Source organism: Podarcis bocagei (genome assembly GCF_964188305.1).
Source record: "Podarcis bocagei genome assembly, chromosome: 9".
Classification (NCBI taxonomy): Eukaryota; Metazoa; Chordata; class Lepidosauria; order Squamata; family Lacertidae; genus Podarcis; species Podarcis bocagei.
Window position 1 is genome coordinate 56,663,415 of NC_138134.1, and position 144,179 is coordinate 56,807,593.

Below are 144,179 nucleotides of genomic sequence, written 5' to 3' on the forward strand. Positions count from 1 at the left end.
AACTATTCCGTGATATGTTGGGGAAAACCTGGATGTATGGCAGCCCTAGTGTCTGGAAGTTATATCTTTGTCTGAGTGGATATATGTGCACATGTAGATAAACTGATAGGCATGAATAGTCAGCCTGCCATTTCACACTGTGGTTGCTGAGGCCCTTTACAAACAGTGGGTTTTAAGGACAATTACTTTTTACTCATATATACCTAACCAGAAGAACTATCATCGTCTTGGCTTCTAAAGAAGTAGATAAGACGGTATTGCGGAAGACTGAATCAATACAACTGGGGACTTCCGGGTTGGCGCCATCGCCGAATGGCGGACTCCCTCCGAGCTCCGGAGGGAGTCTGCTCGGCAGGGGCTGGGTCCTACCGCGCCGGCGACGCGGGGACCCTCAAAAACCACGGGCACGGAGCCCGTGGACATGGTGACTCGGCTGGCACTGATAGCGCCCTCCTGACTCGTGAAGGAGCCTTTTTAAAGGCTTCCGATCGGGTGCCGGGGAGTGGCGTGGTGCTGTGAGTCCTTCGCTTCCCCTGCCGAGCGCAGCCGCATGCCATTCCACGGAGAGCGCTGGCTTCTTCCATTGGAAATTCGGACTTTTAACAACAACCCGTGAGTAATTGGGAAACCGGGTACAAAAGGAGAAAAAAAGGAATTTTTTTTCGGATTCGGCACGAGCGGGGGGGATCTAAAAAGGAAGTCAGTCCCCTCCTGATTGTAAACATGCTAAAACAAGGACTGGGTAACCAAGATCGATCCAGAAGTTTATTGCTGATAAAAATTATAAATTCCACGATGGGAAATTACAAGAATTGTGCTGGAGGAGAAGAGTGGAGAGCGAGAGGGAAAAGGCAACCCCCCCTGGGAACCGGGGCGATTCGTAGAACCTGGCGAAGAGAGACGGAGAATTTGACAGCTGTCAAAGTAGCTGTCAAATCTTGAGAATATAAAGAGGACTTTGTTACAAGTATTTTGCTGGTTAATTCTGTTACAATTTGATATAATATGGATATAAACTGTCGGGAAAAGAAAAGAAACAACTATTTGACTTTTGGATTAGAGGATACAAAGTTACTGCAATCCCCCTAGAGGGGTTTCGGGACATTACAAGTGGTCGTATGTGGAAAATTACTCTGGGATGTGTACAGGTCTTATTCTCTGGGAAAGCTGCAAAACTGAAACAGTATTTTGTCTACAGAGGTGTTTACATTAAAAGGAGACAATAGAATTTTCTATTGAAGAAAGGAAGGGACTGGACGCAAGTTTTTGTTCCTGAATAACAAACCTCTGTAGAGATACCAGATCTCGGAATAAGAACGTTTTAGCAGCTGAACAAGACAAGAAACCTGAGAAAGTAAGGAATAAAAAGAACAAAGGACCAACTACGACACTGAAAGAACAATGGGAGGAGCAACAAAGACCAAGGAAACTAAAGGCCTCTATTAGACTGGATTTTTGAAGTTAAACATCATTGAAACAAACAAATTAAAAGAAAACCGGCAAGGTAGAAGGGGAAAAATTTGGCTATGGACTTGAGACCTCCAGGCTAACAACAAACAGACTGATGGACATGGGGAATTCAAACCGGGGAAGGGGGGGGGAATCTTGGAATCCAAAGGCTATGTAACCAACTTTTTGAATCTTCTTATATCTTTTGTCTTCTATTTCTTTATATAACTTTGGTATTTTGATTTAACATGTTTTAAAAAAAGGGGGGAACTCGTGGAAGGAAATTGGGGCAGATCTTGGGGGAAAATCTTTTTACTTTTTCTGTTAAAGACGAGGAGTGATGGTAAGATTGTATAAATTTTGGCTAATGGGTTAAACATATTGGTTTTAAATTGGGAATGAGAGCTTGTGGAACCAACTTAAGGAAAGGGGAATACAGTAGGGAGGGGAAGGAGGGAGTCCTAGAAAGAAGGTTATGAAAGTAAGGATTTAAGCTTCTCTTTTTTTTTCTTTCTTTCTCTATCTTTTCTATTTTTCTTATTCTGTTATTATTGGAAAATTTAATAAATATGATTATAAAAAAAAATGAATCAATACAACTGTCAGCGAAGAGCACAGACAGCTGACATTTCATTGGTCCATTGAAATAAGCATTGTCTACACTGATTGGTTCCAGTCCTATCTGGAGATCCTGGGGATTGAACCTGGAATCTTTTGAATGCAAAGCATGTGCTCTATCACTTAGTTATGCCCCTTCTCCATAACTATGTGCAATTGTGAAGGGGATGGGGCATACTAAGTCATCTGCAATATGAGAATAGGACTGTAACAAACATCAAGCACGTCTCTATTTTCAACTATGAAATGTTGGCAGGTATGCTAGTGCTTAAGCTAAGAAGGTGTGGCTGAAACATATTGAATGAATTGGACCCAAGATGCCTTCAGAAAGAATGGGAATGGCCATAGGCCCTGATATCAGCTAATTTGGGGATGCAATGCTAGACAAGCTTACCTGGAAGTCAAGCCTCTTGAATTCAATGGGGCTTTATGCTAAGGAGACATGCATAGGGTTGTTCTGTCAAGCAGGCATTGCTAATGGTTAACTTAAAATTGTCATAATTAAGTCCAAATGCCTGAGGACATTTTCCTATGCAAAGCTAAATGTAGAATGACTTGAAATGCAAATTCAAGCAATTTGAATTCCATAGTTCTTGTGGAACATGAAAGAGCTCCAGGAATTACAATAATTAGATTACCAGCAAAAAATCAGAAAATGTGATACATGTAAGAAAGTGAATTCATTGTATTTTTTTTAAGCCAGAGCAATTTAGTTATATGCTGGATAGCTAATTTCTTGTCTTTTTCCATATCAACTGCCATCTCATCCCACCATTCCAATGCTAGTCAAATCTGTTCAGAGATAATATTATGAGTGCAAATGTTGGTTTCACTTTTAAAAAACACACACAAAAACTGTCTGATTCTCAATATAGAAAATAAATATGCTGTGTGATGTGTCTTCTGTGGTTTTGGAAAATACTGGTTCTCTAGATGTGGTGATATACAGAAAGCTGTTTGTTGGTTCCCAGTTTTGTACAGTCATAAACTTGCTTCTTACTATTTGTGTGGTAGTAGGACATGGAATATTGTATAGTTTATGCTGACAGGTTATCGCCTAGGTGGGTCTCTGGTCATTTTATGGTTTGTGGAGAGGACCCTGATTATTCTATTGTTGGAAGACACTCATGGTAGCTTACATGCCTTGAATTCAGAAGGTCCCAGAAAGAGAAGCTGCTTGCATCAAAACATTATGGTAGAACTTCTTCCAAATCCATTTCTTGACTATAATGATACTTTTATTATATTATTTAGGATAACATGGTACTTCCTATTGATTCAGACTACATTCCTGTTCATACTCATCTAGCTGTATGAGTAAATATACAGAGAGCTATGTTGTTAGGAACTCAAATACAGTGGAACCTCTACTTACAACCATAATCCGTTCCGGAGATCCGGTCATAACTAGAAACGTACATAAGTAGAGGCATCACTTTTCCATAGGAAGTAATGGAGAAATGAATTGATCCCTTCTAGACGATGAAAAACACCCCCTAAAACAGCAATTTAACATGGATTTTACTGTCTAAGAAGACCATAGATCCATAAAATGAAGGCAATAATCAATGTACTGTAAAGGTACCCCTGCCCGTACGGGCCAGTCGTGTCTGACTCTAGGGTTGTGCACCCATCTCACTTAAGAGGCCGGGGGCCAGCGCTGTCCGGAGACACTTCCGGGTCACGTGGCCAGCGTGACGAAGCTGCTCTGGCGAGCCAGCACCAGCGCAGCACACGGAAACGCTGTTTACCTTCCCGCTAGAAAGCGGTACCTATTTATCTCCTTCACTTAAGGGTGCTTTCAAACTGCTAGGTGGGCAGGAGCTGGGACCGAAAGACGGGAGCTCACCCCGCCGCGGGGATTCGAACCGCCGACCATACGATCGGCAAGTCCTAGGCACTGAGGTTTTACCCACAGCGCCACCCGCGTCCCGCTAATCAATGTACTGTACTATAAAATAAATAAGACAGTATTGTAGATGAAAAAAAAATTAACATTTTTTCCCTTACGTGCACTGAGGATGGGTGGGCTTACTTGGCTACAAGCTGGGGGTGGGGCAAGGGTCAGTAAAGAGCTGATTCACTTCGGCCAGGGTCACTTTTTTCTTGCCAGGCCAGGTTCTTCTCTGGACTTCTTCAGCTTAGTTCCTCGGCTGGGTTTGGGGCTGCAGTGCGCCCTGCTGTGCCTCTTGCAGGCAGCACCTCTTCCACAGCTTCGGGAGTCGGATGGGGACCCTCTCCCCAGCAGCAGGGGCCTCAGTGCTGCTCCACAGCCAGCCGGCCGAGCTCTGGGATGCTGGCAAGGCCTCTGTTCGTATCTGGAGGAAAGTTCATAAGTTGAAGCATCTACTGAAGGTCGTAACTGGAATTGTACGTAAGTAGAGCCGTACGTAAGTCGAGGTTCCACTGTAGATAAATTGGGGTTAATATCTAGGATTAATTTGGTTTTAACAGAGGTGGCACTATTTAGATGTGAAGAGGTAAATATATGCAAAAACTAGACCATTCTATATATTTAGACAACAGCGAGTCCACGTCTGTCATCCCAAAACTTTGAGGAAGCTGAACTGAATCAGCTTTCTAAGCAGGGATACATAAATATATAATCATAAGCATCTTTAAGCCAATGGACATAAATAAAAAACAGCTCATGTGGGCAGATGACAATGAGTTTGAATTTTAGCTGCCATCTTTAAATAGGCAAAGACTTTGGGATACATTCACGTGTTCACTTACCGGCCAAAGTCCTCAGTTTATTCTAACCATGTTAAATCTTGTCGCTTATACGTGGAAAGGGATCATTTTCAAGAGTAATACCTAAAGATATCAGGTTTCCAGACACAATCCATATCCCCATCCCTTTGTGTGAGGCACCAGAAATAGCATTCTCCCTTAACCACCTGCACACATAATGGAGAATAACATTCCTTGGGAAATGTAAGTGAAGACAAGGGACTAGTCCTGGCATTCAGTCTGGCAGCAAAATCTTTCATATAGTGAAAAGTGGAATTGAACTTAGGCGTTGAAATGGCAAATACAGTGGTACCGCAGGTTACATATGCTTCAGGTTACATACGCTTCAGGTTACAGACTCCGCTAACCCAGAAATAGTGCTTCAGGTTAAGAACTTTGCTTCAGGATGAGAACAGAAATCTTGCTCCGGCAGTGCGGCAGCAGCGGGAGGCCCCATTAGCTAAAGTGGTGCTTCAGGTAAAGAACAGTTTCAGGTTAAGAACGGACCTCCGGAACGAATTAAGTTCTTAACCCGAGGTGCCACTGTACAGTGTACAATTCTACATCTGAAAAGGGTATTGTAGAGCTGGAAAGGTTCAGAAAAGGGCAACCAAAATGATTATGGGACTGGAGCAACTCACCTATGAGGAAAAGTACAACCTTTGGGGCTTTTTAGTTCAGAAAAAGGCGAGCGAGAGACAACATACTAAAGATGTATAAAATTATACAGGATGTGGCGAAAGCGAATAGAGATATGTTTTTCTCCCTCTCTCATTATGCTGGAACCCAGGATTGTCCAATGAAATGGAATGCTTCAAAACTCAAGAAATATAAAGTAAGCACTTCATTGTTAAGTTGCAGAACTTGCTACCATAAGGTGTAACAATGGCCACCAACTTGGATGGCTTTAAAAAGGGGGTTGGACAAATCTAGAGTGATGTGGCTGTCATAACCATTTGCTGCCTCCTGTATCAGAGGTGGTATACCTGTGAAGGCCAGTGGTTGGGGAGTGCAAGTGGGAGTGAGAGTGCTTTTGGGTTTAATTCCTGCTTCTGGACTTTCCATGGGGAATGAGTTGGTCACTGTGATGACAGGGTGCTGGAATAAATGGGTCTTTTGGTGTGATCCAGCAGGACTCTTACGTGATGGATGCATGTACCCATGGCTGTGCATATGCCATTGTATATTAGCTCAGAGTTGGCATACATAGTCACATGTCGACTGATATGGTTGGTGGAAATCAGGTGAATGTTGCACAAATCCCTAACCCTTACACAGGGTCATTCACATCACTCGAGGTGCGTTCTTTCTGAAGCAGGTGCCTGCTCCTTTCTATGGGTTTGCCAGGTCAGATGGCTGAACCAGTCCTTTGATATATTGCAAGCACCTGCGTATCCACCCTTAGTCTATTCCCTGAAGCAGAAACTTGATAAAAATAGACAGTAGTCATTTAGCTAACATCCCACTGGGTGTCAGTGTTTACTGCATACAAATGAAAGTGAATTAAATTCTATAGTCTTTCAGGGGGGGAAAGCGAGACTCTCATATCAAGAGGTAGGGATTCGAAAGAAAGTGTTGTATTAATTTTTTTGGCCATCGCAATTTTAACGATTTTGCAATAAGATCAAAGTTCACATGATTTTGTAACAGAGTGCCCCAAAGACAAGTCCTAAAGACCACCTTCTTCCCAAACAAGATGATGGTTGCAATTTTGATGGAGTTCCTAGCTTGGCAAGCCAAGCCAAGCCAAGTCAATTCCACACAATTTTGAACTGAGCATAGTGACTTCCAATGTGATGTCTTTACGATGCTGATTGCCTTATTCATCTGAACAACACAGAGAATGTTAGCGGATGGTTTCTGGGTGTTTGATAAGAGGTGATCCTGATGCAAGCTGGGCTGTGAATTTACAAGTATCCTCTCTCAAGTGGTTGTGTGGATCAGTCTTTTGATATAGTGCAGAAAGTGTTCTGAATGTTTCATTCAAAGGCTTATTTGCACAAGGTTGTGTGTTCCACTAACACTTGAATCTGCTTCAGACGGTACAGCTGCTTTGGATCTCAACTCTGAAGCCACAATCAACACTGGTAGTTCAAAAGTTAGCACAACTCTGCAGCCTTTTGTTATGTGTCTTTGAAACTGAGCTGACGCCTCCCAGTTTGAAAGGCTGTGTTGAGTTAACCCAGTAAACACTACAATGTCCTTTGATAGCTCTTTTAGTGTTTGTGTGTGTGCTAAAAATGAAGAAGTTCTTGGAGCACTGCATTTCATAATAGAGCAGCCATGTGTCCTTCTTTAGAGAATGGTCCTCTGTTTGCAGTGCTGTCTAGCTCATGTATGGTTTAAAGAAATATCAGAAGGGAAAACAGAGGCCTTAAGCTGCTCATCAAAAATCTGCACCCGAACAGGTCACCTAGTTGCAGACTTTCCCTCTACAGTGAAATCTACATTCTTTGTAATTTTGCATTCACACAAATAAATTAGCACATGTTAATTTTATGCAAATCTGTGGCCTTGTTTTTGATACATGAGAAATTTCCTCTTTTTCCGCAACGCTTAAGTGGCCACCTCACTCTATAATGAACCGAAGGGCAAAAATTTGTTTTCACACAGCTTTCCTTTGGAGTTAATGATAGAATTGGTGTGCATTACTGGGTGCTGAATATAATCCAGTGTGTCATTCAAAATAGATTTAGAAATGGTCGAAGAAAAGTGTGCACAGATCTTCTCACTTCATTGAAATGAATGTAGAAGCCAATATTGCTGGTGGAACTCTGGGCAAGCATCAGAATTATCCTGTTGATTATGGATTGGGGTGATGATATAGCAATGTGTGTACCAAAAATGGATGACCATCTCTGCAAAACCAAATTTCGGGGGGGGGGGGACCACTGTGTGAAATGAATATCCAGCTCTAAGTTGATTATACCTCTTCCTAGACTTTAATTCTAGGCATTTTTGCTGAAAAGTAAATCCCATTGTTTTCAATGGTTCTTACTTCCAAGTAGGTTTGTTTCAGATTGCAATGTAAAGTTACAAAGCAACTTCTATTTGCATAGACAGGTGGAGTCCCCCCAACCACAGGTGACCCCCGAGTGGAATAATGACTCAAGACAATGTGCTATGGGATTAAAATTGGCCACAACTTTATTAAGTTTCAGATGTAGGGAGACCTTGGCTCAAGCATTGGGCATTTAGCCTTCCCAGTCCCCAACTGGGGATCTGGGAGACATCAGGGTTATCCAGAATGTGTGGGGATTGGGCTGGCTCTGGAGAACATATGTTCAAGCAGAGAGCCTGCCCCCTGTTTCGCTGCTGTCACAGGGGAGAGCAATGACAACCTCTCGCTGTATGGCCAATGCCTCCCCTCAAGACCCCTTTAACAGGGAACCCTGGGATCACTGCTGCAAGGGGGACATGGGTCACTGCTTCAGCCCCCCCCCCCCATTTAGGAAGATAAAGGATACCTTCCAAGGCCTGAAACTGCCAAAGTTGTGATGTTTTGCTACGGGGAAGGCAAAACCTGCCAATGCAGGAAAATTCCTTTCCGGCCCTTCAACAGCAACCATGATGTAGCAGCACCCGCGGACCTGTGGAGAAGAGGTTAACCTGCAAAAGAAGGCTTAACTGAGGGAGGGCAGGGTGGGAGAAGCTCTGGAGCCAACTGACACTTTGCAGGTAAGATTCACCTTCTGTTGTGTGGGCAGGGAGGTCCCTCCCCCTGCCTGGCCAATCCCTGGCAACGCCTCCCCAGGCAGGATTGGGCGATTGGCTGAGGTAGGCGGAGACCTCCAGCTATCCAGCCTGGGGAGGGCGAAGCCAACCCATACTACCGGGAGCTACACTGGGATCCGGGAGCCTGTGCATGACCACGCAAAAGGCGCCCCCCATTTGATGTGGGGAGCAGTCATTTCCCCCATTTCCAACAACACTCAAATCTCAAACTCTTCAAATCAAAGCTGATTTCTTTTTCTTTGCTTTTCCCCTTTCCTTTTCCCCTTTACAAAAAGCCTGCCAGGAGTTCTGCAAACTTCATGTTTGTGTTGCATTGCTATAGATTCCTGCAGAATCAACAGTCAGCTGAAAGTGGTTTGTAGGAGGCGATGTCGCAGCTGCAGCCCTGCTAAAGAAGGACGCCAAGTGAGGTGTGAAGTTGCACAAACATTTGTGTCTAGGATCTAGGGGCCTCTCTTTCTGCATACGTACCCATCTGAGTTCTGCATTTAACTGACAAATTTTGTTTTTACAGCAAAAGGCAGAATAGACTCCAGCTGACGCCCTCCCAGCTGTACTCACTTTGCTGCTCTAAGAGTAGCAGAATCACAGCACTCCTATACGTGCTGTGTGTTCCTTCACCAACTTATGCTCCTTGGTAACATAAATAGCCAAGACTAGGAAAACAACAACACGGCCATCAAAGCAGATGTCCTGGGCATGAAAGCCTATAGTCTGAGTCAAGCAGTCTGTAAGTGAAATTGAATTTTTTAAGTGCTTTGAGACAAACCTGAGAAGAAGAAAAAAGCTCATACCTTTGAAAGGCTGTCAGATGCAACTGGAAATATCTGGGTCACCCCATTTTTTACATTCTTGTTTTCAGTCATTGCCCACCCACCCCCTGAATTCTATGCCATCCATTATGGTTTTGTTTTCCATTTTAAATCATCCCAACGATAATTTAATTAGATAGATGATTGATAGATAGATGATAGATAGATAGACAGATAGATAGATAGATAGATAGATAGATAGATAGATAGATGCATTTTGGAAATGACAAAGCACATTGATCGTATTGATTTTCTGCCAAGGAAATTATAGATTTGATTCCAGGGCTACCAGAAGGAGAACTTTATGAAGCATGACAATTCTTCGATATTTAAAGATTTTAGTTCGTATAGTTCTCAAAGGTTCAGACAGGGTATGCTCCAATCCTGACCTGGAGATGTGGGGAGTTAAATCTGAGCCTTTGTGCATGCAAAGTAGATGCTGTATCGCTGAACTATGGCCCTTCCCTTTTCATTTTGTATTAATATATTAATAGTAATTACAAACCACCCTATGGGCAGTTTCCTTGCTATATTATTTTTTTCATGCATGACATGTAAGTATATGTATGTATACATGCGTAGCACATTTCACCCATGTAATTCCTACATATAATTATTCTTGCTGTTAAGAAATATGATGAGAGCCCTCTATATGTGAATATTTTCCCCACCCCTACTAAGTGTGCATCCTATAAATTCAGCAATCATTGCTCTGAGATAGGTTTCTATAGTCAATTCATGATGCCTACCTGAAAATTCTAGGTCAACATTCATTTTAAAATTAAAGGTTTCAGTTATCCAATAATACCCTCATTTCCTTTCATCCTGCACACAAGAAACAAATGCCGGGGGGCGGGGGGAGCAACTGTTTATCTGATGAACATAAAAATACAATTCAATGCAAAGCTGTGCTACAAGTCACAAGATGTTCCAATAAATTAAAAGAATGATAAATTTAGCTTTGGAGACCAAGCTCCAAAATTGTACGAATTGATCTTGTTTGCTTTGGAACTTTCCTGTGTTATAATAGAGTCATGATTACAACTCCAGCTATCTGCCTTACTGCGAAAGTCTAAGACAATCCCAGATACGTTTTATAAAGATTAACAATCCAGCGAATGCCAACAGTTAAATAAATGTGGTCTGGGATTTACTGGTGGATATGTTGGGAAAGCATACAGGAAGCTGCCTATACTAAGTGGTCTATCTAGCTCCGGAACCTACACTGATTGACAATGGCTTTCAATGGTTTCAGACATCTATCTTTCCCAGTCCTACCAGGAGATGCAGAGGATTGAAATCTTTTGCATACAAAGCATCTGTTCTACTGCTGAACAACAGTATGTGTGCATGCACAAATGCTCCTATTTAGAAATTCATCACACACACACACACACACACACACACACACACACACACATCGTTTCTACAAATTTCTGGGCACTCCCTACTAGTTAACCATATTTGGCATATTCGGTGCAACATTATATATTACCTTAGATAGATGGATAACTATCTAATCCATATAAAAGCTAATTCTTCAGTTTGTGTGGTTCTTTGTCATGCTTCAAGTACAGTGGTACCTGGGGTTACCGACACTTCAGGTTACAGACTCCGCTAACCCAGAAATATTACCTCAGGTTAAGAACTTTGCTTCAGGATGAGACAAGAAATCGTGTGGCAGTGGCGCAGTGGCAGCAGGAGGCCCCTTTAGCTCAAGTGATACCTCAGGTTAAGAACAGTTTCAGATTAAGAACGGACCTCCAGAATGAATTAAGTTGTTAACCTGAGGTACCACTATATGATGAAAATGATGAACTAGAGACAGTAGACTGGCTTTGTGCACCTTCCCCTTTACAATGTTCTTCCTTGGTGTCAGCACTGAAGAAAGAGAAAGGCGAGAAGAGGGGAAGGAGTGAGCAGTGAGCTCTTGTTTCACCAACCTAGGAGAAGACCTTCTATCCACAGCAACAGAACCACAAGGGAATGTCAAGTTCAAAAGTTATAGGGGTGGTATATGAAGAGGTATGGGGTGGAATGGGTAACCTCCTTCCCCAAATAGCCCCTGTCCATCAAATTGACCAATCATCATCCTGTCTGTATGTCTGCCTCCTGCCTCCACTACACACACACACACACACACACACACACACACACACACACACACTTTCCACTCTTAAATGCCATATTGTATGTATTTTAATTAACTAAAAAAGAACCTTATGAGAAGGAGGTCTTTGAAAAGCCCTTGAATTACTTACCCTATGAATCAAGCCAACATTTGGTTTGAGTTGTTTGAAGTCACTTGATGAAAATTAACGAATAAAGGAAGAACTTTAAAACATATGACACATTTCTCATCACTTTATTGTGAGTTAACTGTGGGGCTCTTCAAGCATTACTCTAGCCTCATGGGAGCTGCTGTTCATGAGTGACTCCCATACAGCTGGGATAATGTTTAAATAGCCAAACCACATGGGTGGGGGAGCGATGGTTTGGGTTTATCCCCGTTGACTCCACACCCAAGGTGCCAATTTTGTGGTTGGGACCCATATGGCCTACCTCGCCATGTGGTCGTGTTATTTGAATTTTATGTGCTCGTGTCACTTAAATGTGCCAGCTCCGGAGATATTACTCAAGAGAAACTGGCTCTATGTAGCTAGGGTAATGTTTTCAATTTATTATTGTATTTTAACATAGAGAAGATAGAATAACACAAAACTGATGCTAAGCCAAGTAAAAGAAAAACGGTCTCCACCTAGTTACAGCTTAAAACTAGGTGAATACTTTTTGCCCAACATTTTACTCTGGCTTATTGCTATTCCAGAAAAACATTGTTTATTGTGCCTGCTTGATTACAAATGTCATTTCAGAAGTGCTTGAAAAAAGGCAGTTGCTTCATCGGAATAGCATGTCATAGGTAACTCATTTCTACTCTTGAGAAACATTCCAACATATGTATATCTATATATCTATATCTATATGTATTAGTAGAATCATGAAGAAACCTTCAACCTCACCAAACATCTACGATCCACTCTTAAGAATTATTTAGGGAACCTGATAATATAGCTTTCAATCACAATGGAATATCATATGTACTCATAGCCTTTTACAACATTGTTCCAATAACCCTGGACATATGTACAGTCCCACCATATATGTAAGAAAGTGCCAACTACTTGATTCCATCACAAAAACTGGTATTAATTCAATAGAGTTTTTAGATTTTTTATTTGTGTAGATGTATGTATATTTTTTTTTACCTTCTATTGAATAAACAAGAGAGTCCCTGCAAATGTAACTTCATTTTATTATCTGGCATTTTACTTTGGAAATGTTATTTCATGCATTTGAAAATTCATGAGAATTATGTAAACTTTAGAAAGCAGCTTATTCAGATTAATTTTTTTAAAAAACCCCAGTTTAATTAACTTTTAAATTTGATTAATCTTCTGAATATGTTGTCATTTCTTCATATGACTTATATGGAATTTCTAATTCACAAGTACTCAAAGACTGCAGGAATCAAATGAAACATTTCCCGCCTTTTATTACTGAATTTAAGGAAACATACCCTGTAATCCTCAACTGAATCAGTGTACCTCAATACCCATTGCTTTTTTTAACTCCAAAATAATTTTGTCTTATGACAAGGGGCCCCCTGCCTTTATTTCACACTTTAAATACTGCATTCTGGATGTAACTTCTTTCTAGTTTTATGTAATCATAGAACTATAGAATTGTGGAGTTGGAAGATACCTCCAAATATTATCTTATTCAACCCCCTGCAATGCAGGAATCTCAACCAAAGCATCCATGACTGATGGCCATCCAACCTCTGCTTAGAAACCTCCAAGGAAGGAAAGTCCACCACCTTCTGAGATAGTCATTGTTTTTAACCACAACAAAGCTGTCTGTCTTTTCTGTTTTCAGTTTTATAATGGTTAAATGTTGTATGCATAGGCTGGGGCTCATCTGTCACTGAAATAGCTCCTTACATTTTTCCTGGTGTACTAGTGACATCACTATAGCACACTATTTGCTTTTGCATTTGTTAATATTCCCTGCTCATAAAAATACCATGCTGATTGTTTTCTATAGCAGAAAATAAAGCAGTTGTTATAAACTTTTTGGGTTTTTTGTTAAAATTTTATTCATTTTCAATACCAAGCTTCCAATTAATGACAAATTAAATAAAATCAGTCCAAATTACAATAAAAACAATACCACCAATTATATATTCCACACACACGCACACACACACGCGCGCGCGCGCACACACACACACACACGCACATATATATATATATATATACATATATATACACACACACATACATATATAGGGGACTTCCCATGTTCCAGATGTCTAGAGATAATCATCCTCATTCATGTCTCTGCATTTTCGGCTATTTTTCAAATTCAAAACTAATATTATCCATCCTTATTCTCAGTCTGATCAGTAATTGTTTCTGTGGCTCACATCTTCTGTAGCAAAGTTTTTATACAGTGGTGCCCCGCAAGACGAATGCCTCGCAAGATGGAAAACCTGCTAGACGAAAGGGTTTTCCGTTTTTGAGCTGCTTTGCAAGACGATTTTCCCTATGGGCTTGCTTTGCAAGACGAAAACGTCTTGAGAGTGTTCCGATTTTTCCCCGCTTTCCCCCCCTTTTTCAAAGCCGCTAAGCCGCTAATAGCCTTTTAGCCGCTAATCCGCTAATCCTTTAATAGCCGCTAAGTCTTTAATAGCCGCTAAACCTTTAATAGAGCTAATCCGCTAAGCCGCTAATAGGGTTGCTTCGCAAGACGAAAAAACCACTAGACGAAGAGACTCACGGAACGGATTAATTTCGTCTTGCGAGGCACCACTGTATTGTTAACACACAGGAGGCGTCCCCCCCCCCATCTTATTCTCTGTCCAGTTATATTGTTATAAACATTTTGTATCACTGAAGGTTGTTTATGTTTCTCAGTAATTTAGATAGCCTGGCCTAAGCCAAATAAAAAGGGAAGTAGTATCCAGATTCTTAAATATGCAAATACAGTTCGGGATTTTTTTTCCTGAGTCAACATGTTGTTTAAATAAAAATAATATGAATTAGAGAGTGGGTTACAGTTCTGCCAGAGAAGAATAATTAGATTAAACGGCTACACATATTTTAATAGATTTTTTTTTTGCCTGACTGACATGTATTTGAATCAAATTTCAGGGCCGTTGTTTCATAAAATGAAGAAATCCAGAACAACTACAATGCCCAGAACAAGGGAAAATGTAATTTACATTTCATAGAAGTTTTTTTCATTTTCATTTTTCATTTAATTGTTTGCTTACATGGGAAAATGATTCTATGATTGATTGAGTTCCTTTTTAACGGAAGACACATTTCATGGGTAATGGACTACAGTGGTACCTCGGGTTAAGAACTTAATTCGTTCCGGAGGTCCGTTCTTAACCTGAAACTGTTCTTAACCTGAGGTACCACTTTAGCTAATGGGGCCTCCTGTCGCTGCTGCGCCTCCGCTGTGCAATTTCTGTTCTCATCCTGAAGCAAAGTTCTTAACCCGAGGTACTATTTCTGGGTTAGCAGTGTCTATAATCTGAAGTGTCTGTAACCTGAAGCATCTGTAACCTGAGGTATTACTGTAATGGGTGATGTTCAGAAGGCAGAAGCAAAATATACTTCTCTGAATCTAGACCAGAGTTTCCCAAACTTGGATCTCTAGCTGTTTTTGGACTACTATTCCTGACCACTGGTCCTGCTAGCTAGGGATGATGGGAGTTGTAGTCCAACAACAGCTGGAGGACCAAGTTTGGGAAACCCTGCTCTAGACACAGAATAGTGAACCTATGGCTCTCCAAATGTAGCTGGACTCCCATCATCTTGACCATCATCTTGAGCCAGTGTGGTGTAGTGGTTTGGAGCGGTGGACTCGTAATCTGGTGAACCGGGTTCGTGTCCCCGCTCCTCCACATGCAGCTGCTGGGTGACCTTGGGCTAGTCACACTCCTCTGAAGTCTCTCAGCCCCACTCAGAGTGTTTGTTGTGGGGGAGGAAGGGAAAGGAGATTGTGAGCCACTTTGAGACTCCTTAGGGTAGTGATAAAGCGGGATATCAAATCCAAACTCTTCTTCTTCTTCGTCTTCTTGGCCATGCTGTCTGGAGCTGAGGGCATTGTAGTTCAGCAACATTTGGAGGGCCAAGGATTCCCTACCCCCTGCTCTAGTTTTTCCAGTTAGCTACAGTCACTAATTCTTTTTTCAGTTTTCCATTTTGGCTCCAGGATAAAAGTGTTCTCCCACACCTGCATCAGATTGCCCAAAGACACTTCCAAAAATCATTTGGGGCTGCAGTGTTCTAACAGCTATTACTGAAGTTTTCTAGCAGATGTCAATGGTATGATTCCAGACCAAATATTGACCATCTCAGCCTCACCCCTGCCTCTTTGCCCAGAGTCTAATGTAAAGAACATGTTGCCTTGAATTTGCCTGCTTTTGGGAGGTCACCAAATGGCAAGACTTTGGAAGCTGTCCTTTCAAATAGCCAGAAGAACTTTGCTTTCTCTTTTTGGCCATCTTTTCTCTTTTGCAGTCATATGCATACTGCCTACTCTGAAGTAAGTGCTATTGACTTCAGTAGGACTTACTCTCTCCCAAGTTAGTGTGTATAGGTTCGCAGATCAAAAAGCAGGCGAGAAAAAAGACTGCATGGCTTTCTATTTCTCTTGTCTGTTTTGCAGACTTAGGTTAACAATTGCCTGTGGCTTGTTTCACACAACATGATAAGCCCAACTATGGCTTACCAGGACTGTGTGAATGTTCTGGTTCTTGGAAAGGAGCTTCACTCCTATCCAGTTCCACTTGGAGATGCTGGGTTTGTAGTTGGGACCTTTTACATGCTAAGCACCCATTCTTCCATTGACCTTCCCATAAACATCCACCAGCTGTGTCCCCTGTGTGACTTGATGTTAGTTGGCTAAAGATGCAAATGAAATCTAGCATGCCAGAGGCACAAGATGTCCTGGTGTGGCTCCATATTTTCAGATAACGTTTTATCTGGTGTCTCATTTTCGAAAGGCAATAAATATGACTGTTCCTCTCTAGACTCCCCTCCCCACTTCCCACCAGTCATGTGAAGAATGTATTAATATCACTTTGATATATTTGTGGAATGTGGATTCTAATGGGGGTTTTTTCTGAACTTGGTGGGGGGAGCATAAATGGGAGCAGGCTCCAGGAGGATGGAATCTCTACTCCCTCCAGGAGGCAGGGATGGAATTTCATTTGTACCACACTTTCATTCTGCAATGCCTACCACTTCTGCCAGAGTATCGTAGCCCAATATTAAATCATTTGTTCCTAACTGCGGGTCAATGTGAACGTCTTCTGAATGACCTTGAGACAATGAGGCGGTGGGGGGGGGGGATAAAATCAGCCATACAGCTTTATTTTCTTCCTGGGAACTGGAACAGTGGAGGTTCAAAAGAATTGCTTGAAAGCAGGTTCAAAAGAATTGCTTGAAATTGTCCACTGTTTAAATATTTGCTATTATATTCAGGTTGATTGCAGATGAAATGCAATAAGAGAGACATGTGTTTTCTTAATGTGTATTGAGAGTTGCATCCAATAATCCTTTACAAAGAGCAGACTCATTGGAATTAATGGCGCTGTTAGTAATGTTAGCGACTGGCTAACATATAAGGATTTAGTAGAGGAAACAAGTAGTGATCCGAAAATAAAGGACCTAAGCAAATTGAAACAGAAGGGTATAACCTGGCTGGAGTATTATCAATTAAAAACCGCCCTTGAAAAGGATAAAAGAACCAAAGGATTTGACAAAAAAAGTCCTATCTGAAGAAGGATATTTTATATAATAATCAAAAGACACTTTCTATAATGTACAAACTACTTTTGAATTGGCAAAGAAAGGAGGAAGATATCAAAGAAATTACAGTAAAATGGGAGGGGGACCTGGGACATACGATCAAACTCAATATTTGGAACGAATTATGGACTAAAAATATAAAATTCACGGCTTGTTTCCTTATAAGGGAAAATCTTATGAAAATGTACTATAGGTGGTACCTGACCCCTGTAAAACTTGCAAAAATAAATAAATCAAACAATAACAAGTGCTGGCGATGTAAGGAACAGATAGGAACATGTGGTGGTCCTGTCTAGAGATACAAAAATTTTGGAACATGATTTATGAAGAGATAAAGAGATTGATAAAAACTACATTTAGCAAGAAACCGGAAGAATTTTTACTAGGAATGGTTTCAGATAATATTCCCCAAAACAAAACTAGGCTATTTATGTATGCAACGTCAGCAGCAAGGGTTATAGTGGCAAAACACTGGAAAGATAAAAATATACCCACTAAAGAGGAATGGGTAGTCAAATTGTGCGAGTACTTGGAGCTCACAAAGCTGACAGATGCAATAAGAGATAAACCTAAAAAATTGGTGAAAGAAGAATGGGAATGTTTAAATAATTATTTAGGGGACAAGGGCTCAGCAAGAAAGATCTGGCTATGTTTAGAATGATACCGCATAGACAGGGACGCGGACTTAGAAAAAATATTGGGGGGGCCCGGGAAAGCTCATGAATAATAAATAAGCTCATGAATATGCAAATAAAGTGGCTCCGGCCCTAAATAGGGCAAGCCACGCCCCCCAGCCAGCCAATTGGCTGGCTGGGAGGTGTGGCCAGTCGGGATTCCCCTGTTCTCGCGGGATTTCCGGCCGGGGCTCTCCGATTAGGGCGCGCGGCTGGCTGGCTGGCGAAGGAGCAGGTGGGGAGGAGGCGGGGGACGGCGGCGGCGCTCTGCTGGAAGGGCGCCCGCCCGAGATTATTGGGGGGGCTGAGCCCCCCAAAAAATTTTTTTGAGGGGGCTCGAGCCCCCTCAAGCCCCATGGAGTCGGCGCCTATGCGCATAGAGAAATGTTCCCTGTTACCAAGATGAGGGATTCCTTTGGAATGCAGATAGAGATAATTGATAAGAATAATGATCTGTTGTGAGCTTGACAGAAGTGTACAATAGATGAGCTTTCCTGCTTTGGCTCATCTTCCCTTTTCTTTTCCTTTTTCCTTTTTCCTTTTTCCCTTTTCCTTTTTTCTTTTCTTTTATCTTTCCCATAGTTGCTTATGTTCTGTGTCATGTACTTCGATATTTTTTGTAGTTTTTTTTAGTCCCCCCCCCATTACTATTAAGGAATTTTCCTTTGTAATTTTGGTAGTCTATATTTATATGTACCGTACCTGTTTATATGTACCTGTTTAAAGCAAAATAAAAATTATTTAAAAAACAACAACAACAAAATGAAAAACAAACAAACTAGGCTAAAATGGTAACTTGTACCTTAATTTTCAATCATAAACTGGAAGTTGTTAATGCTTTCCTGCTCAGTAGCCAACAAGAACACTTGCAAACACAAGGCAACTGCTATTTCTATAGGAGTTCAAAGAAAGCATTTGCATGTGTGGGCAGCAAAGCAGAAAATAAATATTACTAACATGGAATTAATGGCGCTGTTAGTAATGTCTATTAATGTCAACAAGTCTACGTTGAGTAGGGTTGGGAGAGAAATTTGATTCAATTTACAGTTCAATATATATCTATCAAATTCACACTTTCTGGAGCACTTTGAGAACCAAAACACAGCCTTTTTTTTTTTTAATTCAGGTGATGCAGGTGTCTAACCAAACAATGTTTACAAAAGTATTAGGGGAAAGTGTGCATTAAAGTAAATAGATTAAAATAACATACAAAAATGCATCATGTTAAGATAACGTGTTTGCAAAAATGTGTGTATTAATCAAAACTGTTTACAAAAATGTGTTTATTAGGAGAAATTCGCACTTACAATGCTGAATAATATTCATAGGATATTTATTTTTTTAAAAAAAGATAGCTTTTGCCAATAGCTGCAGAAATGTGAAGAACTGCATTCCGGATTGGAAAAAAATGAGAAACTTAGAAAAACAAAGCTGACAGGTCTTTCCATCCTTGACTCAGAGTACCAGTAACATTGGATTTAAGCCTAAACATCTATAGCTAGTACATGCTACATAAGGTAAGTGCATGCAGTTTCATGAATGAATATTGTAGATTATTATTTACTAAGTCCTTATTAAAACTTTATTGTTAAAGTTTGCAGTGAACTGAAAAGACATGCAACATTTTGAAGTGGAGGCCACTCTGAAGGTGTCTCACTGCAGCCAAGTCATACATCTGCAATAGAATAGAAGCTGGCTGTGTGTGGTACCCATTGTCTAGCCTCTGTGGCATTCCCAAGGTACAATCCCCCACCCTAAGAGCAGCTTTGCACCTTAAAAAGAACCCTTTTATTTTTGTGATAGATGGACTGATAGGAAAGCTCCTGCAGTGTTCTTGAGCAGAAAGAAATGAAGACAGACAACATCTGAAGCATCAAGGAGCAAGACTGATAACTGAGAGCTGAAGAAGGCAGACGAGTCCACATGTATCGGCTTCTCCTCCTTTCCTGCTCTCTCATTGCTTCGCCCTTATCTAAGAGTCAGTATTATCTTCTCTGCAATACAGTGGTACCTCTGGTTATGAACTTAATTCATTCCGGAGGTCTGTTCTTAATATGAAACTGTTCTTAACCTGAGGTACCACTTTAGCTAATGGGGCCTCCTGCTGCTGCTGCGCCACTGCCGCGCGATTTCTGTTCTCATCCTGAGGTAAATTCTTAACCCGAGGTACTATTCCCGGGTTAGTAGAGTCTGTAACCCGAAGTGTTTGTAACCCGAGGTACCACTGTACAGTAGTTTCCTCTCCCATTGATCCAAACAACAAAAGCATAATCACATATTGAAGTGTGCAAAGGTTAGAAGGGACTGACGGAAGGCAATTTATGCCCAGGATGTATTGGGTATGGCAGGATTCCTGCCCTGGTGTCAGTCACAGTAGCACCGCAATATGTACATAAGCTCCTTGTTAATTCAAGGCAACACAGACCTGGGAATTCACTGTAGTGCATCTCTGTAGTAGGGGAAAAGAATAGTTTCAAAGCATGAATAAAACAAAACAGATTCAGAGCACCAGAGGCTGCGTTTTATTTTCTGGAGCATGTCCCCATTCCTTTGCGGATGTCAGTGGCACCTTTCCCAGTTATAACAAACCAGCTTTTAAACTTCTCTTCAGAGTTCTTCCTGGGGCAAACAGCCATTGACGTCAGTAAGATATTTTTTATTAGACAACAAAATGAACAGTGATCAGGGGTGGCTGTGTTGTTTTCTGTGTCAACCAGTAGCAAAGGTATCTCACTGAAAGTTGTGTGACATCTTGAAAAGAATTCAGCCATGGAAATTGAGGCATACTCATGAGATCCACTGCTGACATTTGTGCATAGTTGTGCATTTGAGGCACGGCAACCATGTGGTCTGTTAGCAGAGTCTAAACTCAAGGCATGAGAGACTTAAACCTTGTCCTCGATCAGTTCGAGTTGGGGATAAACATTGACATGTAGGGTGTGCTTGGGTAGATATAAATAAGCTATCATGAATTAGACTTAAGCATTTAATAACAGGATAAAGCTAGGTAGGAGAAGCTGAGCTCCTGGCTAATTGTAACCAATGAAGGTAGCTTCATGACGGCAAGGTGTCTGAGAGACTTAGATCTATGGTGGTCAGGCTCCTTCTTGAAAGCATTCCTAATGCTCCAATATTCTCTTTAGTTACGGATTGTGTGGTTGCCTCTCAGCAGTCATTGAACTGCAGTCGGATAACAGCATTGGCAAGCCATAGCCATACAGTTTGAGGGCCTAAAGGCACAAGGAGTTACTGCAGAACAGCCAAAAGATACATTACAGGTAGCCTAATAAATTTAAAGTTACTCAGATGTAACACTTTGTGGTGAGCAATTAGATGGGATATTACCCAAATACCTTTCCTAATATCACTACAAAGGAAGAGATGGACATCTAGAGAGGGCTGGTGCTTCATGGTATTCTTGAAGTGGGGGCATCTCCTCACCCCTGGTCCATGTGGCTATGACCCTGGGCTTTGATCAATTACCCTCTGCAATTGGCAGGCACAACCAGATTCTTCAGTGGCTTCTGAAAGCTATCTGCATGGTTGGAGAGGGGTACAAAAGAGCAGAATATACCTTGGAGCACTTTGCATAGTAACAAAAGACCACGAGGCACTTGTCATATAGAATGCAAAGGTAGAGACCGTGCTCGCTGCCTCTGATCAGGCCAGTGAGAACCAAGATGGCAGCGCTGACTCATGGCAAGTGAGCCCTGACAGGAGTGGGGATCAGTCAGAGAAGACGATACAGTGAAGGGCCCCTCAATTCATGATTTGGTCTCATGATGCTATTGGGGTGGTCGCACATGTTCTCACTTTCAGTATTGTTTGCTCCAGCAAAAGTTTTGAAGTGGCCACACTGCTTCATTTCCATTCAGTGTATACCAGCTCCACCTGGTACACAGACTGAGACCCTACCTGCCAGACTGTCTCGCCAGAGTGGTACATGCTCTAGTTATCTCTCGCTTGGACTACTGCAATGTGCTCGATGTGGGGCTACCTTTGAAGGTGATAAAGAAACTACAACTAATCCAGAATGCGGAAGCTAGACTAGTGACTGGGAGTGGCCACCGAGACCACATAACACTGGTCTTGAAAGACCTACATTGGCTCCTAGTACATTTCTGAGCACAATTCAAACTGTTGGTGCTGACCTTTAAAGCCCTAAATGGCCTCGGCTCAGTATACCTGAAGGAGCGTCTCCACCCCCTTCGTTCTGCCCGGACACTGAGGTCCAGTGCCGAGGGCCTTCTGGTGGTTCCCTCGCTACGAGAAGTTACAGGGAACCAGGCAGAGGGCCTTCTCTGTAGTGGCACCTGCCCTATGGAACACCCTCCCACCAGATGTCAAAGAGAAAAACAACTACCAGACTTTTAGAAGACATCTGAAGGCAGCCTTGTTTAGGGAAGTTTTTAATGTTTAACAGACTATTGTATTTTAATATTTTGTTGGAAGCTGCCCAGCTTCATTCTAAAACCCAACCAATGTTTATTTTTGTCCCATTTAAGTCACTCAATAGCCCCTCCAGATAGCAATAATGTGGCACCATTAAATCCACCACTCTTATTGTGTCAATAATATGTTGCAGAATACATCTGCCAAAAAACCCCTCAACACACAAATTTTGAGAGGCCCTTAGATGCACAAAACAATTTGCTCTACAGTGAGGTGTGCTCTTATGTTCCAGCCACTCAGACCTTTGTTATGTTTCTGTAGCTGGCTTCCTTGAAAACCAAGAGATTCGTAGGATGTTTAACATTCACAAGGATGTGCTGTCTTGTACAAAATTCCCTTAATCCTATGATCTAAGTATATTAGTGTTTGGTTTGGGAACAAGGTAAGATGATTTCTGTGGGATAGCAACCAGGTACTCACCGCTAGAAAATATTTTACCCCCTCTTTTCCTAAATTAAACAAAAGCCTGAGGCATTTTGTTGCACTGTGGTAGATTATGAACAGATTCAGAATTGTGACAGACCAGGAAATTTGAATGGAATAGATTGCAAAGTCAATGATTTATCTTCTTTGCGGTGTCCCACATTTAACAAAACTAAGATCTGAAATTGTCACTTTGAATTTGCTTTCAGTTCTTTCCAATTCTAAGACTGTTTTGACTCTAGCGCTTGGCTCTAGGATTTGGAGAGATTAAAGAATATTCTGTATGACAATTATAAAATATTTTCCCATATTTTATCAGTCAGTGGGCACATAACATGTAAAAAGCAACTGACCATCTGAAAGTCGTTTGGTTTTGAAGCTCTGGAAGCTGTTTGAAAGCTCTAGAAGCAGTGCTGTTTTCTGAAGTTTTATTTCAGTGTTTAGCTATCTGTCATCCAGAAGTGCAATGTTTACTTAAATGCTACAACTTCAGTGTTGCAAATTAACAGGCACTGTCGTAAATTAGAAGCGTTGGCTTTAAACAGTTGCGTTGAATGTTATAATTAAAAACAGCTCCACAAATGTTTTTCTCTTTGGGACCAAAATTGCAGAAATATCTATATTTAAAAAGTCCCAAAAAGAAACAGTCAATATGTACAATGCTAAATGTCCAAAAGGGTTATATTATTGGCCAGAGAAAAATGCCGAACAAAATTTAAAGTGCTGAAAAGTTTGAGGATTGTTACAACTGTTGTTCTGAGTTTCTCTTTGGATTGCAGAGATGATGATGATGATGATGATGATGAGAAAGATGCTGCTGCTGCTGCTGCTGCTGCTGCTGCTAATAATAATAATAATAATAATAATAATAATAATAATGGGATATCTTGGTAGAATTAGTTTTTAACTGATGTTTTAGTGTGTAATCAGATAACCATGCCAATTATTTCTCTTGAGTCCTGACCTAGGGATACTTGTATGCATTGGTTGAAGTATTAGAATACTCATTGTCATTGACACTGAAAAATGAATAGTAATGCACACCTTCATCGATACTGGCTGTCACACTGAATGGATGTTTGTTCATCCTTTCCTACTGGTCTGAATGCACACGCGTATATGTCCTATAGAAGATGTTCTCTGTGCAATGGCATTTGCACAGAGTGCTGCCTTAGGCATTCAGAAGGTGGACCTATAGGCCCAAATTTCCTCCTTGGTAGGGTGGGATCCTCTACTTACGTAAGTGGAAAATTTCTTCCATACATGCAATGTTCATTCCATGCAGCTAAGGCAATTCCTGGATAGGCTTTTGGATGATTGAACAGCCTTCTACGTGACGCTTAGGTTGCATACACACTAGGACATCTGTAGCAGAAAATTATATATAGTTTTTCTTCATTTTGGAATTGTTCATCCTTGCCCTCAACATGTTGGTTTCAGTCTAGATTGATTCTAGATCTAGATCCTGTTGGATGGAGGTTTTGGTTACTTGATGCATTTTTGAAAACTCTGCCCTTGATTATATTATTCTTTCTTTCTTTTTCTCCCTGTGCATGTCCCAAGTGGATGAAGAAGGAAGCAGAGACTGTGATCTTGCTCACCCACAACATCATTGAGAAACTGGGCCTGCCTCCATCTGTGTTAATCTGTTTTAAAATGGACACACTGTAGGGAAATGCAGAATCATTCTGCAATGAGATTTTGTTTTCACAATGTAACCAGCTTCTCAAGAAGCACTTAACCGGAACAAAAAAATCTAGATTATGCATGGACTGAATAGGGGGGGAAAGTACTCAGTCTCCATTGATTCTCTAATAAAATGTCATATGTATGCAGCTGATGGGTTTTGTTTCTACATAATGATTAAGATATCATATCTAACTAAATACAATAAAGCCATCAAGTGTGGCTTACTATGTGGCCACATGAAGTGATTTTAAATCAGCCTCCATGTGGTAAGCATCACATGTAAGCCAGCCCTACATCACCACAAGCTAACTTTAACATGTCAGTTTTAAACCATGGCACATATGTCATCCGAATGCACCTCCACAGGGTGATATACCTTATGTAGTAGGGCAGCTCAAAGCCATGTTTTCAGTGTTTCATCCTGGTGTGTTAAATGACAGATCTTATATTCAAATGAAGTATTTGTTTAGCATATGTGTTTCACATGATAAACTATCCTATAGTGACTACATTTAAAGGGTACATTTGATTGTAATCATCAGCAGGGAAGAAAATGAGGTTTAGCAGTGAGCGCAGAAGAAATATATTTGATTTAATTTCTATTGATTTGATTTCTGTACTGCGCAGCATTACAAATCCTTGAAACAGTTTACAACATTAAGAAAGACATGAAAATGCTATACAAAGAGCAAATACCATGTCAAAGAGCCAGTTGTACATGCCAACCATCTTCCAACTGTACTTCCTCTAACCATCTGGAAAGGACCCATTGGTGCTGCAATCAGTGAGCAGCTGTCCCGTGTGGTGAGGTGTCAGCTTCTCATTGAAGGACCATATGACTTTTGACTGGTTGGTCAACTGGATCCTCCTGGATAGAAAGTATTGTAGCTCTGTGAGGGGGGGCGAACTACCATTCCCAGGATTCTATGTGGAAGATGTGCTTTAAATGTGCATTGGATGTGCTTTAAATTAATGGTGTGGATCTATCCATTATGACTCTGAATACTGATTGCGGGCTATTGCCTTCATGTCCTGCTTTCCAAAGGTATGTGCTTGGCCACTTTGAAAGAAGGGATGCTAAGCTAGATAGCCATTTTTTGTTGAATCCTGTTGGGAAACCAACTCATCCACCCACTAGTTTTGACTTTTGTTCATGCCAGTGATTTGTTCAACCCCCTTTCTGGTTAAAGGTAAGCTGATTAGATGGGGCCTGGTGTTCTTGGATCCCTTCACCACAATAGGACAATTCAGACAAACCTCCTTGTGTGATCAAAGAACACAGGGGAGGCATTCTATCCTTGATGTACTACAGATGTGCAAGTTGAGTGTGCATTGGCTTGCTCTGCAGTGCAAAGTCTACACAATCAGGAATATTGCAGCAGGTGGAGTTACTGAATGTGTGTTCAGTACTAATATGCATATATAACTGAATGTGTTATAGGCTCTGCTCAGACATGAAGCATGGGACCAAGGGGCCAGGGGTTTGCCCTTGATCACCCTGCAGATTCCATAGTGTGTGTCAAGTACAGTGGTACCTCAGGTTAAGTACTTAATTCGTTCCGGAGGTCCGTTCTTAACCTGAAACTGTTCTTAACCTGAAGCACCGCTTTAGCTAATGGGGCCTCCCGCTGCTGCTGCGCCACTGGAGCACGAGTTCTGTTCTCATCCTGAAGCAAAGTTCTTAACCTGAGGTACTTTTTCTGGGTTAGCGGTAACCTGAAGTGTATGTAATCTGAAGCGTATGTAACCCAAGGTACCACTGTAATGTCTTTATCAATACAGACAGCCAAGCAAATTCATGGCGGAAAAGCTTATCACTTGATGAGTCATTTATTTGTTTGGGACTGATGTCAAAGAAGAATCTATGGTTTTGTCTTAGCATTTTACCCGCAGTTATCACCATGGTGTCTCAGGCGCTTCAAAGATATTGTGTAAAATACACAAAGACATACTTTTTCTTCTTCACTTGCAAATTATGTGTTAGAGGTTTGGGATTGTGGATATTTTTAACTTTTTATTTGGAGTAGTTAAATTTAATGGATGGTAAAATCCATGGTCATTCTCAGCTCCTGAAGAAATGAGTTCCATACTCAGTTTCTCCAATTACTGCACTTCAAGTTAGCTATAAATTCTTATGGTGAGATTCCTGTTTTTGGTGGAGGAAAGTTGCTTCAATTAAATGATCAAACTGAGCTGATGGGGTGAGTGCCTTACATTAAATGTGCAATCAGAGAAGTCACCTCCATGTGTTTGTTGTACTTTTTTGGAGGCGGGTAGGTCTTTTCTGTTTTACCGCCCACCTTGTCATTATGCAGAAGATTGGATCAAAGTCTGGAGGGTTTTGACAGGAGGCAGCTAAAGCTTTTGGAACTCTGAGAAACACAAGAGGCATGGAATGTGGAATGTACAGGCAGGTTAAATCTTTCCCATAAAATGATAATGATTAGCAGCAGGGGAGGTGGGGTCAATATCTGCATTCCTGCTATTGTTAAAATTGTCACCTTTAACAGTCAGATTACAGTTTGTCTTTCTGCAGGTTCAGGAAGGCATTGTTGCTTTGGCTATATCCTTTGTACAGGTAATACATGGGTTAAAAAAGAAACAAGTACATAGAGCACCTGCATTTTAAAATTTTGAAGTCACATCATAGTGCCATTATGGCCATAGGAATAAAATGGGAAATGTTTTTTACTTGAGAATATTGTCAATATTACAATATTACAGATATTAAGGTAAAGGTAAATGACCCCTGGATGGTTAAGTCCAATCAAAGGTGACTATGGGTGCGGCGCTCATCTTGCTTTCAGGCCAAGGAAGCCGGCATTTGTCCACAGACAGCTTGCCATCTCATGTGTGACTAAACAACTTTTGGCGCAACAGAACACTGTGACAGAAACCAGAGCACACAGAAACACCGTTTACCTTCCTGCTGCAGTGGTACCTATTTATCTACTTGCACTGGTATGCATTTGAACTGCTAGGTTGGCAGAAGCTGGGACAGAGCAATGGGAACTCACCCTGTCATGCAGATTCGAACTGCTGACCTTCTGATCAGCAAGGCTCAGTGGTTTAAACCACAGTGCCACCAGCATCCCCATCAACCTCAGTATTGTCTACACGGCCTGGCAATGGCTTTCTGGGCTTGAGACATGAGATGCTCCCAGATTTACCTGGAGATGACAGGAATTGAACCTGAAACCTTTCACATGCAAAACATGTTCTCTATCACTGAGCCATCTCCAAAAGGATGTTTGCGTGACCTGCTGGGCACTTTCATGCCTGTTTTTGACTGTATGATGTTGGTAGGCCTGTCTGCCACTGCCCTAGTTACCTGCTGCTCTCCAGGTGGCCATTGGGGGGGGATGTCCCATGCCCTGTGGGACCCTGGACTTCTCACCTGAGGTCCAACCCTAGTTGCACCATTCCTACCCTTCCTTGAGGTGCCAGACATTGAACCTGGTACCTTTTACATGCAAAGTGAATGCTCTACCATTGAGCTATGGTCCTGTTCCATGCATTAATCTGGAAGTATAAATTAGATTGGTTCACTTAAAAATGTGGACAGAACAAAATTACCCTGGTAACAGCTTTCAACTCTTTTAAAAGCTCTTGACTGTCTCCAGCTTGTCTAACTCTTTCCCAATCAAACTGAGGAAGGTTTGGTTCAGAAATTTCTGCTTCCTGTCTGAGGGGTGGGTGGGAAACCTACCACAAAATTTCTCACCTAATCATTTCATAATGACCCATCATGAAGTCTTCATCTTTTTCAGAGGGCGGAACTGACCTGAGGACCATTGTTTGAATAAAATCGACAGACTAAAACTACAACGCAGCTTCTTTTACAACTTGTCCCTTATGCTTCAGTTATCAATAGGAGCTGATTTAAGACAGCAGGCAAATGAGAAACATGCGTGCTACATTGTGGTGAGTGTGGTGCCAATTAAAATGCCATCCTTTGTGAGACTTCAAAGATAACAATCCGTTCCCAGCCCACAAAAGCATTATTAGAAAATAGAACTGAAGTCTCACTGAGGGGCTCATTGAGATGGAGGCTGGGACAGACAAAATGGCCGCTTCAGGACAGCGGCTTTCAATATCTTGGCTGATCCTTCTGCCACAATTTATGTTTGTTTGGTGTTGATGCTGTTGGTTTAGATTTTGTTATTTCTTTTTAAAAATGCTAAGATAAATTAATTTAAAAACAGTATATGATTTGCTGTGCCCAGGGCCATATTTTAGACCTCAAAACATGTAAATTTTGAGAGGTTGCATTCTAAAATAAACACAACACAAATTATGCACAAAGCTAATTGAATAATTAGCATTTTCAATTAGAAGTGCAAAGAGAAGGCACCTGTCAGATTTATCTAGGATGGAAATTGCATAATGAACTGTTTTAGTCCTGTTTGTCTTGTCCAGTGCAACTAGACACTCTGAAGTCTGAATCTTATTTACCACACATTTTTGAAGCGCTTTTTTGAGGTCTAGGACAGTCCAAAGAAGTAGACCGAATGTCTCCAGCTTCAGAGGGGCTACTTCACATCCCATATGTGGAAGAATGGAGAACAGTTTCACTACCAAACTCATGACAAACAAGTATTATGAATAGGAATTTTTTTTTTAAGAGAACATTACCCCAAAATCTAGTTGTCCATGGCCCACGCCTTGAGCTGAAATTATGTTTGACAAATGGGTAAGGAGAGACAAAGGACAAGTGCTTTTGAAAACAACTCCAGAAAATTTAGATGCATAGAGATCAAAGCCGAAGAAATATATCCATTGCCCAAGCATCGGGAGTTTGTGTTCTCTTTTCAGAACTTGAACATGTGTGGCAGAGTGTGGTTAAAGCTTTTAAGAAAAGCAGAGGACTCTTTCCAAACAGTCCTTTTATGGAGGAAGGCAGTCGCATGAAGCTCGCTCTGAAGAAACCCAGACGCTCCAGGGTCAAACCACATGGGATGCTCAGTTGCATGTAATCTCTCCTCAACCACCACCCTAATATTTTCTCTTTCTTGTTTTATCTCCTACAAAAACCCTTTTTGCAAAGGCCGCAATCTGCAGGGGAAGATTGGTGTGGGGCGTGAAGGGTTTCCTTTAACCCTTTCCCCTCAGCCCCATCTTTTGATGTGAATCGCTTCTCCCAAGCTGTTTTCCACGAAGCGACAAAAACACCAGGGGACCCATTATTTTACATGAAGGGAGGCAAGTAGCTTGTGTGGGACGGGCAGTGATTTTTAGCTGCTTTCCCATTGCAGGTCATAGTCTCAACATCTGTGTCTTGTGAAAAAGGAAAGAGCACATCAAAACAAAACCAAGTGACTCATTTAGCTAGATCATCAGTATTGCTACTTTGGTCCGGTACAAAAAGTACAGGGTCCAGAGGCTTTACCTTGTGTCCGCCCCCTGCCAATTTTTGCCAGTCATGCAGCTTTCTAAAAACAGGAGCTTATGAAGCAAGCCCCAAAGAAATGGGGATATCTCTCCCCACTCCCACCCCTATAATTCAAGTACTGTTCCAGTGCTTGGCAGTCTTTAAGTAACATGGATATTGTGCTTGGTAGCACATAGGAAGCTAACATATACTGAGTCTGTCCACTGGTCCATCTAGCTCAGAATTGGGTCCGCTCACTGGCAGCCAGATTTCAGTCAGGATCTCTCCCTGCCCTACTTGAAGATGCTGGGGATTGAACCTGGAACCTTCTGCATGCAAAGGCAGATGTTCTCTCACTGAGCTATGTCCCTTCCCACAAGTGGAAGGGGATGTTATGTCCCTCAGTCTTTGCCCATCTTCCATGCAGATACATTTTCAGGACTCGGCTTTACACTGAGGGTCAAGCTAGAAGTGAAGTTAGTTCATATGCATTTTGGTGATGTGAAAAAGCAGCGATGGGGCAGCCTGAGCAACCTCAATACAGCAAGGGTAGAGTGAGCAGGGCTGAAAACTTCCCATGAAATGGCTATAGCTATTTTAGAGATGAGACTTTTATGGGGGAGAGAAAGAAGAAGAGTTTGGATTTGATATCCCGCTTTATCACTACCCGAAGGAGTCTCAAAGCGGCTAACATTCTCCTTTCCCTTCCTCCCCCACAACAAACACTCTGTGAGGTGAGTGGGGCTGAGAGACTTCAGAGAAGTGTGACTGGCCCAAGGTCACCCAGCAGCTGCATGTGGAGGAGCGGAGACGCGAACCCGGTTCACCAGATTACGAGACTACCACTCTTAACCACTACAGCACCCTGGCTCTCTAGAATTAAACTTACTCACTCCACCATGGTATACTGGAGGAAGGCGAGAAGCATCAGGGAAAATGGGACAAAAACCTGAAGTCTTAATTCTCCTGGTGCTGTGAGTATCATTATCCCACTGCCTGTATGGAAGCTGAATGAGAGAAGCACTTTTCCCCTTTTGTGTCCACCCCAACTCAACCTACCACTATCAAGAGAATGAAGCCTGTGCAGAACCTCAGCCGGGACAGAGCCTGGCAGTCAGGTGGATGACTGAGTGGCTCCACCTTGAGACCAGGAAGCTTCCAGCCCTCCTGAAACTGCAGAACCACCTGGGAGGGGAGGGAGATCTTTCACTTTGTACGACCCTCATGGATTGGCTGAGACTTGCTTGTGAATGGAGGAGGCACAGTCCCCTAGGCACAACAGCATACACGGCAAGTGTCTCATTTTAAGTGGGACATCCCAGATCACATAAGCCTCTGTTTGGATCCCAGATTGTCCTGGTTTTTTGGTCCAGTGCTCTGGCTTGGGTCCTTCCAGTCCAGCACTCTGGTGATCATCAGCAGGGTTGCGCCTGAGCACTTTCTTTCCAGTGCTCTGGGATGACCCTGCAGACAATCACCAGAGCACCAGATCAGAAGGCATCTGCCCATTTTGGGGATGAAAATATAGGGGGGAAATATGCATCTGAGGGGCTTATTCTTGAGGAAACAGGTGAGGCAGTGCAGAATGTTGCTTCTTACTGCAAAACTTTTAGCCCTGGGTCCACTGAGCTGGATCAAGGAGCATCAACTCAGCAATGCTGCTATCAGCTGAATTGGATGCTAGTTTTTGGGTATGTTTTTAAAGTATTAGTTTCCTTATGCAAGGCAGGAGCTCTTTCACCCCATCCCATGCACGACTATTTCAGTGATCACAGGAGCAGACTGTCAGCCAGTTCTACTGTCAGCTGAATGAATAGCTGCTGCTTCTCTTTTGTGCGATTCGTGGGTCCAATTTCCAAGGAGTCGGTAGTAGGGCCAAAGGAGGAAGGTGGGAATTCTTAGAGTCTAAGACTAAGACCCTGCCAATGTCACTCAGTTTTCAGGCAACCGAAAGCACGGAAATTACAAAAAGATGTTCTTACAAGCATAAGGAGATAGTGCCAAAATTACACAGTCAGCATAGCAAATGACTGTAATGGATTTTGACACGAAGGCTACTCAATCACTGCTTCACCAATCAGGAAGGAAGAAGAATGGGAAACTTCTGCATGTTTCGGGAGATGTTCACTACGTTCTGTGAAAAAGAGGGGCTGGGAGCCCCACACCGCTGACATATTTATGGCTCTTTGTTTCACACATGTGTGGATATTGGCCCATAAAGCGAGGCTGTATGTGCATGTGTGCAATTTATCTGGCTTCTGGTAAACAAACAAATAGGAGATTCCTGTGGCTTTATCCCTTGGCTGTGATCCACAGAGGCAGTGGTCAATGGGGAGTGGGGACTTAATCTACGTAATGGATCATTGCCTCTCCCCCCACCGATAAATATCTCTCTGATTGCATTCACTATGGAGACAAGCAGGAGTTGGAGCAGAAATTAGTTATGCTGAAAACATGCGAGAAATGGAGAGCATCGAACCATTAAGGCAGCCCTTTCCATTTAAAATGGCCTGCTTAGGGCCCATGTATAAATGAATTATATGACTTAAGGGAGTTAGTACATTTAGATATCGGTTCCCATATACATATTGCAGAGAAGCAAAGAACTCTCTCTGTCTCTGTCTCTCTGATCTGGCCCTTGCAGAAGCCCTTTTTTTAGGGAAAACGGACACCAGCCTCATGGATATGCAGTGGGTAAGGAAGAACTGTCAAACCATTTTTAATTCTTAAAGGCTTCCCTTGAAAAAGTAGCCATTTGACCTCGACTGTAGCAGGAACATTCTGAAGTGTGAGGTAACGGAGTTACTGTCATTGAGACTGGAACTGTTTTAGCTGTTGTCGAACAGCAGATATCTGAAGCACCTTCATTTCCCAAAGAGAATAGCCCTGAGCAGATTGATAGGAGGACCTCCCATATGAAATGAATATGCAGAACTGCCATGTACTGACTCAGAATATTGATCCTCTGTGTCCAGAGTTGGGGAAGCTATGCCACTCCAGATATTGTTAAACTACAGCTCTCATCATCCCTGACCATTGGCCATGGGAGTTGGAGTGTCACATATCTGGAGGACCAAAGGCTTCCCAACCCTTGATCTAATCCAATACTGGCTAACCCAGTGTGCTCAGGGCTATTTTTCTAGGAAAAGAGGTGCCAGAGCACCTCCCTCATTCTCTTGGATTGGCAATGGCACACACCTGAGAGCCACAACTCAGTTCCAGCAAATTCTGGCTCCAAAAAAGCCCTGAGTGTGCTCCCACCACTGGTTTGGGAAGCATTATGACTTCAGAACTAAGTGTGTGGAATTCTTGTTTCAAATAAATTGCATTATCTGTTTAGGGAAGCTTTTAATGTTTGACAGACTATTGTATTTTAATTTTTTGTTGGAAGCTGCCCAGAGTGGCTGGGAAAACCCAGCCAGATGGGTGGGGTATAAATAAATTATTATTATTATTATTATTATTATTATTATTATTATTATTATTACTACTACTACTACTATTAGATCATAAGAAGAGCCTTCTGGTTCAAGCCAATGGCCCATCTAGTCCAGCATCGTGTTCTCACATGCTTTGTTTCTTTACACCTGAATTGACCACCCTGAACTTCTATTCAATGAAGCCGTCATCTGCACATGTGCAACAGCTGTCTGAAATGTATGCACCCCAGCTTAATCACAGCTTGCATTTTCAAACTGGATGGATGCTGCTTTGAAAGAAAACACATCAAACTTCAACATTTCTCAGAAAACTGCAAGGTAGATATGGACTGTGGCTAACAGCATGTGTACTTGGCCTCAGACACCAGCAGTGGGAATGCACTGGAGCTGGAGTAAACAGTAATGTGTACACAACCAAATGCCCAGTCCCAACACGTGACCCATCACTGAGCATTAAAAGCAACTTAGCTGCTTGCTGAACCAATACCTATTTGTGTCTTCCCGGATGAGGAATTAGGCAACAATACCATGGGAATCCCAAGGCTGGGAAATAGCATTCTTTTTTTTTTTTTTTTACAAGAAATGTGATATTTGACATTTAAAGGAAATGCACATGGAAAACAAATGCTCAAAGCCCAGACACACGCCATACTGATTATTATCATATTGGACTAGTCATCTACAGTTTGTTTATTTTAGGGGGAAGGTACAGAGATTCAGTCACATGTTATTGTCGCACATTGAAGCCAGAGCGGAATAAATTCAATGTGTCTAAAATTGAGTGAAAACCACACTGGCCAACAATAACAGCAGAAAAGAATTAGGACTGATCTGGGGCAGCAGAATGGTGGAACTGACTGCCTTGTGGAGGTGCCCTAGCGGTGATTTTGTACAGCTCTATAACTGCTGGGTGCTGAGGAGTACTGTGAATGGGCCTTTGCGAAACACAATGACCAGCTGGTCCATGGCACTTGCAGAGTGCTGTTCATGGGACTAGGCAAGATTTGATGATCGGCTGATGGCTGGAGTCTGCAAAGTCCCAGGCACAGCACTTATCTTCACGGGCTGTAGCTTCGCCTGCACAGTTCGATTGCAAACTGTGTGGACAAAAATGAGTCGCCTGACGTGACAATGATCTTTGGTGATTGACAGGTGGGTGACACTGCCCACCTGTCAAGCATGGCCTACAGTGGGTAGGGGATTTACAGGTAAGTAGCGTAGTGTTGGTCTGCCATAGTTGAAACAAAATAAAGAAAAATCCTTCCAGTAGCACCTTAGAGACCAACTAAGTTTGTTATTAGGGACGTGGGTGGCGCTGTGGGTTAAACCACAGAGCCTAGGACTTGACGATTGGAAGGTTGGCAGTTCGAATCCCCGCGACGGGGTGAGCTCACGTTGCTCGGTCCCTGCTCCTGCCAACCTAGCAGTTTGAAAGCACGTCAAAGTGCAAGTAGATAAATCGGTACCGCTGCGGCGGGAAGGTAAATGGCGTTTCCGTGCACTGCTCTGGTTCGCCAGAAGCGGCTTAGTCATGCTGGCCACATGACCCGGAAGCTGTATGCCGGCTTCCTTGGCCAATAAAGTGAGATGAGTGCCGCAACCCCAGAGTCGGTCACGACTGGACCAAATGGTCAGGGGTCCCTTTACCTTTACCTTTAAGTTTGTTATTGGTATGAACTTTCTGAAGAAGTGTGCATGCACACGGAAACTCATACCAATAACAAACTTTGTTGGTCTTTAAGGTGCTACTGGAAGGAACTTTTTTTAGTGGGTAGGGGAGACAAGGATTCAGTCTGCTGACCAGATTTGGTTCTCCACAATAGAGATTTTAGGCTAAGGGTTGTGAGACTCCTTCGGGTAGTGATAAAGCGGGATATCAAATCCAAACTCTTCTTGGAGAAGCCAATGTTTGTTCCCTCCCCCACCAACCTTTCAACCTGGAAAGGCTTGACTAGAGGAGGGCATATTGGTCACCACTGCCTAAAGGCACTCACCTCTCCAATGGGTAACAACACCCAAACATGTGTACTCCTCCTCCATGACTGAAATCCAAATAAAAGGCTGGGTGGGAGGATGGAAATGCCTTTGAAAATGTGGGTTGGTCCAATGTCAGCCAGCCCAGTTTGCTCGTTCAAATGCCTGGATTGCCCCGAGTCCTGCTTGAGGTGGGAAGGAGAGAGAGGGAACAAGGTGGATGGGATGATAGGGAGGGAGGGCGGTGAAAGCCCGAGGAGAGCTTTGAAGATGCAAAATGAACCAGCTGACCCTGTCAATGGTGTACATCAAAGCCAGCCAGGCCCTGACTGACTGTGTGGCCCCCAATTGATTTTAATGTGGCTTAATGGCCCTTGTTAGGAAAAAGAGCCCCTAAGCCTGCTTTAAATTACAATCCTGTAAAATGTCATTTCATTTCTTTCTTTCTTTAAAGCAACACAAGTCTTTAGTCTTCATGGCTGTAGAGCAAAGCTGAATCACATTATTTTGATGTGTTTTCAAAAGCTTTCTCATAATTCTCAGGCACTGTCTTATGATTTTCAACTTTAGAGTAGATCTACTTTCCTTGCAGCTGCACACCTCCTTATAAAAGGCACTTCTGTTGGTGTCACAAAGGGCCACAACCAATTCATCAGAAAATAAGTACTCTATATTAATGATACTGAAAGTCAAACGAGATATGACGGTGGCAGTTCCCTCTGTTTACATACAATGAGTAGCAGCAGAAAGGGCGATGGGTAAGAATCCTCCATACGTCCGTTGTTGCAGCTTATTTTGCTTCGTCTCTGCTAATGGAGCAATTAGGTAACTTTAGAAGCAATTCTAACTTCTAACTGGAAGAAGTGGAGTGGAGTGGCAGAACTACCACCACATTCGAAACTCTGTTGCTAGTGCAGACCATAATGTTTCCTCCCTCATTCTTTGCTGTGCCATCTCCAGGCTAGTGCAGCAGATGAACCTAGATCAGGCCCATTGCCGGTACCTGGACAGGCTTAGGAGCCAGCAGATCCTTGGCTGGACCAGGTCCGCCCCCTCTCCACTTCCTTGATTTTGGAGGTTTACACTGGTTACCTGATGGCAGCAATCCACCTTCACACCTCTTCTGCTGTGAAAATTGGACCCCAATTTCTTTTCTTGTCTATACAATCAGGGCAGTTGCACATTTAACTTTGAGGAATGACCGGGCAGTTGCTCTGCTCAGATGCCCAAGATCATTCCACAGTGCCTCCATATGATGAGATGCTTTGAAAATGGGAGATAATGGGCTTCGGATGGAAATGGATGGGTACTTCCAACCAGGTAGACTTCGACTCATTTGTCTGAAAGTCTGTGTTAATTATGCATGCATGGGATGTGTCTTCCTGGGCCGAGATGCATTTGTAAGGCAGCCAGCAGTGATGGATGAAATGCAAGAACAAGATCTAAACAGCCCCATTAGATTGCTTCTATCAGATCGTTTCTACTCAGGGGTGTTTGGAATGTGGGCTCTGGCTCAAAACTTCTGCTAGCAGTCCAAGCATATGCAGCTCATAGATAACTTTTAGGAAATATTGTTATATACCAACAGGTAATAAAGAAGGGAGAAAGGAACATCTTGAGTCAATCAGACATAGCTGCCCCCCCCCATATCCAACATGTGCCAGCATCTTCATGTGTGTGCAGTCTAAAAATATGCAACTGTATGTTCATAGTTTTTCCTCCCTGCTAGTGGGGAGAAAGCACTAATTGTTTACAGTCATAGGCTCATAGAATTGTAGAGTTGGAAGGGACTACAAGGGTCATCGAGTCCAACCCCCTGCAATGCAGGAATGTTTTTGCCCAATGTGGGGCTCAAACCCATCACCCTGAGATTAAGAGTCTCATGCTCTACCGACTGAGCTATATAGGCTCTATCTCAGGACAGGGAAACCTTTGGGCCTCCAAATGCTATTGGACTTCAGCTCCATTCATCCCTGACCATTGGCCATACTGGCTGGGGCTACTGCTGTGCTGAAATCTGTCCTACCATTTTCTCAAAAGGTTCCCTCTACTCCAGGAAAAAGGCTTCCATTATCCTGCCTCATTCTCAGGACAATTGAAGATTTCTTTAAATTTCCAATGGATTCAGGGTTTCACTTACTTTATCATGCACAAGGAAAAAGCTGGTGGAGTTCCCCCCCCCTTTCCAGCAAACATTTCCCCAGTCTCACTGAAGCCTTCCTGGCTGCCTGCACTTCCTGATCTGAAAAAGCCCCACAGGATTGTTGGAAGTGCCACAGCAGGGATCATTCAGTCTGCAACTTAAGGGTTATTTTTGTTAATGTTAAAAACTAGCCCATAGGGGCAGACGTGCTGCTAAGCAACCAAGCAGAGTGGAATGACTTTCACTGAGGCACCATATTATAAATACACAACCAACCAACCAATAAAATCATAAGCAAATTTGAAGAACCCTCTTACAGTATGTAGAGAGATTTGGTAATTTGTTTAATGACAGAATTTTAGATGATTTTAGTCACTTTCAAATAAGGACCCTGGGCTTTTTTTAAAAATGCTACATTGTACTGTTCTGTTGCTTCCTTGTAAAACAAAATGAATAAAGTTAAGAAATCTGATAAGTATAACCCAATCCAAATAAAGCATGGCTAGCTAGTGATTAGTGGGTCATATTAGTCCCACAAAATGATTTGTCCTGGTCCCTGGGAGGTGTTTCATAGCACCATTTTCATTCCATGATGATAAGCTGTTTCCTCCTCCAAGAACAAAGGTGGCCAATATGGTGCCCTTCGTTGTTGAACTCTTACTGCCATCAGCCCCAGCCAGCATGGCAAATGCTCAGGGATTATGGGAGTTGCAGCCCAACAACATATGGATGGTCACATGTTGGCAGCCATTGTTCTGCAGCAATAACCTCTTTCATGAGTTCTTAATGGAATGATTCCAACCCGCTAGGGTACCACTCCTGCCATCTCTTTCTGGGAGCATGAATGAAGAAGCCATAAGCAGCTGGATACTAAATTATGTTTTCTTCCAGGCTTGGGAAGTCAGCTCTCTCAGAGCCAAGCCATTCATAAGAACAGTCAACATCACTGGACCTGCCAGAAGATAGTTAAGAGGGGATGCTATGAAAAATGGTTGTTCAACTGGACAGGTCTGATAGACGATTAGGGCAAAAAAGACGAAATACATGATATAAAAGAGGGCAAAAATGGGCACAGTTTTGCATGCCATCTGCATGTGCTAATTTATATAGATGGGTGCTATTTCTGAAATAATTCCTGTAATTTAAATAGGAATAAAATGGCGTAGACTGGAAGACTGACCTGGTGATCAGAGTGCCTCCTCATTCTGCTGTTCACGGGCATCTTCTGGTCTCCCTTCACCTATATTTAAACTGAACCTGGGCTAGGAAGCCCTTTAAGCAGGACACTGTCCTCAAACAGTCCTCAAAATAGATGATGGCCTCTGTAAAGTAGAACACATGACGGCCCTCCTACTGCGAATGTCAGGGTACACCATGTCATTCAGATCATTCCTTTAGAAAAACCATTAGCCTCTGCTAAGCAAATCCCTTTTGAACCCCATTTTACTTTAAAGTTGCCAGTCTGATTAACCATGGTCTTTGACAGTTGCTTGGATGTTATACCTTGGAATCCGTTTCCCCCGCACTTGTCACAAACATTTCAGTTAACATTTCTCAAGGAGGCGGTCTGGATTTATCATAGTAGGCAGACATTCCTAATTTGTTTTTCGGTGGGATGTCGGCAGCTAATTCCTGTCTGATGTATTACCTAGCTATCTGAACAAGGAAAAGGAAATGGGTAAGATTTGCACATTTTCTGTTCCTCTTAATTGCACCGTGGAAGCAATCTATCCATATATATTTACCACCAATTATTCAAGAACATTAATGTGATTTACAGCCAACTAAAACACAAGTTTATTAAAATCAGTATGTTAAAAAACCCCTATAATAAATGCATATTAATAAAAACAACCATGACTCTTAGCATCCTGAAAAAACTACAGTTCCCAGGATTCTTTGGGAGAAGCCATGACCTTTTAAAGTGGTATGATGCTACTTTAAATGTATAGTGAAAATGGGTACTTATTATTTTATGCCAGAGGACCTTTGGCTCTCCAGATGAGAAGTATAATTCTCATCAGCCCTAGCAACCATAGCCAATGGCTGAGGCAAAATTGTAGTCTGATTTGCAGTCCAAGAGCACCTGGTGGGCCAAAGCTTCCACACTCTTGCTTTAACACAAAAGAGAAAGCAACATGTTATCAGACAGCAAAGCTTCTATTGGCAAGGAGTTCCACAGGGCAAAGCATGCCACACTGAAAGCTTGGCCCTAGTAAAGGCCAGCTGAACTACAGGGTCAAGTGCGACTACCAAAAGTGCCCCACCAGAAGACCTTAGCAATCAAGGCAGGACATAAGAAATCAAGCAGTCCTTAAGGAACCAAGTTGTTTTACACAAGAACGCGGGTGGCGCTATGGGTTAAACCACAGAGCCTAGGACTTGCTGATCAGAAGGTCGGCGGTTCGAACCCCCGCGACGGGGTGAGCTCCCGTTGCTCGGTCCCTGCCAACCTAGCAGTTCGAAAGCACATCAAAGTGCAAGTAGATAAAGAGGTACTGCTCTGGCGGGAAGGTAAACAGCATTTCTGTGCGCTGCTCTGGTTCGCCAGAAGCAGCTTAGTCATGCTGGCCACATGACCTGGAAGCTGTACACCGGCTCCCTCGGCCAATAAAATGAGATGAGCACCGCAACCCCAGAGTCGGCCACGACTGGACCTAATGGTCAGCGGTCCCTTTACCTTTACCTTTAAATTAGTAGCCAGTGCTAAGTGCTTCTAGATGCCACTTCTGCATGCCACCTTCAAACATTTCAGTATCAATGTGTGTGGTATTCAACTGTAGTCCTACTCGGAGGAGACTAAGTGAAGCTAATGCACATTACAGTCATACTTTGGGTTACAGACGCTTCAGGTTGTGTTTTTCGGGTTACGGACCTGCCGAAACCCGGAAGTACCGGAACGGGTTACTTCCAGGTTTCGGTAGTTGTGCATGTGCAGAAGTGCTAAATCACACTTTGTGCATGCGCAGAAGCACCGAATCGCAACCCGCGTGCAGACCTGCCGCTGTGGGTTGTGAACATGCATCCTGCATGGATGACGTTCGCAACCCGAGCGTCCACTGTATTAGATTAGGTTCACTAATTGCAGTCGGTCTCCTCTGAGTTGAACTTGAATAAAACCTACTTTGCTTATACTGGGGGGAAACCGTATGTGCTTCAATGAAGACAACAACCTTCTATGGCAGAGTGCTGCAGCAATGAGGGGCTTGTCCCCAGGCCTCGCATAATATCCTTTTGTGTTCTTTCCCAGAACAAATCTAACTACTTTTTGTGTTAAACTCAGTGCTTTTCTTCTAGGAAAAAAGGTGCTGGTATTGCATACCCTCAAGTACCCACAGGGGGAAAAAGCACTAGTTAAACTGTATGTTCTAAGTTTGTGTGTGTGTGTGTTTTATAAAAGAAAGAGAATTGTTTCCTTTAACAGCAACAGAAAGCCTCCTCTCCGTCTGATATTAACGTTTGATGGCGGCTTAAGATCACACAATAAAAGTCAGGGTGGGCTCCATCAGAAAAAGTTGCGTTTCACAGAACATTTGCTATTGATATGTTGGGAAAGTGGCAGACTTGGTGGGGTGGGGCGGGGGCTGCTGGGGAGAGCTTGCATGATCCATTAATAAGAAACAGTTTGGCACACTAGATTACTAAAGCATGGCTAATCTCTCAGCCAAAACCCACACATTCTTCATTTGTGTTTCCCAGCCTTTTTTGAGCGCGCGCGTGTGTGTGTGTATACACACACACACATACAATACAGAGGAACTGGCTAATTAAATCTTGGAAAGTAAATTCAGGTTTCTTTAGGCATTTCTGAAAGGGAATTAAAAACACAGTGGATTGGATTCATAGAGGATGTGCTTTCAAACAGCAGCGCAGAAAGAGGAAGACAATTGCTGTCTTTGTTACGAGAGTGCATGTTTGTAGAAAAGTGAGGAGGTGTTCTGAAATATGATGAATATATGGATATATACTCTGGAAACAATCGAGGACATTTTTGTGTTTCAACAAGCTTTTCCAGCTGGATGAAAAGGTCTCTGCCTTAGATGTTCATTTTGTATTGTTTTAAAACCTGTCTTCAGATATATATATATATATATATATATATATATAGAGAGAGAGAGAGAGAGAGAGAGAGAGAGAGAGAGAGAGAGAGAGGGAGAGTGGGAGAGAGAGAGAGAGTTATAGATGGGGGAACCTGCATAAATCCTAGAAATTAATACCGTAAATGGTAGGATTTTGATTATTTGTAGTATTGAAGGGAAGATTGGAGGCCAGTGGAAAAATACAAGCTGAGCTTCCTTCCAAGCAAGTGCCTCACCTGGGATAGAGGCAGTGCTATTTTTTATAGAAAAAGAGGTGCTGGAACTTACCACCATGAACACCTCCCTCATTCTCTTAGAATTGCAATAGCACCCACCTGAGAGGTGCCAGAACTGAGTTCTGGCAAGTTCTGGCTTTTTAAAAGTCCTGGATAGACACATTAACATGACAAAAGGTGTTGACACCCCATCTAAGAGGAATCTTGGGCCTCGGCAGACAGAAGTTGCCATGGTGATGGGGCGTGTGGGAAAAGAGAGTCTTTAGAGAAAGGTGTGTTGGGAAGGAAAGGGGGGGAACGAAAGGAAGGGATCCATCTTGGGCAGACCAGCTGAAGGCTGGCTGGGAGAGATGCCTTGCAATCCAGTGCAGAACTGCTGTGGAGAACAAGTCCCTCTCGAAATGACCGTGCTGTAAGATCTGGACTCCCTCCATGCAGACTGAAGGTACAAATATGTGAATAAATCCTATTTCTTAAAATTATGACAGCCTTCACACCACACCTTCAATTCTCCAAAGGTGTACAAACGCTAGGTATTCACCTGGAACCCCCTGGAACCTTGCTATCGCTTGGCAGAGAGTGGCGTGGCACCCAACTTCTTTATTTGTAAATCGTTTTGATGCACATATACAAGGTGATCCATAAATGTATAGTTATTGCTAATAATATTGATGATAGTAATATGCTGAGTTGCTGCTCACACTCCTTTCTTTGTTCACTGACCTCAGTTTCTTTCATATCAGAAGAGGTGTTTGTTGGCAGCTGGAACTGAAGCTATCAGAACCAACCATCATAATCAATCAGCAGTTTCCAGGGACGACAGGCAAAAACTGACCAAATCGCTGGGTTTGGGCTGGAGACCATTTTTTATGACAGTTCTCCTGCCTAGAATTTGTGTTTTCAACATACTGTGGTGTTGGGTGGAAACAGAGAGCTAATAAGCATTTGCTTTGCTTGGTTTAGGGGCAATTGCCATAGTGTAGAGAGAAATTGGTGGGTTGGCGGAGCAGAAAGCATATTTCCTCATTTGTATTTCATAATGTTGGCATATATCAAGGCATGATACCTTACTTACAGGCTTCCCTTTCCCAGGTCTTCCATTCAAATGAATTACTGGATGTCTTTGTTTGCCATAAGAAGTTAGACTTCCATGAAACAACTTTAACATGATTTACAGAAGCATAGCTATGTTAGTCTATTACAGCAAAAACAATAGAGTCCTTTGGCATCTTAAAGACTAACATATTCATTGAGGCATAAGAGCTTGTGGACTAAAGCCCACTTGGTCGAATCGGAGGCCATGGGACTCTTGGTTGTTGTTTTCTCTTTTAAAAGTTGACATTGAAAACTTGTCTTGTTCTTTTTGGGGCTTCTGGGTTTTAGAGATGTAAGTGTTCAACTTAAGCCTTTCATCTTGGGGCCTTGCAAAGGTTTTGGACTCCAGTTCCCATCACCACCAGCCATCACGGTCAATGGTGAAGGATCATGGGAGTTGTAGTTCAAAACATCTGGACAGTATCTACCAGGTTGGGGAACGTTGGTTTAACTGGTTGGGAAGCATTGTGAAAATCATATCAGATCTATATTGCAAGGGTATTGCTTGGCAGTTTCTTTGGTGTTAGCCTTTGCATTTCCCAAAATCCATAACGGTTTGTTTGGTGCCTGTAGCAGAAGTCAAGCTTACCAGTATGAAGTTGCAGAGCATCAAGTGAATGTTCTCTGCCAAGTGCAAGCTCAGTTATCCAAGGTGTTGTTGTTGTTGTTTAGTCGTTTAGTCATGTCCTACTCTTCGTGACCCCATGGACCAGAGCACGCTAGGCACTCCTGTCTTCCACTGCCTCCCGCAGTTTGATCAAACTCATGTTGGTAGCTTGGAGAACACTATCTAACCATCTTGTCCTCTGTCGTCCCCTTCTTGTGCCCTCCATCTTTCCCAACATCAGGGTCTTTTCCAGGGAGTCTTCTCTTCTCATGAGGTGGCCAAAGTATTGGAGCCTCAGCTTCACGATCTGTCCTTCCAGTGATCACTCAGGTAGCAGGGTTTTATTATTTATTTATCTATTGCATTCACATTCCCCACCCCACCCCACCCCCAAGTTGCTCAAGGTAGCATATGTAGTTGTCTCCCACCATTTTTATCCTCACAACAACCTACAGAGGGATCCTAAAGAAAGAACATGGAGGTGTGGGAGAAATAGTACCATGGGAGCAAAGAATTTGGGAAAATAAAGGGAAGGTAGTTTCTGCAAGCCTTGGATACCACTCATAATATTTAATATTTCATTTGGTGACAAGTTTAGTTAACTCCTCTTAAATTAGCATGGTGATTAGCACAGACATAGAAATGATCAGGCATAAGTTCTGTAAATATAACAGAAAAATAGGATATAAACATACTGGTATCCTATGCAGAAACAACTTGTTTTCCTTTTCTTCAGTGTTTGAGTGGTCTACTAGTCTCATTGACTCTCTGGCAAGTTTCCTGCATTCAGCTTTTTTTTATTTAAGGGGGAAAAATTGTATTGTTCATTTTTATGTCTTTTTTTAGCTGGTTACACCAAAAATTCCCTCTTGACCAGCTTTTTTATAGGTTTTCCCCCACCCCTTCATTTAACTTGCCAGAGTTTATGCTCCCTTCTGTTTTCTTCATTTGGACTTGACTTCCAGGATATATATATATATATATATTGCTCTAAAACTTCTAGTAACACTTCCATTTGCTCCTAAACCACATCTTTCTAGACTGATGTAAATTGGTCCCTTTCTCCCTGCTCATATGGGTCATTTCCCCAAACAGGCAATTCAGACAGCCTTCCCTGATGTCTCGTTCGTTTTATTCTTTCAGAAGACTGTGAAGAGCAATGAGCAAGAAAACATGGAAAGATGTACTAGAAGAAAGCATGCAGAAATGCGGAAAAGGCGAAGGAAGTGTAAAGGGAGAACACATGAGAGATATTGCAATAATATTGTCCTCTCAGGACCCAGATCACTGCTTGACTCTTTAGGCCTCATGCCTAGATCTTTAATGTTCATTACTCTCAGGCTGTTGGCTGAATGATGTTAGGAGACCTGACCCATCTTCTTGCTTGGCCGGGTTATGCCACGATACAGGTCTCATTCACACACAGCACCAACATGTTTCCTTTACATGTGGTGGGCACTGAAGAAAACCTTCAGATCATCTATATTTCTGCTGTCACCCTGCACCTTTAATATGAACTGGAGCCCATGCAATTGGAGTCCATATTTAATATGTGTGAAGGTTCTGCTAATGCAATCCACCTACTCTGTAGGTTGGGTGGTATCTGAAGAAGAGCTACTCTGGTAGACACTTTACTTGCACTTCAGCCTTCTAGTTGCATTGAAGGCAGAAGCGGCTAATGGCCTGATGCTATGCATGTTTATTAAGTCAAGTAAGTGTGCAGGAATTGAAATCCATAAGCAACTCAATTCAGAAAACTCCATGGTTCGGTTCGGTCATTCCCTTCAATACAATAAAGACTCAGGGTGGGCAACAGCACACCATGTGCCACATTCAGCCCTTGACTTACTCTGTGTGCCCCCAATGCTGCCCCCTCCAGCATCTTCCAAATCTCCCTTTGATCAAGTACCAGCTGACATGGCAACTGAGCTGCCTATGGAGAAACAGGTTGCCTTGTTCTTGCTCCAGCAGATCGCTTTTCTTCCCTGCTAAGCTCAGAGAAAGAGAAGCCTCTTTTTCTGCTGCTAGGATGCCAGTGGAGAAACAGATCATTCTGTTCTTGCCCTAGCACCTCACTTTATTTCCTTGCTAGGCTGGGGGGGAATGAAGCTTTGATTCCCTCACCCATCATGGAAGGAAAAGAGAATGGGAATTGTGTGATTATGTGAATGGGTGGGAAAGAAAGTGTGGGATGGAAATGGATGATGCTCAGTCAATAGAGCATGAGACTCTTAATCTCAGGGGTGTGGGTTCAAGCTCCAGATTCCTGCATTGCAGGGGATTGAGCTAGATAACCCCAATGGTCCCCTCTACAATTCTATGATTCTATGAATGTGTGTGTGAATTAGTATGAAAAAGAGAAATGGAGAGAGGAGTAGTGAAGAGAGAGACTGATGTGTGATGATGATGAACTGGGGAGTTTGTAATATATGACTCTGTATTTGTGTGAATGTAGCTGGATGGATGGATGGATGGATGGATGGATGGATGGATGGATGGATGAATGGATGGATGGACGGATGGATGGATGGATGGTAAAAATGTAAAGGACCCCTGGATGTTACATCCAGTCAAAGGCAACTATGGGGTGTGGCTCTCAACTCACTTTCAGGCCGAGGGAGCTGGCATTTGTCCACAGACAGCTTTCCGGGTCATGTTGCCAGCGTGACTAAACCGCTTCTGGCACAATGGAACACCATGACAGAAACCAGAGAGCATGGAAATGCCATTTACCTTCCAGCCACAGCGGTACCTATTTATTGACTTGCACTGGCATGCTTTCAAACTGCTAGGTTGGCAGGACCTGGGACAGAGCAACGGGAGCTCACCCCGTCGTGGGGATTTGAACCGCTGACTTTCTGACTGGCAAGCCCAATAGGCTCAGTGCCACCCCCATCACCCATGGATGGATGGATGGGAGTGAGAATGAGTGCATGTAATGACTGGATGAAGGAGAGATGGGGTGCTTGCCAACTTTTGACACACCTACCATTACTTTGTGTCCCCTGGCCACTTTCCCTTGAGGGTACACTACCCTAAAAGCAAAAAGAAGAAGAAGAAGAAGAAGAAGAAGAAGAAGAAGAAGAAGAAGAAGAAGAAGAAGAAGAAGAAAGATTACCCACTCTTGAAAACACTGTGATCCTAAATGAGTCCCAACAGCAACAACAACAAAGCTTCCATTTCCAAGTTAGCATTTAAAACTAATGTTTAGTGCACTCATGCTTAGCTGGCTTATAGAATGGACAAACTTCAGCATAAGTATGGCAGCCTAAATTGCTTATGGATTGCACTATGGTTATGATGCATAGTCAGTCAATGCATTACTCCTGTTAGTAGAATGACATCATGAAGCCTTGCCTTTAAATGTTTGAAGTAATGTTACTGTTTTGTTAGACACAACATCTTTGATTCTAATAATTGCTTTTGTGTGGGGGACAAGTGTCGTTGATTGTATTTGTCAGAAATTCCTGGTTTGTGAGCAGGAATGATGGCAAGAGAACAATGCTGCCTCAACTGTTCTAATCATCCCATTTTTGGTGGGAGTTGTGGAAGTTCCTAATGACAAATCAATATCCATGCCCATAACCGAGTGACACACATCAGGGAGAATCAGGATATTGACCATCTTTTTCATAGACTGCAGTGTGAGTAATGTGGCCTGATACAGAAGGCTGTTGATTAAGGAAGCCATTTCGTATGAGCCATAAATGGAAACGTATCTGACATGGGTGCAGTGGGAAAAATGGGGAGGCAAGCACAACAGATCCAAAAGTAGATGTTTCTTGGGCTGCTGTTAAATAACTCAGAATGCCAATAAAGAAGTGGGAGTCCTGATGGTAGTTTGGTCTGGCTCCAGAGGCAATGAGGCTCACCAAGGAGGCACAGGTGATGGAACTGGGCATCCCCCTTCCCCAAACTTCATTCCAGCTTTGCTAGTCACATAGAAATTTCCTTCCTCTTCCCTATAAGTAACCAGGACTTCATGCTCTCTTCACACACTTTGCTTGGTCCACTGTTATTATGGACAACTGGGGAATGTCTTTATGACCTACAATATATTTTTCAATTGGTAATTAAATAAAACTGCGAAGGGAGCACTTTGGGGAGAATACGTCAAGGGATGAGCTCTTACTATATATGGCTTATAAGAGTTGCTGAATGGGATGTCAGAAATTCATTGCAGCTGGAAAGGAAAATTGTAAAAAAAGACCTTCAGAATCACTGAACAATACACCTTTATTTTTTTATACAACGTCTTTCATTCAGTCATTGTCTCTGAAACTTCACAGAGAATGAAAAACAGATTTCATTTTTTAAGAGCAGGTAATGTTGTTTATTTAAAGGGGGAAATATGCAGGATCTGAAAAAAAAGAATGACCTCATGCTTGTGTAAGTCAGGTATGGTTGCATTTAAATGATTTGACTTACTAATGGTTAATGCAGCCTAAACCAGAGTGAATCTACAGAGTGATCACCAACATTAGTCATACTCTGAGTTGGCCTGCTTAAATGACTGGACTATTGATTTCAATGGTCTATTATGACTATGATGTTTGGATACACCCTCCCATGAAGATGAGTGAGATGCTGAAGTCCTATGGTGGTATGCTGGGCAGGAGCAGGGAACTTCAGACCTGGGGTAGGTGACTGTCCACTGTATCTGGCCCACAGAACTTTCCAGGACAACATCCTCTCTCTCCAAGGTCACACTCCTAACCAGTCCTGCTTTTCATCTTCCCCTAGTATTTGCCTGCCTGGAATTAGGGGAAGGATTTGATTCAGTTCACTGATCTAATTCACAATTTTTTTTGAAACCATCCATGAACCAAAACACAGCCATCCTTTGAGATTCACACTTCTCTAAATGTTGTAGTGCAGTTCTCAGGCCCGCTAACGTGAGCAAAAACACATATACATGAGTAACTTGTGCATAAGGTAAAGGTAAAGGGACCCCTGACCATTAGGTCCAGTCGTGGCCGACTCCGGGGTTGCGGTGCTCATCTCGCTTTATTGGCCGAGGGAGCCGGCGTACAGCTTCCGGGTCATGTGGCCAGCATGACTAAGCCGCTTCTGGCGAACCAGAGCAGCGCACGGAAATGCCGTTTACCTTCCCACCAGAGCAGTACCTATTTATCTACTTGCACTTTGACGTGCTTTCGAACTGCTAGGTTGGCAGGAGCTGGGACTGAGCAACAGGAGCTCACCCCGTTGCGGGGATTCGAACCGCCAACCTTCTGATCAGCAAGTCCTAGGCTCTGTGGTTTAACCCACAGTGCCACCCGCGTCCCTAACTTGTGCATATAAAGCATATATTAGTGAAAATAACATATAAAAACACACATTTTACGTTGGGGAGTGGAAAAATGAGACATTGAGATAAGTTGAAATTGGCAAATTTGCCCATCCCCATCTGAAATGTGTCCTTGAACTGAGATGTTGCATCTTACTTGCCTAGATAGAAGATAAAGAGATGGATGTTGTTGTACATGTACAGAAGCATCTGTGTTGCTAAAGCAAAGCCTATTATAATAAAAGACATGTCCCATCTGACCACAGACATGTGGCCCTTGCAAAGTTCCCTTGGGCTGAATAAGTTTTCTCACTCCACTTCAGGCTGCATAGGAGGCATTCAATTTTTGAATGTTCCCCCGAAAAGGAAAAACACCCCAATGCATCTCTTTATAAGTAAAAATCTAACATATCAAGGGGAAGACTATACTGAATTCTTCTCCCTGACATGCTCATTTCCTGCATGCAGGAAGTTGTTTAATGTAACAGTAATTCAGAAATGCTTTTTCACATCTGTACCCTGAAGTGCAGCCTATAGTTCAGAGACTATCTCTGTCTCACCTGAGTCTGGCCTGCACATGCAGGAGGAGAATGCAATGATTGCACAGGGATTAGAACCCAGATCCCGTCAGGCCTGAGTCCAACTCTTTCTACACTATATGTGTGCGTAAAGGTAAAGGTAAAGGTACCCCTGACCATTAGGTCCAGTCGCGGACGACTCTGGGGTTGCGGTGCTCATCTCACTCTGTAGGCTGAGGGAGCCGTTGTTTGTCCACAGACAGCTTCCGGGTCATGTGGCCAGCATGACTAAGCCACTTCTGGTGAACCAGAGCAGCTCAGAGAAACACTGTATACCTTCCTGCTGGAGTGGTACCTATTTATCTACTTGCACTTTGATGTGCTTTCAAACTGCAAGGTGGGCAGGAGCTGGGACTGAACAATGGGAGCTCACCCCATCATGGGGATTCAAACCAGCGACCTTCTGATCAGCAAGCCCTAGGCTCTGTGGTTTAGACCACAGCACCACCCACGTCCCTTATGTGGGTGACAAATGTCAATTTACCAGTACTCAGCTCGGAGGCCTTTTCTGATCCCATTCCACCTCCTTCTCAGCACAGCCTGCATCTGGCTAGGATTTGCTGCTAAAGTTTTCAACTGTTTCCCTGTAGCATCCAATAATGTCGGTCTTCCTTCTGATCCAATCCCTCACACTGTCTTAGAAATTTAGAATGCCACCCCACATTCAGAAATACTTAGAAAGCATTACTTTGTAAGATGTTTCTTACAGACGGTCAGATGCTATTCAGAGGAATTCACTCTCCAGAGCAGGGCAGGAAATCCTTTCTGGAGGAAAAGGAATTTTAAGGCTCAAGGACTCTTGGGAAGCTACTTAATCTGCTGCATCGTTTAGATCCGAGTGCAGAAGAACGTAGGTGCCTATGGAGGGCACTAGGGCAAGTGATTAAAATTCACTATTGGGGTTCCATTTCCACAGCTTCTCGGAGCTGAAGTCTTTGTCTGAAGAGAGTAGATAGAGTGAATGAGATCAAAGGAATTCACAGTCTTTAAGTCCAGAAACAGTGTAAATAAAATGGGGTAGCATGCTTTGGACACTGCTTTATGGACAACCTCTTCCGGCAGATATTTAATAGAATCACAGAATTCTAGAGTTGAAAGGGACCCCAAGAGGCATCTAGTCCAATCCCCTGCAATACAGAAGTCTCAGCTAAAGCATCCATGACATGTGGCCGTCCAACCTTTGCTTAAAAAACTCCAAGGAAGGAGAGTCCACAACTTCCCAAAGGAGACCATTCCACTGTCAATTAGCTCTTATTGTCAGAAAGTTATTCCTGATGTTTAGTTGGAATCTCCTTTCTTGTAGATTGAAGCCATTGGTTTGAGTTCTACCCACCAGAGCAGGAGAAAACAAACTTTTTCCCTCTTCCATTTGACAGCCGTTGACATATTTGAGGATGGCTCCGTCTTCTCTTTTCGAGGCTAAACATATCCAGATCCTTCAACCGTTCTTCATAAGGCTTGGTTTCTCAGACCCTTGATCATCTTGGTTGCCCTCCTCTGCACACGTTTCAGCTTGTCAATTGTGGTGCTCAGAATTGGACACAGTGTTCCAGGTGTGGTCTGACCAAAGCAGAATAGAGTGGTACTCTTACTTCCTAGTTGCAAGGCATCTTTTGAGTGGCTTTGCTCAGTTTTGATGAGAAGGCTCCTTTGGTGGTGGAAAGTGGGTCAGCCTTCCTTCCTTTCAGGAGCTCCACTCCAGTTCCATTCACTTCCACTCAACATATATGAGACACTAGGTGATATTATGGATAGCTATGGAGTGCTTGCCACTGCTGTGAGCCAGCTTTCATCTTTTCTTAACACCCAACCTACTACCCTCAGTTCTTAGACAGTGTCCATGGCCGTCACTATTTCTCCATGTCTGGGAACTTGCTGTATCCCAGAGGTCTGTGATCCTGTGGACTTCTTCCTGTGACCCTCTGAGGCCCTCCTCAAATCTGTCCATTAAAAAAGAAGTATTTAATTAAATTGAATTGCTGCTGTCATAGCAATAAGTTAAAACAATGATGCCCAAAGGGGTTTCTTCCCCAATTTTCCAATTTCTTTTCAAATTTTAAATATTTTATTGATCACTTCCATGTGCCCCCTGCTGTGATTCTGTGATGCCAAAAGGGTATTTGTGACCTGTCATAACCTCCCCATCTTGAAATTTAACATCTCCATGCAGAATATAAGAATGATGAGAACAGCAACCATGTAGAATATTGAAACCATCACTCACATTTTGGTGTGGTTTAGATTTCACAAAAGCCTAAAACTAGTGAATAGATTTACATATATCTAAGCCAAGTTGTTATGAAAATGTTTCTCGATCTTCCCAGGCCAAGTACACTGTTTACTACTAACTAAGCAAACTTTAGCTGATACTCCCTTTTCTGTAAATAAATACATCTGTCAAATATGAATCAAACACCCTTGTCCTTCACTATGAAGCCAAGGAACTTTGAATAATTAGAGGAAGTTGCCTTACGCCACTCAGTCTGCTACACTGATTGGCTGCAGCTCTGCAGGGCTTCAGAGGCCATTTTGGCTGTGTGTCCTGGAAGACCTGCTCCCTTGCGTTGCAGGACTTTCTGCAGCTGGTCTGGAAGGGCAGGGCCCTGACTCCAGCTGCAAAAGCTGAGGACTCTGAACAGACTGTTGGGCTGTAGTGTTGTTTAGTTTGCAGCTGTCATTGATACTACTATGCTGTTATTGATACCCATAGCATAGGGGTTTTTTTTTTTTTTTTAGCAATGGTATCAAATAACTTTTTTTTTTTGGGCGGTGTGTGTGTGTGGAGTGGGAGATGAAATATATGCAAAGGTGTTGGGAACATTTGATCTTCCAGATGTTGCTGGAATGATGAGTCCATCATTCCTGGCCATTACTCCGCTTTCTGGGGCAAGGAATTGGCTATCTTTTGCCTGGTAAAGAGGAGACTGAGAAGAGATCTGATAGCTTGGAGGGCTGTCTCATGGAGGATGGAGCAAACTTGGTTGCTCCTGCTCCAGAGGCTAGCATCCGAACCAATCAATTCAAGTTACAAAAAAGGAAAGTCAAGAGAAACATCAGGAATAACTTTCTGAAAGTAAGAGCTGTTTGACAGTGGCACGGACTTCCTCTGGATGTTGTGGATTCTCCTTTCTTGGAGGTTTTCAAGCAGAGGTTGGATTGCCATCTGTCATGTATGATCAAGTTGAGATTCCTGCATTCTTTTTTTCTTTCTTTGGCAATCACTGGTAGCCAAGTAAGATTGTCTTCCATAAACACGGTTTTAACAGTGAGTCCATAAGTGACTGTGGAGGCTAATTCTGGATCCACACATCCTTCCACAGTGGTTTCCAGTCAGGAGTTGATCCCTCAGGGTCCCTTCCTACTGGACAAATCTATTATTCTGCTCCTACACAGGGAGCAGAATAATAGCGGTATGGGGGCATCAGATTTCTTGGTTACAGGGAGAATGTATAAATTTGTACTACTTCAGACTGCCGGAGGGAGTGGGGACGCATGTTCTCAGTACTCCCCAGCTGTGTTAGCTGGGACTGATGAAAACTGTAGTGCCAAACATCTGGAGGGCACCAGGTTGGCAAAGGCTGCTGGAAAACCTCCCACCCCCGCCTTGAGGTAGATTACATTTTCCCAGGCCTTCCGTGTGAACTTTTTCTGCCAGTCGAAATCTTTTCCACTCGATCACAGCAGGAAGACTTGGAAGTAAATCCCAGTGACTTCAGCGGAATTTACTCCGAAACCCCATCAAAGAAAAACGTCGAGATGTCCCTTGTTTGTACATCGGCGCTCGAGTCTCTGCCTGGCTATCTTCCTTCCTGCCGGTCTCAGCTGGAAAGAGCCCGTCAAGTTATCAGTCCTCTTCTAGGCAGATGAAACATTTCCTTTTCGTCTTCACAAGGTGTTGGTTGTGTGAGAGGCGCCTACACACAGAGAAGCATAAACTCCCAGATAAGTAGAAATTTTTGATTGTGTTTCGGGGCAGGATCTCCGGAGCGCCACGTTCCGCATAAATCTTTGCAAAAGGATCGCGCCCCTCAGTCCTCTTTCCTGGGAGTAAAGACCATGACCACATAGGCACTTAAACCTAGTCTGTCTGACACGTGTAAACCATCAGTCCATGATGGGACTACCTCAAAGGGTGTCTAAATGCCCCCCCAAAGGGGATTGGCACCTGGGTCCTTTTCATAGAATCAAAGAATTAAAGAGTTTGAAGGTATCTCAGGGTTCCTCTAGTCCAACCCCCTGCGTATCTCCTGCGAAATTTAATAGAACTTTCTTCTCGCTGCTTTTATGCTGCAAACCAATACCCATTTTGGGGGGAGTAAGCCCCGTTGAACTCCGTGCACCATCTTTCTGAGTAGGTACGCTCTCATCCTTCTCTGGACAAGGGCTTGTAGCCCGATCCCATGCGTGTTTACTCAGAAGCAGATCCATCCCGGACAGATCCCATGGGGAGAAGAAATTTGATTCAGATTCGCTGCTTCTGGTTGATAACAAATTTCTTGCGCCCAGGAATGGGGGGAAAACCCGTTGAAAGCTAATGTTCAGGACCATGAAGCCACCTCAAAAGCACCGTCCTGCGAGGTGTTGTGTTGTGTGTGTGTGTGTGTGTGTGTGTGTGTGTCCTCATATCCTCCTTAGATCGAGATTTCCTGGATCAAGAGGATTCCTATGCTGCCACTTTCCTGAACCAGGCGAATCCGGAGGAGACCTCCAATGCCCGTGGTTTACAGCCCAGTCCTGGCTGTGCCTACTCAGAAGTAAGTCCTGTTGAAAATGAGGCTTACTCTCAGGTAAGTGGCGTTAGGAGGATACCCAATCACTTCTGAGCAAGACACCTATAAGGTTGCACCCTTGGTGACTCTTTAGACAGGTAGGAAAGAAATTGACCAGAAAATGCAGCCTCTCCGCTCCTTCTCTGGGTGATCTGAAGTAGACCAGGAAAGATTTATGAGCCTTGTTGTTTAACAAAGGGCCACGACAAAATCACACACACACACACACACACACACACACACACACACACACACACCGTTAAAAGAAAGGACTGAAATGAAGAAAGCTGGAGCGGATCTTTGCGTGGAAGGACTTGAACTCAGCTCAGTTCTGCAGCTCATATTCCTCGGATCAGAATACGTTGGTCCCAATGGATGTGTCTTGCACCTGGCTCCATTTGGGGGATCTAGTAAAAAAGAAAGCAGGTGGAGGCTGAAGTCTGCCCGCCCTCCTCCGGATCCCATCCCACTCCATATCGCAAGGACAGTAATCTCTTAGAACATATATTCTTATTGATTTATGGTTCTCCTCCTCCGCATTTTATCCCCACAACAACCCTTTGAGGTAGGTCGACCTGACAGGCAGTGACTAGCCCGAGGACACACAGGGAGCTCTATGGCCCAACGGGATTTGAACCCTCGTCTCGCAGATCCTCGTCCGACAGTCTTAACCACTCCACCATCGCTGCCTATAAATATATTTTGAGAGAGAGGAAAGAACTTACGGCAACAGCAAGCAGACAGGTCAGTTCAATGGTCCTTCTGACCTCAACCTCCTTGGACTGCGGAGTCTATTATATTTGTTGGGACTACTACTCTACAGCTGCTTACCGGATGGAAGAGGAGCGCAGCGTTATAGCTCTGGGCAAAGGTGTCCTTGACTTTCAGAGATCCAGTATCTTTTGCTGCCTTGGACCCAACCGTGGTACACGTGAAACAAGCGGAAACTCCAAAACCCGAAGTTCACCAGCCAAAGATGCCACAGAAAGCGAGACAAGAACTTATCAGACAAGAAGTTTCGCGAAGCAAGAGATGGAGGGGACCAGGGTTTATTTTTTATTTTTTAAGTACCAAAATTAGAAGGGTGCTGTAGCATGAGATCGTCCATGCTCTGCGAGAGAAGTGTGTTTCTCTGAGCACATGCAGAGAGCCCTCCCCGCCTGGACAGGAGAGCTCCCCTTGATTAAGAGCTCAAAGAATCATAGAATTGTAGCGGTGAAAGGGATCCGAGGGTAATCTAGTCCAACCCTCTGGAATGCAGGTCGGGGATATATTAAATAAATGCCCATGGGGGAGTGAGATAACTTTCTAACAAGGGCTCCTCAACCTGATCCATACAAGCCCGCCGAAGCAAAGAATGGAAGCGTTTTGAATTCAGCTCAGCCAAGAACAGGGGAAATATTTTGATGGATTCGAAATCATGGGTGGTGGGTTCTTTTTCAGGCAATGGGTGGGGGTGGGGAGAGAGGCTCAGCTTGGCTGCACCCAGCAATAAAAGCCAAGGGTCTCCTCTGGCGTCAGGGACAAGACCCAGTCCCGTCGGTTCTGTTGCAGCAGGAAAGAGCTACAAGGAGTTTGGTGGCCAGCAGATTTGAACGCAGCGAAAGCTTCACAGGGCCAGAGCGCACTTTGCCCGGCATGTATGACTGGCGAGCCTCGGTTGGTGGTTGATATCGAAATATGCCCTTTGCAATATCAGGTGGAATGCGAGCAATACTGCCAAGTCCTGCTGATGTGAACTGCCCCGTTGCTTAAACTTGGATACATTTTACAGGTTGCAAAATAATGGCATAGACTTATATCATTTGTATTTCATGGAGGTCTGGTCTGACTTAGAGCTCTCTCTCTCTCTCTCTCTCTCTCTCTCTCTCTCTCTCTCTCTCTCTCTCTCTCTCTCTCTCTCTCTCTCTCTCATCTTCCTCCATATCTATATATGGTGAGTGAGCGCCAAATAAGAAGATATATATACTATGAAACGCGCCAGGCAAACCTATGAGTTTCTCAGGTGCCTCCAGTCTCCAGACGCCTAAGAGTTTAAGCGCAACTAGAAAAATCCTCACCCCCCACCCCATCCGTTTCGGATTCCGGAGCAAACTGTGCAGTGTGTTCGCTGGCGAGAAAAGCCTATTGAACAAAACTATGTGTCTAAGGTTCGCAGGCTTCCGGTCTCGCACAGAGCTCTGAGCGCAAAGCGGAGAAGCGTTCTGTGCCTCCCGATGCCTGGCAATCCTGACCGGTCCACAACATTTCTTGGGGGGGGGGGTTCCATTTCCAAAAGAAAACGAGGGCTCTAACCTCCCTAAAAGCCCTCTTACTATGAAAAGAAAGGGTTTTTCTCCGGGGTAGGGCGAAGAAAGGTACTCTAGACCCGGACAGAGACAGGGCAGACCGTTTTATTTATTCCTTCTGTACTCCGAGGGCTCGAGAGGAGGAGGAGGAGCAGGAGGAAGGCGCCGGGTGGGACTTGGGAGGAGATGTGGGGAGTGGGAGAGAGGAGGGCGTATGAGTCAGCTTCCCTCCCTGTCAACTCGGCTCGGCTTTTGGGGGGCGGAGGGAAAACTGCGCTGGGGGAAGCTATAAAAGCGAAGGGGGTAGGAGGAGAGCTAGGCGAGTTGCCGGGGACCGGGCTGGAGCGCGGACCGACGGGACGGACGAGGCGCTTGAATCCACTTCTTCCCGGCTAGGCGGGCTGGGTCCTTCTCCCCCAGCCACCCACCCAGGACTTTCGCCTGGCCTCCCCTCGGGATGTCCGGGACCAGCTAACTACAAGCGCGAAGGAGGCGAGCGTGTGTCCCTTTTTCCCCGACGGAAGCGCGAGCGAGAGGGCGCTAAGCCCACCCGGCCAGCCATCCAGCCTTGCCTCGACCGGGAGCGGGTCGCCTTGGAGTTCGCCCCGCGGGCTGCTCCGGCAGCAGCTAGAGGCGGAGCAGGCGGGCGGCGAGCAGGGACTGTCTTCCTTTCGCTCCCTCCTTCTCCAGAAGCGCAGCCGCTGCCGCAAGGACCGAGCCGCCCGCCAGCCCGCCCCCTCCAGGGAGCGCTTCTCGCGCCAAGCTCCTCGGAGTCTTTTCCAAAATGCCATCTGGGGGGCTTTGATGTGCATCGCCTGCGCTTCCGTGAATGAGAAGAACATCGCAATGCAATAGAAGCAGAAGCAGAAGGTGCTTTGAAATATCTATATAAAACGCACCAGTCAAGCCAAGAACAAGACCCACACCCCAAACCCCGGAAAAGAAGCGTCAGCCTTCCTTTCTGGGGCGAGGGGAGATGATCATGCTGAGCTGGAATCAGTTCTCCACGTCGCGCCCTCTACTCTTCCTGGCCGCGCTCCTGGTGGTGGAGAGCTCCCAGCTAGACGGCACCAAGGTGAACTCTATCAAGTCCACCCTAATGGGTGAGACGCCGACGCAGGCGACCACCAACAGGTCGACCACCTTCCACCAAGGATTGGCTCTCGGGAGCAGCAAGAAGGGCAAAATCTTGGGCCAGGGGGGCAAGGGGCTGAAGCATTATCACCGGCAAGGCGAGGTAGGACGCCATCCCTACCTGCTCCTTCCTTCCTTCCTTCCTTCCTTCCTTCCTTCCTTCCTTCCTCCCTCCCTCCCTCCCTCCCTCCCTCCCTCCCTCCCTCTCTCTCTCTCTCTTTCTCGGTAGGATACCATCCCTGCCTTCCTCCTTTCCCATCCGGTTCGCGCAGCCCGCTCTTCTGCTTGCGACCAAATGCTCTGTATCAGCCCACATGATGCTTCAGGAACTTAGCTCTAACCCTCCTTTCTTAAAAACAAACAAACACCAGTTTCAGGTTTAGGGGGAGCTCCTTCCCCTCTCAGGTCCGTCCACAGCATTCAAAGATAGACTGCTCCTGAACATGGAGGGTCTCTTGTCTTGGGATCTCTAGCTAACAGTGGGTTGTAGCCAAATGTTGGTCTTACTCAGAGTAGACCCACTGAAATTAATGGACTTAAGGTACTTGGCTGATTTGAATGGGCCTACTCTGCGTAGGACTTACACTGCACGCAACCCAAATATAAAGAAATAAAAACACGGCAACCCAGTAATGATTGCCAAGCCCTATCACAGTGTTTTCTCTCTGTTGTGTGTGTGCACAAATAGTACACTTTGCAGGGGTGTTGTGACAATAAAATGGAGGAGAGTGGGACTCATGAAAGTTGCCTTATGCTCCATGGAGGAAATGTGAGATGTATTACATTTTACACAGTAGTAGAAACAGTGGGCGCTACTAGGAAGAATGATAATTTTTCATTGTTTTGCTATTTGTTGTGTGACATTAGTGCATCCAGTTGGCAGAGGTGCAAAATTGCAAAGTTGAGCATGAAATCAGAACAATGTAAGACAGTGATCCTAAGCCGGCTTGATTGAAATCAGTGGGACTGATTGCTAAGCGCTTAAGGATCAGGATATAAATGTGTCTCCAATTATAGGAGAATAGTTGTTGCTCTCCTAAGTGAGGATACGGGCATCAATGCTCACTCTCATAATAGAGGTCAATAGCTGGAGAGCCCAGGAAACAAATTCAGCTCCCTGACAGAACAACTCTCCACCACATACACTCACAGTAAGAAAGACATTAGTGGCTGTGGAAAGAAGACTTGCTTCTAGTTTATTTGGGGGGGGGGCGGGGTGATACAGGAGCTGCAACTCTAACCTCCATGCCACTACTGAAGTGTCCCCACACCACCAGATCAGTTGCTAGCCAGGGTTTTGGAGTCAAAATGAAGTAACTCTGGAGATCTGTGATCAGATCTACTGAAACTGCTCCCCTCCATAATAGCTGCTACTAGTTCCACCTCTCTAAGCTCTGGTGCAATTTGCACACACCCCAATAGCTGTTTTTAATTAATTTATTTTTAAGTGTGGAGATCTGATAATGGACCTCTTGCACCACGTCTGTTTTGGCCCTTAGATGTTCATAACGGAAGTTGGCATTGTTTTTGGTCATACCTGGTGTGGTAAGCACAGAGGAGGTGGTAACTGGGTGGCAACCCACCCAAGTTTGCCTGACAATAAGGTTTCTTTTCCTCCTGTCCCATCTCCCCAATACGAGATTATTAGGGACATTGTACTCTTATTGAGTCATGGGATTTCTCCCCTTGCTTCCTGACTTGAATAACTTTGGTGTTCTGCATTCCACAAAAAAGCAAAGGGCATAGAAATTTGTGTATTGTTGGTGATCTGCCCAGACAGTGTTTGGCTGCTAAGGTAAGGCTGTTTGATATGAGCCACAAGGAGACAGACAGTGCAGCAACTGGACCGCTAAGATTCAGTTAACAATGAAAGGGGCACTGGGTACAGTCCCTCTTTATCCTTAACAGGCTTTTAAAAAGAAAAGTTTGCTAAGTCACTTCATTTGCTGACCAAGTGACCGGCTCTCCTAACATTTTAACAGTACCTTCTGAATAATAGGATGTACGGTAACAGTTTATGATGGAATATGTGGTCACCAGGTAGGAAAATTTATAATATTTGGGGAGGGGGTGAGTCACAGATTCATTGTTTGAATTTTGACCCCTTTCCTCCATTCTGTTAACTGCAAACCCGTTGGTTAAAGATGTTAACAAAAGATGTTACAGCAGATTACATTTTAATGAGATGGTATGAAACATGTGCTGCCATTCACAACTGAGTGTAATTGACAAAGTGGCATCCTCAAGGAAGGAATTTTTCGCCAGCATTGGATTTAAGATGGATAGTAAGTGGAGACAGGCACTTCTGCCATGAGGGATTGTAATGCCAGCTAATGGGAGAATTAATGAGCATTCTGGCTTGTTTGTTTGTTTTTACCCATTGAGAATGTCGGAAAACAATGCTGGAATTTAGCCCAGACTATAGACAGTTACACTAGATCAGTGAATGAGGTTGTCACCATGTATTTGTGATCATTTGCTTTGCAAGGGTTCTGCTTCATTGGTGGATAAGGTAGCAAACACAGGTATTGCAAAAATAGTTTGATCTTGTACCACCCTAATAATATGCACTATATTGATAGGATTTTCTCCCAGTGGGGTTTCCAGTGAAGTGTGTTTTATAAAATAAAAACCCCAAATAAAATAAAGAGGGTCAAAGTCATTGAGCCATCCCCTCCCTTTTCTTCTTCCATTTCCAACTGCATGCCTTATACCATGCTGCCCCATGTGGTTGGATTGATCTCCTTTACATTCAGCAAATGACTTATGAATATTGTAAGCGACATTATACAGAGTCAGTCCATTGATCCAGCATGACTCAGTCTATCTGCCCAGAATCTTCAGGGCCAGACAAAATAAAATTTTAGCTTTGCTACCTGAAAATCCTGCCATTCGAAGTCTACCTAAAATATCGTTCATTCCCTTTAAGCTCTTCACTGATAATTAATGTTGAGCCAAGCCCTCTCCAAAGTTCCATCTTAGCCTTACCCTCACTTTAACCATGAGGGTCTTCTATTCTATTCTAATACCCTGCAATGAAGGAATTTTATGCACCCTGCACATTATTTACAGTGTGCATAATAACAAATAAATGAATACCCAGTACAGCACAGTAGTTGGGACAGAAGTAAGAGCTACGGCCAAGGTTGCTTTTCATTCTGTTTAGTCACTGTCTTTTCATTCTATGAAAGTCAGTGTCTGGGATGCCATTGAACACGATTTTAAAGGGTCAAATAAAAAGACCTAGAACGACATGACACACAGTTTGATGAAGTTCCACAATAATAGTGGAAAACTCATTTGCTACTAAAAATGAGGATGGCAAAAGCCTTGCCTTCAATGAACTCCTGTAAAGCCTTTTCCATTTGCTTTTGCCTGGAATTTTATTTTGAAATAGTTATAAATGCAGACAATGAAAAGGAAGAATGCATTTAACAATACAAAAGGTCCACTAAATTAAGTGAAATTGACTGATTGCACTCCTTAGTCCATCATGGGACGGTGAGAGTAAAACAGCCTGAGGAGAAGCTGATTAACTATCAAGAGAGTTTTCATGTGTAAGTTAAGTAGCTGAATCACGGAGTGGGGGGAACGTCCTTGATCTGCTTGATAGATCCTTGAAGGGCTTCCATTTAGATGATAAGTGAAAACCATAGTACTGTAGCATCTTTTCCTTTCAAGTTGAGATTCCTTGCTTGTTGCAGTTGCTGATATTTTTGTCATCTCACAACTTCACCGCTGTGTACAATTGCCTAAGAAGGTCTTTATGCAGCAACCAGGGTTGCTTGGTTTAAAAAGGTGATGCGAAAGTCGCCTTTAATGTACAGCATCCACAGCCGTTAGGTTTAAAATAATGCCATGCAAGAAAACTTTAGTACATAACGATTGCCAAACGTTATGATTTATATGATAATTTCAAAGGCGTTCTGCTCCTAAGGAAACACTGTTCAAGTCAGTGCTGTTTTGGAACTGGGGTTTCAGACAGTGAACAAAGATTCTAGCAAATGGTATTGGATCTCCCTATCATTGATGTAAACTGGGGTCAGTTCACCCAACAAAAGTAAGTGGCAAAGTCTGGACTCTTCCACGAAAGGCTTCAGGAGGGATATGATTCATTTCATTTATTTATTTATTTTAAAACTGTATTGCCTATTTCTCAAGGGAGACTCAGTGAGGTTAAAGGTAAAGGAACCCCTGACCATTAGGTCCAGTCAGGGATGACTCTGGGTTGCAGCACTCATCTCACTTTATTGGCCGAGGGAGCTGGCATACAGCTTCTGGGTCATGTGGCGAACCAGAGCAGCGCACGGAAACGCCGTTTACCTTCCCGCCGGAGCAGTACCTATTTATCTACTTGCACTCCGTGCTTTTGAACTGCTAGGTTGGCAGGAGCAGGGACCGAGTAACGGGAGCTCACCCCATCGCAGGGATTTGAACCGCCAACCTTCTGATCGGCAAGCCCTAGATATAATCACTAAAATGTATACATTCCATTTGTGTTTTTTTAAAAAAATGAATAGTATCCAATCCCAGCACAGCACAAATGCAACAGAACTGAGCCTGCACAATTAGGCAGTTATGCTGCCTGAAGCGGCAGGGTGATGGAGACTGATAAGCCTCATTTGGCAAGGCATTCCATAGATCAGTGGTTCTCAGAGGGTGTGGCAGATGCAGATTTGGGGAGCACGACTGGAACGCTTGCATTGGGCGCCGAGGCGAGAGGGTGCTACAGGAGGCACTGCAACAATGACTTAGAATGGAAGGCAAGAGGGCACCAAATTTTGACACCTCGCAGGGCGCTGCTGAAATTTGAAAGCCCAACATCTGCCGCTGGGTGTGGTGCATCACTCTGGTGTGGCAGGAGAGGATGGCAAGCATGGCGGGAAGATTCAAGGACAGTCAAACTCAATGAGTTCTTATATACTTATGGTACATATCTAAGTGGCTTGTTTATATTTTGGGAATGATTCATGTTCTTATATAGCTGCATTTTTTAATCCTTCCTGGATGTCCCATGATCTTATTATAAAGTGGTTGTGTTCTGTGTTGTAAATCAAGCATGGCTAGGAGCTGTTTCTTTTGGTTTTCCTGCGTATTTCTTATCAATGAAAAAGTTGGTGTGGCAAGAGCAAAATTTTATTCTCGGAAGGCACAATGGAAAAGCTTGAAAGCTTCTCCTCCAATGAAACCCCCCCCCCTCCCCGGTACCTACAAACCTAGCATGCCAGTAGAAAAGCTCATTCCACTTTCTCCTTGCTTTCCTGTCTTTCTATGTGCAGGGAATTTTCTCCTTGACATGCTGCTTTTCAGTGTGCAGAGAGAGCATTTAGACATTATCCTGAAGCCTGAAACCACACAGTCTGGAAAGAACATAACCATTTGTTTCTGCTAAACATGTAAGCTATCCCTTTATCTCCTCTATGAAGCAACTTATAGCAACAGAGCGGAAAGCAGTAGGGGCCTAGAATGATTATACAATGCATCAATTTTATTATGCCTTGTTAACATGACTTGCCTAATCACACAGACCACTTACTTGAAAGTAAGTTCTGCTGAAATCAGTTGGGTTTATTTCCTCGAAGTTGTAGTTCTGAAGCCTAGAAGGTTCAGAAAAAGGTGGACAAAACTGTCAATGGGATGTAGCAACTCTGTGAAGAAAGGTTGCGCCATTTGGGGTTTCTTTTAGTTAGGAGGTGACGTGATGGAAGTCTTTAAAATTCTGCACGGGATGAAGAAAGGGGATAGAGAAGAGTTTTTCTTCCTCTCTCGTAACACTAGAAATCGTGGGCTTCCAAAGAAGTTGAATGTTGGAAGATTCAGGGCCAGGCCCATGCAGAGTGTGTGCCAGGCGCAGCCAGGTACACTTGCCCCCAGGCCTTGGAGAGTTAAACTAGGGTGGGGGCTCCTGCCAGGAGCCCTTTGGACTTACACCACCATGCCAAGAGTTTATAACCTTATTCTAACAAGACTCCTGCCCCGGGCCTCAGGCAAACTCTGCTTGGGCTTGTTCAGGACAGTGAAAAGAAAATATGTCTTCACACAGTGCATAGTTAAACCTATGAACTTGCTCCCGCAGAGGGAGTGATGCACACAAACCTAGAGGGATTTAAATGAGGATTAGAGAAATTGGTGGAGAGGGCTATTGAAGGCTATTAGCCATGATGGTTATGCTCTGCTTCCACAGTTGGGGCAGCAATACCAGTTGCTGGAAAACCACGGGAGCATGAAGTTTTCTTGTACTGAAATCTTGCATGTGGGTTTCTCACAGCTACTGTGAGAACCGGATGCTGGACTAGGTGAGTCATCCAGCAGGCTCTTCTTACGCAAAGGACGTTTCCAGAGTTGCCCATGGCAAGAGGGAGAGCCTGTGATGAGGCACAGGAAATTCATTGTCACCTACAGAATTATGGGAAGTAAGTTTTATAGACAGACTAGAAAGACTAGTTTGGAGGAGCCAAGGAGTAGCGAAAGTGTTTATTATATGAGCAACTATTTAATCTATGCTATTAAGACCAGACCTTAATATACTGTGGCTAGGATCTGTGTTTTGGGGGTTCACCCTAAGGTATTCCTGGGTGCCATCCTTGTATAGCTTGACACTCCTTCAAATTGTGGCCAGTATGTTTAGCCCTGCAAGTATCTGCAGTCATTATCCTTTTATGAACTGATAATGATTTTCTTCTTCAGATGATCATCTGCTTTGATGGCATTAACGGTTTCAAAGCTAGAAGTCTTGCCTTTAAGAAGAGCGGTGTCATATATCCTAAATAATTAGCACATAACAGTCAAATATTTTTTGTTTTAAATGAACCTTTATTAGATTAGTACTTCTCCCTGACTTGTTTAGACTACAAAATATTGTTTGGAGGAACACAAAACTCTGTTTGTTAAAAGAACAAGGCTTCCTTTTTCCCCCCATTCTCTCTCTCTCTGCCCTCTTTCTTTTCCTTTTCCTTTATGACATTTTATTTCTTTGATATGATTAGTTTCTAAGATGGTTGCCTCCTTTCATAAAGAGAGAGAGAGAGACTTTGGAAAAAGAGGCAAAGGCACAAAACGAATGGGATAAAGTGGCTTTGTTTGCTACTTGTAGCTATTAGAAAGCTACCAAAAGCGATCCCATTGTAAATTAATGGAGTGCAGTTGGAATGATTCTGCCTTGCACATTAAAAATGATTCCAGGCTACACAAAAGAACAGTGTCCAATGTGTGTTGGGTTAAGCCGATTAACCAATTTGCCTTCAAAATACCTCATAAATAAATAAAGGCTTCAATCTTATGTGCACACTTCTTGGAAGTAAGCCCCATTGAACTCAATGGGGCTTTCTTCTGAGTAGACATGGAAAGGCCTGCACTGTTAGGGTGTGTCCAGAACAGCAGTTTTTCCATGTGATTTGCTACTGCTTATCCACATCAGAGCAGGCCAGTTTGTAGTGCATTCCGTTATAGTTTGCATTCCTGTTGCACACAAATGTGTGGGGGCCATTTCATGCCGTGTGCAATGAGACAAATGGGTTTCCCACCAAGTGTATACACAACCAGGAGCTGCACTCAATTGTGGCTTTCTAGAAGGTGTATCTGTGTCATGCAAGAGTTTTCAAACTCCTGCTTGTTATATCCATACGTTACATTTTTAGGTGTAAACTTTGCAATCCAGGCATACACCTTGAAAAATAACATGTGCTTTGGCCATGCCTATTTTTGAAAAGAAAAAGAAAAGGTCTGAGTTTTTGCACAGCTGGTCTAGAGACTGGACCTGTGGTTCTTCTTTTTCCTGGCAAGCAGTGTGCTCCATTACACAGCGCTTTGAATTTTTTGCCAGAATCTGGTTAAGGTTTTCAAGCGTACCCCTCCTGATTCTTGACAACAGAGAACCATCAGGTTGTCCTGAAGGAAGTGCCAGCCTGAGCACTGATTCCTTAGTCACAAAACCTAGAATCATAGAGTTGAAAGGGACTCCTAGGGTCGTCTATTCCAACCCCCTGCAATGCCTAAAACTTGTGTGTCAGCAGGATAGCATAATGTGCTCCAGTGTAACTCTGCCCCAGTCACTCTGGGGAATAGCCATTGCTCAGTGGTACGAGGTCCCAGGAGAAAGAATTCTTTCTGAAATCCCTCAAAGCCAAAGCTGGTTAGAGTAAGCTGGACTGATGTGGCTTACAGCAACTTCCTGTGCTCTACCACAAGCAGAGTGTGCAGGATATGGTTAATATGCCAAAAGGGTGCTTGGGTGGGGAGTGTTGCACTCCCTGGCTTGCTTCTGTTACCTCTGCCACCTGTCCTCAAAAGTCCCTTTTCATGCCGCCAAGTTTGATAGTGGACGCTACCCAAGCTGGGAGAAAAATGCTGGCACCACCATTGGGCAAATGAGGCATTTGCTTCAGGCCGTTGAGAGTGTGTGCGTGTCACCTTCACCCTCTAAGCTAGCCTGCTGACTTTGGATACAGTTGAGGACACTGTCTCATTGCAACCAAAGCAGAATTGAGCTTCCAGTCTGGTTAGCTTCTATAGGTGGATGGGTGAAGGCAGTCCTGGTGGGAAGGGACCAGAACTTCTGCTTGTGCATTCATTATGTGCATTAAATCACACCCCCATCTTCTGATATTATGGAGGACTGCATTTGAAGTTGGGTACCTGTTTTTCTTTACAGACAACAGTCTGATTTAGGCCCGGTTTAATAATACAGAACCAGAAGATGGGAGAGCAGCGGTCTTGAGATCAGCACCTGGACAGCAGACTGAACAGGCTCACAGATCACCTGATCACAGTATTCCTCACTAGAGTGATACACATCGTATTTCTATTTAAATTATAGCAATCAATTCTAAATTTGAGGTCTGGGCTGAATGCAGCTATTCCACTCTTCAATGGTGGGACATTTATTGAGACGCTCCACCCTGGGAGAATGATGGAATCCAACGGATTCCTGAATGCTCTGGAGGTATTTCCTCTGGAGGTATGACCTGCCTGGTGTTCCCGTTGAGCCTCTTCTCTCACTCTGGAAGGGTGAGATGGGAAGAGCCATTGACATAATTGGTCCTGAGTGCCCTTGTCATTGCTTTGGAGCATGTAAGTCACCTTGGTACTCTAGTGTCCTATGTGACAGTAGGATCAGCAGTTAGAGCACAGGTGGTGTAAATCTTGGTCCAAAAACTGACCAAACATGGATGAGATTGCACCAGTGTGCCTACCATGTGTTGGTGGCAGAGAAAGCTAACTTCTTCACAGCCATTATATCTGCAAGTAGTTGTCCAGAAGAGCATTTCTGAGTGGTGAATGGGCTTTTGTCACCTGGCGAAGAGAACATTGCTCTGACACCCTTGGAGGTCAGATTTGGAGAGATTTGGAGGCAGCCAGCAGAACCATCCATAGTATTGTCTGTTCCATCTGTACTGGATCACTTTCAATGACTGTGGCATGAGGAGGCAAACAAGCTCCTTGAAGAAATGAAACCATTCACCTGTCCCTTGCCCATCTTGGCTTCTTAGAGCTAGTTCTCTGTAGACATTGACAGTGTTAGGTAAAAACCAAGAAAATATGTGATGCAGTATTTTGACGGGGTATAATCTGAGATCCTCATTTACATTTATCAATCACTTGATTATTGTTGCAATTATTATTTATTCACTCGGATTTCTAAGGAAGCTCCGTGGGTGGAGAATTTAAATCCAAACCAGAACATTTCTGTTTGGGTCCTTTGTGTACAATTCCCCCCCTGGGCTGGAGCATACCATTAAAACTGAGCTTGTCACATCGCGAGAAGAATCCCTAGCTGAAGTTTCATACCAGTGGGCAAATAAAACTGTACAACACTGAATAATTGACCACAGTATCCTGAAGGCACAGCCATAATAGGCCCTCTTGAACACCAAACATGTAACCACAGTATCTTAAATAATTAGTAACCCAGAGAATTCCAAATCCTTAACCATGGGACCTCAGCAAAATTTCACTATGCAAACCAGAAGCAATTGCAGTTCTGGACGAGCAGTGAGAGCTGTTTGCCATTGTGCTTTGCTTTATAAAGTCTTAAGTGTTTATTATGATGAAGCTTCCTTGCTTACTGTTGGTGTTCCTATTCGCTTTTCCTTCCAGGGATTTCATCTTGTCATGTGGAGGCTCCTTTGATTTACTGCATTTTTAATATGGCAACTTGAAAGAGGGGAAAATACCATAATGTATTTTATTATCTCTACTATAATAAGCCCCAGCCTGTAGTCGAGATCAGAGTCCTACTTGGCTGAGCCATGTACAAAAACCCACCAGGATAAGAGCATCCTTGATTGGATGATCTTGTAATTCAAACCAGTAATACAGCGAAGCTAGGAAAGCATTGGTACGATAATGATTTCCCCAGTATAATGGCCCTCCATATTTAGAATGCAATTCCACAAGGGGATGGGCGGGCGGGTGATGGGATAGGCATAGACAACCACAGCCTTCAAGCTTTGATTGCATAGATTAGTTTTGCTATGATGTCAGATATGGATGCTGGTCTTGTTGGTAAGCATTGTTGCAGGACCTCCTATGGTGCACCTCTTGACTTGCACATGCAGATGCCTCCTAATGCTGGAGGTTGATGGGTCAACATGTATTTGGTTGGAGATTCCCCCCCCCCCGGGAGCTGAAAATGCTTTGGCCACACCATCATTATGGATTGTATAAACCAGGGATGGGGCATCTCAGGTCTGGGAGCCAAATGTGGCCCTCTAGGCCTCTCTATCTGACCTTTAGGATTCTCCTTAGCTCACAGCCTATCTTCAGCCATACCCCTGACCTGGCTTGCTTTGCATCCAGTGTTTGGCTAAAATGTGTTTTTGAACTCCGATAATGCCTCTTGCCTGAGAGGGAGAGAGATGTGCAAGCAAATAAACATTAGTTGCTCAACCAACTTTTGACCCACCACCAGCATATGGTCCCTGGAAGGTTACCCAGAAGGGAATATGGCCCTCAGCACAAACAACATTCCCCAGTTGTGATGTAAGCACTCATTTGCACTGTCCATAGTGTTCCAGAACTTGCAACATCTAGAACTTGCAACACTGAGTAGATGCATGGTGACCACAGTATAGACAGCCATGTTGTTGTTGTTGTTGTTTAGTCGTTCAGTCGTGTTCGACTCTTCGTGACCCCATGGACCAGAGCACGCCAGGCACTCCTGTCTTCCACTGCCTCCTGCAGTTTGGTCAAACTCATGCTGGTAGCTTCGATAACACTGTCCAACCATCTCCATCCTCTGTCATCCCCTTCTCCTTGTGCCCTCAATCTTTCACAACAATCTGTCGTCCTGTCTCTAGCTCTTTTGCAAACAGTTATCCATCCAGAAAATACTTTGCTCTTGCTAAAGTTTCTCCAGAAAATTATTATGACAGAACTGATTTGAGAATTCACACCTAAGAAGAAGACAATATGTTAAAGAAACTGCTCAGCTCCCGCTATTTCTTTTAGAGAATTAGTACCCAACTGAGGAAATGAAGGTTTATGGAGTACTGAATAAAGAGATCTTGGAAAAAGAGGGAAAATGTGGTGGTGGTGGAGGAGAAAGTGTATAAATGAGATGAGGGTTTTGTATGGGACATTAAGCAGGCATGGCAGGCAGATTACTCTCCAAGGAAACAGAGCAACTCTGCAAGCCCTGAGAAATCATTTCATAAATATATGCACTGTACCATTGTTGTAGGATAATATTATTAGTTATGTGTGAACATATGGAAGGAGGCCTTCAGGTGTACAGAAATCCCAGATGTCTTGCAAAAGAAGAAGAAGAAGAAGCTCTCTCCCACCACACACACACATTTTGGCACGAGTATTTATTTAGTGTGCTGGAAGTTCTTCAGCCAGTCTGGGAGCAGATGTTACACCACATGACTGCAGTAACCAATGGGAAGCCCCCAGATGCTGAGCCTCAAGTAGATGACATACAACAGTTTACTATTCACTCATGGGCTGAATGCTTTTTCATCCAAGGTTTTTGGGGGATGCGTGCCAATAACAAATGAAACAGTAGAGATCAGGATCTGGTCACGAAGGATCTGGGGACTCCATTTGTAACAAGCATTATTTACAAAGAAACAGTTCAATTAGCATAGCACTGTTCTGAGAGAGCTTGTGCTGGGCTATGTATAGGGTGTGCATTTGTAGGGAAAACATGGGTCCCCCCCCCACTGAAGTGGCTTCCAGACAGCTACAAAGCAAAACTGGCCACCAGCCTTCCTTTCTATGGTTCCCAGAGCAAATCCGAGTGATACATTTTACCTCATGTGCGTTTTGTTAAGGGTAATGTGTTCACTGAAGCAGAACAGCTGTCTGTCAAAAGCTAAGTTAAAAATTCACTCGATATTAAAAGTTTCATTGGAAGGGCTCCTTAACTCAGTAAAAATGTTTTTTGGGTGGGTGTGTTTTTTGTTTTGTTTTTTGCAATTGTTTGAATTAATATAATGCTTCCAAAATGCTTTTTAGGAGTGCTTGTAAAATTCTGGGCTTGTTTCCCCCCCCCACCTTTGCTATCTTCCAGAACTTCCCTTGTAAGGAAATGGCTTTTTAACCAGAAGAATCCTCTTGAAATTATAATATTTTTTCTTCCAAAGGGGTCCTCGCCACAGCAGCTGCAACAAATTGAAAGTGAACTTTACTCTCAATTGGTGTTTCAGATTTAAAAGTATGAGTGACCAAGTAATTATGATTATTATAACCTGAAAGACAACTTATTGGGAACTGGATCTTTTTAAAAAACGAAACAAAACAAAACAAAAACCCACCCCAGATTCTATTAAAATAAAGCAGGTAATACAAACAAAAAGCATCAAGCATACATAAAAAGCAGTGCAGGGGGTTTTGAGAATAGTTTATCAATAGAAAAGTATTGTACTTGAGTCTATCAAGTTAGCCAGATTTCACATTCTATCGCAGAGGGAGTCTTGTGTAGCTATGTTCGAAGTATGCAAGATAAAATCCCACCAAATAGCACGACATTTTTCAGGATTGTCTGAACTCTTAGGAATTGGATCTTTTGATACAGAATTTACCAGTGAAACAGAACAACAGGCATTATTCACAAAACTATCCCTGATATCTGATGTCTAGAAATATGAGGGAGATGCATCTCTCAGTAGAATTCAGGGTTATTTGCCCCTGTTTTGAACCTCATCTTCTGTGAGATGTTCATACATTTATATTTCCCAAAATCTATCTTTCTTTCTTTCTTTCTTTCTTTCTTTCTTTCTTTCTTTCTTTCTTTCTTTCTTTCTTTCTTTCTTCTTTCTTTCTTTCTTTCTTTCTTTCTTTCTTTCTTTCTTTCTTTCCCCACCCTTGCCTGCCTCATAATAAAGCTCAATGTGATTTAATACAAGGGAATGAAATCATAAATGTATTGTGATGCTTGTTTCATTCTGAGACACGACCTTGCCACCTGGGGCACTTTCACAAGCTCTTTTGACTCCATAAGGAACATAGAAAGCTGCTTTACATTCAGCTAGACCAGGCATGCCCAAAGTCCATTTTGGGGGCCTAATCCAGCCTGCCGGTAAAAAAACTCAACAACTTCAATCCTAAAAAAGGTTAACAACTTTAACTTTGGCTGCCCCTTTGGTCGGCCCTCACAGCCCTTCACTTCATCAAATCTGGCCCTCTTTGAAAAAAGTTTGGACACCACTGAGCTAGACCATTGATCCATCTAGCTCAGTATTGTCTACACCAGGGGTTGGCAACCTAAGGCCCATGGGCCACAAGTGGCCCACGGGGGTTGTTTAACTGCCCCTCGAGTCACCCCCGAACCAAACCACCAGCTTGGCGAGTCTCCACGCACTGCGCTAGACCGGCACAGTGTGGCGTGGGGACTCGCCAAAAATTGCATCTGCATAGACGCAGACACCGGAAATCGCGTCTGTACATGATCCGGCCCATGGAGGGATATCCACTGGAGTGAACCGGCCCAGGCGAGGTAAACCTTGCTGACCCCTGGTCTACACTGACTGTCAGAGGCTCTCTAGGGTTTCAGGTGAGGGCCATTCCTGGCCCTATCTGGAGATGCTGGGGCTTGAACCTGGAACCTTCTGCATAAAAGGTAGAGGTTTTACCACTGAGCTATGGCATTTCCCCCATTGCAATGTGCTGTTACTGTTGCAGTGCAGCACTATGAGAAGAGACTGCTACTTACAACCCCCCCCTCTCTCTCTCTCTCTCTCTCTGTAGTGCTTTCCTTAAGCTCTCCATTCTGTGTCACTTTATGCGGAGTCATTCATACATTCCCAGGAATTTTTATATAGATTACGGTGATGCTTTATATGTGTACTCCAGACGATTGCCAGTCTGAGGCCTGTAGCCATCATTCAGTAGCAATGAGATCAGCACTGCACTGACAATCTGAGAGACAACTGCTGGGCAGGATGCATTTCATCTGCATGAAACAACCCTTTCACCAGCAACCCATAATCCTTTATTCCTACACTGATCTAATGCTTTCTATATAAAACTGGACAGGGATGCAAGGATGTTACAAGCAGAATTGTGCCTTTTTCTTTCCTTTAATGAATCCCTTCCTGGCCTTGCCGACGTTTAGAAGACAAACTGGTGCCCCATGTGTTCTGCAGCTGGGAGAGCCGTGCCAATTCAGACCGGCAGCTCTGCATGTCTGTTTTGATTTTGCCCTTCCAGAAGCTCAGGCACCGCGTTGTTCCCCAGAAAAGCATCTAAGCGATTTCCCATTGACCAGGAATATGGTGCTAGTGGTAGAAGCAGTGTGTGAGGTGAGACTCCCTAAATTCAGAATGAGGAGAGCTCTCTCTCTCTCTCTCTCTCTCTCTCTCTCTCTCTCTCTCTCTGTGTGTGTGTGTGTGTGTGTGTGTGTGTTAGATGCAGACTTAACTATGGCCAAAATTCTGGTTTTGATTTTCCCTCTTTTGTTGCACGGCATTTCTGCCGCTCACCTTTCATCAATCAGCATTTTGGCTGCCTGATAGGAAGGGCAGAAGGTCAGCAGTAAAATACAGAGGGATCCTCTCTATAGAAAACAACGGCTGTCAGATGAACCTGGTATATCATGTATTATTAAGACATTTGAGCCTCACTCACTTACTGACCCAGAGGGTATCAGTAAATTGCTGGAGCATTTCCCCATCAGACAGAAAGCTGTAATTTGGCACACATGCACTCCGAAACACTGCTGCTTTGATGCAAAAGTCTAAAAATGGAACATTTTTACATCCTCTGTTGAATACCTGCAATGCGAGGCTTTCTCCATAATAACGGGCAGAATTCTAAGTGTATTCCCAATTCTCTCCTTCTTTCTTTACAGCCCTGGCTTTAGCTGGGGCAGCCGAGGAAGGTTTCTGGCAGCCATGGATTGAATTCAAGACGCAGATTCTTGCCCCAAATGGGGCTTGCAGTCTGCATTGAATTTAATGTGCAAATCTACTTTGGCAGACATCAACTCTACTCAGGGGTTCCATTCAGAAGTTCCAGAGTAGAACAAATCCAGTGGGGTTAGTATGAGGTGCCAGAGATGCTGGATCCACAATTGAGAGCACACTTGTTCCTGCCCTACATTTTTTTGGGGGTGGGGTGGGGTTGAAACCAAAATCTTGCTTTAGGCCACTGGGAGTCATTGATCTCAGTACATGCATTAATAATGTCATTCATTCATTCATTTTTTCATGTACGCCTGGCCTTTCTGCTGAATGGAACCCAGAAACAAAACAAATAGGATTAAAAAAAATTGAGATAAAAAGCAGAACTTAGCAATTCACCAAGCAGTGGACTGAATCTACAAGTCAAACTAAACATTGGAAAATAAAACGAAAAGCAAATAATAATAATAATAATTCTACATTGTAAAGTTTTTGTGTAAAACTTTGTCCCGAGGCTTGGTATTTGGCTGCACCTGCATAAGCTGCTACAATAGAATAAAGAATTTCATAGCCTGTATCTATCACTTTAGATGCATGGTAAGTTATTGGACTTGGCACACAGTGGGGTTAGAACTGATGGGGAACCATGGAAGAGAGAGAGGAAAAAATGAGAAGTGGTTGTAAAAGTTTTTTACCATCTTGTGAAAGGTTTCTGAAACTAAATAAAAGCCGTTGGTGTATGATGAATAAATAAATTAATAATAATAATGATAATAATAATAATACTAATACTAATAATAATAATAATAATAATAATAATAATAATAATAATAATAATAATTTATTTCTACCCGGCCCATCTGGCTGGGTTTCCCCAAACAATACAATACATCAGGGGTTTCCAACCTTCCTGTGCCCCTAAGCACATCTGGAATACCCAGTAACTGTCATGGGCATCACAACGTGGGCAACACTTGATGCAGGACACCCATGTTATCCAGATCAACTCTGGTAGAGAGAGAACCAGTTCACTCAACATCTACATGGATATGAATGAAAGGAATCTCTAGCCCCAACCTTCACAGGTAGATTGGAAGCTCTGAACAGAGCCTATATGTATACAAGTTGTAGAAGCATTTTACATGGACCTCGGTTGGGCAAATATTTTGTGCAAAATCTACAGCATGTGTGCATCAGGCTAGGGGTGTGGAACCATTTCTCTCTCAAGGGCTGCATTCCTCAGCCCGGGGATAAATTCTGAGGGCCAGTAGTTGGTAGGGCCGAAGCCAGTGCCATTCTCTTTTCATAGAATCATAGAATCATAGAGTTGGAAGAGACCACAAGGGCCATCGAGTCCAACCCCCTGCCAAGCAGGAAACACCATCAGAGCACTCCTGACATATGGTTGTCAAGCCTCTGCTTAAAGACCTCCAAAGTAGGAGACTCCACCACACTCCTTGGCAGCAAATTCCACTGTCGAACAGCTCTTACTGTCAGGAAGTTCTTCCTAATGTTTAGGTGGAATCTTCTTTCTTGTAGTTTGGATCCATTGCTCCGTGTCCGCTTCTCTGGAGCAGCAGAAAACAACCTTTCTCCCTCCTCTATGTGACATCCTTTTATATATTTGAACATGGCTATCATATCACCCCTTAACCTCCTCTTCTCCAGGCTAAACATGCCCAGCTCCCTTAGCCGTTCCTCATAAGGCATCGTTTCCAGGCCTTTGACCATTTTGGTTGCCCTCCTCTGGACACGTTCCAGTTTGTCAGTGTCCTTCTTGAATTGTGGTGCCCAGAACTGGACACAGTGCTCCAGGTGTGGTCTGACCAGAGCAGAATACAGTGGCACTATTACTTCCCTTGATCTAGATGCTATACTCCTATTCTCTCTCTCTCTATTCTCTCTCTCTCCTCTTCTCCAACCAAGTAGGCTTGTTGGGAAGGAACAGGTCACTTTTATTATAGACCTGGACTGCCCACTAACAGAGAACTTTCCCCCTTCCATCACCTCATCCACATGGGCTTCCCCCTATTTCCCTTCTGGTCCTTCTCTCTTTGTGGTCTCCCCCATCCATGTGAAGTTGTAGGTTGCCCTTGGCTAATCTAGGCTCTGTTCAGAACTCTGGATGAAGATATGAAGGTGGGTGGGTGCAAGTACAATCCTGCTCCTGCCAATCTATGCTTCCATATACAAAAGGAGTGGCTCATCTGGTGGGATTGAGCCACAGCCAGAGCTCCTGGCAGCAGTGTCACAGTCACTTCCCAAGACAGGTGGGGAGGCAAAGTGAGGGCTCGCACCAGTGGAACCAATCTGGCACTCCAACAACATTTCTGCACAGTTATAAATGCACCACCAGGCCGCAACTTGTCCTCCTGGTAAGCTGCAGTCATGTTACTATCATGAAAGGCTGTTGCTGCAGCTCTGACCCACTGGAACCTTGTAGGGTGGGAGTGGCAGCAAGGCAAATGGCTGACAAGGGCATTGGCCGGTGAGACAAGTGAGTTGGGGTGTGTAGGGTGCTAACTGGCTGCCTTCTGTCTCCACTGTTTGAGGAAATTGCCTCAGTTTGCCTCACAGTAGCACTGGCCTTGCGTATGAATGGGACTATTGAGGTTTCAGAGCATGAGGACAGCTCTCACATTATTGAGGGATTTGGGAATTATCTTCCATGCATGGGGAATGATATGTGGGAGGAATGGGGTGTGAAGGAAGCATGCCTCAGTATTGTTCCCAATCTCAACTCATGTGGAAGTATGTCTGCTTCATGGGGAATGTTGCCCAAACTGATCCCCAGAGCCAGAAAGTTAGGTGGGGAGGGCCTCTCCTCTGTTTTTAATACATTCTTAGGGAGCCTTGAAGAGATTAGAACCTGAGTAATATGTTTATTTTGTGCTGGGTAGTCTCTTAACAACACATCTGTGAGGACAGAGTTCTTTGTTTAAAGAGACTCTTGACGGGGATACAGCAATTTCAACCACACCAATGAAACACGCTCCAAATCAGAAAGGCATAGTTTACCTCATCACGACTGCCTTGGGAGCAGACTTGGGATTCAGCTTCATTGAATGACCCTGCATATTCTCCCTCTCTCATATAATACTCCAGTATTATATAACCCAGGGTTATCCAGCAATTCAGAGCAGACGGGAAGAAGTATTTTTTCAGACAGTTAAACTATGGGATCCGCTGCCACGAGATGTGGTGGTGCCCACCATCTTGATTGGCTTAGAGGAATCAGACAAATTCATAGAGGACCAATGGCTAATTTATTTATTTGTAGTAATATTTATATATCAATTCATAAAACAATATCAAAGTGGTGCATAAAACCATACAGTAGAAACCATACATATATATGAAAATGAGAAATCAGATAACTCTACAGCTCTGTGATTCTATGATTGTGAAGGTTTTCAGCAAATGTTGAAAATGTGACAATGGGCTTGCTTCAGTAGTAAGGGAATTCCAGAGAACTGGTGGCACAGCAATAAAAGCATGAGCTTGAGTCACCACATGCTTTACCACACAGGCATGTGGCATTGCCAACAGATCTATAGCCACATATCTGAAGAACCAAGATGGGATGGAGGGAGAGAGGCCACTTCTCAGATACCTTGCAAGCTGTAGCTCAGTGGGGAAGCCACATGCATTGCATGATGAAGGTCCCATGTTCCATTCCCTACATCTCCAGATCAGACTGGGAATGTGCTCTGTCCAAAACCCTGGAGAGCCTCTCCCAGTCAGCATAGACAGTGGTAGGCTGGGGCGACTAATGGTCTTACTTTGATAAGGACTTCCTGTATTTTCCATAAGACGCACCAGACCATAAGACGCACCTAGTTTTTGTAAAAAAAATTCCTTCCTGTAGCACCTTAAAGACCAACTAAGTTAGTTCTTGGTATAAGCTTTTGTGTGCATGCACACTTCTTCAGATAAGTGTGCATGCACACGAAAGCTTATACCAAGAACTAACTTAGTTGGTCTTTAAGGTGCTACAGGAAGGAATTTTTTTATTTTGACTATGGCAGACCAACACGGCTACCTATCTGTACCTAGTTTTTGGAGGAGGAAAACAAGAAAAAAAATATTCTGAATCCCAGAAGCCAGAACAGCAAGAGGGATCGCTGCTTTCACTGCGCAGCGATCCCTCTTGTTTTTCTGGCTTCTGGGATAGCTGCGCAGCCTGCATTCACTCCATAAGACGCATACACATTTCCCCTTACTTTTTAGGAGGGAAAAAATGCATCTTATAGAGCAAAAAAATACGGTACTTTGCAAGTCCTAAGTTCTTATTCAAGTCCTGCTTGCAAGCTTCGCATAGGCATCTGTGGGAAGAAGGATGTTGGGGTCACCAGACCTTTGGTCCAGTTCAACAGGGATCCTCTATGTTGTGTGCACCAAATTTATCCCTGTTCTCTGCTTAAGGTTCATTATGGCCCTAGATTACATGGGTTCCTCATGGGATACAAGGGGATTCTGGGGGAGGAGGCGTTGCTGTCTTGAGCCAGGACTAAATGGTCCGAGTTCCCTTTCAGGCCTATTATTCCATGTTTTTTTACTTAAAGCTGCTAGAGCAAGCATGCAGGAAGTTTAAGAATGCTAATAAAAGGTTACTATAGATTTGAAGTAGACCTTTTGTCCACTTTGATGTTGAATCAGAAAGGTCTGGCTTCCTATGCCGGGTGAAAGCAAATGCTTGCATATGGTCTAAAGAAGGAGAAAAAAAACCCATTCTTTTCATTCCCTCCCACAGCTGCAGTTTCCTGTTACAAGTTGTGATTTAATAAATATATTTAATAATGATTTTTCTTTTTAAAAAATCATTTTCTACAATGCCCTTCCCTTCCAGCTGGAGTCACGATAAATACATATGTTAATTTCTTCTTCTCCCCCTCCCCAAAGAAACTAATAATCACCATTCCACCCTAGAATCCCTCTCCCCCTCCCCCCGCCAACATCCCAGCTGCAGATTTCCAGCCCCATGGCATTTTTCCTTCCAGCTTTTATTTACAGAAATACTTCATTGAAAAAAAGGAAAAACCCAAACTCTCCAAGCATCTCTCCCAAGGCTTCCTCTGTTGCTTTCTTACACTGCTTCTAACTGCTTCCAAAACAGGGCAGAACAGTTGGGGGAGTCAAAAAAATCCCCTAAGGGGACCTTCTTGGATGGTAGAAACAGTCCCCTGGTGAGATAGACAATAATAGTGTTGCAAATTGTAACAAATGTGGCAAGACCCACAGCCTTCGACTGCGTTTGATGATCGTAACTCATGGTTTCTATCACACACATACAATACACCATGCCTCCTACGTTGCTTTGAAGGTTCCTGCTGGGCTTTGGGTTCCTCTGTCCCAGAGTACAAAAAGAACTTCTCGTCTTAGGGCATCGGCTGACCTCTCTGTGTGTCTGTACAAGCAGGGAGTTCTGCAACGCTGCCTGGGGTATAGCCAAGGATTTGATCACTAGCCTCCTTCTGCCTGTTAAAATGTGTTCAATGGCTGATCTCTGAGGGTTGCTTCGTTTTCCAAGCCAGAAATAAATATTCATGTGGAAGTATGGGAAATACATTTGAATTCATAACCCAAGAGCCTTATGGTAACAACGGATTAAGGAACAAACAGAAAATACCCATTAAAATGCAGTTATTATTCAATTAAATGCTTTAAACCATAACAAATGTTCTGCTGGCTTAAGACCAGCATCCCAAAGACAGGCACCATTCAGTGGGAACACCTTCAATAGTTATTTAAATTATTGTTTTGTTTTTACTCACCTGGTTGGGCACCATTGGGATTGCTAGTTTTATTAATGACCTGTGCTGGTTTTGCTCATAGATACCCAAAGGAAAATGTGTTGCAGAAGTTCTTACACACAATAGGCTTTTCCCACAGAGCTGCAGTTCCATTAGGGTGGCAACGAATACATCATCTGGGTGGACAATACTGGGTGCAATGCAGTATAAGTCAGAACTATAGTCAGGCTAGATAACTGCTTATCACATTTCTTAGGGGCTCATCTGTTGGGGGGGTGTGATTTCAACAATGGGAGGGGCCAGACAGATCCACCTTTTTTGCTTCCTCTCTGCCACCCCCTCTCCTCTCTGACCAGCAAGCTGCTGTGAGTGGGTCAGGGAATTCATGCCATAGGTCTGAATTAATCATTTGCAGTGGGCTTTTGAAATGAGGTCTAGGGCTGCATGAAGTTAAGCCAATAGTTGCCAGCAATCCTAGGGCCACAGCTTGTCCACTCCTGATGTAGATCATAGTGGCGTGTTGCTGGCCTGCTTCTGGCTGCGGAGATAGAAAAAATATTAGCAGAGAACTGGGAAGAAGGTAAGATCATCTCAGGGTTGAGGAAGAGGAATGTACTGGCGTCACTTGGTCTGTTTAAAAATCAAGGGAAACTAATCACGATGAATTGCTCCATCAATGAAAATGTTAGCAATGCTCTTTGTGGATTTTAATAGTGTCCTATAAAAATGAGCAGGCAGTCATATCTTTCTAAATTTCAATCATGTCCACTAACAAATCACTGCATGGAAGAGGCATGTTTTCTAATATCCCCTTGACTGAATGTACAGAAGAAGCTAGTCTTGTTTTTGTTTTAATGACAGTGACCAGCGTGGTTCAAATCCTTGTGGGATTTAAAATTCTTGTCTAGTACTTGCACATTTTCACTATGTCAGCTAGGGGGTGCACATGCTGAAAATAACAGGGAAACAAACACCAGCTAGAACACACACAGTAAGCAAAATGCTGCTCATTTTTCTAAAGAGAATAAGGCTTCTGTCCCTACCTTCTATAGAAAGGAAGCATTCAGCCAACACAGGTTTTTTCCTCATTTTATTATTATGGAAACCTGTATCAGGAAACTCCTGATACATGGACTTTTATCTGAGACCCGCACAAATTGTCTATTGGAATTGGGGGGCGGGTAGAACTTGCCTGGAACATCTGAATTGATGTGTTTTCCTTAAAATGTTATCCATCTGCTTGGGTCAGAACAAGGAACTGGCATTCCAGACAGTATCTCTGTGAACAGAAGATTAGTTTTTCCTTAATTAATTGCTTTCTTTGTCTTAGAAATAAGACAGCTTATAAATCAGAACTGTCCCCAAACATTTTCCATCACCAGCTTAGAACTAAAACCAACATCAAAATAAATAATAATGGCCGAAGCTGAAAAAGGCTTCTACCTCGATGTCAGCAAAGGCATTCTAAAGTTGCTTGTTTGCTTGTTTGTTGTTGTTTTGTTGTCTGAAGTGCCTAATTAAGTGGTCTTGCATTTGAAAATTGAATCCAGATTTTTGTCTGCCAAGTGGACTAAAAGTTCCATGTCAGATTCAGGGACAGCCTTTGCAAAAAGCAATAACCTCAAGGTAGTACTACTTACTAACTGTGTTTTAAATTTTAGATCTTATTCGTCTTGTATTTGAATAGTGTTATTTTTGCCTTGAGATCCAAAAGTCAGATAAAGTCATTACTAAGTCTAATAAATGAATAGTAATTGGTGCAATGCATTTGAACCCAAAAATAGCAGTAAAACTATCTGTGTATGTCTATTGGAACCTCAACAAAATTGTGGATTGGGAAAGACTAATTTCTTCTACCTAGTTTATCTATTTATCAGTTAAATTTGTATCCTGCCTTTCTGCCAAATAGTGCTGCTGAGGACACTTAACAGTAATAATAACATTGTTGTTGGCGTTAATCTGTCAAGAGGCAATGGATGAAGTCAAAATGCTGTGTTAGCAGCAATAAAGTGACCTCCTTGGGGTGCAAGCCTGGGCAAAGTGTATTGAGGTCCTGGGCTGCCTAGACAACAAGACCCCACTCTTGGCTTCACTGATGTGGTCCAAAGGAAAGCAGAGCAATATGTTTGGCACCAGCTTGGCTGCATGAGTTGCTGGAAGGAGGCGTACAAGGCACATCCAACTGTCTTAGGGACTCTAGCTTTGTGAAGGGTTTACACCTTAGCCTTTTCTTCTCCCGAAGATATCCCACCAGGCAGGTGAGGTTTAGGATCAGAGTTTTCCTTTTCATAGATGGACTACCTTCCCAGCTTGACGACCCCCCATATGCCTCTCATATTCTTCTACAACACATGCAGAAACCACCATTGACCATGTTGAAATGTTTGGTAGTCCAGGTAGTAACTTATCTCAAAGGTTGGTAAATAACTCATACAGAATGCATGTCACTCTGAGTAGTATCATTGTGGTCAGCCTTATAAGATGGTGCAAGCAGGCCCAGATGATGGACTTGGGTTTTCAGGTAATGCTTTTGCATTTAGTGATTGCCTCCTCTTGCAATAAGACAGTATCAACAGTTTCTGTTAAGTATTCCATGTTCAGTCTCAACAGAATATGATCTGGGTTTTCCATATCTTTTTGTCTATGTCCTTTGCTATAAACTCTCTGCTGGCTCTAACCATGGTAGCTCTCACACTGAATGGCACCAGTCATAGAAAGGTTAATCACCTCTCTTAACTCGGTAAGCTGACAGCTTCTAGACCAGGTCACTTTGGAATCAAATTCTTTTCTAGGATTGTTCTGATTTGACTTCCTGTTCTCATTTCTGCTGGGATACATCCTGTTGTTATCAGTAGTGTTGGCCCGTAGCTTAGAAGACCAATATGTAGCTCATTCTGCCTCGGGATTTTCTTTGCAGTCTGTACTGCCTTCTCTGCCACAGCAGTAATATGGCAAAAGTGGTAAAATGGTTGCAGTTACTGGAATTCTGTTAGTCATGAATTCATCTAGATGGCCAAAGAGAAGAAAGGTTGTGCTGCAGCAGGTAATGTCAGAGAAGGTTAATGCCAACATCTTAATATAGGCCCAACTCCATGGAGTTGTCTTGCACATATTGACATGGACCACATTCCCTTCTGGGCCTCTTTCTAGGGAATGCATGCCAGTGGTGGGCAGCGATAGAGGCAAAAGTGGCAGATCAATGGATTGAAATTTTACTTTTATACTGAAGGCTAGTCGTCCCGTCCCCCCCTTGACCTGCCATTTAGATAAGCTAGAGCCACTACCAGGATTCCAGGGCAAATACCAGCCACACAATGCCACCCAAGGAGGGTGTGAAGCAAGGCCCGTGAGATGTGCAGTCTAGGGGAGGGAGAGTGGTTGGGGAAGGGGTATGGCAGGGGAAGACTTTGGTCCTTCAAATTTCAGGCACACCCTGTCCAAGGACAGAATTTGGCACTCTGCCCCCCCCGCCTCTCACCTGTTCTGCTCAGATCTCTATGTCCATTGGTGTAGGAAGTAGGGTGTAGTGGGTGTGGGCCACCCCGGGTGTCATCAATGAGGGGGGTGACAAAATGGCAAAAATATGTGTTTTTAAAATAAGAAATTCCCATCACAAAATGTTAAGTAAATAAACCAGAAAACAATACTTGCAACTGTAAGTATCTTATTTTCCTTCTTTTAATACAGTGGTACCTCGGGTTACAAACACCTCAGGTTACAAAAATTTCGGGTTATGGACTCCACTAACCCGGAAGTAGTACCTCGGGTTAAGAACTTTACCTCAGGATGAGAACAGAAATTGTGCACCAGTGGCAGCAGAAGACCCCATTATCTAAAGTGGTACCTCAGGTTAAGAACTGTTTCAGGTTAAGAACGGACCTCTGGAACGAATTAAGTTCATAACCAGAGGTACTACTGTAATTTCAATGTGTGTGTGTGTGTGTTGGGGGGTAGCAAGACATTTTCTGCACTGGGTACCACCTGACCTTGCTACGCCACTGTTAACGTCATATTTGTGATGCCTCGCGGCACCCCCTAGGCTTGGCACTCAATGTGATAGAACTGGTTGCACTGCCCTAAATCCAGCTCCGGATATGGCTTGGGGAAAGTACCAAGGGCCAGACAGAGAACTATGTTTTCCTCCTGGGCCTGATGCTCATCATCCCTTACCTGGATAGTTCACCTTGTCCAGAAAGCGTTTTAGTTCTATTGTGTTAAGTGGTGCTATCAGCTTTGTTATGGCATCGACCTTCTTTGTCCCATGTTGTGCAATTAACTATCACAAGAATTCTCCTTTGCCTTGGCAAAGTTGACCTTTTTTTCTGTGATGCAGTATTGTTCACATGGGGCATTCTGTTCCAGGAATGCTGTGGGATTGCTGGAGGCGGCTGCGTTGCTGCTGCCAGCTAAAATAAAATACAATATAATAAAATGGGAGAGTAAAGCTCATGTATGCCATTGAAAGTGACTGGGCTTACAACCAAAGAATTGTTGGAGTCGTAGGGAGCTTTGAAGACTATCTAGGATGCTCTCTGCATGAAACCCAGGGCTAGAGCCTCCCTCAAAATATTGATGGTGCCCAGCCTCTCACAGTTTTCAAGCAGTGGCGGAAAATGCTACCCAGGTATAAAAATAATTAGAATTGTAATTATTTATATCCCACCCTTTTCCCTGTCAGGGTCTCCATGCAGCTTATAACTAAAATAGAAACAGGTAAAGGTAATGAATGGCACAATCCTATGCCCAATTACTTGAGAGTAAGTCCCATTGAACACAGTAGGACTTATCTACTCATAGAACTGCCATGTAAAAGGTTAACATTGGCTGGACTGTGGTCTTAGCGTTTAATATTGGCATTCCTGCCATTAGTAATTCTGCTTGATTAAAAGGAAATGCGGTGAGACCAGCATTGTTCTAAGGCTGCCTTTGTGAAAGCACTCATGAGAAGTTGTGGAATAATAATCAGTGCACCGGTGGAAGCAATTGCTAAAGTTGGTCTCCCTGAGTAAGTGAAGCAAGCTTTTGCATGCAACTTCCATGCTGGGTTGGTAACTGATCACACAGAACAGTGCTGTGCATATGTTTCAGATGATTCAGTTGCTTGCACCCAACATCTGGATATTGTTCATGCAGTCCCTCGATCATCAGGGCTAGCCTGAGACTTTTTACTCCCTGAGGCAAAGGATAAGATGGTGTTCCCTTCCCAGTCCACATACAGAAGCTGACCAGATGGGGAGTCTAATCATTTGACACTGGCAGCATCCTTCACAACACCTGGGGCAGCAGGCTAGCTTTTGGAGGGCAGAGGGACAGGACACTTCTGTCCTCCAACAGAGAGGATTTGGGAGAACAGCTTGGTTGCGGCTTCCACTGCCCTTGAAATCTGTCTCCCGAAGTCGTCACCTCACCTTGCTTAATGGCAGGCCAGTGCCTCATAAATGGATACACAAACCTGGTGGTCAGTGCTGTCAGCTTCTGTAACATCAATACCATGTTTAGAGGGCGGAAAGACTGAATTCAGCCCTCTTTCTTCTCACTCCTCTTTTAAGAGGTGATGGGCTCCAACCCATCTGGTAGCATCAACCATTTCTAAGGTTCTCACATGCACTAATGCACACAGCAGGCTTGTTTGTGTAGGGATCTTTGAATTACAGCCTGCAAGTGTTGAGGATGGGGTGATATAAGCTAACAAGATGTCTCTGGGAAGCAAAGGGCAAAACATCTCTCCTGAACTTGTTCTCCACAATTGGTATTCAGAGACATGCTATTTCCAATCCTTGAGGTAGTATATAGCCTCATGCCTTTCCTCAAACATGCCTCATTCTCTTCAAATGCAACTAATTTGGTGGCTATCACCACATGTCATGGTAGCCAACTCCACAGGTTCACTATACATTATATGAAAAACTGTACTTCCCATTCATTGTCTTGAATCTCCCACCATTCAGTCTTTCTTGGATGGCCTGAGGTTCTAGTATTGGGAGGGAGGGAACTAAATGTCTCCTAGTCTAATTCCGCACTACCATACATACTTTTATATACCTCTATTACGTCTGCCCCTCCACTTAACCTTTTTTTCTGAACTGAAAAACCCTAAGCATTCTAAACCTTTTTGTAAAGGTAAAAGACCCCTGGAAAGTTAAGTCCAATCAAAGGTGACTATGGGGTTGCGGCGCTCATCTCACTTTCAGGCTGAGGGAGCTGGCATTCGTCCACAGGCAGGTCATGTTTCCAGGTCATGTGGCTAGCATGACTAAACTGCTTCTGGTGCAATGGGACACCTTGATGGAAGCCAGGGCGCACAGAAATGCCATTTACCTTTCCGCTGCAGCGGTACCTATTTATCTACTTGCACTGGCATGCTGGGCCTTTGGTGCAACCCCTTGATCATTTTGGTTGACCTTTTCTGAAGCTTTTCAGCAACCAGAACTTGACTGTTATAGTATCAGGGCACCAGGGCTGCATCACCAGTTCCTCCTTGGAATTTCCCGTCTTGGCCATGAGAAAGGGCATGCAGGACATCAGTTGTGCAGGAGATCTCCCTACTCCAAGGAGCAGAAAGTGGTGGGCATATTTAACATGGTGATTAAAAGTACCTAAAGCACATTTCAGTCCTTCTTATTGCTAGAGTGCACCAGCACACAAGGAATCACTGGTTTACAGATTTCACAATATGTTTTGCCTAATATTTAACTCCTACCTACATTTTCATGTTGAGTTTTCATCAAGTAATGGTAGCAACCAAGAATTTTAATCCCCCCCCCCTTTACCTCTGTGTAGGACCCTCACATGCTAGGCTGCTGGCAACATGGAGGAAAGGAAGTTGCATGTGCATGTTTTGCTTTTTTATGATTAATCATATGTCAAAATATGTCATATGATGAACAAAACCAGCTGAACTAAATCTTTATACAGTATTTTTTTTAAAAAACACACCTAAATCTTTATAAATATTGAGGCTAAAGAGCTATAATCATGCCTATGTGTTGTATATATTGATGGCCCACTTTTCATGATGGATGCTCTGTAGATTAAACATCAGGGTTGTAATTTTCCATGCCTCGTGTTCTACCAACGCTCAAAATATTTGTCGCAACTGCGGCTTTGCAGTTTACAACACTGACACAGAAAAATTTCCTTTTAAAAAGACATCGTGCTATAGCTTGAGAAGTAATGGTCCTAAAGTTGTTGCTTTTCAGAAACAATTCCCAGAAACACCAGGAAAGTCAGAGGGACTTTCAAGTTTTTCTGGAGATCAGTCATAAAAAACATGTTTTGTATGGAGAAAACCCTAGATTCAACCCCTGGCATCTCCAGTGAAGAGGATCAAGTAGCAGCTGATGAGAAAGGTTTCAGCCCAAGTCTCTGCAGATCCACCTTCAGCCAGGGTGGCAACACTGGGCTCCATTAAGAAATGGGATGCTCTGGAATAAGGCAGTTTCCAATCTTCTTAGCACAATGCATTTTTAGGCAAGCAGGTTAAATAGTACGTTGAGCCAGCATAGAAGCATTTCCGATGGGGTGTAACTATTCTAGCACCAGCACAACACTTTAATATATGGAATTGCTTGGGCTCTGCAAACTGACTAGTTTCCCGGGTCTTATCAGCTGTGCCACTCAGATCTTAGCAGCAAGGAGTCAGCAGCAAATGGCTACAAGCCACCTTCTTATTCCTCACAATGCCTCGGAGTTATGTTACATTGGGGGAATTGTGGAAAAATTCAAAACATGGCTCAAAAACCCGGCCATCTTATGGTGAGTGGGTGGGATCTAGGGCAGGTGTTAGCCCTGGTGGGTGGTGTTTTTTTTAAAACATATTTTATGTATTGTGACTTGTCATTTTAATTGGTTATAGTTTAGTAATGATTTATTGAAGTGGTTGAGAATGAATTTCTGTTTAATTAGTATTTGCTGATATTTTGAGGGTTATTTTTTATTGTGTACTATTATAGCCCATTGGGTTGTTGAATATTACTCTGTTCAATATAAGTTGCTTATTTTCAAGTTGTATTTTTTATTATGACTTATTTGTATTGGATCAGATTGTTATAAGGTGTGCGATTTTTGCTGCATCCCTCCTGCTTGTAAACTGCCGTGTGTATAGCCATACAGAAAGACAGTAAGTATATAAGTTGAAAGTGAAATGAAAAATGGGTTATGCTGGACAATTACTTGAAGCTGCCAAAAGCTGACAGCAAGGGATAGTAGCAGCATAGTGAAAACAAAGATGCCATTGATGGCTGAAATGGCACACACACTTCTCCCTGGGCTTGATGGATTAGTCTTCTTAAAGCATTCAAGGAGATGATTTTATTTGCAGTCACCTTTTTCAAATGATCTTCCTCTTTGGAGACCATCAATCTAGCTACATTCACATTGGTAGCATGGATATTGCTCACGTTTCTAAATTCTAAATTCAAAGCTGCAAAAGATGAAGTGATCTATTTTAGTTACATCTCTGCAAGGATGTTGAGATGCTTCTGCAGAACTGGAGACCAGTTTAAGTACAGAAGGAAGGTCTGACCTTGACCAAGGACACTTTAAAATCCTTTTGCCAACCAGCTAGTTTTCTCCTGTCTCACCTACTTAAATTTTCAAAAAGGCTTTTTATGTATGGAATGTGCTCTGGATCATACTTGTTCTTGAGCAGCCCTGGCAGCTTTCAGAGATTGCCGGTGACTCCCAGATGATATGTAATACTAGAAACAGCAGCCTGATGCTAAACATCCCCACCTGTTCTCCATTATCTTCCTTCAAAAGAAAACAATGTTTGGCTAAAGTTACAAACTAATGGAAACCATTTTCACTAAATAGGTACATTTGGTCTTATGTAATTTGGTAGCTCATAAAAGGGAAAAAAATACATAGAAAATGGCTTCGAACAGAGAGAAGGAAATGAAATGGGGGAAAAAAATCCTACGGCTGTGATCCTCATCCCACTTACTTGGAAGTAAATCCTATTCAAGTCAATGGGGATTATTTCCAAGCACATGTGGTTGGGGCGATGATGAAATAAAATCTGCATTTAATATGCAGGGCATGGATGGAAGAATGTATTGCCAATTTGACATGGTGCACATAAGGTTGAGATTCTGCCCCACTCAGCTTCCCCACCTCCATTCAGCACAAGCTCTTTTGGGATATGTGCTAAGCAGCAGGGGTGTGCACAGACCACAAAATTCAGTTCAGACCCTGATTTGGCACCAGTCACAAAAGAGCTCCCTGTTCTTTCTCTCCTAACCCTGCCATTTTTCGTATATGGCAGCCTTGGGGAGAAAGATTTCTGTTCTGGCAGCAGTCTTCTCGATGTCTAATCCTCTGAAGCATCCCAAATTGCTTCACAGTCCCCTGCAGGGTGCTTGGGAAAAGCCTGCTTTGGTCTGGACCAGGCCTGAATCTGTCTGAAGATTCAATATTTGTCTAAATCTGATGTGCACCCCTAGTGAACAAACCCAGAAAGGAAGCTGTTATGGCAAATAGAAGAGTATTTTCCCTCACTTCATGTGCAGTATGTACTTTATATATTTCCTGGGGAAACCCCCTAAGCTTTTACACCTCCTGGATAACAAGGACATAGAAGTTGTCCCACATCAAAATTTAGAGCTGCCATTACAACGTATCTGGCAACAACAACAACAAAGTTGTTAATCAATTCAAACCAAGCTGTGGAGAACATGCAAGAGAACAGTTTTCAATGGCTCATGGATTCCATTTCCCCTGTGGATCAAGTCACAGTTTTAGTCTGTGGTGTCCTCACCTACAAAGTATCAGGGCTTGAAAAGACACTAGTAGGGTTGACATACGTCCAGAACTCCCTGGACATAGCCGGTAAACAGTTTCCGGGTGATAATTGCTTAAATCTCCGGGAAAATCTGGACGTATGGCCATCCATGTTGGAAGTGTAGAGTTTGGCAAATTTCATTAAAAATTTCATTAAAAATAGCTTAACAACTTTGAGCAAAACTAGAGAGATAGCAAAGTAGATCTGATCAAGCAGAGACATAGGAGGCTGGCCTGGATTTGAAGGTATTTATATCCAGATAAGGTGACCACTTAGTCACCAAAGAAGAAAGGCATCATCCAAAATGAGGGGGACCAAAGGACAAAGATTTGCATAATAATTTACATGTTAATTTGTATATATAGATGCAAATGTAGAAATGATTACTATAATTTAAACAGAAATACAATGGTGTTCTGGCGTCCTGTCCATCTGCTTAGTCTGCTGCCAAGTTGATAGGCAACTTCAGTGCCCCTGCTTTCCATTCATTGGGTTCTTAGGGTTCTTTATTTCGAAACCAGGCTTGGACTGGAAATCCCTTCAGTGAGAGAGAGAGGTGTCCTCTGTAAAGTTGGACCCATGCCAGCTGTCATCTAAGCTGGAATACAATTGCCACCTATCCATTTCCACAGGTCAAGCAGGACCTTGGGTCTATGATGAGAGTTGTTGCTTCAATAATGATGCAGCTCACCCTTATATTGGTGGAGGCTCCACCCCCTTCCCTGCTCTCTCTCAGGCCCTGATCTATGCAGGTGTTTCCATGTGATTCCATTTCCTCCTGAGTAGCTTGAGGAGCTGCTAAGGCACTTTGGTGGCAGCTCTGGCATTCCTACCTGGCTTGTCATCTCCTCTTGCTCCTGCAGCCTGGGATTGGTCTAAGAACCCAAGAACCCAGGAACCCAAGACCTCCAGACCTGGGACCAAAATATTCAGATCTATTGGATTGTCCGAGTAACTAGCAATGTGGAGCTCTATGGCAGGGTGCATCTACGTTTGCTTCTCATCTCAGGAGACTTCAGGTTCAGGATCTGAGCATAGCTGAACCTTAAACACCACCTCTTTTCCTTTCATATATACAGTGGTGGTTGTTGTTGTTTAGTCGTTTAGTCATGTCCAACTCTTCGTGACCCCATGGACCAGAGCACGCCGAGCACTCTTGTCTTCATATACAGTGGTGTTGTTGTTGTTTAGTCATTTAATCATGTCCGACTCTTCGTGACCCCATGGACCAGAGCACGCCAGGCACTCCTGTCTTCCACTGCCTCCCGCAGTTTGGTCAGACTCATGTTTGTAGCTTCAAGAACACTGTCCAACCATCTCGTCCTCTGTCGCCCCCTTCTCCTTGTGCCCTCCATCTTTCCCAACATCAGGGTCTTTTCCAGGGCGTCTTCTCTTCTCATGAGGTGGCCAAAGTATTGGAGCCTCAGCTTCACGATCTGTCCTTCCAGTGAGCACTCAGGGCTGATTTCCTTAAGGATGGATGCGCTTGATCTTCTTGCAGTCCATGGGACTCTCAAGAGTCTCCTCCAGCAACATAATTAAAAAGCATCAATTCTTCGGCGATCAGCCATATACAGTGGTACCTCGGGTTAAATACTTAATTCGTTCTGAAGGTCCGTTCTTAACCTGAAACTGTTCTTAACCTGAAGCACCACTTTAGCTAATGGGGCCTCCAGCTGCCGCCACGCCGCTGGAGAACGATTTCTGTTCTCATCCTGAAGCAAAGTTCTTAACCCGAGGTACTATTTCTGGGTTAGCGGAGTCTGTAACCTGAAGCGTCTGTAACCCGAGGTACCACTGTATCTAACATCATCACATAATGGGGAGGGGGGGATAAGCATATAAAGGAGTGTGAGATCATGAAGTATCATAAAAATATGTAATTGTTACTGCTTTGTTTTCTATTAGAACTGTTCTATGTAACAGGACAGAGCAAGAGATACTTTATTCTGGAAGATTTAATCACTGACCATTGCCCCCCTCCACCCCATAGATGTAATTCACTGCCCATTTTTGTTAATTAAAAGACTCCCAATGATTCTAAGCCCCCAAATGACAATGCTTGCTTTTGAACTGAACATTTCCAAGTCTATCCCTTTCTAGCAAATTAATGCTTCCAGGTTTGAAATATGGTTGGTGTTCTTTACATTTTTGGGGCTGTAAGCTGTTATCCACACGAATGGGCTTTGCTTGCATTGCTAGAACTCATTAACTTACCCTATGGAAGCCAATGCAATTGGCTATGTTAGGTCCAGACCATGACTCTTTAGCTTTTTCCAGGGCTAAGTCAGTTAATAACATAGTTTTGATTTTGGCAAGGTGAGGTCCTTTTGTTGGTCCACTACAACTTTTCCATTTATTTGTATCATTTCCCTCCCACCAGGATAGGCAATATAAGTGCTGGCCTGACTCTATAGAACAAATTATTTCCCAGAGTTTCTGCAAGTATCCAACAGCTGTGGATAGCCTCATCATTGTTTGGAAGCAAGATTTGAGTCTAATGGATTCTTATGAAAGCCATTGTTTGTTGCTTTTCTTTTGAGCTTTCCCAAAGCTCTTCTTAAACTCTATGCAATCTAACAGATAAGGACACTACTGTGCATTCCTCAATGAATGTGTAACCAATGAACATTTTCAGTGTCTCTGTGTGCATAAAATATGAGGCCAAAGTGAAAATATCTGAGAGGGATGTTCTTTACACCAGCTAGATTGTTGTAATGGGTCTCTAGATCTAAACAAAGAGATTCTGCATCAGGGAATGAGATATGGGACATGTCTTCACAGTAGAGTGAAAAGAGTGACCAGAAACAATGACCAAACAGAGTGAAGGCAGCCCTGTTTAGGGAAGCTTTTAATGTTTAATAGACTATTGTATTTTAATATTTTGTTGGAAGCTGCCCAGAGTGGCTGGGGAAACCCAGGCAGATGGGCGGGTATAAATAAATTATTATTATTATTATTATTATTATTATTATTATTATTATTATTAGTCCTATGCTACAGAGGACTGTCCTCTATTCAAAGGCGCCTTCTTTTTGAAAGGCTGCCTGTTCCTAATCTGATTTAAATATAAGGGAAGAGGATGCAAAACTTTAAGTTTGTCCCTATACATATACATCTACATTAGCATATACAATTTTTCTACAATTTATCAGCCACCATTCTATGTCCACTGATCCTGCTCAGTTCTCACTGGTTTGTTATGGGTTCCCCCACTGTATCATGGATGTGGGGTGGGATAATTCTCTGCCAGGAATTGAACCTAAGACCTTCTGCATGCAAAGCAGATGTTCTACCACTGAGCTACAGCTCTCTTCCTGTCCCATCCCTTTGGAGCATCTAGCAATCTAGCTTGCAAGCTGGTTGATGTATGAAAGCAGTGAAAGGTGACACTTAGACAAATGAGGGACACCTGGCTTGCTAGTAGTACATGCAAAAAGGATCTCGGGGTCTTTGTGGACCACAAGCTTAACACAAGTCAACAGCTATTCTAGGCTGCATCAACAGTAAGTGTCCTGTATAGTGTCCAGATCCAGAGAAGTGATAGTTCCACTCTATTCTGCCTTGGTCAGCCCACACCTGGAATACTGTGACCACAATTTAAGAAGGATATTGACAAGCTGGAATGTGTGCAGAGGAGGGTGACCAAGATGATGAAGGGTCTGGAAACCAAGCCCTATGAGGAATGCTTGAAGGAGTTGGGTTTCTCTAGCCTGGAAAAGACGAGACTGAGAAGAGAGTGATAGCCAAATATCTAAAGGGCTGTCATGTGGAAAAAGGAGCAGGATGGAGGTTTTTAAGCAGAGGTTTTATTTATGTTTATTGTTTTTATTGATTAGATTTACAGGGGAAACTCAAAAAATTAGAATATTGTGGAAAAGTTCATTTATTTCAGTAATGCAACTTAAAAGGTGAAACTAATATATGAGATAGACTCATGACATGCAAAGCGAGATATGTCAAGCCTTTATTTGTTACAATTGTGATGTTTATGGTGTACAGCTGATGAAAACCCCAAATTAGCGATCTCAGAAAATTAGAATATTAAATGAAATCAGCAAAACAAGGACTGCAAATAAAGCAATATTAGACCTCTGAGAAGTAGAAGCATGCACATGTACTCAGTACTTGGTTCGGGCCCCTTTTGCATCAATTACTGCCTCAATGCGGCGTGGCATGGATGTTATCAGCTTGTGGCACTGCTGAGGTGTTATGGAAGACCAGGAAGCTTCAATAGCAGCTTTCAGCTCTTCTACATTGCTCGGTCTCATGTCTCTCATCTTTTTCTTGGCAATGCCCCATAGATTCTCTATGGGGTTCAGATCAGGTGGGTTTGCTGGCCAATCAAGCACAGTAATCCCATGGGCATTGAGCCAGGTTTTGATACTTTTGGCAGTGTAGGCAGGTGACAAAGTCCTATTGGAAAATGAAATCAGCATCCCCATAAAGCTCGTCTGCGGAAGGAAGCATGAAGTGCTCCAAAATCTCCTGGTAGACGGCTACGTTGACCCTGGACTTAATGAAGCAAAGTGGACCAACACCAGCTGATGACATGGCTCCCCAAATCTCTGTTCTGATGAGAGCAGCTTTTGCATCTCACTTGGAAACGAAGGACCCAGAGTCTGGAGGAATAATGGGGAGGCACACAATGCCAGATGCTTGAAGTCCAATGTGAAGTTTCCACAGTCTGTGTTGATTTCATCACAAGATCTCAGGGTAGTTCATATCATAAAAATACAAGGTAAAGGCACAAATAAATAGTCAAAACAAAAACAATAACCCCTCTGTCCCACAAACACATCCCAAAGGCCGTAGGTTGTTAAGAAGCTAAAGGTTGGATGGACATCAGTCATGGATACTTTAGTTGAGAGTCTTGCTTTGCAGGTCGTTGGAAGAGCGGTCCCTTCTAACTATACAGTTATAATGCTTCTATGCTTCTAAGCCTTTGTACCATGTGTTGCCTTAGCCTGCGGTTGTGTTAAGAGCACTGAGTTTTGAGGACCTTCCCTGAATATCAAAGAGCAGAGACCTTCAGGTACTTTATCAATGAAGCGAATGTGAGTTCTGCCCCCCTGCCCCCAGAGCAATCAGTGTTTCACTCGCTTTGTTACACATACAAAGTGAGACGGATGTCTTACAATATAACAAATCATTACTAATGAATCGTGATATCTGACACTCAGTGCCGAAGAAGGATTTACAGACGTGCCTCTCAGCAGCAGCCGTTTCCTGTATTAGGAAGTCTGACTTTGTAGCAGGCCTTCCCGTTCATTCAACTATCCCAAGAGTGTGAAATTTGGAATTAGCAGAATTTGGAAGGAAGCTATCGGCTGCACTTGTGCCTTGGGCACTGAAAGCGAGAAGTCAATGTGTCTCTGGGGTTTGCGTTCCTTGACAATTTTCAGAACTGGCAAGAGAGTTCATAATCAGTTGCATCAACTTTTATGACCTTTTGCCCCTTTTGTAATGCAGAATTAATAGTCAGCAGAGGAAGGGTTGGAAGGAGACTGGAATTTGGTCACTGGCTTCTCCCCCCATATGGTCAGGATTACATAAAAAATAATAATACAATGAATATCTTCAACTCGCTTCTTACTGAAATTGTTGAAAACCACGTGGGTTCCAGCGCAACACTTCTGCTGATCTCAGCCATTTAGTCCATGATAATTATCATTTTTATATTCAGTAGATTTTCAGACCATGGGAATATAGACATTTGCACAAAAAACCATGAATAATGTAGAGGATGATGATGATTTAATTTATTACCTGCCTTTCACCCTGAGGTCCCAGGCAGGTTATGACATTAAAACACAATTTTACAACACAATATTAAAAACAGTTTAAAACAACTTACAGAAATAAGGTGGGTTCCAAAAAAATATACATCTCAAGTGTCAAAATCCAGGACAAAGAGGTGTATTAGATGTATGTTATAGTGTACACTATCACAGATGTACAGCCTAGTCCCTTTCTATTAACAGATAATTTTATTGAACATCTACTGTTGGTGTAGACACAGTGGTACCTCAGGTTACATACGCTTCAGGTTACATACGCTTCAGGTTACAGACTCTGCTAACCCAGAAATAGTACCTCAGGTTAAGAATTTTGCTTCAGGATGAGAACAGAAATTGGGCAGCGGCGGCGCAGCAGCAGTGGGAGGCCCCATTAGCTAAAGTGGTGCTTAAGGTTAAGAACAGTTTCAGGTTAAGAACAGACCTCCGGAACGAATTCAATACTTAACCTGAGGTACCACTGTACTGCAATACAGTGTGGTCATTTATAGAATGTGCAATGCTGCATATAGTATGAAAAAGTACAATTTGTGTGAGCTGATGGTTCAGAGGAAAGGATATTAGGTTGGATCTTCTGAAAAGCTCCTCTAGAGTGTTGAGGAATCATCCAAAACAGATAGTTATGAGGGGCTTCAGGGCAAGGGGAAATTGATGAAAAATTCCTGCCTCTCCATACATGTCCACTCACAGGAGCCTCTGCAGGTGGCAGGATTCACAGTAAGCATTTTAAAATTGGTCTATTCAATGATAAGAGGAGTAGAAATGGGGAAGCTCTGGTTGCGGACTAAACAGGATATTTAAAAGGCCTAACAACCTACTTTCCTCATGCTATACAACTGCTTGCTTTTGTGATGTTAAAACTCAGCTGGGGTCTCTCTCTTGCTGGAAAGTGTGTTTAGCTCTGCACTTTAGATCTAGGGATCCAGCCAAATCTTTTATTAATTGCCTTACACAGGTGATCTATATACACTTTCCCTCACAAGAGATTGTTGTAAGAAATGGAGGGAGAAATATGGTTCACTCTACATTTAAAAGCGAGTGACCAAATTCACAGGTCCTGGGCTTGTATGTGGATCAGAAGCCAGCTGTCAATTACTTTCTGAATTCTACAGGGCATTTTTAGTTTAAGGAAATGCACATAAAATGCTAGGGTTTTTACCCAACTAAGTCCAGTCCAAGTAAACCAACTGAAATGAATAAACCTAAGTAAGTCATTAATTTCAATGGGTCTGTTCTGAATATTACCGGCATTGGATACAACACATATATTTTACAGAAAAATGCATGCAGTAAAACATCTTTTATGGGCAAACACGCTGAAAAGCATACAAAAATACATATTTATGGAAAGAATGCAAAAATTAGGGAAAGGCAAATAAAATTTAAGATGGTGTTGTGGGGTGTGTTTTTTTAACAATCTGAAAAAGAAGTAGATGGAATGGACTTATGGAGCCACATAAAACTGGCACAGAATGGGAAGAGGCTGATCTCGCCTTCTCTGATCTGTTGTTTCCTTGGGGATCCATAAAGCAGCACATTTGAATGAAATTGCATCACAATAACCTTTCCTTGGTTTTGAAAAATGCGGCAGTTGAGTTCTTTTAGGCAGTGTTGTCTGAGGGGTGGTAAATAAGCACAAAAGGATGAATGGACAATTGGGCCACCCACCGGACAATAAGAGTGACCAGTGTGAAAACAAAAAAACAACAACGGATATTTATTCTACAAAGGAACAACCCTTGGTCTGATGTTGTGCCAAACCCAGAGGATTTTGTGCTTTTTTAAAGAAGAAATGACTGAACATTGACTAGTTTCAAAGACATCCAAGAGGGAAGACGAGGTTCCCAAACGGAACTTTCAAGGAATATTGTTTTGAGGAAGCCAGTGGGCTGAAGCAGATCAAAAGGCTATTGTAAAAGAGCAGAGGCTGAAGTGTACTGAAAAAAGAGCCATTGCAGTCGAGATCAGAATGCGACATCGGGCAGTCTTTCCACATTTTAATTCATTGAATGTATTTGAAACACCCTGGCGCCTAAGGACAGGCAGTAATACTTAAAGCAACCCAGTAAAATTTTGCACTTAAAAACACTAATAAAAAAACTAAGACAATATCTAATAAAACCATGGCAATTGAAATGCAAAAATAATTATAATAATTAGCATTAACATAAAATTAAAATGACCTGCTTTTAATTATTGCATTTATATCCCAGTGTGGGCTACCTTGGGCTAAGAAGAGCTATAGCTCAGCAACAGAGAACATGTTCTGCAGACAGAATGTCCCCAGCCTCTGCAAGTGTGGCTTTGAAAAACTCATTTCTGAAACCCTAGATAAGCCACTTCTAGCCAGTAAAGAAACTGAGGCAGACAGACCAGTATTCCAACTTGTACAGATGTAAAATATATACTTATTGCTCCATTCACTTCTGTCTCTGGCCCCACCCAGCACTGGCCCCTGGTATGTCGTTCAGAAGGGAATGTGGCCCTTGGGGTGAAAAAGGTTTCCTACCCCTGGTCTAGTGTCCGACTCTCAGCCATGAAGCACACTGAACAACCATGAGCCAGTCAAAATCTCCCAGCCAAGCAGGGCTGCAATAGGAATCAATGGGTAGAATTGTGTAGTATGCTGCATGGTGCGCCGATAAACATGTGTGTGTCAGTTTTGCTGCTCTTTAATTTCAGAGTTTCACTTATCTAGCTGTGATTTCTCCAAACTACGTTCTCATGTTCCCATTCCACCTTCATTACCTTGCCAAAAAGCTTCACCCCCAGACTTGATTATGTGACAACAATCTCCCATGTGTACAACTAGCCTGGAATGCATTTTGTGAGTTCCTCTTGTTGAGAAGCAGGGACAAAGGCCGTTGTGGTTTCATTTAGATTTCTGTTTCTTCCATCTATCTATGCCTAGCTAAATAAAGGTGTCTGAGGAAAGATTTTGTAGTGTTGAAAAGTGAAATGCAGCGCTGCAGACTACAGAGTGGAAGAGCATAAGCAGTGCCAGTATGGTGTAACATCAACATTGTGATCTTGCTATTCTTCATTTTGCTGTAGAAGATTGTTGAGCTTCACCTCTTCATTAAAAGGGTTTAGAAGGGCTAGGGGTTGAGTGTGGCCCACTAAGTCTTTCTAGCTGCCCCTCGGAAATCTCATACCCCTCAACCTCCCTGATTTGAGCAGGACACCCCAGAATTACAGAAACCATCCAGGCTTCTGATTGGATCCCAAAATGTCCTAATTTTGGTCCGCTGCTCTGTCGCAAGAGTGCTGGACCAAACAATGCTCATTTTTGGTCTTACACTTTTGTGTGAATCAGCTGGCTCACACCAGAGCGTTGGACCAAAAGATGGTTGTTTTTTGGTCTTGTGTGCTCCCACAAGAGCTAAGGAACACAAAAAACCGAGCACCCCAATTTTGATCAGTGGGATGTTGGAGAGCATGAAATCTCCCCAGGCCACACCTCTCATTGGTGCTGGTTTGCACCCCAAGAGTTTTTGCCTGACTGGAATATGCCCTTTGATCATGCTGCTTGCTTGTCTGGATAGAGGATGGAGATGGGTGTGTGCAGGCATGTACAACACTAGCTACTGCACACACAAAAAAAATCCACATTTGTTGCTCCACCTGATTTTGCCTCTGGTCCTGCCCACCACCACCATGCAACCCTGGGCCCAGTATACCTGAAGGAGCGTCTCCACCCCCATCTTTCTGCCTGGACACTGAGGTCCAGCACCGAGGGCCTTCTGGCAGTTCCCTCACTGTGAAAAGCAGGGAACCAGGGCAGAGGGCCTTCTCAGTAGTGGCACCCGCCTCGTGGAACACCTCCCATCAGATGTCAAAGAGATAAACAACTACCTGACATTTAGAAGACATCTGAAGGCAGCCCTGTTCAGAGAAGTTTTTAATGTGTGACATTTTAATGCATTTTTAATCTTTGTTGGAAGCCGCCCAGAGTGGCTGGGGAAACCCAGCCAGATAGGTGGGGTACAAATAATAAATTACTATTACTATTACTATTACTATTACTATTACTATTACTATTACTATTACTATTACTATTACTATTACTGGGTCATTAAACCGCTTCTTAAAAAACCATCTTTAGACCCGGCCAGTATGGCCAACTATCGCCCAGTCTCAAATCTTCCATTCTTGGGCAAGGTGATTGAGCGTGTGGTTGCTGAACAACTCCAGGCACGCCTGGAGGATGCGGACCATTTGGATCCCTTCCAATCGGGATTCAGGCCTCATCATGGGACTGAAACTGCCTTGGTCGCACTGGTTGATGATCTCCGGCAAGCTAGGGACAAAGGTGAGAGTTGTTTCCTAGTTCTGCTGGATCTCTCAGCGGCCTTTGATACAATTGACCATAACATCCTTCTGGACCGTCTAGAGGGGTTGGGAGCTGGGGGCACTGTTATACAATGGTTTCGCTCCTTCCTCCTGGACCGTGTTCAGAAAGTGGTGGTGGGGGATGAGTGTTCAGACCCTTGGGCCCTCACTTCTGGGGTGCCTCAGGGTTCCGTCCTCTCCCCCATGCTTTTTAACATCTATATGAAGCCGCTGGGAGAGATCATCAGGGGGTTTGGACTGGGTGTCCATCAATATGCAGATGATACCCAGCTCTACCTCTCTTTCAAATCAGAACCAGTGAAGGCGGTGAAGGTCCTGTGTGAGTGCCTGGAGGCGGTTGGAGGATGGATTGCGGCTAATGGATTGAAGTTGAATCCTGACAAGACAGAAGTACTGTTTTGGGGGAACAGGGGGCGGGCTGGTGTGGAGGACTCCCTGGTCCTGAATAGGGTAACTGTGCCCCTAAAGGACCAGGTGCGTAGCCTGGGAGTCATTTTGGACTCACAGCTGTCCATGGAGGCACAGGTCAATTCTGTATCCAGGGCAGCTATCTACCAACTCCACCTGGTACGCAGGCTGAGACCCTACCTGCCCGCGGACTGTCTGGCCAGAGTGGTGCATGCTCTAGTTATCTCCCACTTGGACTACTGCAATGCACTCTACGTGGGGCTACCTTTGAAGGTGACTCGGAAACTACAGCTAATCCAGAATACGGCAGCTAGACTGGTGACTGGGGGCAGCCGCCGAGACCACATAACACCGGTCTTGAAAGACCTACATTGGCTCCCAGTACGTTTCCGAGCACAATTCAAAGTGCTGGTGTTGACCTTTAAAGCCCTAAACAGCCTCGGCCCAGTATACCTGAAGGAGCGTCTCCACCCCCATCATTCTGCCCGGACGCTGAGGTCCAGCGCCGAGGGCCTTCTGGCGGTTCCCTCATTGCGAGAAGCAAAGCTACAGGGAACCAGGCAGAGGGCCTTTTCGGTAGTGGCACCTGCCCTGTGGAACGCCCTCCCATCAGATGTCAAAACGATAAACAACTACCTGACATTCAGAAGACATCTTAAGGCAGCCCTGTTCAGGGAAGTTTTTAATGTATGATATTTTAGTGTTTTTTGGTTTCTATGGAAGCCGCCCAGAGTGGCTGGGGAAACCCAGCCAGATAGGTGGGGTACAAATAATAAATTACTATTACTATTACTATTACTATTACTATTACTATTACTATTACTATACTATTACTATTACTGGGAGGTTGTCTAGAGAGAAATCTGGGCCCCAGGCTGAAAAAGATTTCACATTATGAAAACTTTGAGCTGTCCGAGGCCTTTTAGGCAATCTTGTCCAAGAGTCCAGTAGAGGCTGGCCCATGAGGGGAAATGGGGCACTGCCCTACTGACTTCAGCCTGCCCTCGACCAGTCCCTACTTTCCTGCCTTCTTACAATCAATCAAGGTGTGTGTGTGGGAGGTGGTGGCCATGCCTAGCAGCTTCCTTCCCTAAGTCTCAGTGTTGCTCCTTGTAGATGTCAGCAGGGAGGATGGTGGAAAAAACTGAATTAGTGTTGCCCTCCTTGCCCTCCACCCCACCAGTCTCCATGGGCGCCAGCCACCACTGTAGCAGTCTGCTCATTGCAGGAAATCCGGAACTAAAGCATCTCCAGCAGACTGTGGTCTTGCCTCTGCTTGAGAACCTTGTACAACGGCGAGCCCAAAGCCCCTTTAGGTAATCGGTTCCACCATAGGTTTCAGCCTCTCTTATTGTCAAGCCATTTCTCCAAACATTCGGCTGAAATCTACCCTTGTGTAACTTTAAGCCCATTACATATGATCATAAGAAGAGTCTGCTGGATGAGGCCAGGGGCCCATCTTGTTCAGCATTCTGTACTCATAGTGGCCACCAGGGCAGATCTACACACAGGGGGGGGGGACTATAAATATGTCATAAATCAAATCTTTATAACACAAAAAAACCCTATGTAAAATTGCATAGAAAAATTTTGTGCTCTACAGCACCATCTGGTGTTGCATGTTTATAAAGCATTTAAAACGCTGTTTTTTGACTAATGTAGCTGAGTCCTCAGATACCTATGAGAAGCCTGTAAGCAGAACCTGAGCTCAACAACAAACATTGAGTATTGCCTTCTGGGGGTAAATGAGGACAGGTCTTTGTGCTATCATATCCTGTCTCTAGTTTCTCCTTTCCAGACTAAGGACACCCTGTTCCTTAAAAAAACAAAACAAAACATTTTTCCTCATAGGATTTGTTTTCAATTCTGCTATCCTCATCACCATCTTCAGGATCCATTCCATCTTGCTATATCCTTTTTAAAGTGAGGCACTCAGAACTGGACAAAGTAGCCAAATAACAAATTATGTCAAACATAGAATTGTAGAGTTGGAAGGGACTGCAAGGGCCACCTAGTCTAATGCTCTGCAATGCAGGAATCTCATGCTCTACCAACAGAGCTGTCCCAGCTTTCATTATAAGGGCAGCTGGATGGGGGTACTCAGGGCTTGAGCCCCATTGAGAGCATCTTGCCTAAGTACAGTGGTACCTCGGGTTAAGTACTTAATTCGTTCTGGAGGTCCGTTCTTAACCTGAAACTGTTCTTAACCTGAAGCACCACTTTAGCTAATGGGGGCTCCTGCTGCTGCCGCACTGCCGGAGCACGATTTCTGTTCTCATCCTGAAGCAAAGTTCTTAACCTGAGACACTATTTCTGGGTTAGTGGAGTCCGTAACCTGAAGCATATGTAACCCAAGGTACCACTGTATTCTGCAAAACCTGGAACTGATGCTGACTTGATGGCTTGACCTGATATTTGAGGGGAGTTCTACTGTTCCGTAGGGACACGGGTGGCGCTGTGGGTTAAACCACAGAGCCTAGGACTTGCCAATCAGAAGGTCGGTGGTTCAAATCCCCGCGACGGGGTGAGCTCCCGTTGCTGAGTCCCAGCTCTTGCCAACCTAGCAGTTCAAAAGCATGTCAAAGTGCAAGTAGATAAATAGGTACTACTCTGGCGGGAAGGGAAACGGCATTTCCGCGCGCTGCTCTGGTTTGCCAGAAGCGGCTTAGTCATGCTGGCCACATGACCTGGAAGCTGTACGCCGGCTCCCTCGGCCAATAAAGTGAGATGAGCGCCGCAACCCCAGAGTCAGTCACGACTGGACCTAATGGTCAGGGGTCCCTTTACCTTTACCTTACTACTGTTCCATGACTATTAGTCCTCATTTTGTATACTTCTCCAACGCTAGTCACTGGGGAACAACATCAGGGCTACTGACTTTGGGCCCTGTGTATGGGTTCCCCAGAGGCATCTGGCTGACACTGTGGGAAACAGAATGCTGAACTAGGTAGGCCTTTGGTCCTTTCATTCTTATGTTCTCCCAAAGCGGCATGCTGACTGTTCAAAATGCCAGATCTAACTCAAGGCCAGATGATAAATAACCACTCAGAGATTAAACTAAAAAGCTAACTAGCAGATGGGGGATGGGTGGGAGAGGGGAAAAGCAGAGATGAAAGACCAGTAAGATTATTAAAAGAAACAAAACCTGGATGGGGAACAAAGTGCACAGACAAGCTTCATCTTTCAGTGACTCTTTGGTGAAGCACTCAGACATGACATAAAATTAAGTGATAAAGTCTTCTTGTCACAGTGGGTATTAACAGAGCATTATGTGACTGTCGGTGACAATGGTGGTGGTGGTAGTTGATGCTTCTAACAACATGCGCTGTACAGACATACTCTGAAAACGCATCCCCAAAATTGTGATCAGCTCTGCAGAATCTAAGGGACACATAATTTCGCTCCTGTTTGCTTTTCCTCTCGTTTTTCTCCTGGCCATAAATTATCTCCTGGGAGGATTTATTTAGGCAACCCACTGCAAGAGGAGCACTTCTCTTGATTGTCATCCTGATTGTCCTTTGGAATTAAGTCATAGTACTAGACATGGGCATTCAAGTAATTATCACGTACCGCTAATAAGAGGTAGACAAACCACAGTGGTTTCCAGTCAGTTCTTTTGTGGCTCAGTAACTATGTTATTTCCCTGTACGAAAACCAGGAAATAGCTGCGTTTTATCAGAAGCAATGTGGTCTTGTGAGAGGAATAAATGTCCACCACAGGCAAAACTGAGCTCATCAGACTCATTTTCACTTGGTACTTTGTCAATATGTCATCTCCAGTCTCCAGAAACCATTAAGCACACTCCCTCCTTTTTCCTATAATAAGAGGCAAATTCATTATTACTTTATATTCCTTTAAGAAAACTGATTAATAAGCTGCCAGATCTTCCAAGTGTCCCTATTTTCCAGGGGCATCCCTGATTTAGAGAAACCACCCCAGTTTCTGATTTGATCCCAAAATGTCCCACTTTCCCTTAGGATAGCCCTATTTTCATTGGAGAAATGTTGGAGGGTATGGAGTTATCTGACCCCTGAGCCGTCTGAAGGCAATCCTGTATAGTGGTACCTCGGGTTACAGACACTTCAGGTTACAGACTCCGCTAACCCAGAAATAGTACCTCGGGTTAAGAACTTTGCTTCAGGATGAGAACAGAAATCATGCGGCGGCGGCAGCGGGAGGCCCCATTAGCTAAAGTTGTACCTCAGGTTAAGAACAGTTTCAGGTTAAGAACGGACCTCCAAAACGAATCTGTGTCTTCTTTCTTCTTATTGTTTTTGGTGACACATTTCCTCTTTTTTAGCGATGTGTACTTGGCTGTCTTGGGTTAAGAGTGCAGTCCCATACAGTGGTATCTCGGAAGTTGAACGGAATCCGTTCCAGAAGTCTGTTTGGCTTCCAAAACGTTCAGAAACCAAGGTGCGGCTTCTGATTGGCTGCAGGAAGCTCTTACAACCAATCGGAAGCTGCAGAAGCCGTGGCGGACGTTCGGGTTCCAGAGAACATTCGCAAATCAGAACACTCACTTCTGGGTTTGCGGCATTCGGGAACCAAAAAGTTTGACTCACAAGGCATTTGGGATCCAAGGTACGACTGTATGTCTACTCTGAAATAAATAGCATTGAATTCATTGGGACTTGTTGTTGTTTAGTTGTTTAGTCGTGTCCGACTCTTCGTGACCCCATGGACCAGAGCACGCCAGGCACTCCTGTCTTCTCATTGGGACTTACTCCATGAGTATAGGATGGCGACCTAAGTGGGGATCAGAGGCGAATTTAGGGCAGTGTGACCAGTTCTGCTGCACTGGGCATTGCAACTATGATGTAGTGGATTGAGCAGAACAGAATGTAAGAGGCAGGGGGCGTCAAATTTTGGCCTCACACAGGGCGCCGCTGAAATTTGAAAGACCAAAGTCTGCCCCTATGGGGATAACTTGTAATCTAATCCATGAGGAAGCCTTTACACAGCTCACATGATTCTGACTTTTTGGCTGGGTTATGGTGAATGGGTGGGTGGGGAGCTCTGTGACTTCACCCTGAATTCACTGTTCTTGCAAATATGCTTTCTTTCACTGCAAGCTCTTTATAATTGAAGTATGTCGCAAACACTCCTTGTATTCTAGCAAGGGAGACAAGACTCCAACATCTGATTGTTTTAAAATACAGATACGAAGTAAAAGCTTTCCAGGGAGTCTCTGGGGAGTTTTTCTCTCATTCTGTGCCATGGCATGTACTTTTTGGATCATTCCTCAAGGAATATTGTGTGCCAGCCAAGTCATGAAGAGACCTAGACATGAAATGAAGAAGGAGCCTCTAGCAAGAACATCTTAAGTTGTGCTTGCAATATCAAGGGCTTTGAATGAACCATAAGGATACCCCAGGGAAATTATAAAGTCATAAGGCAAAGCCAGAAGTCCTGGATGCAAGCAGCAGCCAGTCTGTGGTAAAATGAACCAATCTATTTTCCATTTCCAAATACTAGCAATAACAACAGTTGGATTTGTTGGAAAAGATCTCCATGAAGCTCAAAAGCTTATGTGTTCCCACTAGCAGAACTTGTAACCCACCACTCTAAGAGAGTTGATTTCCTAACACATCTCCCTCACAAATATTTATCTTTCCGCCTGATGTCTTTATCATTCCATAGATATTTTCAGAAGGTTTATGTCAAGTGACCTGAATGGGAAAGGTCTGCCACAGGGGATAATCTTGCCATGTCAAGAACAGGCATGCCATCTTTCTGATCTTTTTAATTCTGACTGCACAGCAGTGGTGGGAAACCTCTTTCTGCTCAAAGGCCACGTATCCTTCTGGGTAACCTTCTGAGGTCCACATGACAGTGGTGGACAAAGGGAAAAATGGGTGGAGAAATAAACGTGAATTTTACCCTAGGCAGAAACATTCAAGGAAGGTGCAACACAGGACCAGCAAAACAGTGTAGCATTGCCCTTCTTATGGTCTTATCTGGTTGCATGGCACACTGCTCAACTGCCCTAGGAAAACCAGGACATCCTCTCTTTTTCATGCGAGAGCATGGCAGCCATCTTGGGCACCACAAACTCGCTCTGAAAAAGTGTTTTTTTTGGGGGGGCACAATCTTTTTATTATTATTATTAGTATTATTTGGTTATACAAAATTAAAATTATAATAATACCACAACAGGGACGCGGGTGGCGCCGTGGCTTAAACCACAGAGCCTAGGACTTGCCAATCAGAAGGTCGGCGGTTCGAATCCCCGTAACGGGGTGAGCTCCCATTGCTCGGTCCCTGCTCCTGCCAACCTAGCAGTTCGAAGGCACGTCAAAGTGCAAGGAGATAAATAGGTACCACACTGACGGGAAGGTAAATGGCGTTTCCGTGTGCTGCTCTGGTTCACCAGAAGCGGCTTACTCATGCTGGCCACATGACCCGACGGCTGTACGCCGGCTCCCTCGGCCAATAAAGCGAGATGAGCGCTGCAACCCCAGAGTCGGCCACGACTGGACCTAATGGTCAGGGGTCCCTTTACCTTTAATACCACAACACATTCACAATTAAAAGATCCCTCCGAATCTCTGGACTTCCCACCTTCCCCTCCATGGTTTCTGTTGTTAAACCTTTTCTATTGCATCTTTTTTCAATAATCCATACTCCTTTATATTCATATCTCTCGTTACAGTACAAGTGTTATTGCAATACTGCTAGTGTTTTCAACTGCTTACAGTGATCTCCAAGATAAATTATGATTTCCCCCTCATTTCTTATTAAAGTTTTGGTCTTCCTTGTTCCTGAGCTTTCTGGTCAGTTTTGCCCTTTCGGCATAGTCCAACAATTTAATTTGTCATTCTTCTATGGGTTCTTTGTTCTCTGTGACGTACAGTGCAGTGTCGGACGGACGCTCCTCCCCCCAGGGCAGAACACAAAGGAGGCTAACTCTATAACCGCCAAACTCTACAGGGACTTTATCTTCTTTCCATCTCAGGGGCAGGGGCAGAGGAAGGGGGTGCGGTGGGTGTGGTCCACCCCATGTGTCACCACAGCGGGGGGTGACAAAATGCCGGGCGGCACTCCCCGGTTAGGCCTGCCGTGCGCCCGAGCCATGCGTTTCTCCTGGGAGAGACATGGTGGTTTGGGCACACACAGGTTTCGTGCTGCCCAAATGGTCCGCCCGCTGCCCAGCTGTAGGGCAGCTGAGTGGGAGGAGGCAGGCAGACTCCTCAGAGGCCCCGTGGTGCACCCCACCCTTATGGGCGGCTCACCCCACCCTTGCCCCACCCTAGGTGCCCAAGCAGCTTTCTTCACCCAATCTCAGCCCCCCCCCAATCTCACCTGTTGATGGATCTCAATCAAAACTGCTACCTGCTACTTAGTCTGTGTAGTCCAGGATGATGACTCAGGAACATAAATTGCTGAACTGTAACTTGATTTGTATTTGCTTTTATTATATACAGAGTATAGCACAGATTTGTAGAAGTTACTATATACACAGACTCGATACAAACTCTACACGCCAACCTCTGAACTCTAAAACCAAACTACTGTGTCATGCTGCTTATAAGGGCAAACTTTTAGCCAATCATCACCTGTTGCTAGGCTTCCCTGTCTCCAAGCAGACTTTCTCACGTACCCTTGCTTAACTTGGCTTCTTGCCAACTCACTAATTGTCCTCTTCAAAGCTGCAGTTTCTCACAAACCTGCTCAGGGGCCCCCCCACAATCTCACCCAGGACATGTGGCTCACATGAGAGCACAGTCCCGGAAGACAGTGCCCTGGTTTGTCACCTCGTTGACACCTGTGTTGAAAGGTATGGCATGGGTGTCTTGTTTGTGTGGAGTCCCTACACAGGAGCAGGTTGGCATTTCTCAGCAGACAAGCACACTCCACTGGCAGAAAGAAGTTTCTGTATTGGGGACAGGGCTCAAAGTGCTGTCTTGCTCCATAGTCACCGTGGAAATGCCCTACATGTGAGTAATACAAGAATAGAGTTTAAAGAGCACAACAAAAACCAAAACAACAGGATGGTGCTAAATATTCGATAGAATTAAGTTTATATAGTCACAGAGAGCCCTTTCCCAATATTGCCACACAATTTGCAGTGCGATCCTAGTAAGAAGAAAATCTTCTCGAATTCAGTGGGGTTTTCTCCTCGGTACACTTCCAGCCATAAAGTTAGTTATGTGAACCCAGCAGACAATAACAGGGCAGTGCTTGCTCATTTATGGTTATTGGGGGATGGACAGACGGACAGACTTTTTCACAATTTATAGCTTTTGATGGCTGAGCTCTTGTATATGGACTGGTTTCTTTTGCTGCATGAGAATATCAAGATGCTTCATGAGAAATTAATATATTCCCAGTAGTTTGAGACACCACCAAAGAACAGCTGGTTCTCTTAAATCCAGCATCTCCAGGCAGATTGTTGGAATATAGATCAAACTCCACCCTGTTAAGAGAGTGGGGGGGTGGTCATAAAGTGACACAAACCAATGAAATCTGTAATGTAAATTTAAGGCTCCCTCCCCGATATTTTTCTTTCATCCACACACACATTTTTTAAAAAATCTATCCATCTAGTCTTTTCAGCTTCTTAATGACAAGACCTTGCCAACAACCCAAGAAGCTACAGTAATAAGATTATTTTTTATAAACACTCTATTTTTATTATATATATTTTTAAAAATGAATCTTCTGGGTGTCTCTTACACTCTCCTCATAGTGTTTCCTGCTCGCTTCAAATTAAGAAGCACCCTGCTGGGATTCTCACAAGCCCACTGGTTCTCATTGCCAAATTTTCTAGATCAAAGACACTGTAATAAATTCAGATAAGTGTTTCAACTTTATAATGTTTTGCCAAAATGGGGCTCGTTGGTAGAGGAGGAAATTTATGTGAGAACATTAGGAGGCATTTCCATGTACAGAAACCAAAGAGGGTAAAACGCTGGAACTTAACTGATTAATAACATTTTCTATGCAACGTTAATAGCTTTTAAGTACTCATCTATGAATACAAAGCTTTTGTGGTTTGTCATTTGTTTCTAAATGTAGATCAGCTAGGATCAACCATGTCAAATACACAAAAGAGAAATCTGATTACTTACGGTCTTTTAAATGATAGGCATACTATATAATGGGAGCTCTGTTAATTTATCCAGATATTAAAGATTTGTGGAAAAACTGTAAGTTAGCTTCTTGCTATCTTCCTGCTGGCAAATAAATAGTAAATTTCATAGTCAATGTGTGTGGATATTGCCATAAAATAGTTTAGTCACCAGTTGCTCTGTATTGCTTTATCTGAATATTCAGGTATTGTTATCTTAGTCCTCTGTCTGAAAACGATGATGAATAGATGAGGCTAAATGATCTGAAGCTGAATCAAGACACAAATGAAGCTGATGGGAAATTCTAAAGCCTGTGAATGTATTGTTGTTATGCTTGCACAGGGTGAGGTGCTCAGGGGTGGAGGAAGGGGGTGCGGTGGGGGCGGTCTGCCCCGGGTGTCACCACTGAGGGGGATGACAAAATGGCGGGTGGCACTCATCGTAGGGCCTGCAGCACGCCCGAGCCACACGTCTGTCCTGGGAGTGATGTGTGGCATGGGTGCCTGCAGACTCCGCACTGCCCCAAACGGTCCACCCGCTATCTCCCTCCCAGCTGTAGGGCGGCTGAGTGGGAGGAGGCAGGCAGACCCCTCAGAGGCTCCACTGAGTGTCCTGCCCCAGCTCGCCCCACCCCATGGGTGGCTGGCCCCGCCCCTGGATGCACACCGCTCCAGGCGCCCAATCGGCTTGCTCCACCACTGGGGGTGCTCCCTCCGTCACAGCAGGTTCAAATCCTGAGGTTCTCCTGGATCCTACTTTGCTCCTGGAAAGCTAGGTAGCATAAGTGGCCAGGAGTCTTTGGGATAAAATTATTGCTGGAAGCCAAATGCTCTACAAGCTGAACAAAGGCTGAAAATTCACACACACTTTCCTTGGAGTAATCCTGGTTGAAGGCATTAGAACTTGCTTCTGAGGACTACATACAGTATAAGGCTTCATAGTTGCTAGGAAAGTGTGGCGTATCATTCTAATGTCCATTGTCACCACAACTTAGTTTCAGTGGGACCTGTACAACTAACTTTCTTTGTTCCTGCCTTTAGGGCCAATGTAGTGGGAATCACTTTGATCCTGCTGTGTATTGCATGTGCATCCCATGCCTTCATGCATACAAAGAAATCTGTTCAAATGTACTGCACATAGTGGTAATGGTTTATCTTTAAAGTATAAGCAATATGAAATAACCAATACAACTTACCTTTGCAACACCAGTTCACGTATGTAACCAGGAATGATTTTCTTCCTTATATGTCTTATTCTCTGAAATCCACTTGACACTCTCTGTTTACCCTCCATGTAGAAATTATCAAAGCAAGCCATGAGAATTGAGTTTGAATCAAATAGTTAGAAACATGTGAAATTTGCACTATTTATTCCATTTGAAGAACATGGTGTGTGTGTGTGTGTGTGTGTGTGTGTGTGTGTTTAAGGACTAGACTCTGAATTTCCTGCTGTTCTGGTTTATATAGATTTATTGACTGATGACTAATTCTGAGAACAAATGAGTCTTGCCACTTGACAAGATGCTTTCAGCCCAAGTTGTCTGCCTTCCATTGGTTGGAGAAACACAAAAGGACACCAAAAATCTTTGTGGGTACATATTTTCAGTAAAACAGCAATCCATCTGGCCCTTATCTCTAATATTCTTCTAATACACGGGATACTTTTGGACTGCAAGTTTTTGTGCCATCGGTTATGACCAATAAAGATTACAGGGTCATAAATTGAGGAATTGGAGTGTCATTAAACTTTTACAGTTTGAATGCCATTCAAGTTTAACATCTGGAATTACCCTGGGTTGTACTCTAACTTGTTTCTTCATTTGTTCCATTTTATATTTGGCAAGGTATTCTTAATGAATCACTGCATTCTTTTTTTCCTACCACCCAGGCTTACCCTTGCACCAATGACAAGGAGTGCGAAGTTGGGAAATACTGCCACAGTCCCCATCAAGCGACGTCTGCCTGCATGATTTGTAGGAGGAAAAAGAAGCGTTGTCACAGAGATGGCATGTGCTGCCCTGGGAACCGCTGCAACAATGGTATCTACTATATGTACCACTTTGATGCCCTTTTAACAACATGAATGGCTCAATGTATTAACTGTCAGTTGACGCTCAGCCCACATACTCTAGAACTGCACAGTCAATAAGTAGGGAAGTCTAGAACCACAAAAACGGATGTCTACAGGATCGATCGGGCAGTCAGTGTTGATTATGGCAAACAGCCAGCATATTAAACCAGAATTTCTGCATAACTCTCTACATAAACAATAAAAATGATCAATATGGGGTTTTACAATCAATATACTAATTAAGTGTACTTGAAATACATGTGACTACAGGATCTGTCTGTGGATTCATCTAACAATTGTAGAATGTGAGGGCTAAAGTGGGTAGGGGATGGGGTGAATGCATCAACCCTGCCCCCAGTACTGACAGGTGAGTCTCCTTCATCCCTGACCTTCACTTCTTTAACATGAAGGTCTGAAAGGGACTTGTAAGCGCATTTGGCTAATCTCCTCCGTATTAGAAACCCTGTTAAGGCAGGGTTCTCAGTGGAAGCAGGCAAGAAAGCATGTTCTCTCAAACTGGACTTAGGGGAAGGGACAAGCCCTGTTGATTTGCCAACGGTAAAACAAAGTAAAATTAACCTTTTAATTTTTTTTGAAAAAGGTTAGCTTGTCAAATTTGAAATACCAAATATAAGCACCTATGTATTCATTGTTAAATGAATCAATAGACAGATCCTGTAGATAGAATCATAGAATCATAGAGTTGGAAGAGACCACAAGGGCCATCGAGTCCAACCCCCTGCCAAGCAGGATCTTAATGTTTGATCTTAATGTTTGATGCTTTACTGTAGTTTTATAATTGTTAGACGCCTCCCAGAGTGGCTGGGGAAACCCAGTCAGATGGGCAGCATTTAAATGAATTATTTAAATACATCATCATCATCATCATTATTATTATTATTATTATTATTATTATTATTATTATTATTAAAAATTAAAATCTCATCTCAGTCACAAACTCATGAGGTTAGGTTAACTTAGGCAAGCCTCTCAATACCCCAACTGCCAGATGGGAAAAATTTATACTGGCCAGCATTTACAAGACTGGGTGAAGCACTGTGGAGATACCGAATACAAAACGATCTACCATACCAAGGGTAGTCCACATGGTGCCCTCCAGGTGTTTCAGACAACATTAATACTAAATAACGCTAAGCTGTCTGCCATGTTAAAGAGACCTGACTGGACTTAAACTGGACTTCAATTGGGGATTTAGTGCCACCCGTCTCATGCTGTGGAATAGTCTTCCAGCAGATATTCAACGGGCATCCTCACTTTTGACTTTCAGGCGTCGCTTGAGGACTTTTTTATGCCTTTGCAGCTAGCTAGCTAGCTAGCTAGCTATTTATTTATTTAGCCAGTCAGCCAGCCACTTTAATGGTTATCTGTAGGGTTTTAATGGTGTAACCCTGATATTTTATGATTCCTATACTGTCATTTATATATATATATATATATATATATATATATATATATATATATATATATGCAGGTTTTGGTGTCTTCGGGTGTCTTCCCGTGTAAGAGTTGGGGTGTCTAGGCGACGTTTCGACGAGGTCTCACTCGTCATCTTCAGGCTGGTGCTTTCGGCTTCTTGTTACTAGAACAGAGCAGGATCTCAGTGTTTGAGTTCCTATAAATACTGTTGAGGGGGTGTGGTGTATAGCCTCCAACGTTCTGGGCAGAGAGGGAGTTCCCAGGTTAGTGTGCCTTTTTTTTTCTTTTGTTCCTTAATTACTTGAGGGATATCTTGAGTGATTTCTTGAGTGATATTCTGAGTACCACTTAGGAGGGTCATTAGGTGTGGATTAGTTGCTAAAGCTTTCGTGTCTTGACCTCTTGAGCTTGTGAAAAGTTTTTCTGAGAAGATGGCTGTACTGCACTTAGTTGTGCTCTGGCTTGGCTTCGTGTATAGGGGCGAGCTGTGGTTTTGTGCCCTGTGCCAGCCAGATCTGTGTAGGGATTGCAGGGGGGTGCAGCATCCGGAGGTGCCACTATGGTTTGGCTACTGGATGGTGTCTGTACTTTATCTGTGGAGAGGGTCTGGGTTTGGGTCTGGTGTGGTTGATTGGAGATGGCGTTCTGTGTGTCTCTGGTTCTGGTGTCGGTTTTTGTGGGGAGGGCTAATTTCCAGATGTCTGGCAGGCGGGACGTGTCGTCACGCTTGTTCATGTTGTGAGGGTGTTTCTCTATCTCGATGGCTTCCATGATTATTCTCTTGTGGTGATGTTCCATGTTAAAGAGCAATTTGGAATCTGCAAAATTAATTTCGTGTCCTGTTTCTTTCATGTGTTGGTAAAGAGAGGACACATGAAAGAAACAGGACACGAAATTAATTTTGCAGATTCCAAATTGCTCTTTAACATGGAACATCACCACAAGAGAATAATCATGGAAGCCATCGAGATAGAGAAACACCCTCACAACATGAACAAGCGTGACGACACGTCCCGCCTGCCAGACATCTGGAAATTAGCCCTCCCCACAAAAACCGACACCAGAACCAGAGACACACAGAACGCCATCTCCAATCAACCACACCAGACCCAAACCCAGACCCTCTCCACAGATAAAGTACAGACACCATCCAGTAGCCAAACCATAGTGGCACCTCCGGATGCTGCACCCCCCTGCAATCCCTACACAGATCTGGCTGGCACAGGGCACAAAACCACAGCTCGCCCCTATACACGAAGCCAAGCCAGAGCACAACTAAGTGCAGTACAGCCATCTTCTCAGAAAAACTTTTCACAAGCTCAAGAGGTCAAGACACGAAAGCTTTAGCAACTAATCCACACCTAATGACCCTCCTAAGTGGTACTCAGAATATCACTCAAGAAATCACTCAAGATATCCCTCAAGTAATTAAGGAACAAAAGAAAAAAAAAGGCACACTAACCTGGGAACTCCCTCTCTGCCCAGAACGTTGGAGGCTATACACCACACCCCTCAACAGTATTTATAGGAACTCAAACACTGAGATCCTGCTCTGTTCTAGTAACAAGAAGCCGAAAGCACCAGCCTGAAGATGACGAGTGAGACCTCGTCGAAACGTCGCCTAGACACCCCAACTCTTACACGGGAAGACACCCGAAGACACCAAAACCTGCATTCCTGTACCCGTGAAAATCTACGAAAGCAAATATATATATATATATATATATATATATATATATATATATATATATATATACACAAACAAACAAACAAATAAATAAATGACAGTATAGGAAGATAGATAGATAAATAAATAAATAAATAAATAAATGTGCTTTCTTTCAGCATAGAGGCTCTTCTCTGTGTCATTCTGTGAAAATTGCCCTCTGCCACATTATTCTCCCAAGAGCCCTTCCATTGTAACTCATTCTGTTCATCTTTCTAGGTATTTGTATACCAGTAACTGAGAGCATTCTTACTCCCCACATCCCAGCCTTGGAAGTACCTCGCAACAAGAAAAATAATCATTATCCCACTAAGGACTTGGGATGGCAGAATCTTGGGAAAGGGCAGACCAAGCTGACACACACAAAGGGTAAGGCCGTGTTGTCCATAAAGTGCCTTGAGGAGATGGTCTTCTGAAAAGCTTTTTGCTGTGAAATGTTTAACATTGTCATGAGAGAGAGAGAGAGAGAGAGAGGGAGAGAGCGAGAGAGAGAGAGCAGTATGCTGTCTAGTGAATTGCAGTCTGATCCGTACCTGGCTTCCCATTTTGTTTACCCTCTTCCTCTGGGACTAATCCTCTGGGACCGATACCAAGTCAGATCCTTGGTCCACTGAGCTCAGTGTTGTCCTATCTAGTAGCCGGTCTGCAAGATTTCCAACCTGAGCCTTTTCCAGCTCTACCACTGAGCTGCATCCTCTTCCTCTGAAAGGAGAAAAGGAAGGCAAACATTGGCTCCCCCTCTTCTACCTTTATCCTGTCACTGTTTACTCACTCAGAGACAGCAGGTAAACAAAGAGGAGGAGCATCAGGGTGAGGGCATGACATCAGTTAGCAATGGGTTCCCTTGAGCAGGTGAACCAGTGTAGCTTTGAGTTCAAATCAAACTCGATGAATGGTCTTGGGCACTTGCTCATATATTCTATTTAATTATTTGAAGCATTTCTATCATTTATCGAAAAAATTCTAGCTGCTTACGAAATTATTAAAGACAATGAATACAATGCCAAGCAATAATTCAAAGATTAGTAAAAACTATATTGCACGGTAAGACCGAAAGCAGGTTAGAAACAAATCAATTTAAAGAAGGGGATAAAAACAATGCCATTGGAAGAACACGAACAATGGTGAACTACTTTTTAGGGGTGGTTGTTGTTTAGTCTTTTAGTCATGTCCGACTCTTCATGACCCCATGGACCAGAGCATGCCAAGCCCTCCTATCTTCCACTGCCTACCGCAGTTTGGTCAAACTCAAACTCATTCTGGTACCTTCAAGAACACTGTCCAGCCATCTCATCGTCTGTCGTCCCCTTCTCCTTGTGCCCTCAATCTTCCCCAACATCAGGGTCTTTTCCAGGGAGTCTTCTCTTCTCATGAGGTGGCCAAAGTATTGGAGCCTCAGCTTCAGGATCTGTCCTTCCAGTGAGCACTCAGGGCTAGTTTCCTTAAGAATGGATAGGTTTGATCTTCTTGTAGTCCATGGGACTCTCAAGAGTCTCCTCCAGCACCATTATTCAAAAGCATCAATTCTTCGGCGATCAGCCTTCTTTATGGTCCAGCTCTCACTTCCATACATCACTACTGGGAAAACCATAACTTTGACTATACGGACCTTTGTTGGCAAGGTGATGTCTCTGCTTTTTAAGATGCTGTTTAGGGGTTAGCCAACCCAAAAATAGACATCTGCCCCCAAAGCCAGCTTTGGGGGCTCAAATCCTTAGTAACAGCTTGTGTTGTACTGATGTGAACCCTCTTAACCATGCAACCTTTGAGTATGAAAGCTCCTACTGTAATAAACTGGTTAGTGTCTAAGAGGAACCAAGGAAGGGTGAGTGCACACCACAGAATTTGGGTGGTTGGAAATGTGTCCACAATGACCTAAAAGTGCAGTCCTGCAATGCAAGTGCATTTATTCAGAAGAGAGCCCTGATGCATCCTACGGGGCTTATACCCTGAAAAGTGAGCATATGATTGCAGTTATAGCCACCTATGTAACTATTTGCAGCCTTTTGTTTCTCTCTCTCTCTCTCCCTTCCCATTTCCCCATGTTTTCGTTCTGTTCCTCTGTGTACTTTTAAGAATTAAAACAGCATGCTCCCACTCCCCCCTTTTCAGTAAACGGTATTTACTGTGGAAAAGTCGTGCAGCGCATTGCTTGAAAGGCTCAAATGACACATTTGTAATGCACCTCTTTGGTACATAAACAAGACACCCACACCAAACAAGAGAGCAATGACTTGGAACAGCCCAAGGAGTGCCTCTGCAGAGACAGATCTTAACTTTGTGTGGCCACCTGATTTGAAAGAAGAATCCTCCCCACTTTTATGAAGTCCCGTGCCTTGGCAATGGAAGCTTGTTTGTTTGTTTATGAGTGTTGCATCCAACGATAATCCAATTCCAAGAAGATTCATTGAAATTAGTGAACCTCAGTCACGTCTAGTAGTTTCAATGCGTCATCTCTCAGTAGAACTAACTTTGGCTACAACTCTTTCGATCCCATACTTCCATGGCAAAAACAATGTTCAGGGTGGGTTATAACATATTTCTCAAAACCCCAAAATGCCATGTGAGTGTTTTGCAATGTGCATTTCGTAATCTTTAGTTTCACAGGATGCAGAACTACTCCATATACAGCGATAGCAATACAGCATGAGTTTCCTTCATAAATATGACTGGAAAAAATGAGGTCCTTTTTAATTGATCAAAGCTGCAGTCCTAAGCACACTTACCTGGATAGGCCCCACTGAAGAAAGTTCTACCTCTCTTTCAAATCAGAACCAGTGAAGGCAGTGAATGTCCTGTGTGAGTGTCTGGAGGCAGTTGGAGGATGGATAGCGGCTAACAGATTGAGGTTGAATCCTGACAAGACAGAAGTACTGTTTTGGGGGATAGGAGGCGGATGGGTGTGGAGGACTCCCTGGTCCTGAATGGGGTAACTGCGCCCCTGAAGGACAAGGTGTGCAGCCTGGAAGTCATTTTGGACTCACAGCTGTCCATGGAGGTGCAGGTCAATTCTGTGTCCAGGGCGGCTGTCTACCAGCTCCATCTGGTACGCAGGCTGAGACCCTACCTGCCTGTGGACTGTCTCACCAGAGTGGTGCATGCTCTAGTTATCTCCTGCTTGGACTATTGCAATGTGCTCTATGTGGGGCTACCTTTGAAGGTGACCCAGAAACTACAACTAATCCAGAATGCAGCAGCTAGACTGGTGACTGGGGGCGGCCGCCGAGACCATATAACACTGGTCCCGAAAGACCTACATTGGCTCCCAGTATGCTTCCGAGCACAATTCAAAGTGTTGTGTTGACCTTTAAAGCCCTAAATAGCCTCGGCCCAGTATACCTGAAGGAGCGTCTCCACCCCCATTTTTCTGCCCGGACACTGAGGTCCAGTTCCGATGGCCTTCTGGTGGTTCCCTCACTGTGAGAAGCCAAGTTATAGGGAACCAGGCAGAGGGCCTTCACGGTAGTGGCACCCGCCCTGTGGAACGCCCTCCCACCAAATGTCAAGGAAATAAACAACCATCTGACTTTTAGAAAACATCTGAAGGCAGCCCTGTTTAGGGAAGTTTTTAATGTTTGATTCTATTTTTAATATTCGGTTGGGAGACGCCCAGAGTGGCCGGGGAAAGCCAGCCAGATGGGCGGGGCATGCATAAATAAATAAATAAATAAATAAATAAATAAATAAATAATAATTAGTGACCTACATGCATAGGACTGGACTAGTAGGTTGCAGTCTTAGGCACACTTACCAGCATTAAAGTCTGTGTCACCTTTGAGTAAACTTGCCTGGAACAGGTGCTAAAGAACATAAAAAGAGGCTGCTGGATCAGGCCAATGGCCTATCTAGTCCAGAATCCTGTTCTCATAGTGGTCAAACAGATGCCTGTGGGAAACCTGGAAGCAGGACCTGAGCAGAAGAGCACTATCTCACCATAACCATCATGGCCAGGAGCCATGAATTTGTCTAATCCTCTTTAAAGTTATCCAAATTGGAGCCTTCCGATTGGTGGGTAAGCCTATAGCACAAAATTTCACATCGCAGATCCCACTTCTGGCATTGTTTCTCCCTAAATTGTATTGTGTTGTGAGTTTTGTTTTTAGAAAGCCCATGTTTGATTCCTTTCCGTGCTCTTCTTCCCTGTATATTAACTATGCAGTTGTTTTCTTTAGGCCACGAAGGAGACTCCTGCTTAAGGTCTTCCGACTGCACTGAGGGCTTTTGTTGTGCTCGCCATTTCTGGACCAAAATTTGCAAGCCCGTCTTGCACCAGGGGGAGGTGTGCACCAAGCAACGCAAGAAGGGGTCCCACGGCTTGGAGATTTTCCAGCGATGTGACTGTGCCAAAGGGCTGTCATGCAAAATCTGGAAAGACGCCACTTACTCTTCAAAAGCGAGGCTTCACGTGTGCCAGAAGATCTGATGGTGGATTGGGAGACTGCCATTCACAGGCCGCGAAGAACTGGCAAAATGTACACATCGCAGCATCGTAGAATGCCAGGATTGTAAATAAGAACCAAATGGCCGAAGTGTCCATTGTTGTGGGAAGAAACAACATCCCAAACTGAATTATATTTCTGCCCTGGAGGTGAATACGGTGGCAGCTGGCCTTTGATTTGTGACGTGGTGCCTCTCTGCCAATGCTGCCAGACATTTGTGGAAAAGCGCCGCGCCAATGACATTTGACATTTAACTCATGTTTGACGTATGGCTTTGTGAATTCTCCACATTCGTTGTGGTTAGGTCCCTCCCCCATTATGATTGTAAAATATTGCTATATGACATATTTACAACACAAAGCAGTGCTTTGCCAAATGACTCTTCTATCGGCACCTTCTTGGGTACTGAACAAAAAACCATGTTAGTAAACTGAAGCTATCAGAGGCCAAGGGGAAAATAACCATACATGTCTTTATCTGTTAACATTACCCATGAACAACCCAAGGCTGTCACTTGAATGATAAATCTTCTCCTGCCAAACAAGGGCTACATATGGAAGGCTGCAGTGCAAATGGAAAAATATCGTTCATTTCACACACACAAACACACACAACACACAACACACGTGCCTGGCAAAATCTGCCTTGAACAGAGGTAATAAAGCAGGGATGATGTTTTTGATTTGCATACTGTTAAGCATTTGGACCACAACACCCAAATCATTTCATCTTCATAGCCAATGGCTTCTTTTTGTCGCAGTTTACTGCTAGCACACAGGGGGCTAACAGAGAAAAAAGCAAAGTGTCCATGAATGCATTCTGAGCAGAATTGTATGCTGAGCTGCTAGCTGTAAATAAGGGGGGGATTTTTGGGTTGTATTGTGAACTATTTTTCAGCTTTGCCTCTGGTGGAGGCATCCAGCGTCCATTGACTGTGTGTACTACTAAATAACAGCATCAACAGGGCTTTCAGTACAGATCTTCTGTGGTTTGAAGAACTTAAAATGGAAGCATCCTATGCCAGCAGCAACAGGGGAAAAATGAAAGGAAAACAAGATGGACATGGAGGCCCAAAGTGTGATTAGCAAATGACATCACGTGATACAATATAACAACTCAGACTTGCAAGTATTTGGAATGTGGATAGTATCAATTGCTACTGGATTCCCATTGACTGTAGTGGATACCAGTGTTCACTATCACCGCCACAGTATTAATGGACTGACAAAGATGAATGGTGACCTGTTCAATCATTCCACCATCACCCTTCTAACACTCTTGCATTTTCTTTTACTATACTCACTTATTTTTCAAATGTGTTATTTGTGTAAGCATCGGAGCCTTGAAAAGGGGTAGGATCACTCTCCAGGAAATATTGTTGATTGGAGAAGAGAATGGTATTCCTTTTTTAAATGCTACTCGGAGGTGGGGTGTGTGTGTGTGTCTGTGTGTGTTAGACTGAGTTTTTTCCTGCTACCATGTGCCATTTGCAACAGCAGTGTGATTGATTGTATCTATGTGAAAATGAAGTACCTGAAGCAGTCTAATGAAAAAGGGGTTCCCTGGCTATCTCACTTTCTACAAGCCATATTTTCCCGGCTTCCCGTAGCCACCTTATGACAATGTGCCATGAAAATTATGGTCTATTTGTAACCAGTATCGAAATTTCTCAGTAAACGCAAGCCTTATGCTACATTTTCTTTATCTCTATTTTTTAAAAAAGTAACTCTCATATATTTGTGAATAAGGAGAATGATTTATCATGTCATTATCAAACAACAGGGTTGGAAGGTACCTAAAATTATCTAGGAGCAAGTGTCTACACTACAAATAGAAACTGGATTTGAACCAGTCTATCTGCCATGGCTTCTTCACTAACTGTCCTTTAGGGAGAGTGCTGAAAATTATTCTAAGATTCCACTTTGATGGACTTCAAAGAAAGCCATGACAATTAAATAGTTTTAAGAGCATAGTGAATATATATCCTGGGTCCAGCCCTTTGACCTCAGGCCTTAGTATCAACATCAATGCACAATATTCGGGATAATGTACACTGTCTCAGGCAAGGGCAAGGAACCTGTGGGCTGCCTAGTGCTACTGGACTACCAGTGACCATCCTCCTTGACCCTTGGCCATGCTGTCTGGGGCTGATGGGTGTTGAAGTCCAGCAACATTTGGAGGACCAGAGGCTTGGGGAGCATATTGAGTGAGAAAACAGTGGTGGGAAAATGGCAGACTGACCTCTCTCTTTCCATGCACAACTTCATTCGAAAATTCAGCCTTCTGGTTCTGTTTTTCACTGAAAAACAGATAGGTCTTCATTTCTAGCATTTGTGTACAACATGTAGTTTGCCTGTTGATAGCAACATATAAGTAGCTAAGAACAGAAGCAAACTAACTAAGATTAGGCCAGAGGGATTATGCCCACGGTTATATTTTTCTAAATAATATTATTATTTACAAAGGACTATGTAAACTCTAAAAGCAAAGGCTTAATTCTGTATCTCACTGGGACTTATTTTAAGGCTGAGTACAGGATACTGTAATTGGCTTACTTTAGTGAAGAGGTGGGAAACCTCTTCCACCTCTCTTACCATTGTCTCTGTGCTGCCTAGGGGTAGAGAGACCCAGTTTCCTCCCTACTGCACCACATGGAGAACTACAGGTTTCCGCCACGGCTCTATTGCAATGAAAACAAGACTAAGGCTGGAAAAATGTACAGTTTCAATAAGACATTTTCATTTCTGACCGCCCTTAAGGGATGGAAGTGCGTATCTGAAATCCTTTTGCCTCTGTGAGACTACAGGAAGGAGTTGGTGTCCCTCAGCGCAGCCAAAGTAAAGCTCCCACTCATTTAAGCGTTATCTGATGGCTTCTGCATGCCCTTCCCATAACTCTCCTGCAAGAACTAGCATTTGAAGTAATTTATTTACAGGAAATGTTTAATGAGATGTATTTTCTTATAGAAGATATTTCGTACAGAAAGCTTTTTGCAGCAAACTATACTTGCAACTTGTTGACTTTGTAATTTAGAAAGAAATGTATAAAAAGATTAAATATATTAAAATGTCCCTTTGCCCACATTTGTCTTTGCATTCTTTTCTCGTTTCCTCACATTAGGGGCGTAGGCCCTCCCTGGACTCACAAGAGTCCTCTTCCACTGCTGAAACAATTAAAAAACAAAGATCACTTGAGCTGTCAGCCTAAAATGGGGTTGCCGGTTGGGGAGGAAGAACCGAAAGTGGACAAATCCATTGACTTACTGAGCTGGTTTTGGCAGGGGGGAAGTGAAATGATAGGAACAGCCTTCCTCTCCTCTGTCCTTTTCTGGTTTTCTTTTGTTTTAATCCAATTTCTCTCCCACTGAGGAGCAAATTATGCCAGTCGTCAGCAGACTTTTAACATACTCTCTGCATGTAGGAGGAGTAAGGGCATTTTCCTTTCTCTGATCTGGCCCTCACATCCTTTCCACCTCCCTCCCTTAAATGCCCCACCTAGAAATATGGCCGCCCCATCTAAATAGGAAGTCTGAGCTGGAAAGCTGAAGCTTTCATTGCTTGTGAAATTCCTCTTGCCAGCAGAGAAGAGTGGACAGGAGTAATGCGCTTCCTACTGCTGTTGTTAATTCCCAAACAAACATGGACTTCCTTCAGATAACCCCAGTTGCACTGCAAATAAGCAAACATCATATATTGTTTACCATCTTTTTAAGTGTACCCCTGGGCTCAAAATTTAAGCATGTTTTAACATCAAGGCCAGGGAAATATTTGTGCAAAATATTTGTACAAACAACCACCCTTATCTTTGCACCTCCCAGTATTGCCATATGGAATGCATCTGATTCCGAAGCAAAGGGTCCTTATTTCTTTCTGACTTCAACCCACAAGAGCAAGACCCATCAGGATATAGCCCACAGGCTGCACACTTCAAACAGCTCACAATCAGATCGTTGAGACTTATCTTCTCCCTATGTCAGGCATCATCCTCCCTCCCTCAAACTGAACCCCCAAGTTTCATAAAAGCTGTGTTTACCTTTTTTTAATAAAAAATCCAAAATCCAAAACATATACTATTTGGTTTGGGAAGATCATCGGACTGATTTCACACGGACTGATTTCTATAGTAACTAATTTGATAAAGGTGAGACGAAGGGAAATATTACAAGACAGCTGTATGGTGAGCAATAGACTGTGCAAACAATATTCATCAAATTTATAATACTAATTATCAGAGGCAGTGGTCTTTGTTCTATTGCCATTTCTCAGATGGCTGGGAAATGGGACAGGACCTTTTCAGTTATGGCATCCAGATTGCGGAATTATGTTCCGCAAGAAGCCCAACCGACTCATTATTTACTGGCATTTTGCTGCGTTGACTCATTCAGTGTTCTTAGTTTCTTTCTCCCCTTCTGCAATCTTAACATCTGGTTGTTGGTTTTCATCTGGGTTCTTTGTTTTAATCGCTTTACCAATTGTATGTTGTTTTAACTGGCTTTTTTGAGCCATGTTGGAATGGGGCTGAAAATATAAATATTTTCATAAATAAATATGTTTCCAGCAATATGTCTCTGCTCATTTTCAGCTCGGTGGTTGTGGGGTGGGAGGTGGGATTCAAATTTTGTCACAGTTTTGTAAGCAGTTCAAATTATATCAATTGCAAGGAAGATTTAGAAGAGAGCAACCCCCCCCCCCCCGATAGCTTGGTTCTGGTCCTGAAATGCAACCTATAAAACACATTTAAAATGAAAATATTTTGACTTGAACATTTGAACTTACAACCTTATTGCAGAGAAAACAGAAGCCTTGAGCTCCTTTCATCATTACAACAGACTGTTAGCCCTCAAGTGGTTTATTTTCTGTCCGAACACTAAGTGCTTTGTGAACAATAATTGCCCCACACATTATGAAAATCTTATGTGTAAAGTCATTTCTGTGTAGGACATTTCACAACTGCCATATGTAAATCATCAAATGTGACAGTCATGTAAATTACTACATGAGCACATAACACTTTATAAATATGTAAAACCTGATGATATATGTGTGGGGATTTCTGATTTTTGCTCTGTATGAACTGACCCCCAAACCGCTGTCCTTGTTTTAATGCTTTAAGCAACCCATCTTGTGCTCTATAATCTACATTACAACCAGATTATATGCATATTTACTCTGAGATCCTACTATGGTCAAAAGGGCTAAACTTAAGAACAGCATTGCAAAATCAGTTCTAAAATTGTGGCTTAAGCTGCAAACCTATAAACACTTAGTTGGGAGTAAGCCTCAATGAATTCATTGGGGTTAATTCTGAGTAGACATGAGCAGCATTGCACTGTAAGGCTGCAATTCTGTGCTTACTTATTGTGGTGTAAGTTCCAAATAATAACTTTGGCTAAGCATTAAAAGGATTGGACCACACAGCCCCATTCTGTTGCTTTTATCACCTTGGAATGGTGTGTATCCATTTCCTGTGGCTTGACCTCTGGAGAAGGCTAAAAAAATGGCGCGAAATGGACATGAAATTGATATGCATTTTTAGACGCCGTGCTGGCACATATCTTTGAAACAATCGGAGCTAAAGATGATAATAGGAAATCGCTAACATTTAATACCAAATGACTTCTGAAACAGCCACGAACTTGCAGTTGTCCTTTGTTCCTTGGAGTGAGTAGCCAGTGCATTTTCTATAAAGGGTTGAAGAAATTATGGCCTGCTCCCATCAGCCCCAGTCAGCCCCAGTTAACCTATTTAATAGGTCCTATTATAACTATGTATTTTCAACCATTGTCGATCCATTTTTGCATATTCTTAATAATCTTTTTACCAATACTACTTATTTTCCGTTCCAACATCATTTTAACATTCATTAATTTTACAATATTTCTGCAAGTAGCCTTTAAATTTCTTCCAGTCTTCTTCCACCAACTCTTCTCCCTGGTCACGGATTCTGCCAGTCATTTCTGCCAAAGGGTTGAAGAAATTATGGCCTGCTCCCATCAGCCCCAGTCAGCATGGCTAATGCCCAGTGATATCTGAGGGGGCACACATTCCCCATTCCTGCTATAAAAAGCTACCGGTACTTCTCAACATTTAGTCTGAGGAACCCAACATCTTATCACTTTCGACAGCAATCAGTAAACAGAATCCAAGAAGCAATACAGATGAATGGCCAAGCAGGAAATTTGATAAAAGCGGGAAATGTAGCTTTAAACCTGGTTCCTTTGCTGGAGGTATCTCACCCTCACACAGTCACACTCCTGTTGCTAACCACCACTGGGTGTGACCATGTCACATGTATGCAGCAAACCACATGGTGTCCCCAGAGGCAGATATGGGGGCAATGTGAGAGCCAGTGTGGTGTAGTGGTTAAGAGTGGTGGACTCATAATCTGGTGAACCGGGTTCGCTTCCCCGCTCCTCCACATGCAGCTGCTGGGTGACCTTGGGCTAGTCACACTTCTTTGAATACTCTCAGCCTCACTCATCTCTCAGAGTGTTTGTTGTGGGGGGAGGAAGGGAAAGGAGATTGTTAGCCACTTTGAGACTCCTTAGGGTAGTGATAAAGCGGGATATCAAATACAAACTCTTCTTCTTCAATGGCAGAGGGGTCAGCAGCACTGGCTGCCTGGGGGACAGGTTGCAAAATTACTGCATCTGCCTGCACACCATGTTTATTTTGCTTCTGTTTGAAATATGGCAACCCCAGTTTCTGCAGCTGTTCCTTCTTCTCCTTAACCACCTAACCATTTTAAAACCCAGGGGTAATTTCTTCTGTGATATATGATTTATTAAATAGTGGGTGGACATAGCAGATGACACAGAGATTTCTCCAAGTAGGTCTTTATAAGTAAGCTGGAATTGAACTGAACAGCAAACAGCTCAGCCGGCCTGCTTTTATAGGCAGCTGGCTGTCAACATTGTAACAACAACAACCCAAATTAATTGATGTGGACCTGAGTGAAAACTATATACATGATACCCTTGGTGGCCAGGGTGAGAACTTTAACACATAACATGATTCGAGGCTCAGGACATTGTTGTGGGGTGGGGGAGCAGAAATCACAGGTGTATGAAGTACAGGTGGAATCTTTTGTGTGCCTGGCTAGTGGCCAAGCCCTCATATCTGCTTGAAAAAGAAGATAAGAGTGGTGGCCATCTATGGCCCTGACAGATTAACCCCAAAAGGAACGTGGCTATCAACAAAGAAAAGTTCCACCAGCCTTCCTTCACGAGATAAACCAGCTGGCATAGAAACTTGGGACCAAACTATAAATGAAATGAGGGGGAAATACAGAATCTTAGCAGGGCAGTGGGGCTGATTGGGAAAATATCAAAAAAAGGGGGGGGGATAAACAAATCTCTGGCAACATAGACTTTTACCAATTCAGCCTTTGCATCCCATCCCTGTTGCATAGCTATTTTTAAAGTATAAACAGCAGGAGATATTCCCTGTTTCATGCAGTTGGGCCTTCATACAGGAGAAAGGTGCCATTCAGTGATCATTTCCTTTAAGATACAAACCAAGGGACTCACATGCACACAGACACACACACACTTCCTAAGAACAAAAAGAAAGAAAAACAAACTGTGGAGGGGTAGGGCATTGCCACCACCATGGCTTCCTTTATGTCAGGGCTATCCAGGGATAAAATGTGGAATCTGTTTCCAGTACTGACTCCTGCAGTATGTGAGAAAAAGTTCCTCTGAGCATGAAGAGAGTGCATATTCTCAATATTGATAAATTAGAGCTTATTCCCCCTGTTCCGGAAGTTTCAGTTATTTAGAGAGTTTGTCACCGTTGCATGAGTGTAATTACTTGCAAAGCCCTCCTAGAAATAAATGTCTGTATCACCAAATACAAGCCCACTATTAGTTGTGGGGAATTGACTGTTGCATACAGTTTCTCCTGAAAGAGAATATGATCTTGAATCAGAGAGACTACTTTTTAAGTAAATAGAGGAGGACCCACATGGATGACAGAAAAGATGACAGAAAAAGTAATCGCAGGCAACAGGAAAATAAACAGTAGTTTTTAAAAGTTCATCTACTCTTCTCTGGACAGCTCTTCATATTTCCTATTGATCTTAAAAGTGTTACGAAACAATGAGGTTCCCAGAGAAAATGGGTAGTTGCTGGAACAGATAGAGAAGGCAACTTTATTGCTATATTTTTGCAGCATCATAATAGCAACATGTGAATTTACACTGGCTTGCAGCACAATATAAAATACCACAGCTGAGCTTTAAATTTTTATTGTCAAGAGAAGGAGGGCATGAACTGTTCTGATGGATCGTTCCCCTTTTTAAAAGATTTATAACAAACCACAAGATTTGGTTTGGAACCCAATTTGGTGCTTTGGAAACCAGCTTGATTTGGTTCAGGCCAGTTCAGAAGATGAGTAATTTGGTTCAGATCCAATCCAAATCACAATTCAGAAAAATCCAATTGCATGACTCCGCATTCACCATCATGGGGAATTTTTTTAATGGCTATTTTTTCACTGTTTGACAAGATTGGATGAAATTTGGGGTGGGGGAATGCAGGCATTTTAGCTTCTTTAGGGTGGATGAAGCCTGCTAAAATCCAAACAATTAAAAAAATAGCCAACTTTAATTTGTCTTTAAAACAAAAACAAAAACACAAATGGACCAAATTGGATTACATTTGCAGACCTCCTACATGGGAATGAATTCTGCCATATTTCAGAAGGGTAATCACAGTGATTTTCCTGCAATGGCAGCATATACAGTTTTGAGGTGATTTTTAAAAAAGACTAAAGACTAAAATATATTGTTTTGTGAGCAATATGTATGAAAAGAGCACACATCAGAGAGGTGCCCCTAGGTAAGAAATTTGCAGTGTTTCAGAAGGATAGATGTCATCCTACCTCCCCTCTACACACTCACACTCACACACACACACACACAGTTCTAGTCTCAGAAGTTGACTGAATTGATGCAGTGTTCAATGATTCAGTTCAGGGCACTTCAGAAAGATCCTGCTTTGGCTTGAACTAGCACTGATTTGTTCCCAAGTGTCCCTCTTTGGCTTCTGATTTTGGCTTCTGATATCTGATGCACACCCTTAATTTCTATATACAGTGGTACCTCAGGTTACAGACCATAGCTGTCAAAGTTTCCCTTTTTTTAAGGGAAATTCCCTTATTCCGAATAGGATTCCTTGCAAAAAAAGGAAAAAGTTGACAGTTATGTTACAGATGCTTCAGGTTACAGGTGCTTCAGGTTACAGACTCTGCTAACCCAGAAATAGTACCTCGGGTTAAGAACTTTGCTTCAGGATGAGAACAGAAATCACGTGGCAGCAGCGGGAGGCCCCATTAGCTAAAGTGGTACCTCAGGTTAAGAACAGTTTCAGGTTAAGAATGGACCTCCGGAACGAATTAAGTTCTTAACCCGAGGTACCACTGTATCATTTATCTGAATATTAAAACAGATCCCATGGTGCCAGAAGCTCAAGCTCTGGACTTAATCATATCAACATAACTCTCTCACATCCACAATTTTCCCAAAAAGAATAACCATCTGAGCCTGGACTGATTAAGTGAATATTGTTAAAGGACATCGCCATCTCTTATAGGGTGAGATCTTCCTTTTAGCCTATGATGACTTTAGCAATCAACACCCACACCTGGTACAGTCAGCTTCAAAGCTCATTTCCCCATTGATTGGTCCCAAATGTGCAAGTGCCATTAAGCTTCATGCCTCATCCTTGTGTCAGTATTTTCATCCCTCTCATTGCAAGGATAACCTGATCATGTTGTTTTACTTTCATTCTGTGAGAAAGGATGGGGTGGAAGCTACTCTTCGAGACTTCCATCTCTAGTAATGCAAGACTTTTCCTTTGAACTGTCTAGAGACAGGATGGCTGTATGAGAGCTGCTTCTCTCGTACATGTTTGTTATGTTCTTTTATTTGTTTAATTAGGAGAAATAAATTAGGTATGCTACAAAACCTCCACAGCTTTGCTTCCGTTTACTCTGCTGCATTTGGGTGCTCACATGAGCAGATGTGAGTCCACAGCTCCAGGACCTATTCCTCAGCAATGGTGTGTTGCTGTTCCTGCATTCCTGTGATTGGAAGGTCAGAGAAGCCCATTGCCCAGCCCATGCAGGCTCTGAAGACGTGGGCTGAACATGGGTGTATAGAAACCTTGACTGGCTAAGACTCCCAAAACAAAGTTCAGCTTACCAAAGGGTCTCAGAGAAACTCTGAGAGCAGCTCTAGACCTCTTCACAAAAGACCAGAGGGAGAATTCACTTGACTGCAACTTCCATCATCCCTGACTATAGGCCATGTTAGCTAGTACTGGCGAGAGTTAATACCCAGAAGGCCACAGGTCCCCCATCACTGTTCCAGATGATATGTGAACTGCGTGATTATAATCCATGTGTGTTTATGTATGTGTTTAATTTCTTAAACAGCACCCAAAGGTAAGTCCTGCCCCCTGCGTCACGGTCCCAATGAACATTGTCTCCCGATCCCCTAAAGCTTCATTTTCTAGAAATTGCTGAAACATATGTATTTTTCTGTCGGTATGCATGCATTAATGATCAGTGGTTTCTTTTCAGAAATGGACCTGTTGTTTTACAGAACAGACCAGGGCAGCCTTCATCCTGTCCTGCTGCTACCATGAAGTATTGATGGGCCATTGAATGCCTAGCACTGACAGTTATGATATATTCTTTACCACATTGTTTTCATTTCACTGCACCTCTGGACTTTCCAGTTCGAGCCAAAGCTGTAGGTGTGCCAAAACAGCTCAGGGAACTCTGTCTCTTCATAGTATTTCCAGTCGGATAGAAAGACAAAAATTTGCAAACCGAAGATGAATCTTAGTAGGATTCATATGAAATGGCTGAGTCCAGGGATGGAGAACCTGTGGCCCTCCAGATGTTTCTGGCAACAACTGCCATAATCCCTGACCACGGACTATGATGACTTGGGCTACTGGGAGTTGGGAGTGTAGCAACATCTGGAAGACTACAGGTTTCTCTTCCCTGATTTAGTCCTACACAGGTGATTTACTCACGCATTGTGCCATGTATAACAACAACAACAACAACAACAACAACAACAACAACAACAACAACAACAACAACAATTTTATTATTTATAGCCCGCCAATCTGGCTGGGTTTCCCCAGCCACTCTGGGTGGCTTCCAAACACATAAAAACATAATAAGATGTTAAAATCTTCCCCAAACGGGGTTACCTTCAGATGTCTTCTAAAAGTCAGAGAGTTCCTTGACATCTGATGGGAGGGCGTTCCACAGGGACGGCACCACTGTTGAGAAGGCCCTCTGTCTGATTCCCTGCAGCCTCACTTCTCGCAGTGAGGGAACTGTCAGAATGCACTCAGAGGTGGACCTCAGTGTCCAGGCTGAATGATGGGGGTGAAGATGCTCCTTCAGGTATACTGGGCCGAGGCCATTTGGGGCTCTAAAGGTCAGCACCAACACTTTGAATTGTGCTTGGAAACATGCACCTCTAATGTCATTGTGCTGACTAGCCACATCCCCCAATGTTTATTCATTTGGTCCACACATCAGCAGGGAGAGAGCTTTCACGTTTACAGAGGATTCCACACAATTAGAATCCCTGAGCAACTGGGGTTCCAGATCACATGCAAGCCTCTACACATGCAATTGTTTGTGTGAAGTCTCCCTGCCTGCAGATGTTTGCACTGTGTGCAGCTGTGTGTGCAGATGCCAGGGGTGGCTGCTTAGCATGGCTCTATTCCTTGCTCATGTATTGGCAGCTGTGATTGGCTACACATTCCTGCTGCACACCCACTCCATGTTTGGATACCAAAATGTATTCTTCACAATTTATGCATTCTCCTTGGCTAACACCAAGGTAGCCAGGGCAGCATCAAAAGTAAGAATCAGCTCTAAGTATCCCATCTCTTGTGCAAAAGGTTGTGCTCAAGCACCTTGATTAAATAGTTGACTTTATCAACTGCTGGGAGCTCACTGGTGAAAGCCACTGATTCTACAAATAGATCAACACATTGACCAATACGCAGATAAACTCTGGGGCTTTTGTTTTAGCTCCGAACGAGACATGATGTTATTGCATTTTTTTTGTTAATAACACCCATGAGGAAACCCAGGCAGCTTCGATACCATGGGAGGTAGAAAGGGAGAGTTTAACTCTTTCTCTCTCTGCTACAGTCCTGACAACAATCTCCTCTCTGGACCAGCTACTTCTTGTCAGGAATTCAAGCCTTATCAGGAGAATCTGGCCACTCTCCAGGCACCCGGCTTGATCTCCTTGTTGACCTCCCTGTCTGCGTTTCCCGGCAGGATACAGGCTAGGTCGCGATCGGCGATCCTCCTCAGCGTGAGAAGGACACACCACTCTTCCCTGCTCCCCCCAGGGAGGGGAAAGAGATAGACAGAAATGTATTTACATGTTTTTATTTCTGTCCTTGCAGCGTCACAGAAAACACGTCTGCTCTCCTCAAACTCCAACAGCCGAGAGAGTAAAAAACTCCTCCTTCTGTACTTCCTGTACAGCTCATATTACACTCTGAGCTAATTCCAGTGCTCTGCACAGTGAATAGACTGTCCCTCTGGTTCCCACGGTACAGCCCCAACATTCCCATCATGTTTTGTTTTCCAGCTAGCTGCAGCTCGCTGCCGCATTGCTTCTATATCGTAACACTTCTATCTCAAGGGAAGCTTCTATTGGCACCAAGGCACCAAGGGGAACCTCTCATTACTCGTGACAATTATATTTACATAGTTCATGCCACATATAGCTTTAGTTTTACCACTGTACCAATAGATAGTGCTATGGTTCATCTGGTAGCTACCTTTAAGCAATGGGTACAATAACTTAACAGAAGTCAAATAAAAACTTCAAATTGCCTCTAGTACTATGTGAACAGCTGGTTACAAAAATCACAGGATATCTGTCAGTTAGACAAAGATCTGAAATGATCCTGTGGAGTTTGTGGCCAAAACTGAAAGCCAGAAACTTGTGTTATTGGTTTTCTGGCAACCTCCAGAACCTCTCTCCCCATTAGTTTATCTGATCCTATCATTTCTCAAGTCCAGCACTACATCTAACACTTCCTATCATTTTTCCTAAGGTTGTGACCTAGAAATTTGCATTGGGCTAAATTAAGGGAAGTCCAGAGTGCAAAGAGGAACTCAGGGCAAGAGTTTCAGTCAGAGCAAAGGCAACCATGTGCAACGTGATCTTCTGTATCTCCCCTGTACAAAATGGAAGCTGACTTGGAGTCATTTGAAAAAATAATAATCTTGCATTCGGTAAGCCCTTTCATTCTTCTTTGCAGTGGCTTGAAATCTAAGTTCATATATAGCTAACCTTGTGTTTTCTGAACTCTTGGACTGGACAATTCAAATGTCATCATCATAATTGTACATGCCATGAAAGCAACACAAATACGAGGCATCCATCCAGCGCTTCAAATCTAATCAACATTTTCTCAGTCCCAGTTCAGGTTCCCTTTTCTGGTTTATGGTTTCATGAGACACTCCTGGCCACGGCAGGACTGCAACCCAATCTGTCTGACCAAGAAACCTGCAAGAGCTGAATCAAAGTCACTGAAACAAAAAAAGGGGGGGCAAGAGAGCAGTGTTTGCTAGATGCATTCTTGGATTACTGAATACAGACAGTTTGGCCTAAACTTCTAACATTCCCAGGCCTAAACACATTGGCCCTGGTCCAGAGAGAAGAGATCAGTGCCCGGAAATAGGCTTCTGTGTGCAGATCCCTCCTAGAACACATGCAAGAGACTACTGCAGGAAGGGAAAGAAATTGACCACATCCATCATAAAAATGCTTATCATTTATATACAGTGGTGCCCCGCAAGACGAATACCTCGCTAGACGAAAGGGTTTTGCGGTTTTTGAGCTGCTTCGCAAGACGAATTTCCCTATGGGCTTGCTTCGCAAGACGAAAACGTCTTGCAAGTTTGTTTCCTTTTTCTTAACACCGTTAATAAGTTGCGACTTAGAGTGTGGTAGCCTTTTTTGAGGTTTTTGGTGATTTTTGAAGCTTTTCCAAAACTTTTCCGACACCGTGCTTCGCAAGACGAAAAATTCGCTAGAAGAAAAAACTCGTGGAATGAATTAATTTCGTCTTGCGAGGCACCACTGTAGCACTTCAGTGTTCAAATTGCTGCTCTGTGCTGAATATCTCTCTCCCTCTCTCCCTTTTTGAATCTGGCATCACCCCTGGTAGCAATGTGCAATGTGTTGTTAATGTTTACAAGCTGCAGTCAGCTAGTCTATAGGCTTGCTTCTTCCATATTTCTGCTCCTTCCATTGTTGTTCTATCAGCAACAACCGAATCATCCATGCTACTCTCCACGGGGAAGAATTCATCTGCAATTACCTTGGGGACTGTGACTGCAGAGCAGGGGTGCTGTACTTGACAGCTTAGCACAGGGATTGTCAAAATGGCACCCTGGAGGTCTTCCCCTGGTGCCCACAAAACCTCTGTCCCCCTAATGTCTCCTTGGCCATTAGATGGTGTGGGCTGCTGCTTTCTTCTCCCATGAACAGTACATAGAGCTGAAGGAGGAAATTAGAAGAGTGACATTTTCCCACTTCCTCTTTCAGCTCTATGTACTTTTCCAGGTTTGGACTTATAGTGGTACCTCGGGTTACAGACGCTTCAGGTTACAGACACTTCAGGTTACAGACTCTGCTAACCCAGAAATAGTGCTTCAGGTTAAGAACTTTGCTTCAGGATGAGAACAGAAATCGTGCTCCGGCGGCGCGGCGGCAGCAGGAGGCCCCATTAGCTAAAGTGGTGCTTCAGGTTAAGAACAGTTTCAGGTTAAGAACGGACCTCCAGAACGAATTAAGTTCTTAACCCGAGGTACCACTGTATTCTACTAGACGTGGCTAGAAGTGGTTGAACCCATGGCACTCCCTAAAAAAATTGCAATTGTGCCCACAGGTATGAAAAAGTTGTTTAGCATTTGCATCCCACACACCTTCTACAGTTAGGGGGAGAGAACACACAGAATGTACCTATAGCAAAGACAGGCCAGTAATCCTAGTGTTACCCAGTAGTTGGAAGGGCACCCTTGGTGTCTTCTATTGACCCTGCCTGAAGTGTATTAAACAGAGATGAGCAGTCCCAGAGAGAAGCCACAGCTCAGGGACAGAGAACATTCACAGTTTCAGTCCTTGGCATCTCAAGTTCAAAGGTATCAAAATGGGAGAAGACCATGGAGAGCTACTGTCAGGGAACTCCTTGGCAAAAAAAAAAAAGTCCAATGGTTGAAGCCAATGAAATCATTCAACTCATGGGATGATGTCTGCTTGTGGCACAGAATGTCCCCTCCCTCTCCTCCCTGCATGCACACCTCCCCAAATCTACTTTGAGGGGTTCTCCCACTCTCCAGAGCATATGGGGGGTTGCATACAGAAGGAGGGGAGAAGGAGGACAGGAGGTCTAATGCAATATGTTCCTTATGATCCTGTTCCTTATGTTCCTATCAGCTGCAATTCATTGGAGCATCCAGGGGCATTCCTGTTAGAATTCCTGCTCCATGATTGCAGTCATGGGATTGTTGTCTATCACATGACGGTGTATGTTTTGACTCCACAGAGTGGGAAGTGACGGAGACAGGATGTTTGTGTTACTGTGTTCCATGAAGTGGGACTATTGTCCTTTGTTCTTTTTCTCTTTGCTGTCTGATGTTAGAGAGAGAGGGAGCCATGTTGCAGTGCTCTGTGTGTGTTTATATGTAAATACAGTGGTACCTCTGGATGCGAACAGGATCCGTTCCGGAGCCCCGTTCACATCCTGAAGCGAATGCAACCCACATCTGTGTGTGCGCAGGTCGTGATTCGCTGCTTCCGCGCATGCGTGTGACGTCATTTTGAGCATCTGCACATGCGCGAGCGGCGAAACTCGGAAGTAATGCGTTCCATTACTTCCAGGTCACCGCAGAGCGCAGCCCGAAAATGCTCAACCTGAAGTATATTTAACCTGAGGTATGACTGTAAAGTAGATTAGCCAAAATGCTGAGTTGCTGAGGTCTGTCACGCAGGTGTGCAAACTCTGTGGATCCCTAAGTGTGCCGGTGTCAGTTGGCATCGGTCACTGTGATGTTCTGGCTGAAGAAAGCTTATGAAGCTCCCAAACGATCAACCAGGTGAGAGGGAACATGTCAGTAGGGGCATGTGTCTCTGCCAGGGTCCTACTCGAGTGTAGGCCAAACTCCTGACAGAGATACAACAGTCTCTTCACAGATTACCAAGAGTACCCATAGAGGTAGGGGGTGAGATTGAAGCCTTCAACCTTTCTTCCACCTCCTACATGCAGACAAATTCTACTCTCATGTGATGTTTTCTCTTGGTTAGAGAACATACCCTTTTCAGGATTTATCAGCTGCGTGGGCAGATTCTATGAACTGCTTTCTGAAGGTATGCTGAATGAGCATAGAAGACAGGAGACAGGACAGTGGGTGTGCTGTGCTTCCACACAAGCGGCATTTATCAAATTGTATGAAGATGGCAATGGTCTCCCTTCATTTCTTGATCAAACTGGACCACCTGGCGAATGCTTGCCCTCTAGAGGACAAGATGGTGCAATATACTGGAAAATAAGCATGACAAATAGGCAAAGATGCTTTTCAGAATATGACTGAGCAATTCAAAGGTGAGTCTATGCGGTTATCCATTGTGCATTTCAACCTTCTCACAGGTTTAGTCAGTCTGCCAAGCCTTCAGCAAAACTCACAAGCTGCTGTTGGCCACAGCTGCAGATTGTACTGTCCCAAAGGTGCAATTTGTGGTCATGTGCCGTATACCACCCTGGCTCAGTTTAAAAGTCCTGGCACCAGTTGAGAGCTTTGAGGATCAAGCTGAATGCTTGCCCAGTTCTTAGCAGCCTCCATTCCCACCACATGACACCAGATGCATTTAATATAGCTGGGATTCTAAAATGCTCCTAAAGTGCTGCCATGATTTAAATTGCATTTGCCGGACCCGGCAAGGAAGGTGGAAATGCTGTAGATGGGACTTCCAGTCCCCATATTTCAAATGAAATGATGCATGATAGTCATATGCTAAATATGGTTTGGAATATCACTTTCAAGCCATTGTCTGGAAAATGTGAGCAATCCACCACTCGCCCTGTTGAATGAAGACCAAGAGCTTGTGAATTAAACTGCTGTCAGTTGTCGAAGGGTGAAGACAGGTGCAATCTTGACCTGCCAGCTGCAAACAGAGCAAGTTCAGTGCTTGCAAAGAAGCAGCCCAGACCACATTGCGATCATCCATTAAGAAATGGAAAAGTAATGGAGTGCTTTATAAAGAGAATGGGTGGCTTTTCACTCAAATCATCCTGGTTTGAATCCAGCCTCAGTCAAAGAGACTAGAACTTAATTTGATGATGTGATGGTAAAATATTCAGCTTGTATGATGCTCAATGGCCCAAGCCATACTGCCAGAAAAAATAAAACTTCCCGCACAAGTCAACTTTGGTCCAAATGGCAGACTCTTATTTTATTGGATGGGGTGAGGAGGTCAAAAATGGGTGGGTGGGTGGGGGCTCAAGAAGAACACACATATTGGCTGAAATAATACTACCAATAAAGTTCTCCTGAAGTCCTATTGAAATGAATGAGACATAAATGAGTCACAACTTGTACAACTGATTCCAATAAGGTTTAAGGACTCCTAACTTTCTCTGGATTTGAGATACCAGATTTTGGGTTGAGAAGATCAGAGAGAGAGAGAGAAACAAACAAACAGGCAGACATGGAGACAGGATGAGCCCCATAGAAATTTGAAAATACTGCTATGGGGAAACTGGTGCCCCAGTATGAAGAAGCCTTCAAGGAATTGTGGGTCAACCTGCAAATAGAAAAAGGACTCCTAGCCTCCCAGGCTTATCAAAGTTGAAAAGCAGGCTCTCATGAACAGAACATTTATCACTCGCTAGAGCAGAATGATTTCATTTATGACCCCTACAACACAGTCCACAAGGAGATGTGATGAATAAGCTGAGACATTCTGTTTTACAGACCTGTTGACTTTGCATTGTGGGGAACATTGAGCCAGTTGCAATGCCGATTAGAAACTGCACACCTGCACATTCTTAGACAGACAGGGAAATTCTGGGACTTTAACTCTCTGATTATGCCATTTTCTGCAAATGGGTTTTTTTGGTAATTTTTATAACACTTCCCCAATGAATGTGTATTATTATTATTTTTTGCAGGATAATAATTCTTCATAGTAGTTTGCAGCAGAAGATTCCACAGAAGGCTTTAATTTTCTTTTTAAAAAGTATTTTAACAATTAGTTTATAATTAATCTTTATTGCATTATCTAAGGATGCAAAAAAAAAAATATCAAATCATGAGATTAGTGATCAGATTTTCTGCTTTCCAACTCCACCTTTTCCCAATTAACCCCCTCCCCAAGTTGCTATGATGAAAATGAACAGGTAACATACCACTCTCAATGCCATGACTGGTTGTGCTAAGCAATTGTGTTTTGGCTAAGCATTTGAGTGATCAAAACAGAGGACAAATGACCTGGACATGCCAATTTGTAGAACACCTCTAATAACAACCTTTTGCATCAGATTAATTATTAATACATTCAAATGATTTTGCGCAATATAGTATAAATGGAGAGATATTTTACAATGCCCAATAATTAATTTGTATAAAACAGGATCGGGCTATATGGTGTAGTGCAGTGGTCTTAAACTTTTTCAGAATCAAGAGTCACCTTTAATCCCAACTTTCAATATGTTTAATCCCATATTCCTCCACTTACATTTTGCTTTCCAACTTCCTACCACTTTCTACCTTACTCAACTGAGCCAGGAGTCCTTAAACACCCAATGCTGAGAGCAAAGTTCTCAGGGGGAGCCATTTTAGATTCTCCCACCCCACTCTCCATATGATATGACCTCCTTCTGTCATTGTGCTGGGAGGAAACTTAACATGTATCCAGTGCTTTTTTCTGGGGGGATGCAGGGGTATGCATACCCCTAAACATTTTGTGAATCTTTGTACGTTTGTCCACTTACTGTATTTATTTTCCCTGATTTGAACTATAGAATGGTGATTTTCTTGAGTCAAAATGAGAGTACTCCTAAACATCTTTTTTTTTGGGGGGGAAGCACTGCATGTATCTCTATATTCTTCTTAGATAGGTTTGATCAAGAATGAAGCTTTGTGGTGCAAAGTATTTGACACCACAGCTAAAGCATCCTGTTGATCTATACAAGGCCATTTGGTACCTTCTCAGTCTCCTTGTTTCTCGATTTCTCTGTCCTCGAACTGTACCTCCTACTCTCATAGGGCTACTTTCCCTTTGTTAGTACCTGCAACAGGCACAGACCTGGTGGGTTTTTATGCTTCTGGCAGGACTTCAGATTGCAGAGCTTCCCTTGCTTTTGGCCCTCTCCAGTCCTTGATCAAGAGCTCCCTTGTGCATCCAGATCGAGATGCCTGTTTAACTTCTGTCCGCAGCATTTCAAAGTGATTAGTCAGGTCCTGGATTGTGGCCATCGGAATATGACTTTTTTTTATTAAAAAAAAAGCACAGTTCCTCCCATATTTTCCTCACCCTCCGCATCTGGAAGACAGATAATAACTCCCCCAGTGTCTTGCTTCTCCTTATTCTATATTAATTTCAGTTACGAGGTTAAGCTAATAGCTTATTGCTGGCTGGTGACTTGAGGAAAGCAGAATGGGATCCATTGACTCATTGTGGGGCAACTTAACCACAGAGGGCCTTGAGAGATGTTAAGTGACCACAAAATGGCTTTTGGGTGGCAAAGCCCCAAACTGGTCAAATAGTACACCTGTGTTGTCAAGCTTTTAACCATATCTTGAGTTTCCTCTACAATTAATAGCTTTGGCCATTTCCAGTCCAATAAGTCAGTCTTGTGACAGTCTGAATTACCTGTAAGATAATTGCTGGCCAACTTTTTGTCAGTGCAAACTTCCATTACTAAAGCCTACTAAATCCCTAGGTTTTCTAGCCTCCAGCTGCATTGCCATAAATAAGTTGCTTGCACTCCTGAGGAGCTCAACTGTTAAACTCATCTGTAGGTGCACTGTGCCTTCAACTCATCACTGCAAATTCACCGGAGTCCATCTCTTCTTCATTTCAGATTATCTCAAGTTTCTTCTCTCGAGAGAGACCTAACACTTACATCTCTAACTCCCTCTTTCTAGGGAGGATCGCAGAAGACCCGAGTTTGTGAAAGGAATGAAGACAGGCAGTGAAAACTTCAGGCTTCTCATCCTGTCAGTAGCAGACTTGAGATATCGTTGTCTTGGTCTAAGTGTTTGTTTAATGTTCTCTCAGCAGCAGACCTTTCCAAAAGCTCCTTTCACATTCTCAGGCCGTCTGTCACGCAGGATTGCCATATATGTACAAATCATAACATATGTTCTTTCATTTTAAAGGACTCGCTCAAAGATGTTTGTCTTTCCGTCAACGAAATTTGTCTTCCTTGTGATGAAATGCACAGAAACTCCACTTTCGGGCTGCACGTCGCACCATCAAATGCTTTTAAGAAACTGAAATCTTCTTTTAGAGATGTTTTTATTGAGTGCACATCCTTTCTGGCCACTTAGAGGCACGCTTCCCTCCTCACAAATGCATCCTCTTTTTGTTGTTGTTGTTCTATTTGTTCAGTGTTTTGAGCATTAGCAGAAGTTAAGCAGCATTGCTCATTTATTCCACCTGAAAATGCAGCTCCAATAACGTATTCCAGTAATGCAATGGGTACAGTCAGTGCTTTTATTCTGGGGCTACTCAAGCATACACAGTACTGGTTCCAGTGTATCATTACAGATTTAAACTGTTCATCTTTTGTATGCTGGAATTTTGACCCCCCCCCCCAATTGTACTCCACTTGCAGACTATTTTGGATACAGTACACACAAACACACTCTGTCATCCACCTGAAGATCTTCTTCCCATTGATCCCTCCCCTTCCATGCTTGTGACCCAAATGTGTGACTGCGACAAGGATACTCCATGCAGATACTGAATTGTTTAACTTTCTTCTCATCTCAAAAGTGGGAAGAAAAGGAGGACACATGCTTTCAGCATAAAGTGCCCCTCTCACAAATCACATCATGAACATAGTGGAGGCAGTTATAGCAGGTAACTGGTGCAGGTAAAAATGTCTGAAGCTGCCTTACATTTCTCCGCAGAACTGACATCTTCATTTATCAGAAAAACAACAACACAGTCATCTTTTATGTATATAATCACTTATCCTGACATGAAAGAAAAACCCGTTAGTCTTGGCATGGATTTTTGACTCCCTGACAACTAAAGTCAAACGAGACAAGGATTCATAATTGGACCCCGTGTCTATTTCAATTTCAAAAGAAGCTGAGAGAATTTGATTCAGACTAGCAGTGTGGGGAAATGCTCTGAATATGGAAAATGGTATGGTATGATAATTCCCATTTTCACTCTCTCCCATTGCTGCACTTACAAAGAATTGTACAAGAAGATCTGGTGTCTCACATAGTTTTTCTCCTTTTCACCCTCTAGCAATCTGTAAAACCTGTGGCTCTGCAAGTGTGGCTGGACTCCAGCTCCCATCATCCAGTGTCACCCTGACTGGGACTGATGGGGGCGGGAGTTCAAAATCTGTGGAGGGCCACAGATTCTCCACTTATAAAAGGAAAACAAATGCTATAAGGTAACGGGTTGTAGGAGCATTGTTTAATTATGCACGTCAGAGAAGGAAACCACCAACACCTTTCTCCCTCCCTCTCGCTCTCACACACAGTCAGTTTGTATGAGGTGGAAGTGATAAAAATAAACAACACAACAGGAAGGCAACAATTTAGCTGTGTGTCGGATAATAAAGACGTTAACAATCAAAGCCAAAAGCAGACAGTATGGTGGGGGAGTGTGTTTGTGTGTGAAATACATTTGAAACATCATCCTGTGTGAAATATTGTTACTTGGCAGTTTATTGAGTGATTTTTATATTCCACGGGCCAATTGTTGATCTTTGATTAAATGTTACAAGGATTTAGAGCTAGTATATGGCCACTAGGGGGCACCCATTTTGTTTCGTGTAAGCAATTACCATTATATTCTAAAGAAATATATTAAAATGCACAATTTGAACATATTGCTTTTCAGAAAGTTAGGAATGGAGAAAGCTGCCATATACCTAGTCACACCAATGGTCCATCTCACTCAGTGTTGCCTGCACTGACTGGCAGCTGCTCTCCAGGGTTTCAGGTAGGGAGTCTCTCCTAGCCTACCTGGAGTTGCTGAGAATTTACCCTGGGATCTTCTACATGCAAGGCAGATTCTCTACCGCTGAGCTTTGACCCTTCCCCAAGCAGTTTCTGTTGCCTCTTCTTGATTTCCTAAATGAATTTTAGGAACGAGCTTTTGTGAACAGCAATACCTCGCTATAGAAAAGGGAATTAGCTGTTTCTCCTCCAGCACAAAACCAGGTTTTGTCTTCCACCCAAGCACAAACCCTGTGTGTAAGTACAGAAAACCATAAGTACATAAATGGGGAACGACAACACATTTGCCCATTACTTAAACGTGTGCTAACTGCAGCCAATCCTGTGTTTTGCATTAGTCTGTGGTTGCTGCAGTTGCATCCTTAGTTACTGGCTTATTCTATGAAAGGAAGGAAGACCGGTCTGTCCATGCTATAAGGTTTTGTCTCTACTCTCAACTTTTTGTCTAGGGGACTAGATGGTTAATCTGTTTTCAGAGTTTGCCTTCAAACCTTGTTCATACTGAAAGTTGTGTTCTCTTAGGTGGGGCGAATCTGGCTTTCTTTCTTTCTTTCTTTCTTTCTTTCTTTCTTTCTTTCTTTCTTTCTGTTGTACTGCTTCGAAGTTTGCAAAGACATCCATTGACTCGTGTGAGATTTCTCATCTTAAAAACAGTTTGAATCAGATACCACACACAGAGCTATAACTTCAGGTAAGCAAAATATTAATGGCACCTGCCAGTGAGGGACAACTTTCCCGCCCACCCCCCAAATAATGCTCTTTGGAGCAGTGTTATGTCATGATGTAAATATTATGCTGGGCATTTTTCTTTGAAACAACAACAGTGGCCAAAACTCACTGATGAGTTTTGCTGCCACCCCTGAAACCAGCTGAAACAACCCACCCATTTTTGCAGCCTGAATACTTGCATGTGCAACAAGGGCTGTCTCTTTGCCCCTCAGTTCCAGTTATATGTGTTTATGAAAAATTCAAAAGCAATCAGCGGTATAAAACTAACCCAACTTTAAAACGGCAGGGCACCGAGCATAAAAAGGCTTAGTGATTTTTCACTGAAGGCAGTGGAAACAATCTTTCCCTTGTGAAGGAATTTACAACGGAGCTGGCATTTATTGAACAAGTAATCAAAAACATCTGAAATCACTGCACATCCATCAAGAAGCTTCATGTAAGGAAGTTTGGAGCATTTCTCTTTGTCTGAAATAGCTTCTCAGCAGCGCCCGGCCTTGGAATGTAAGCTTACCTGAGACGATCTGAGCCTCTCTGCTTTCTATGGCTCTGGCCTTCCAGCAATTGCAACCTCTGGAGAAGGAAAAAGGAAGAAGGACCCGCTGCTGGCTAGGAATGGGCCAATCCGCCCATTTCCAGTCACATTTCCACATTAGTTTGCAAATTTTTAATTAAAAAAAAAAAAGTTTTCGTGAGAACACACCAGCATTTCAGTTCTCCTAACATGCACATTTTGCTTGCGATTTTGCCCAGCATACACAGTTTTGCAAAACAGTTTTCCTGGAGACTGCCATCTCCCCCACCAAGGGGACCATCTGCATTTGCTGCTGGGGGATTGACAGCCATTTTATTCAGAGGGTGGGGTTGTTTTAAATTGCTGTTAAATGTTATATGTTAATTCGGATCCTTGTATTTGTATTTGCTGGCTGGAGTATTGTTTAGGGCCTTTTCATAGAATCATAGAATAGAATCATAGAATCATAGAGTTGGAAGAGACCACAAGGGCCATCGAGTCCAACCCCCTGCCAAGCAGGAAACACCATCAGAGCACTCCTGACATATGGTTGTCAAGCCTCTGCTTAAAGACCTCCAAAGTAGGAGACTCCACCACACTCCTTGGCAGCAAATTCCACTGTCGAACAGCTCTTACTGTCAGGAAGTTCTTCCTAATGTTTAGGTGGAATCTTCTTTCTTGTAGTTTGGATCCATTGCTCCGTGTTCGCTTCTCTGGAGCAGCAGAAAACAACCTTTCTCCCTCCTCTATGTGACATCCTTTTATATATTTGAACATGGCTATCATATCACCCCTTAACCTCCTCTTCTCCAGGCTAAACATGCCCAGCTCCCTTAGCCGTTCCTCATAAGCCATCGTTTCCAGGCCTTTGACCATTTTGGTTGCCCTCCTCTGGACACGTTCCAGTTTGTCAGTGTCCTTCTTGAATTGTGGTGCCCAGAACTGGACACAGTACTCCAGGTGTGGTCTGACCAGAGCAGAATACAGTGGCACTATTACTTCCCTTGATCTAGATGCTATACTCCTATTGATGCAGCCCAGAATTGCATTGGCTTTTTTAGCTGCCGCGTCACACTGTTGGCTCATGTCAAGTTTGTGGTCAACCAAGACTCCTAGATCCTTTTCACATGTACTGCTCTCAAGCCAGGTGTCACCCATCTTGTATTTGTGCCTCTCATTTTTTTTGCCCAAGTGCAATACTTTACATTTCTCCCTGTTAAAATTCATTTTGTTTGTTTTTGCCCAGTTCTCTAATCTGTCAAGGTCGTTTTGAAGTGTGATCCTGTCCTCTGGGGTGTTAGCCACCCCTCCCAGTTTGGTGTCATCTGCAAATTTGATCAGGATGCCCTTGAGTCCATCATCCAAGTCGTTGATAAAGATGTTAAATAAGACCGGGCCCAAGACAGAACCCTGTGGCACCCCACTAGTCACTCTTCTCCAGGATGAAGAGGAACCATTGATGAGCACCCTTTGGGTTCGGTCAGTCAGCCAGTTACAAATCCACTGAGTGGTAGCAGAGTCAAGACCGCATTTTACCAGCTTCTTTACAAGAATATCATGGGGCACCTTGTCAAATGCCTTACTGAAATCAAGGTAGGCTATATCCACTGAGTTCCCTTCATCTACCAGGCTTGTAATTCTGTCAAAAAATGAGATCAAGTTAGTCTGACATGACTTATTTTTCAGAAATCCATGCTGACTATTGGTGATCACAGCATTCCTTTCTAGGTGCTCACAGACTGTTTGCTTAATGATCTGCTCCAGAATCTTCCCTGGTATTGATGTCAGACTGACTGGGCGGTAATTATTTGGGTCCTCTCTTTTCCCCTTTTTGAAAATAGGGACAACATTTGCCCTCCTCCAGTCTGCCGGGACTTCGCCTGTTCTCCAGGAATTCTCAAAGATGACTGTCAGTGGTTCTGAGATCACATCTGCCAGTTCTTTTAATACTCTTGGATGCAGTTCATCTGGCCCTGGAGACTTGAATACATCTAAACTAGCCAAATATTCTTGTACTGTCTCCTTAGTTATTCTGGGCTGTGTTTCCTTTGCTGAATCATTTGCTCCAAATTCTTCAGGTCGGGCATTGTTTTCTTTATCGGAGAAGACTGAGGCAAAGAAGGCATTGAGGAGTTCAGCCCTTTCTGTGTCCCCTGTTTGCATTTCACCATCTTCTCCTCTGAGTGACCCCACTGTTTCTTTGTTCTTCCTTTTGCTACGAACATACCCATAAAAGCCTTTTTTGTTGCTTTTAACCTCTCTAGCAAGCCTGAGTTCATTCTGTGCTTTAGCTTTTGCTAAAAAGCAAAACTCCTTTTGTTGGGGAGTGTATTGTTTAGTGGTGTGTATACATTAGTATTGTTAATTGTTTTGATTATTTTTTATTAAGTTTTTTGTGTGCTTTGTATATTGTAACTTTTTGTTGTGAACTGCCCCAAGACCTACAAGTATAATTTATTACACATGTATCAAATTATAATGATACCTTGGATGTTAGTATATTATTTTTGCCATATATGCATTCTTTATAGCAAGATGGCTGCAGTTAGTTCATGTATTCAAGTGGGAATTAAGTACGGTAAGTTCAGTTTTGGAGCTTTGAAGATAGTGGGTAAAGCAGTATTTTTGCTTAATTTGTTTGCTTTACACTCCTTTTATGGCTTTTAAAAATGCAATTGTTTTTATGCTTAATTCTGTTAACTGTTTTTAAAATGTTCTTTATTAACTTTCAGATTTTTAAAAGTTGCATTGAAACAAGTGGACAAAAATGTGTTGTGGAAATAAATATGTTCTGCAGCATGAACAAATGCATGTATATCCCGACTTTTTGCTCCATTGAATTTGGTAGGCTGAGCCATACACCCGAGGAAGCACATAGTATTCCATTCATCCTCAGAAGTCTGGGTGAGCATTTTCTGTAGCAGCCACTACATTATGGAATTCCCTCCCCACAAAGGTGTGTCTGGCCCCTTCATTGTACTGCTTTCATCATATACTGAAGACACACCT

The 144,179-nt window shown here is 43.3% G+C and overlaps 1 protein-coding gene and 1 long non-coding RNA gene across 2 annotated transcripts; both read left to right on the top strand.

Moving 5' to 3' along the window:
- Positions 1 to 39,009: 39,009 nt before the first annotated feature.
- Positions 39,010 to 44,703, top strand: LOC308594786. The gene is made up of 2 exons (XR_014011609.1): positions 39,010 to 39,077; positions 44,560 to 44,703. It is a non-coding gene; the product is annotated as an uncharacterized lncRNA (long non-coding RNA).
- Positions 44,704 to 56,667: 11,964 nt separating this feature from the next.
- Positions 56,668 to 120,742, top strand: DKK2 (dickkopf WNT signaling pathway inhibitor 2). The gene is made up of 4 exons (XM_081208210.1): positions 56,668 to 57,578; positions 109,875 to 110,025; positions 113,440 to 113,589; positions 117,393 to 120,742. The coding sequence occupies exons 1-4, from the start codon at positions 57,318 to 57,320 to the stop codon at positions 117,641 to 117,643; spliced, it is 813 nt and encodes a 270-aa protein (XP_081064336.1). The 5' UTR covers positions 56,668 to 57,317; the 3' UTR covers positions 117,644 to 120,742.
- The last annotated feature ends 23,437 nt before the right edge of the window (positions 120,743 to 144,179 follow it).

Excerpts from the sequence above, each read along its gene's own strand:
- DKK2 (XM_081208210.1), top strand. The coding sequence starts at position 57,318 with ATGATCATGCTGAGCTGGAATCAGTTCTCCACGTCGCGCCCTCTACTC. Across the intron at positions 110,026-113,439 it reads TGGGAACCGCTGCAACAATG|GTATTTGTATACCAGTAACT; the intron begins GTATCTACTATA and ends TCATCTTTCTAG. Across the intron at positions 113,590-117,392 it reads CAAGCTGACACACACAAAGG|GCCACGAAGGAGACTCCTGC; the intron begins GTAAGGCCGTGT and ends TGTTTTCTTTAG.